Source organism: Sceloporus occidentalis, unplaced genomic scaffold (assembly GCF_023333645.1).
Source record: "Sceloporus occidentalis isolate IW3139 unplaced genomic scaffold, rSceOcc1.0.p SCAF_274, whole genome shotgun sequence".
NCBI lineage: Eukaryota > Metazoa > Chordata > Lepidosauria > Squamata > Phrynosomatidae > Sceloporus > Sceloporus occidentalis.
Genome location: NW_028317254.1, coordinates 592,142 through 736,320, shown reverse-complemented (window position 1 = coordinate 736,320; position 144,179 = coordinate 592,142). Strand labels below are relative to the sequence as shown.

At 43.8% G+C, this 144,179-nt stretch overlaps 2 protein-coding genes across 3 annotated transcripts; one reads left to right on the top strand and one right to left on the bottom strand.

The window, feature by feature from the left end:
- The first annotated feature begins 36,232 nt into the window (after positions 1-36,232).
- Positions 36,233-39,965, top strand: LOC149275636 (transmembrane ascorbate-dependent reductase CYB561-like). The gene is made up of 5 exons (XM_089504523.1): positions 36,233-36,434; positions 38,474-38,572; positions 38,647-38,750; positions 39,010-39,167; positions 39,773-39,965. Exons 1-5 carry the CDS (start codon positions 36,233-36,235, stop codon positions 39,963-39,965), a joined length of 756 nt encoding a protein of 251 aa, XP_089360649.1.
- Positions 39,966-43,408: 3,443 nt separating this feature from the next.
- LOC149275635 (protein TANC2-like) lies at positions 43,409-128,684 on the bottom strand. Of its 2 annotated transcripts, XM_089504499.1 has the most exons (27): positions 128,618-128,684; positions 93,656-93,727; positions 92,554-92,736; positions 66,571-66,681; positions 62,282-62,433; positions 61,751-61,919; positions 60,019-60,273; positions 58,833-58,958; positions 57,650-57,931; positions 57,211-57,338; positions 56,784-57,015; positions 56,029-56,195; positions 55,127-55,734; positions 54,741-54,849; positions 54,516-54,638; positions 54,094-54,330; positions 53,352-53,537; positions 52,318-52,411; positions 51,924-52,057; positions 51,712-51,835; positions 51,340-51,515; positions 50,967-51,099; positions 50,087-50,116; positions 47,580-47,671; positions 46,700-46,846; positions 46,008-46,108; positions 43,409-45,338 (listed from the first exon to the last, which is right to left on the bottom strand). In XM_089504499.1, the coding sequence occupies exons 1-27, from the start codon at positions 128,682-128,684 to the stop codon at positions 43,409-43,411; spliced, it is 6,168 nt and encodes a 2,055-aa protein (XP_089360625.1). The 2 variants fall into 2 exon arrangements, with proteins under 2 accessions (XP_089360625.1, XP_089360626.1); XM_089504500.1 differs by lacking the exon at positions 50,087-50,116.
- Positions 128,685-144,179: the final 15,495 nt, after the last annotated feature.

Below are 144,179 nucleotides of genomic sequence, written 5' to 3'. Positions count from 1 at the left end.
CTGGTATTATTAGGACCAAAAGGAATTATTGAGCAGAAAGATAAATATTATCTTCGTAAACATGGACTCCTTTTTCACCTATATTACTGGTGTTTGAGGTTACATTTTTTTTAACACAACATTTCTCACAATGTGTGGCCTCCCAATGACTTCTACTTAACACCTACAGGCATAAAGGTAACATCTATCAACATGTGTCACCAGCTGGATAAAAAGAACCTAATATCAGCCCAATTCCCTGGCTGGCATGTCACTCGTGAGGCTGTGTTCACTAGAATCCCACTTCTGCCACCATTCAAACTTTCAGATATAAGACAAAAACAGGTATGCGCTCTACTCCTGCCTTTATATATTCTAGCTGGGGTTTTTAGGAGGAATTTCTATACCCTAAAGGAGGTTTTGGTCTCTTTCTTGGATTCTGCTATACACGTCCTGATTTTGAATTATTTCTTTTTAAGAACTATTTTTTTGAGTCAGTGGACATATCAATGCAGACCTTAAACAGAGGATGAGAATAGATAACCACGTATCATGCTTGTTTTTAGATGGTTGGGTATTACCCAGTCGGTCCCAATAAAGCTGTGAGTAAGCCATCAGTCGTTGCCCTAATGTCTGATGGGTGTTGTATCACACATGAGACAGTGGTCAGTTCTTATGTTGGTTTAGGCCATGCAATTGATCTGTTGTGTTTTGGTATATCTGTGGCATATCTTTAATATCTTTATTATTGAGTATTATAAAATTTCCCATGTGCGTAATTCAGTAGTCATAAAAAAACATTATTCTTAAGACGTTCAAAGCTGTGCCACTGTGCACCCGGCGACAACCTCCTAATCTTTGGCAAGAGGTCAGCCAGGATGGAATTATTTTCCTTCTAAATGACATTTAAATGTTAACTAAATAATCTCATGTAAGCAATGTACGGGATTCACAACCTGCGTAGAAAACGTTGTAACAACAAACAAAAAAGGACAAACATATTAAAAAATAAAATAGTGAAGCGTTACGATGCTAGTCATGTAGTGACCTCCATCAACAGTTGAGTACTGGGGCTTCTTTAGATCTCCCTTTCTTCTTCTTCAGGACTTGAATATTGATCTCATGATGTGTGCTAAAGAGGCATATAGTTCATAGACGAGAAAGATGACCTCGTAGTGACATTCGGACAATTCTTCTACCTATCCTAGGACCTCTAACCTTACATGGTCCATGGTCTTGTCTTACGTTCATGGTGGCCTTGTGCCTACCCCATATAGTCCACCTCCATCACTTCTGCTAGAAAACGGTTGCTCTTTTCCACCATCCTTCTCTGTGATAGTTTCTCACATCTTTCCACCAGGTCCTTTATAAGTGGGATGTATCAAGATGACATTATAGAGATTATTTTTCCATAATTCAGATAATCTGTATAAATATGAAGGCAACGAACCCCAAATGAAGACAATATAACCCCCTTCACCGGACTCATCCTCTGTAGACGTCGTTATCAGGAATAAATGTCTTAATAAGCACACGTAAGAAGCCAATGTCATCTCCAAGGACCAAGACTAATGGCTTGTCTGCAGGTTACGAACATGATAATGGGATACCTTTTATGTATCATTTGTGTTTCCAGGAGCACAGCATACACAAGGATACCATCATTATGCACGTCTGAAAAGGCACGGAGGAAATCCATGAAACCAAGATATGAAATGAACAAAAAATGCAATTCGCAATGAGAACAGAGAAAAGAAACAGCAAGGGTGATTAAGCTCTCTGTTGCCAAAGAGACCTGTGGATCCTTCAAGAGCCTCGGAGGTTGGTGTCAAGGCGAGTGAAGCCCGAGGAAGAACAGGCGGATTAAATGGAATGGGGGGGGAGAGTTTTCATTTCGTGGGTTACTGAAAAAAATTGGAGAACATGCGTGAAACTCAACAAAGGGGCAGCAGAAATGCGCGTTCCGCTCAAAAATACAAGGAGGAGAGGCAGTGGAGCTGGAGAAGAAGAAAGAAACGTGGAAGAAAATAAATATGATAAAGGGATTGAAAGGCATGGATACAAAAGAGAGCTTTGGGGTTGGAAATGTTACATTGCGTAGGTAAAGAGGAGCCCATGTGGGCCAGATGGGATTTTATCTAAATTTTCTAGACACTATCAAACCCTTCTTTTTCCTCATTTTTTTCCATCTCCATTTTTACATTTTTCCTTCAGGAATAAGTAACTATTTTGTGTGTTAATCATCAATTACCCCGTCTATCTCTTGCGTTAATTAAGTATGCTCCAGCCAGGCTTTTCTGATGACTTTATGGTCGACTTGATGTAAGATTCAAGCGATCTTTGCCCTAATGCTGGAAAAACCCATTTAACCCCCACGAGACTTCATATCACGCGGACGACGGCAAGATATTTATCAAAGACCTTTGCTGTAGGCTGATGTATGAGTCTCTTTAGGATCCACGTGCCTTCTTTATGTGTTACCTTCTTTAGGGGACAGCAATAAATCCCCCTACACCCCAGCTTAATAGCCAAAGCAAGAGGGACTGTGCCGGCGGCTGCTACTGGTGATGACTGCTAAAGATGTTATGTATCAAAGGGAACAAAAGTGGATTTTTTGGTCCATTAAACCCAAAGAAATGGCAGATAAATCTGTGTTATTAATACAATAAATACTAACCTAATTTTGGATAAACCAAGCCAAAAAACCTGCCTGGGTCTTAATTAAATATACAAAACTCGGCCGCCCATACTTTGCGGTGGAATGTTGCTGTATTGGTCTTAGAGACCTAAATCAGTTTGTGGTTTTAGTGGCCCAATGAATGTAGAATAAAATGCAGTCACATAGACCACCAAGACCTCAAGGGTTCTTTTGTTCTGAATGTCTTCAGTCTTTATACCAATTGTGTTAGTCCTTCTTCCCACCATGGAGGTGACGGTAGATATTCACCTTCGTTGGTTGTGTGACATGGCACGGAATCTCTTGCAGGTTTTTCAGCATTCCTGGCGTCTCGTGGAAGACTTCTTTTTCTCTTAATATGTAAACGTTGCTTCTGCCAAATCAAGTGTCTTCCTTCCCTGTTTGTCTCATCAGAGTGAAATTTGTTTTCAGATAAGCCAGCCTAAGGCTATAAAGGGTGGAAACCTACATAATGACAGCGGAGAAGAACCAACTGTCCCATCTGCTTGATTTTTTTCAAAACATCATACAAAGGTGTTTTTATTTAGAACATCTCACGCATTTTTTATTTTTATTACCCCAGAGGCTCCATAATAGCGGGGTAGGAACTGCTTCCCATCCTAGTTCCACCCATTCCATTTTAATACGAGATGGTTCCTAGGTGTGTCTATTGGAAGACTGTTCCGGGAATCCACTACACTTTTAGTAAACCAGTGCTTCCACAAATCGCCTCTGAGTGTTCCACCCCGCTGAACCATTACAGAATGAAGCCAGTCTAAATTGCAGCTACAAAGTGTCTTTGTTTAGTTTGGGCAGTCCCTCTCTGGATCCCAAATCCCTTGAGCACCTTTTTCTTCCCCTGATGCCCCCTCTTTCCTCCCCTGCTGTCCCTCTCTCCTTCCCTGTTGCCCCTCTTTTCTCCCCTGATGCCCCTTTTTTCTAGGAGGTCAGAATGTTTGCTGGGTATGAGGGTATCGCAGGGTTCTACAGCCCTAAAAGCCCCGATAATGTGTATAGAAACAGCAGGAAACGGCTTTATAAATTAAACTGTGTCATTAAAACCCCATTATTCTTCTTCTAAATACCCCACTCAGTTACACAAATACCCCACAATAGGGCACAAAGTCACATACAAAGCCCCACCCCCAACCACGACTCTAACCACACCTATAACGCAATAATGTCGCTCTTCTTGTCATTTTAAATATTAAGAAGTAAACTGAATAAGGGTACCAGGTGTCTGTTAGATTTCTTTTTTTTTTTGGTAAAAAATACCTTATACGTAAAAACACTAACATTTTCCGGCAGCATTATTGCAACTTAAGCCATTACCTTAATATTACGATCATGTTCAACACCATGGGAAAATGTAATATTTATTTTCCATTAAAAAAAACTGTAAAACATAAAAAATTCATAAAAAAGGGAAATAAAATGTTCCATTCTATTTGGAAAGCCAAGAATTTCCACTTTCGGAATTCTGGAAAGTATCAAAGACCCTAGTTTGATTTTTCTGCTGAAAAGCAAATATTTTTGCTGTGATCTGCAACATTTACTATTGTGTTTAGCTTTATGGAGAGTCCGAAGGGTTAAAAAAATGAAGTTCACGAGGTCTTCCGAGGACATTTAACTTTTTTTTTTTTTAAATGTATCGGTAATTTATAATGCCAATCGGACTTTGCTCCAGGTAGAAAATATTTAGGGAATACAATTAAATGTATGTGCAAATTATATAAGCTAAAATATATATATATATATATATATTTTTTAAATAATATATATATATATATATATATATTTTAAAATGATAAAAATAATAATTACCAAAGAAGAAACATACCCAAAACCTTGAGAAAAAAAAAATGTGTAAAAGATTCAAAGAAACAGGTTCCTAAATATAGCAAACAAATAAACTGTACAGGAAATACCCCAACATAACCAGTAATTATAAAAAAAAACTATATAATAATTACAAAAATAGGGTTGAAATAGCAAAAGAGCAGAAACCCCAAATGAGTTGGGAGGAAGTTCTAAAGAAAAAACAATTAGAAATTACTCTATCCACAGGAGAGAACAACTCGGGAAAAAAAGTGTTTTTTACGCTGAGCAGAAAAGAATTCAATTGTGTAGTTTTTTTAAAAATCCATTTTACAAACGAAAACAAGTTTCATAGTGTTATTGTTTTTCTACATTTTTTTTATTTTCGGTTATGGAATTTTAAAAAGGCTTACCTACAAAAAAAAAGGACCCCAAAAAAACTAAAATAGGCAAAAATACGCTATTTATTACAAAAATAAAGCAATACTTTACAGAAAAGTACAAAAAGAAAAAACAAAGGCAACCTTTGTTTCCAGCTCTCCTAACGTAGGAGGAAAACTCAAAGCGACGCCGTCTTGCAGTCCATCATCCTTGGTGGCCGCCTTCATGGTGGAACCAGCCCTGAATTGGACTATTTAGAGGGTCCTATTTATTCATTGCAGTATTTTTTAGTATTAATAAAAATTTGCACGTGGATACCGCAGCCCATGTCTGACTCCTACAAAATGATAGCTTTGGCTGAAGTAGTCTCGATCTCCAGTAAGTGGAGTGGGTTAACGTGGAATGAGTTGGCCCAGAGCTCCGGAGAGCTCAATAAGCGTGGAATGGAATTCTGATATCATCTTATTCCATTGTGTTTGGTTACCGATGAGAAAATAACTCTTGCTTGTGATTAAGTAATTACACGCACTAAAAAAAATCTGAATGTAAATAATATGTTCTGAACGTGAGACAAAAACCCCTAGTTTCATATTTTTGTTGAGTTTCACCTGCAAACGATTTAGCATTCGTAGCACTGGAAAACCAGTAAAGCCCCATGGCTTAGCCAACAACTGAGACAACAACTGAGACAATTGAGACAAATCCTGCCATGTATTGGTGCTAATATGTTTGATTTCCATGACATAGATTTTGGGCTTTATGTCCCTGACAAACTGCATTTTTATTGGGACTGCAGGAGTACATCATGATGACATCATTTGGCTGACATATTGTGGCCTGAATCCCCCAATACATCACGCTCGCTCTGATCCCCCGATACGGCTTTCGTTCTATCATCATCCATAAATTATGCACCAATCTCTATAGTTTTCTCAGGCCACAAAATGATGATCTAAACACAGCAGCTTACCTAATTTTACTTTTTCAATGTTGGTTTTCTGAACAAAAATTAAATAACTGATATGAAAAATGTCTGTAACGGTTAAAAAATTTGCTCAAAAGTATAAAGGGTTAAACTAAACGCTACTGCATTCCGGAATGTATAAAAAATAATGATTACATTTCACACATTGGCTGCTCATACGCAGACTTTGGTTGTAAATGTATACCATTCCTCAATGGCCGCAACGCCAGATGGTGCCTTTTTTCTTTTTTTTCCTTATTTTTCACTCCTACATCCGCTGAAGTTTTTTTTTTGTAGCCGTAATGCAGCCTCTTCTTTCGGTTTTCATTCATTGTCTGGTAAACTGCGTAGCTGAGTGTAATCAAATCCCAGTACGACCTGTATCTCATCTGTTCCTCTGCCCAGTGGCCGCGCACGCATGTGTTTAAAGAGGAACGCTCACTCTTCTCCCCAAAAAAAACACATCGATTTACAGTCCTGAAGGCTAAATAAAATGTTTTTTTTATCGATTAGAATAAGCAATATGTATTAGAAACGTGGAATCAGCCATGTTGAATTCCTGGAGAATCTGCTTAATTATTCTTCCACATTAAGTCTTATCGCCTATCGATAAGTTGCTTATTGTTGCTGATTGGCTCAGGCAGCCTTTACAAAGGTAGAAAGAGAGGGAGAAGGAATACCTGGGAACTCTCTGGGTTTGACTCGGAGTCTCCGAGAGAATCTCTGCTTGGCCGGGTCTCAGGGCAGGAGAGCAGTATATGACTATGCACTGACACCACCCACATTTTACTCACCCTCCAATCAGTTCCCCCTCGATCCCTGCCCAGTTCTAATCCAATAAAGGCTGCCTGGAGGTTGCCCCACCCCTACATGAAGCCACTCCCCCAGCGGGGGAATTTCAAGTTATAAACACTAGTTACCAGGTCAATATCTAAAAATGCTTCAGTCTATTTCTTGTTTGCTAACAAATGTTAATTCTTATTTTTTAATTAATCAAAAAATAAAGGAAAATTGAAAAACTAAATACACTAATCTAGAACCTAGCTGCACATATTTAATTTCCACGTTTTTCAATTTTAATTTAATTTTATTATTTATATTTAAAATTTGAATATTCCTTTTTTCCCCCTTTTTGGGTAAATTGCTAACAAGGCAAAAAAGTTGAGGTTAAATTATCCAGTTTAACTGTAGAGGCAACTGGTCATTCTAAATCCTCCATATTTCAGCCCCCATTTTTAAGCACCATGATTTTTTTCCGATCTGTTCCTGTTTTGAATTCCTAAAGCCAAATCCTTTAGATATGGAAAGGAAGACAGTCATTTCCTGACATTTTTTATCAGCCTTCCATAGTTCCAAAACGTGGTCTTGTTTCATCGATAGGTCACATTAACGACATTCCGCTGGAGAAGCACCAAAATAATTGGCACCCCGTGTGTTATCATATTCAGTACTGTTTATAATATTTTCCAGAAAAAAAACATTGGGGCGGACTAGATGGCCGAATGGCTTTTATCTTCCTTCAAGTTCTATGTTTATAATAACATGATGAATGCTAATTCGGATCTAATTGCCCCTAAAATGTGAGATCTGTTTTCACACCAGGTCTTCAAAGACTCCATGTTTAGAAGGTCTAGTCCTTCTGTGCAGTGACATATTAATCTTCCATGCTGTAGTAGGGCTCACTAAGGACAGTTCCAACAGCTGCCCCCTCCGAGCCGCCATTCTTCTAAATGTCAGGATATGACGTCCATGTGGCTCCATGTGAAAGTAGACCATGGAGGCTCCACTGACGTGGCACAGTCCTCCATAGTGTTAATGGGCAAGTTTGGGAGATCAGCGATCTCCCTTTCAACCAACCCATTGAGCAATGGTGCTATAGGGAGCCTGATCCCAAAATAGGCATACCTGGGAACTCTATGGCTCTGGCTACCCGGAGCCTCCCCTTGCAGGAAGTCCAACTGATGTCAGTGGGCGATCCCACTGATGTCGAGGGCATTCCCTGGGGGAAATAGGCAGGGAGTGGGGCGTTTCAGTACGCCACTCTCCCCTGACCCAGAGTTTTCTGATGGTGACCCGGAGACCCAGAGAAATGGGCCTTCTCCTGGAGTCTCCGAGAAAAACCCAGAGAGTTCCCAAGTATGGCGATAAGGCGATTGGAACCTGCCACCCTAGTCCCAGTCTGTCTAGGCCATTTCCTCTGTGGCGCCCAAGTCCCATTCGTCCCGCAGGAGTTACGTTTTCAACTCTTTCCCGCAGAGAGGCCAACATCTGGCAAATTAGTTCAGCGCCAATGTTCTCTCCATATCACGTTATGACATAAAGAACAAACGTACTTAAATTTGACATTTTAATTGGTGTACCATTTAGCACATCATTCCTTTTTTCCCCATTCAGTAACTTCTGACACTTTACATTTACAATGTTTTTCTTCCCCTAATGCACGGCTCTCCTGCACTCATGTTCCATTACTAAAGGGATCTTTCTTTATTAATGTGAGCAGGCCCGGACTGGGACAAAAATTAGGCCCGGGCATTTAAGCCAGAGCAGCCCATTTTTATTTATTTATTTATTGTTAAAGCCCACCCTTCATGTACCATCTTTGCATTTACTCACTCATTCACACAAATCATTAACACATTCATTAATGCAGTCTCACAAATCATTCAAGCAATTCATCCACACATGAATTCATTAATTGTCATACGCATTCACACAATTCATCCACACATTTATTCATTCATTCATTCTCATACGCATTCACACTACCCCTTCTCCCCATCTTATCTGCCCCTTCTATGTTCCCCCTTTTCACTATGTACCCCCTTCCCCACTTCTCAATATGTACCCCTCTCCCCATTTCTCTCCCTCCTCTGCCCCTTCTCACTGCACCCCCCTCCCTCACCCTACTTACCTTGTTGCTGGAGCAAGCAGCAACTGCGACCGGGACCGCGGCAGGGTCGGATTGACTTAGGGGCTGATGGAGCTGCAGCTCCAGGCCCCTACCTTAAAATAGGTACGGCCGCATTAACGCAGGGCCCCTTAAGCTCGCCGCAACTGCGACCGGGTCCGCCACTCTAAGGGGCCGGGAAGCCCCCACCAGGGCCGGCCTTAGGGGTCTGCGGCCGCACAGGGCTTAAATTAAAACATCGGGTTTTTTTTTTTTACTTTATTTATCATCCTCCATGTTAAATAAAGTTAACAAAAACTTTATTTAACATGGAGGATGTTAAGTAAAGTAAAAAAAACCCCCCGATGTTTTAATTTAAACCCTGTGCGGCCGCACACCCGTAAGGCCGGCCCTGGTGGGGGCTTCCCGGCCGCAGTTGCGGCGGGCTTAAGGGGCAGGTGCCCCTTATGCCCTGCGTTAATGCGGCCGTAGAGGCCGCATAGGCCCAGTTAGTCCGGTCCTGAATGGGCCTATTTTAAGGTAGGAGCCTGGAGCTGCAGCTCCATTAGCCCCTAAGTCAACCCGGTGTGCCCGATGGCCAGTCCTGGCCTGAATGTGAGAGTCTAAGAATGTTTCTGTTCAGACAATAAAGAATGTCTAAGTATTTTGTTATATTATTTTTCAGGCAATATAACCTTTAGGAATTTCATATTTTTTAGTGTCTCATTATCGATATTTAAAGGGGTGTTTTGAAATGTCGTGAAAGGTTGGCGTGATAATATCATATAATAAATGACTGGAGAGTGTCATTTCGAATCATTTAGATTTTTGATGGAGGGAGGGGAGTAGAATCCCCTTTGGCATTTATTACAATCATTTTAACGCTGATATAAATTAACAAGGAGCGCTTACCCCCCCTCCACTTCATCGACCCCCCCTGCCTCCCCGACAGCCGTCTCGCTCTTCTTCAAAAAGGTTGCAGGAATTATTTGATGCCTCCTGGCCAAATTAGACTATGTCTTCACATTCTTTCCCGACAATCCTCCTGTCTTCTCCATTTTTTCCCTCTGGTGCCATTGGCATAAGCCTGTGTCAGACATTCTTTTATCTCGCAGGATCCAGATCAAAAATAGGATTGCTCCAGTTTCCTCTCGAATTTTTAAGATTTCCAGATCTTAAAATGTAGCCAAGGACGTAAATAAACAAACAAATTAAAAAAAATGTGGTTATTGCAAATTGCATTTAAAAAATATAGAATAAAATAATGCCACTTTTACTGCTCTACAGAATCTTACCTTTTTGGGATGAGATGAAGCACATTATTATTATTATTTGTATTATTATTATTGTTATTATTATTGTGATTATTATCATTATTATTATGGTTATTGTTATTATTATATTATTATTACTATTTATTGTTTTATATAGCACTATCATGATCTGTAGTGCTGTACAATAAGTAGACAGGACATAACAAGTAGTATATAACATAACAATTTTACTTACAGAAACATAAAAATAATAGGTAGAAGTTTAAATCTAAAATGTAACATTTAAATGTGGCATATTTATCATTCCATGATTACAGGCTCCAAATCTTTTTATGCATTTCGGAGTGAAAATCTGATTTATAATCCTTTTGGTAAAATTGTGACCTTTAGCTGATCATTAGTTTTCTGATCAATAAGCTTGGAAGAGAAGTGAAAAAAAAAGATTACCTTATATCTTTATTTTGAGGTTCATATTTCTAGTCATTTTAATATTTGCATTTTATATATATATATATAAATATTAAAAAAATCTATTTTTCATATCTTTAATTTCTAGAAAGTATTCATCTAATTTATTTTTGACAGTTTTTAATAGCATTGGAAAAAAATAGAGTTTTGTCTTTGATTACAAACCAGATTTAAAATTTATGTTAAAATATAGAATTTTAATAGAACCAATAATGAATGTTCTTTATATACATAAATACGTATATATAAGTCGTATGATTTCAAGGTACATTGCATTGTCCCAACTCTCTTTGCTCTGCCTGACTCCTCCTTCTATGGCTACCTGGGGGACCAATCAAATGAGAATTCGATTGCAATATCTCAATAATCAAATATTCTATTGGTTGCTACTTACATTACCACCCTATCATGGACTTCCAGTAACCTACTTCTCCTTTCAACGTAGATCAAGATGTACCAAACCTATTTAAAGTTAATTTTTATCAGTGATTGATCACCAGTTATTGATCCAAAGTCCTATTTTCCTATTTTTTCTTAAATAAAACCAAAAAAGTGGTGCATTTAGAATTTTTCTGCTTAAGTGTATTTTTTTTAAAGAAAAATTCTAATAATTTGATATTTAAAGGTTCTAAGGCTCCACAGCAGGACACAAAGTGTTAAACTATTAATCTGGATATCAGTCTTGCGATGAAGCAAAGTTTAATGAACAGCACAATGTGGTTTTAAGGCCAGATTATCGTCGGCTGATTAAGGCGACCTGTTGTAAAGGGAACTATGTGTTTATCCCACGTCATGCCCTGTACACAGAGTCCTCATTACACAGTAACAGCGTGTGCATAGGGGTAGCGTTTGGAATCTACGTGCGGAGGAAATATATATTAGGGAGATATAACCCTTGTTCTAGAGCAGGGTGTAGAAGATACAATCAGGTGTCCCGGAAGACTCTGGACAGAGAGGTCCTGGCTCTCAGACTAGGGAGGATCTGAAGCTCTGCAGCCCATACTGCTTTTCCATAAATAATTGTGGTCTTCAAAAAATGGTTCTATCCATAGTAATGCTATAAAAAAGCATAAGGCCCTCTAGAATTTGGATTCTTTTTTAGCGGTTGGTGGTAGGCTGTTATGTGAATAATGGTTTAATGGTTATGGTAAACCATGCTTTAATGAGTTTTATGATGGCAGCTTGGACATGGATTTTTTCCTTGAGGTATGAGATGCTAAGCAAGAACGTCACCTCTGTAGTCCAGGCTTCTTTCAGTAGGATCTGAAGATCTGCCCCAATGAGAAAGACTTTCCTGTTGGCTTTTCAGCCTGGTGGCACATACTCGAGATCTTCTCTCGCTCCATGTGAATGACAGAACTTCTCAATTAAAATGTTTGTAGTAGATTTAAGATGCTACAGGTCATGTTGTCAGAATCAGAGACCTTATCAGCATCTCACTGCGAACCCAAACTACTAAAGACAATTCTAAGATGAGACATAAACCCCATTTTCTCCTCAGCCCAAGCGCCTAACTCCATTGCCATCTACAGATGGTTGCATGTTACTTTCCATGCTACTAGTCTTTTTTCCAGTCCCCATCACAGATATGCCTGGTGACCAATTGGTCTGGCACCAGATGGTTGTAGACCGAGTTTACTGCCCTGTTTGCCCCCTGGCTACCTAGTATACATCACTAAAAAAACTCCTTTCCTCCTTTCTAAAAAGCTGTCTTTCAATCTTGTGTCTGCAGACTTGTGTACTATGGTGATCCTCTCACAACTCTTTTTCGTATCTAAAAGAAAGTGTGAAAGGCGTGCCTCTGGTCTCAGCCATGGTTGGCTTCCATTTGGGTCTTTTTTTGTAGAAAGACGTTGAACTTCTGTCCCTCAGCAAATGACTTAACTGCATTATTACGGCACCATTTGGGTTGTTTGTCTTGGAATAAACATGCCTGTTCCTTCCCTCCACGCATACACCCTTTCCCTTCTCCATTTCTTCTGTTAACTGATCTAATACGAAGCCAAACTCCTAGTGATATTCCATCTAAAGTTGCCGTCTAAAGTCGTCTCCATCGTAAGAACCACACATTTTCATCTTACAAAATGAAACCGAGATCTTCCAAGATGTTCTTACATGATGAACAGATCTCCAGCTATTATATTATTAGAATAACTTAAATCTCCCTAATTTAGAGACACCATAAAATAACACAAGGAGCAACCGGAGCGCATCACTCCCCTTAATACATCTAGATTAGGATTTGGAGGAGCTGTCGCAAGAGTTTTTTTTGGATTAAAAGATAAGGACCATCCCTTAATCGGTACAGAAATATCTACTTGGTGTATGATTGTGCAGCATTATAAAAGAGACAAGGTTCAATGTTCTCATGAATGCTCTATTGGTTGCTATAGCGACTGCTCTATGATTCCCACAACAATTGACGCACGACCACAATGTTCCATATCTCCTTCCTTGTCCAGTAACAACCTTACTTCCTACTCTTCTAGCGCTTTCTTTGTTACTTTGTTACCCTTGCATAGAAGATACATATTTAATCATGGAACTGTGATCCTTTAACTAAGAGAGTGCCTCTGTCACAGGGTTCCTCTCCCCAAAAAAATGTCGCGGAATGATTAACTTAATTATGCCTTGTTATCTGAAGAGTAATTCTTATTTACAGCGCTGTAAAGCAAAGTTCAATATATTTCCAAAACTGATTACTCCGGAGATTTTGCCTTTTTTTCTGTTGTCTGCACAATTGTCGATTGACGACAAAGATGAGAGGCCTGTGATATTTTCCATATGTTCAAGATTTTAATGGTCCAAATACATCATTTCTCATATTTAAAGTTAAGCTTCTGTTGGGCAAAAAGTCTGGTCCAACCAGTTGGGGTAAGAACTGGAAAACCTACCCAACTCTGATTAGGGTGTCATAAATGCTTGGATAATTGGTATATGAGAACCTGGTCATACAAAAAAAGTTATTCCTCCCCTCCTGTGAAATCTTACTGGCCTTATAGGAGGGGGGTGCACAACGGGCAAGAAGCTCTGCTGGTTTTGGCCCACAAACCACAGAAAGTAAAATATTTTATTTTATTATTATATAATTAATAAAATAAATAATATTTTCTCCAATAGTAAATATCTGAAAAATGTATATTTTTATTGAAAAAAAATGTTTTTGTTATTTTTACAAACTACATTTCAAGAGACTAAAATCTAAAATTTCATCTTTTTAATACAGGGAGAGTTTTTTGATCTCATCACAACCTTTGACTAATGACGGCAAATTTAGTACATAGAATTAGAAATTTCTGGCCACGTTTCGTAGTTTTTAGGTATCATGGTGGCAAAATCTCTAAGCAGCGATTATATGTATATTTTTTAATTTTAGCTGTTTGGTTGGTTGCTACATGTTACATTAGATTGTCTGCCGTCTATTAGACAAATCTGTTATTGCACACACCAGCTAGCAGTAGCTCTATGTGCCCCGGGGCCTTCCGCTAGAATGTCAGAAAGAATCAGCGTGCGCGCATGGAAGAGGGCAGGAAAAAAGAAAAAAAATAATCAATGGTCTGTGCTGGTAGTATTTAATTTCGGATGCAGTCGGATGTATTTAATCAGTACGAGTTGCGGCAAATGGCAATTTAATGGTTAAAATTCTGCTTACGGCGATAGGCTGTCAGAGTCTTTCTCTGGATGTTGGCCGATCAGATATGGTCACGCTCTGTCTTTCATGAAAACCTATGCATTTCACATTTCTGAAACACTGTGGCCCCTAGCGGACTGCGTTGGATGGTCAGGCTGGTTTAACCCCTTTGCGTATCACAACGAATGCAAGGCTCTTTGCATAACGTTGATTTCTATTAAATGTGTTTTTTTTTGATGCCTACAATTAAAGACGCATGGAGTCTGATCCATATCAGCTTGTGAAACGTTTGGCCGCCATTTTGTCGGCGTATATCAATACGTCATTGACGCAAAGGTCAAAACCCATACTGTTACTTTAAGTAAGCTGTTCACGCATTCAGAAGTCGTCACGTCCATTTCCCATTCTCAATGTGCGAACGCATCTTCTACACATTGTACAAGCACATTGGACAATATTTTACCTGGCCATATCGTAAAAGATGGAAGAATGTTACACGGTAGGAAGCAGAAGATAGTGTTATCTGTCCTGTTTCAAAGGCTTCATAATGTGTGACTTATTTATGTTTTTAATCTGTAGGACGAAGAGTTCTTGGTTTCTGTCCTTTATTTCCACACTTGTTTTAATACCTCTTGATTAATGGTGACATTAAAACAAAAAAACATGGTGCTGGGGAACCTTGGGAAGGTTGTGGACATGGAAGGGCTTGGAGTACCAGAAAAGCTTAAAAAAAAGGTCCATTAGTTGAAAGGGTTCCATGCCCCATTTTGAATCATGTATGGACTTTCCCATTAGTATGTGTACAGCACAGGCCAAGGGAATAAGCCTCCAATGGAATCCCAATACGGCAGAGCAGATAAGTGCATTCTGGTGCATAAGCATTATCAGCCTCACGCTGGATCAGCCACATGTTCTCAAGTATTTCCTTGGTATCACCTTAGTTCCTCTTAGCCCCACCGCTTGACCTTCTAAGATGGAACGTCAGGGTATGACATCATGTTCCAGCATTCAGCACAGTAATGCATAGCATGAGGAAGAAGTCCGACTTGTCATGGAAAGTTCTGAAAGTCAACTGGTGACACCACCCTTGATCAGGCCAAGGACAGCACGTAATTACCTCACTGTTAGGATCATTAAGTATATATTACGCAATGGTGTTTTTTTTACTAAGATGGCGTGTTTCGTTCCATCGCAACCCACCAAGAGTCACCTCTCGACAGATAAACCACTGTCCAAAACACACCATGCATTCTCACCAGTGGTCTCAACAGCTCTTGAGGAGACAACTCCCAAAATACCCAGCCAACCCCTTTACTTCCTGGACATCATGGGAGCTGTAGTTTCGCAAACCGAAATTGACATTAAGATACCTGTAATTAAAGCAGACATGTTATTGAAACCAAAATTAAATAATTAGTGAAGCATGTTATATATGTGAAGGAAACTCTTACGCATTTTCTAAGCATTAAGATACTGTTCTTAGCTTAGTGAGGGGGTATATATGTATGTGAGCTTTAATGTGTATGTATAAGTGTATATGAGTATGAATGTCTATGTATGAATGTGTTTTAACATGAATCTGTATGTGAAACCATTTATAGGTATGAGCATTGATGTGTGTTTGTTAGCATATGTGTAAGTGGTGCAAGATGTAGCGTGTTTTACCATGAGTGTGTAAGTGTTTGTATGGATGTGTATGTGTTTGTGTATGAGCATGAATGTGTAGAGGGGTGTGAGAGGGAATGTGTGAGTTAGAATGAGTGTGTAGGTGTGTGTTAGTGAGTATGGGTTTATGTGTAAGCATGTGTATGTGTGTTAGCATGTGTTTACACATGTGTGCCAGAGTGTATGTTTCAAGGGGCAAAGAAGGAATAGACAAGGTATTTGGGGGTAATGGTGGCACAGACCAGCTGTTTGGGGGCAAAGATGGCGCAGGCAGATTGTGTGGGCATTTGGATGGCACTGATAAGCTGTTTGTGGGCAGAAGTGGCACTGTGGGACATGTTGCTTTGTGAAGTTGGGGGTCCAAGGGCCCTGTGGTTTCTAGTCAAACCCGTGAAAAACATAACCTACTTCCTCTTTTTACGTTCAAAGCAGCGTGCACATTATTATAAAGGAAGTCCATGTCACCCTCAGTTATCTTGTTTGTTTTCCATCTTGTTCTTAATAATTAATGAACAGCTAATGTAAACCTGGGGTTAATTAGCTAGATATCTCAGTCCGTTCCATTGTAAAAAGCAGAAATTCTCTATCAGTCGTGTGGAATTTTGCAGAGTGGTTCATATTCATCTCCCTTATCTGTGCTTTGCTGTCTAGTGCCAGTTGTTATTGCCACCAGTATAACGTAATCATGACATCAGTGCTAATTGCCTCATAAAATCTACCCATTATCTGTATGAAGCTGGCATGTCAGCCAACTCATCAAAAGATAACTTTCAGGAGCAGGGTATCCAGATGGCTTCTGAAACTGGCGCTCCTCTAGAGGACCATGCGATATCTGGTCAAAGTATTCTGGTAATGCGACGTAACATAATCGAATATTTTTTCTTCGTCGGGGACATCTATCGTCCTTTCATGTGAAAGAAATCTTCTGGATTTTTAGATATACCATCAACGTCCATCAAGGTCCTCCGGTTTAAGCCGTCTGAAAATGGCTTCTGATTTCTAAAGGAGAAAATAATTCCATGCATCTTAAATTAGAAATGTTGAAAGACTGCTCTTAAGATCTTTCTTAGATCATCCAACGGGATTCAAATAAATTGTGTAGATAACCAAAGTGTCCATCGTTGTCCATTTGGGGTTAGGACCTGGTGTTTTAACCCAGCATTACCAAGGGGACCCAAAAGGTACCATTGGAGGATACTGGCCATTCTTCTTTATCCAATCTCAACATCCATTTTTATCTAGAGAATTCCAGGGCCGTTCTAAACTTTCCATCCTCCAACTTTCGATGACCTCCCAAGAGTGGGAGAGACAATACTGAAAAGATTACACCCAGATGACGATAGTAAACCCCTCATGAATATCTTTTAACGTAAACACTGCTGGCTCTTAGGCATGTTAAGGTGTGCAAATATGTTTATATAATACATAAACATATAATATACAAGGAGGCCCTAGAAATATTTTAACGGCCTGTTATCTGTAGAATTCTGTATCGTAACTACTATGCTCCATTTACAGAAACATCATGTATTTCGTCTCATTTACATTTACATCCTGAAGGCAATATATAAAAAAAATTATAAAAAAAAGTTTACCACATTTGTAAAAATCAAATAAAATCAATAATAATAATTAAAAAAGAAATGAAAAATCAATAAATACCGGTAGTTAAAAAAAATCACTTATTAGGTGTTTTAATTGAGATTTAAATTTGTGGAATGAATGCCAATGCTAATACATGAATTATCATCTCTTATTTAAAATAAAAATGAAGAAAAAAAATCAATAAAAATTAAAATAAATGTACTTTTAGATTTTTAATTGGTATTTTAATTTATGACTACAAAACAAACTGATGCCATGAAATTATTTTTTTATCTTTTTTTTTTTTAAGAAAGACGATACAAAAAATAAATTAAAAAATGTAGAAAAGTACAGGGTGGCAATATCAAAATAGTAGCAATGAAATTTAAATTTGTGTTGATTATAAAAATATCACACGTTATATATATCATGTGTTATATATATCCGAGAAAGGTCATGCTGAGGCTGTTTCTCCACCGTTTAGAAACGATATGGGAGGCCACTCAATAAGCTGAACGGTTACAAGGCTATTCAGGTCAAATCACGTCACCAGCGATAGAGATTGTTCCACAGGCCAGAAAATTCAATGGAATGTTACGTTTGGGGATGGAATCCAAATTCTCCTGCCAGTAAATTAGTTTCTCGTTAGACATTTTTTACTTAAGATATTTATTATTTCTCTATTTAGTAAGAACAAAATAAAAACATACTCATTATATTATTTATTATTATTATATATATCGTAATATATACGTGATATATTATATACCCGCTAATTTATATCCAGTGATAGGTTCACCAATGGCCAAAACCTATGCCTGGAAAGAAAAAAAGAATATTTTAAGGGGTATCATTTTTCTTTAGCAAAGGTGCAATTTAGCGATTTTAGGCTATACATATATATTTATTTGTCGTTACCTGTTGTTAAAATAGTACTCAGCCTCAGGCCGTCTTTGCGTCTGAGTTTAATCTCACTTGTCACATGGTTAAAATAACCTTTACATTTCTAACAGTCTCTAGGCGAAGTCTCACGACCGTCCGAATCCGGCCGTTAAATTACTTTTCTTGTGCAAAAAAAAAAGGGAAAAAAATCGTAATGAATAACATATTTTGTAAAATAAAAATAAAAAAATCTCAAATTAAAAGTAATATTTTTTTGGATTGATAGTAACATTTTGATAGGATTGATGTAACATTTTTTATGATTTTACACTTTTATTTATTTCTGCATAGAACGTTTCCCATCATGCACCTGTTCCTCTGCCAGTTTGTTAAATTTCTCTAACTTGGCTCATAACAGAGGCAGAGCTCTGCTTTTTTATTTTAATTCCATTTTCCAGGATTTTTTTTTTTTTGTAATTTCAGTGATTTTTGCGGCCAATAGGAAGAGGGTCACCAACATCACTTGGTTTAACCCGAAGCTGTGAATCCTCGTGACCGGACTTTGTGTTATCGTAATATCCAGGTTCCATCGGTCAAACAGATGATTCTGTAATATTACACCGTGGAAAACAGTGTAATAAAAGTTAACCATCAACCCCAAAAATATGCATTTTACAATTTTTACCAGGTAAAGTTTGTATGGATTTTCTTTGGCAAAACCTACATGAGAGGAAACTCATTAACTTGTTTTTTGGGGGGATTTGACCTGAGGACATGCTCCTCAGAACACACTTGGACCTCAACTCTATGTTGGTTGCTCACGGGGAATCCAAGAGATTTAGTTGTAATGTAAGGAGGTTTAATTTTGCTGAGCGGGAGGTGGATATGTAGAACAGCCTCCTGCCATGAACGGTGGATAAGTGGAACAGCCTCCCAGCAGAGGTGGCTATCACAGTGAGGAATTTGAAACATGCATGGGATAGACATATGGCTCCTGAATCTGATATATGAGAAGCAGGTCATCTGTGTTGTTCCAAAAGCCAACATTGTATTATTGAAGTGGAGGATATGGTCGTTAAACATGTTTCTACATACATGACATATGAAGACAAAAAGCAGAACATCATGTAAAACCAATAAAACATTTTAATATATAAATAATAGACATAAAATAGACTCATCATCCAAAAAAATGGACTGCGGAGCTCCAATGACCTGGATAACTAAAGCAAGCGAGCAGTCACATGGTCTTCTAAATAAGTACGGCGTCAGTCTTTAAATGCCAGCTGCACGCGGGAGCGAGGATCGCCTATTCACGAGTTATAAACGTCAGACTTCGTTTTCTGATTGCGTTTTGTAAATAATTGTATTTATTTCTTGTGAACGATGCCTTGAAAGGCTCCTTGAGTCCTCATTTTCCACTCACGATGATATAAGTGAATTATATTCTAATATACGCGTTTGACGCATCTCATTTTTTAGCCCAGAATGTTGGAAATCGTGCTGTTTTCTTGCGTGGGAAGCAATTTGAACCGAGCCGTTTACGTGAAATTATTACCTCCCTCCTGTTGGAAAACAGCGCATAAAATTTCAAATATCTGAAATTATTTTTACGTCTGCGAGTGACACAAAATGCTTGTTTTTACGGGAAGAACGACCATACGGTGGATCGGGCTCTATGCAGGGTTTATAATCTGGCTGATATGGCATTTCGGAACATTTTAATCTAAATCTTATCATTTTGCATCAGGAAACCTGACCTATTGGTTCTTTATCTATTAATAGTGAAGGAGGTGAGTTACAATGTTTCATGTGATTGAGTTCAAAAGGATCAAATGCATTAACCATGGCCAGCCCTTCTTCCAGTACACACTCGCCAAGGTTGACCCTTTGTTACACTCAAACCGTGAGATGAAATAGTTAATTACTCCGAGCCACGGCTTAGTAATCTGCAGATGCCCCAATAAACCAATGGACTTCTGTACAGCTGGGTATCTTTTTTGACCAGCATGCAAGAATGCAGGTCTTTCCTGGACCATGGCAGTTTAAGGTCAATGGGCGATAAATGACAAACACGTCTGCACGTCTATCAAGCCTACAAATGTACATCAAAGGGCCAAATCTTCGGCACGAGCACCATTAATGGTAAGCCCACCAGGGATTTGCCCGTCCTGCCATATGACCAGTCCAGGCCTGCAGAGATATCAGGACTGCTCCTGATAAACAATTTGAAAACAGAAAACTAAGCCGCACATAAAGATTCATTACATTAATTAAGAAGTCATCCCTAAACATAAATCAATAGATAAATATTCTTCCCAGTCCGGCATTATTCTAGCAAGGAAATTTATTGCCGCATTTATCGGTCAACAATCTGTTTTTTTTTTAATTTATATCGCCACCTGGTGGTCGAATCACATATTACTTATTTGTGGATCACGGGGGTAGGTATACTGCATTCTTATTGGCCACTGCCAACCTGTTTCCTAGACAGGGAAGGGAGTTATTATTGCAGAAGACATACGGACTACAAAAGAAGAGTCATCTATAGGGAATAAAAGACATCTCTACTGGTCTTCAACCCTCACCAAGAAACACGGGGGATAACGTAAAAAATCTGTTTTGAGTAGAAAGTTTGAAAAATAACAGCTGTGTGGATCATACCATCTTATTGTTAATATTATCTATTGTTTTAAATAGCGCCATCATATTCTGCAGCGCTGTACTTATTAAAGAATAAACGTCGATGAAGAATTATTTCGCTAGCTTCGTCATGTAGATACTAAGACTCTTCACTGCCTGTAAGTAGACAGGTGCCTCATTAACTACCCACTTAAAATGTACTTGTGCTGATGATACCGCCATTAGAAATTATTATTATTATTATAATGATGATGTTAGAAAACAAGAAAAATAAACACGAACCTCCAAGGATATGGGAAAAAACTATTTACAGAACGAGGAACAAATTATGTACAGTTCGGGTAATTTTAAGGCTTGATCAAGTCTTTGTCCTCATTGTCATCGTCATTCCTCATCCTCGCCTTGCATTCTGAGCTACTAAAAAAGAAGGGCATCAATGGAGGAAAAAAGGCACAAGGATTTTTTAAAGGGACTGTTTCTCCTGAACAGGGAGACTTGGGATGTATCTACTTGCCCAGCATGAACAACATTCATGCAAATTCATCATATGTAAATACTGTGCTGCTCTAACCGCCCCAAAGTGTGGTACATATCATATAAAAGCCAAAACTCACCAATTATAGCCAGTACACATTCGTTGATACTATAACCTGTGCATATGACGCGTGCAAAAGAAAAAAATGGTGCAGTTTGTCAGATGCTTTTAGGTCATTCCATGCATTTATTATTTAAACTGGAACTTGCTGGGGGTATTTACTGTTTAAATGCCCCTTCGGCATGTGTGAATGCAATTAACAGCTATTTGCTGTTGCCTACTACTTTGCTGCCATCTAGTGGGCAAGCTGTGTACTGCGCAGAAATACATGTTACAATCATTGTTACACTGAAGTACCCTGGAATTTATTCACTAAACGGTGAGTTGGCTGTGGGTTGAAATTTATCTCACCAGACTATGCATTATGTATAGTTATTTCTGCCATTCATGCTATAAAACTCAGGCCGGATTGCATAGTTAACATTAATGGGTTTATTTGTCCAGAACATACCTCACTGTTTAGTAAATAACCCCCTTTATACTTATTGTATCTAAGTTTACAATGTTATTTCAAAATATTAAGGATGCCAAATGCTGCTACATTTGATTGAGACTGTAAAGTAACACGGGAAAGTGAAAGTCTAATGTTAAGTCCTGTTTACTCATTGTACAGCTCTGCGGAATATGATTCCTATATAAAACAGTAAATAACATAATTAGTGGATTTCAGAATAATGGCTTCATTATTTTCCAAAATGAAACAAAAAAAAAATGTTAAAAATGTTTACAATTTCACCACTAGTTAAAAAGGGAAGGCAATCCGACCCCATTCCCAGTAGAGTGGATTTGGGGAAGGCTGATATTTATTGAGACTGTACCACTTCTGCTGGGAGGCTGTTCCACGTATCTACCACCCTCTCTGTAAAGTAAAACCTCCTTCCGTTCCAGCTCAGCCTCTGACCCTCCTGTACTGTGTTAAACCCCTTTTATGTATTTAAATGTTTATATAGAGATGTGGGTATTATTTATATTATAGTAACATATAACGGATCTTTCATTCTGTTTTTTTAATGTGGGCCCCCATTAAGAAAACGTGTTTTCTTGGGCTGTAGCCAGGTCCTCCAGCCAGCAGGGGGTCCTGTGTTTCATTTAGTTTATGCCCCTTGTCCTCTCCTGCCACAATTTCTAATCATTAGGCAGCTGCCCAGAGGTCTCTGCTACAAGAAACAAACACCCCGTCCGCCTTTACGCCCCTAAACCAACCATGATGGCTGAATTCAGACTGTTTTTGGTTTTGTGAGCTAAAGATCTGTAATGAGACAGAGAGGGGTATTTTCTAAACCCCTACACATTTATTAGCCCTTAATAGGGACCACGTCGGGTGTGCGGCAGCAATAGTAACCTGGCTGTGAAATACAAAATTGAAATACAAACACACAGAAGAAAGCCCTGCGCTCAAACTCCCATCACTCTTGGGCAGCAGCGAGGTGAATTGTTCAGTGTGGGTTTGCCGTGACGTGGCAGGCGAGCTTCCGTTTTAATGGCCGTTGGACTGAAGCTAAAAACCTCCATTTGTCTAAATAAGCACAGGTGTTTGGGAGAGTGCGCAGGTAACTACCTCTTGGTGTTTGTTCTTTGTATTTTGGGCTGATGAATACTATAGCCGTTGCTGCTGCCCAAGAGTGATGGGGGTTTGAGCGCAGGACTTTCTTCTGTGTGTTTGTTTTTGGTTCTGTCCGTATTGGAATCTATGTGACCAAGAACCCGAATAATCACCCAGCTAACGTTTGGGCACTTTGGAACGTGTGAGCTGACAATCTATGTCATGTCAGGACCCTTGTGTGCAGATCAATCAGACCCACCTGCCCTAATTAAGGAGTCATCTGGGCATTTGTGAGAATCTCCTGTGTTGAGCTTCTGAGTGCCAGAGTTGAGTGCAAACTCAACTGAATTAATGCTGGGTGTTGGCTCTACAGGAGTGTGAGCTGGACCTTCTTATTTTGGAGTTTTGGCTTTTTTTTAAAAAAATGTTTTTATGCCTCATACCCGGCTTACTCGCCTATCGCCCTGCGCTGGTTGCTGGTGTCTCCTGAGAGCCCCAAGCAAAGGATTTCTGAAACATTCCATTCCATTCCGTTCCTCCAAGTTCCTTAACCGTGGGAAAAAAATGCAAGTTTTCTGGCTCGGGGAACATCCAAATTCGCATATTTTTGGTAAAATGCTTGTATTTGAGATACTTTGAGGTGCGGCTGCCTCCTGCTGAGTGCCGGGAACCTGTTATGGTCTATAATGCCGAGTCCTGGCCTACGTGAAGAGGAGAGGACCCATCATCCGTAGAAGATCCTTCAGAACTATTGAGGTGAGTGCAGGCTAACGGGCAAAGAGACCTCTGAGGCGCTCATACAACCCTCTACCATCACTTACATATGAGAAAACACTGTACTGGCCCATTTAGGCTTTTGAGTTGCCCCTGACTTGGTGTCTGGCCACCGTCGTCTCATGCGCTGCTTCGGGGAACGCATTCTTTTACTAGCGAGGAAGAGCGTGCGTCGCGACAAAATTCTAACCATGGGGTAATCGGCAGAAACATTCCGTCGGTTGCTATGGGGACGATTCAACATACTCAATTCATAGAATGCACGCACAGTGGTGGTTGAACATATGGATACTGCCTAGTGTCCCTGTTTAATTTATCCAGTCCCTCTCTCCTCCCCAGATGCCCTTATCTTCTAGGAATGTTTTCTGGGTGTGAGGGTATCAGAGGGTTCTACGGCCCTAACAACCGCCATGAACTACTATATATATTATACTACTTGCTTTGCTTTTAAGTCGACCTGTCCTCTCTAATGAGTAAATCCGGTATAAGCCTAATGGCCGTTTTATAAGCGTTTCCACTAAATGTTTGAGACGCGCCTTTAAAGAGAAGCGTATTAAAAGCCCTTTAACGATATGGGGCCGACTGTGTTGTTTGGAGACGTTAATTGCGTTAATAAGCGTTAGGTCGGTATAGCGCCATCCTATTCCGCGGTGCAGTACCAGGGGGGCCTTCGAAGATCTATCGTTATATTCTTTCCTTTGAAGGAATAATCACCTTAAGGACTTTTGAAGAAGTTTTTCTAGTTTCTATCAGTGCCTGCTTTAGTGTCACAGCCCCCCCCCCAACAAAAAAACTAAGCACAATTTTTAGATTTTAACGGCTATAAGGAGCTTCGCCCAGACTGTGGGATCTTTTACTTTGAATAAATTTGGATAAATAGAAGTTGTTTTTCTTTTCCTTGTTTAAGCGATAGGGGTACTTGGAAGGGTTAAATGGAGAAAAATCATTCAACCAAACGGTCATTTACAATAAAAACAATGTATTTTATTTCATTTATAAATAAAGTTTGTTTATAAACAACATTCCTGCGATCCCCTCATACCCAGCAAGCATGCTGAGCTCCTAGAAAAGAGGGGCATCGGGGGATCTGGGTCCAAAAGAGGGACTGATCAAACTAAATAGGGACAGTTCAGAGGTACGCTGCTTTGGGGTTGATATCTCGGGTCCTTGGGTGTGTGTTCCCACCTAGAGATAAAGGAGCTGCGGCTGCTCCTCTCACTGTCTGACATTCTATTTGCCCGACCTGTTTGTCCGCCTCTGTAGAAGCCCCCGGGGTAATAAAATGTCTGAAGCCGAAACAATCGCTGACTGTAAGTCTGTAGCGACACCGGAGGCTTCGCTGCCTTTCCTTCAACCGGGATCGGTCCGATTTTTGTTTATTTTTGCAATATCATATTTATTTATTTTTAAAGCATTTGGATCTCCCCCTAGACCGATTAAATACCTCCCAAGTGTCCCTGTTCAGTTTGTCCAGTCCCTTTCTCCCCTCTGATGCCCCTCTTTTCTAGGAGGTCAGGATGTTTGCTGGGTATGAGGGGATCGCAGGGTTCTACAGACCTAAAAGCCCCGATTAATGTGTATAGAAACAGCGGAAAATGGGTAAATGCCCCGCTCAGTTACACAAATACCCCACAATAGGACATAAAGTCACATAAAAAGTCTGGGTAAAGCCCCTCACTCCCTAAAACAAAAGTCCCTCTTTTTGGCTTTTTTAGGAGGTTAATAATATTATATAATAATAATAATAATAATAATAATATGGAATGAGTTCCAAGGGATACGTGCTCTGCGTGTGAATGTTTAAATCCCCAAACTTCTTCGCTTATTAAATACACCGAACCAGGATTTACTGTATTACTGAGTGTTTTATAGAACTTATTCCCCCCCCGGAGGATTTCGGAGCTCAGGAACACGCACACTCTATTGTAAAGAAACTCGTAAAAAAAAACCGCGGCTTGGAATCGGGATTAAAAAAAACATTAATAGAAAAAAAAAATCATTTTCAGGTCAAAACTAGACTTGTGCATTCGTCTTCGGGCGAACATGAAAACGAGCACGAAGAGGCCGTTTTTTTGTTCGTTCCGAAGGAACGTAGAACAGAATACAGTGCCGGCAAACCGTAGGCGAAGACGAAGACTCACAATCACGAAGAATCGAAGATTCTTCGTGATCGTCTTCGTTTTTGCCGCGCAACCGCCAAAATTTCAAACAGGAGTGAGCTGATCCTCGTCTGTCCAATCAGCTCACTCTTGTGACGTAACGCTAAGGGTCTCGTCCAATGCCTGTGCTGCTGTTTTTTTAATTCTGAAGGCGCCTTTATAAGACCAGAGCTTGCCTGAGAGATTCATTTTTCGCTGTGACTGCTTTGGCAACACTGCTGTGCTGCATCCGAGCGTTACAGAGAGAGATTGTTCTGTTCTGTGTGAGACTGGTAAGCCTTAGCCTGCCATTTCTCACTGTGTACTTCATCCTCACTTCAGTGCTACTTAATTAATATATTTAATAATAATAATTTGATTAATTTAATTTTTTTAAAATTAATTTGTCATCAACTTTAGTGTAAGTGCTGTTGAGTTGACAGTGCACCCAGTGCCTCAGTGGCACTGGGGTGCCCTTGCCCTGGGCTGGCACTAGTGCCTATTGCCTGTCCTGCTTAAATAAATTAAATAGAATTTATAAATTACAATTTAATAGAATCTATAATTTAGTAGTTCATTATAATATTATATATATATATATATATATTTGTCAGTCATATATATATATATACTATAGTATACTAGTGTAGAGTGTACTGTAGACATTCATCTACTAGTGTCTAATTTAAAATCAGTAATATTAATTAATATAATTAATAATTGAATTCATTATAAAATTATATATATATTTGTCAGTTATAGTTAGTAATAGTATACTAGTGTAGAGTGTACTGTAGACATTCAGAACATCTACTAGTGTCTAATCTAAAATCAGTAATATCAATAATTCTCTAATTCTTTCTTATCTTAATAGTTAATTAAATTAGCTATAAATAAAAGTAATAATATTAATTAATTACTACTAGCGTATAGTTCAGCTAATCTTATTAGTACTGGTGCTGCAGCTCTATAGTTTGTGCTTTGTTTTAGCAACAGTAAGAGACCAAGTCAATTTTTCTTAATTAATCTTTCATTTTATTTCATTTGTTTTGCTCACCTCAGTCCATCAGTGAAGTGAACTTGTTGGGCTAGTGAGTGCAGCCGCATAAGTGCTGTGTTTTTTTTTGATCAGCAAGCAGTGACGTTAACTGTTTTGCAAAGATTTTCTCATTTATTTTACATTTTATTTCAATTTTATTAAAAGTACCCTTAGTGTTTTGCTCACCTCAGTCCATCAGTGAAGTGAACTTGTTGGGCTAGTGAGTGCAGCAAGCAGTGAAGATAACTGTTTTGCTGTGACATTTTATTTTATTTCTAATTCTTTTCAAGAAAAATTGACTGTGACGAGCTGTACTAAGCAAAGCTTCAAGCTACTAGCTGTAGTACTAAAATAATTCTAATCTTCTTTAATCTTAATCTATAATATATTATAAATAATAATCTAATTCATAATCTATAATATAAGTAATTCTAATTCTAAATTCTAATTCATAATCTATATTCTTCTATCTATAATACATAATATATAAGTAAATTAGTTCTAATCTATTAATATTATATAACTTAATATTAATTAATAAATCATATACTGAATCTGATTTAACCTCACTTTAGCTTAGTGGGTTTGAGAGCGTCTGCCTAGAGGTAGACTTATAGTAAGGAAATATAGCTTTAGGCTAGCATAGTGGTAGGCTAAGCTCTTAGGTCCGTGTAAATTCAAATTAAAAATAAAATACTGCTAGTTATTAAATAGTTAATCTTGAGTTAATAATTTCAATAACTTTAGGATTTTGGCAGATTGCACACAGCACAGTGCAGTAGTGCATAGTTTTACTTTTTAAGCAGTAGCACTGAAGAGAACTTCCTCTAATTTTTTTGTCTTTAATTCGTTTTTCCTTTTTTTTATTTTTATTTTTTTATTTTTTTTTTATAGTTTTTTAAACACTACACTACACTACACTACACTACACACACAACACAAAATTTGAAATGGATCCTCCTTTTGGGACTAAGGAGGGACAAGCTCCATCTACCACCACCACCAGCACCACCACCAGCACCACCACCAGCACCACCACCAGCTCTAAGATGCAGCCTTTGCGTCGGTCTAGTCGGCCAAGTAGGCCAAGCTCTCGCTTATCATTTGGGGAAGCATTGCTTGAAGGATCATCAAGTAAAGGAAAGGCACCAAAAGCAGGCAGTAGTAGTGCGGCTAGGCCCACAAGCTCTATGGTTTTTTACGGAAAGCCTAAAGCACCAGAAGCACGTTCAAAGTTAAAGGGTAGCACAAGTAGTACCAGCCCAGTGACTAAAAAGAAGTGCCTTTTGCCCCAAGCAGCATCTTCCCCATCCACCAGCAGCATGCAAGGTACCAAGCAGAGCCAAATTAGCAGCAAGACTCAGAGGGGTCCCAAACCAAAGCGATCTCATTCCTTTGTAGGGAAAACCACCACCACCACCACCCCCGCCTCTACCACCACTAGTGCTGCGCCTACTGTTCCCACTGGTACCGCCACGCCATGTCCTCCTAGTACCTCTAGCAAGCCACCAAGTCCTTACAAAATTTTTGTAAAGACAGTTAGAGAGAGGGCTACACATAGTGGAACTCCACCTAGCGAGGTAGCAGAGGGGCCTGAGACTGAGAGGCCAAGTGCAGAGTCTATTCTTCCTGCTCGCACTACTACTAGTCACGAGTCTCACGACGATATCAGTCTTAGCTCCAGCCTAGCAGGAATTCCATTCGATCTGGCTAATGAAGAGCTAGACTATGAGCCAGAGGAAGTAGAGGAGATGAGTGGTCAGGAATCAGATTCCTCAGGGAGCAGTGTCCAAATGACTAGTGCACAATTTTCCCCTGAGCCTCCACCTTCTCCGCTACGATCATCACCATCACCACCACCAGCAGCAGCAGCAAAACCTAGCAAATCTAAAGCAATTAGCAGTCCCACTATGGCCAGTACTGTTACCACCAGTCCCACCACCACTAGTTCTGCCTCTGTTCATCCACCCCGAGCAGTAAGAGCAGCACCCAAGGCACACTCCAAGGCTATGCGCGCCCCAATTTGGGAGCACTTTGAAAATGTTGAAGAAGGGCGCTATGGAAAGTGCAAACATTGTGGGAAGCTAATAAGCAGAGGGAAAGTGTCTGGCCATTTTACCAGTGCTAGCATGAAGCATCACCTCAGCACTCAACACAACGCTGTGCTATTGGGGAAAGATGCAGAGGTAAAACTTAGTGCAGGCAGCATAGCTGGTGGCCGTGGAAAAACCCCAACAGCTTCTTCTTCTGAGCCAATAGCAGCAGCAGCAGCAGCAGCAGCAACTAGTGCTGGCAGCCAGAGACCAAGGCAGGTTGGAGCACTGCATGCCCAGCCCACCCTGGAAGAATTTGGGGCATTCCACTCCAAGAGAACGATGCCCAAACAGCAGGCCAATAAAGTAACGCGACTTATTGGTCAGTTCATTGCTGTTGGAGGGGCATCCTTCTCCATGATTGAAGGGGAGCCTTTCAAACAATTGATGGCGGCTGTGGCTCCACAATACACAGTTCCGTCACGTTCCACTTTCAGCAGGAACATTGTCCCCTCGCTGTATCGGTCCTGTGTTGCAGCAGTGAAAGAGGAGCTTTCCAAGGCTGCTGGTCAGTGTGTTCATTTCACTACAGATTTGTGGAGTGCACCTAGCGCCCAGCATGCCTTTCTTTCTTTGACAGCACACTGGTGGCAGCCCGGTGTGTCTAAGGAAGTTGCTGCAGCAGGCTACCGATCATTCCTTCTCCATGCAGAAGTGATGGATGAAAAGCACACTTCCCAAAATATTCTGCATGCGATTAGGAAAATGTTTAGCCTTTGGGTGGGAGCAGAGGCGGGCACCAATGTTGAAGTTGGTTTTGTGGTAACTGACGGAGGTGCCAATATGGTGAAAGCGCTGCGAGATGGTCATATTGTTGGTGTGCGCTGTGCAGCCCACATCATCCATCTTGTAGTGAAGGCAGCAATGTCAGAAGGAACTAATGTGGCAGCAGTAGTTCTGTCCCGCTGCAGAAAGATCGCTGGGCACTTTCACCATAGTGTTAAGGCTAGCCAACTTTTGAGGGAAGAGCAGGCGAGGTCAGGTCTTCCCGTACACTGCCTACGTCAGGATGTCAGTACACGGTGGAACTCCACGTTAGACATGCTAGAGAGGATTTTGGAGCAGCAGAGGGCAATCCATAATCTTGCCTCAGAGCACAATATTGGGATTACCTCTCCATTGAATAGGGAGGATTGGACAGTGATCGCCCAGCTAGTGGCAGTCCTTAAACCATTCAGGGATGCCACAGAAAATTTAAGCTCAAACACTGCCAGTCTGGCCCAGGTAATCCCTGTGTTCTCCCATCTAGGCAGCAAGATGGATGTGTTCCTTGGAAACCGTGAGGCTGTTCAAGGTGGCACTCTACATCCTGACGTAGCAGCCATAGTCAGGAAGCTGAAGGATCTGCTAAAAGTACACCTTCGCAAGCGAATGGAAGAGAGTCCCGAAATGATGCTAGCGTGCCTTTGTGATCCAAGAATTAAGGGAAAGCTAGCTTTGAAATTCAATGTTCTCAGTAGCTACCGGGAGCAATTGGTCAACAAGGTGCGTGACTGGCAGCGTAAAATGGGAATGCTGTCCGAGGAGGGTGAGGTGCAGGAGGAGGAAGAGATGATGTGGTCTGCTACCCCTAGCAGCAGCATCAGCAGCAGTGCCACAAGCAGCACAACACAGCTGAGTGGAGCAGCTGCGTTTTGGGAAGAGGCACTTGGGAGTATAGTTGGACCATCTGACAGAGCTAGCAGCAGAAAGGAGAGTAGTGCTGCTGAAATGGTCAAACTTTACCTCTGTGAAGTTCCTTCTGCTCCTAATGTTGATCCTCTTAGCTACTGGGATGAAAAGAAGAGTGTGTGGCCTGCACTCTCATGGGTTGCGCAGCAGCTTCTATCATGTCCGCCAACCACTGTTCAAAGTGAGCGCGTGTTTTCTATGACTGGAAACATACTGAGTCCACAGCGCTCACGCATGGCACCTCATCTGATGGAGCAGATTGCCTTTCTTAAATTCAATCTGCCCAAATTGGGTTACCCAGCTCTTAGCTTGGAAAGTTAAATTTTTTCTCTCTAATGTTTAAGGTAGTTTCTCCCCCTGGTTGCACTTGCTGCGGTGTGGCAATGCCTGCTACCTCCGCTGGTGTAGCCAATTTACGCTAGGGCCTAGTGTCTGAGCTCTGTAAGTCCGCTCCCAAACGCCTAGGACTGACAGTCTTTGGATGCTTTGCCCTGGGGTGAAACAGGTGAGTGGGTCGTCAATTGCCCACTCATTCACCTTTTTCCGTTTCCAACGCTGCTGCTGGTGGTGGTGCCAGTATCTTTTGCCAGTTCGCTTCCTGGCTGAAATCATGCCTCAGATGTCCCTAATGGAGAGGGTAGTTTCTCCCCCCTGGTTGCACTTGCTGCGGTGTGGCAACGCCTGCTACCTCCGCCGGTGTAGCCAGCTTACGCTAGGGCCTTGTGTCTGAGTTCTGTAGGTCTGCTCCCAAACGCCAAGGACTGACAGTGCTTGGATGCTTTGCCCTGGGGTGAAACAGGTGAGCGGGTCGTCAATTGCCCACTCATTCGCCTTTCCCAATTCTGCTGCTGCTGGTGGTGGTGCCAGTGTCTCTCTTCAATGCCAGTTCGCTTCCTGGCTAGTGTCATGCCTCAAATGTCCCTAATTGTAAGGGCAGTTTCTCCCCCCTGGCTGCCTCTGTCTGCGGTGTGGCAACGCCTGCTACCTCCGCCGGAGTGGCCAGCTTACGCTAGGGCCTTGTGTCTGAGCTCTGGAAGTCTGCTGCCAAACGTCTAAGACTGACAGTGTTTGGGTGCTTTGCCCTGGGGTGAAACAGGTGAGTGGGTCGCCAATTGCCCACTCATTCGCCTTTTCAATGCTGCTGCTGGTGGTGGTGCCAGCATCTCTTCTCTGCCAGTTCGCTTCCTGGCTAGAGTCATGCCCAAAATGTCCCTAATGGTAAGGGCAGTTTCTCCCCCCTGGCTGCCTCTGTTTGCGGTGTGGCAACGCCTGCTACCTCCGCCGGAGTGGCCAGCTTACGCTAGGGCCTTGTGTCTGAGCTCTGGAAGTCTGCTGCCAAACGTCTAAGACTGACAGTGTTTGGGTGCTTTGCCCTGGGGTGAAACAGGTGAGCGGGTCGCCAATTGCCCACTCATTTGCCTTTCCCATTTCCTTTTCCATTTCATTATTTTCCTTCTGATACACAACCAACCAAACATAACACACACAATAACACATATAACACATATAACACACAGTGACATCACACATAACACACATACACACACACTTACAATGCACAAAACACAAGGACCTTTTCCTTGTTATTTGCCCTGGCCTTCACTCACTAATAGCATTACATTAACACTATAACTCACACTTCACCCTATAACATTTTTCCATCCACATACCTGCCAACAGACCCAACTTTTTCAGGGACAGTCCTGCTTTTTTCCAGTCCTGTCCCATCTAATTTAGCTAAACTAGGTATGCAAAATGCAAATACACATAGGTAGTTATAGCTCGGTAGGTAACGCTACTATAAACATTTAATAAATATAATCAAGTACTAAATAATAAATCTAACTTTAAAATACATTTAAATAAACCCCTATTTTTTTTTAAAAAAAAACATTAAAATTAAATTATTATTATTTAGACATAATCCATCTTTAACCAAACCAGTGCACTGCTACTAATCTTAAACATAACCGTACATTAACCCTAAGCTATTTTTTAGTTCTTGTCCAACATTTTTCCATCAGCATACCTGCCAACACACCCAAGATTTTGGTGGACAGTCCTGCTATTTTCCAGTCCTGTCCAATAAGTAAGTTGGGTTGTTGCAAAGTATGCCATTGTAAATAGGTAGCAAATGTTAGGCATGTAAAGTGGTCCAAAATCAATTTAAAAATGTAAAATATTCCCTATTCTTTTATTAAACATCTATGGACAGTACACCTCGGTATGTGTGTGCAACTCTATTGGTCGTTTCGGCAGGGGGCTCGCCTGCCATCAACGAATGAAGTGCATTCTGCAGTTCTGCAATTCACTCGTTGATGCCAGACCAGCCCCCTGCCGAAACGACCAATAGAGCTGCACACACGTACCTTCACGGCAGCTGCTGCTGCTGTGATGTGTTATTAACCCCGTATTAACCCCTGCTAGGCAACCAGGAGGAAAACGAAGATTAAACGAGCACGAAGAATGTCCGCGAATATTCGCCCGAAGAGAAGACAGGAACGGGCGAATATTCGCGGAATACGAAGATTTTTTTTCCCCCGAAGACGAGCACGAAGACGAACACGAAGAGCCCCCTGGTGCCCAAGTCTAGTCAAAACCTTAAGAGTTTGGCTTCTTGTATATTTTAATGACTTTTTTCACGCTGCATCACATGACTACTACAGAATATGATCAGCCTTTTCACACGCTGACAGGTTCGCCTGCAGGAAGATCCCGGTGTCTCCCGTGCTCCTCCGACCAGCACTGCCTGAAATATCTGAAGAACAAGGAAACGGCCCCGAAACACCTTCCGTACAGCGGTGAGTATACCATCTGCGCTGGGGATGCCTGATTTTTGTTGCTAATATACTTGTGATCTCTGTGTGCTTGTGATGTAATAGTCCCCCCCCCCCATTATATGCTGGATGGTAAGTTGGGAACATTCTAAATTCTAAGACCCGGAGACTGTTCAATGATTAACCCTTTAAAGGCAACCAAACGGTTCTAATATGGAATTCTTTATGGAGACCGTGACTTGTCAGGAGATATTCTCAATGGAGTCACCTGTGTTCAAGCAGGGGGTTCCAGCTGCGATATCGCAGCCAGTGGGGATGCTCAGATATCATTAAATCAGCGGAGAATGGGATGGAGGCGACTCCAGACTGCGTGACCCCGAGAATCTGCCCCATTCACCCCCGACACCCTAAGATTGGGGTAAAATCTCTGATTTCCAGGGGCAGACCCTGACAGTATGCTGATGGATAGACTCGCCCCACTGCTAGGGTTACACGTGGTCCCCCAACCCCCGCAGCCCTGAACAGTCGGGAATACGGGGTCTTTGTAATCTTCAGATGATTTCTATTATTTTTGGCAGAAGGAACGTGGAAATAACGCAGATTCGGACGTTGTTTTCTGTGATGGGAAATCTGCCGGCAGGCGGAGGGTGCCGAGCGCTCCTCTGTCTCAGTGTGTCGGGCGTTGTGTGTGACGGTGTTGTTCTCACACACCCTCGTGTACAGTTACACCCATAGGCACACATAATATTGATGTCATGGCTATCAGCTGGCTTTGTCTCCACGGTAACGGAGAGGCAGGGCCTTCAGGATCCACCTACAACCAGGAAACGGGGAAAGCACCACCCCCCACCCCACCCCTCCCGTGTCTCTTATGTGACATGGACAGGGAGGGACAGAGACGATCCCTGCCGGGTGCAGGACACACACGGGCTGGGGCAATAAAGGGCACAGGGGCTGGCACATGGCCATTACACTGACAGCAAGGGGCAGAATCCAGGGACTGACTCCCACTACACACAGCCAAACAAACAGGGAGACGCGGCACCCATAGGGACTCATGCGCTGACTACCCCGGTCTTGGCCAAGGACTGAAAGGGACCGAAAAAAAAGGACTTAAAGGGAATAAAGTAGACTCTCCGATCACCGGCAGAGCCAGCTGGGCGAGAACGAGCTACAGGTGCAGGATTCACAGCAGGTAGGAGGGTGTTTTAACCCTGCAAGTGCCAAAAGGCTTAGAGGGGTTCTGTATAGACTGTCGGTAGTTTGCAGGTCTCCTATGACCCTCAGCCAGCATGTAAGCTTTATATGGAACGCATGGATTCTGCAGAGCTGTACAAATAGGTATATGTAATAGAAGAGAGAAAGAAAGCTGCTGACTGAGGTTGATGGGAGCAGCCTGTTGCCTACCCGGTATATGGACTGTCTCTCTAAACACGCAAGTATCTGATTAATCTGCAAAGTAAATGTAAAGAAAACGCTTGTTTTGAAGGCAGGGAATGCATGCCCCGTCACACGCATGTTCCGCATATAACCCTGTTTACATATTTTGGTTTTGTAACTGACTTGGGTCACGACATGTGACATGATGAGTGGATTCATAGGCTTGCCTCCTGGCGGAGTCGGTAATGTTGGCTGAGGTTGCTAATGCTCTTCTGGGATGGATTCGTAGCCCGGGGTTGTATCAGACTGATGGAGTAGAGCAGCAGGTTGGATCTGATTCGATTTGCTGAAGGTCTGGCGATGCTTTTCCCCTGATATGGCCAAAAAAGGGCCATTTGTCCGTCTGTGATTTTACCTGCGGCTCGTCCCTGACAGCGGCCCCCACCTCTGCACCGCTCTACGTGTTATCAATGGCCTTAATCAACGGAAACCGAATAAAGGTGGGGAACTAATTCAGTTTATCCAACGCAGACGGAGCCTGTTGTCGCCTGACAGATGCCCCATCCCCTCTCCGCGGGCTCCCTGCGTCAGCTCTGTACGCACAACCTCTCCACCGAGAAGAGGAAATATTGTGTCAATATTCTAGAATCGAGCAGATAAAAGACCCGGCGCCCTGCCTGACCTCCTCCGACATGTAAAAACCGCAAGACCTACGCGGTAACGAGCAAGCAATGCAGTTCCCTATTCTACACGCGGCTACCGCGACCCAATATATATTACCCAACCACCCCCAAAAGGGCAGCCATATTGTTCTCGGAGAAGATATTCTATCAATGGAGGGACGAGTTGGGTTTCCCAGTCTATGGCGGTGAACCGGATGGGAGCAGATGCCTCCTGGCACGACCTGGTAGTCACAATATTAACAGATCCAGGGCTGGGCAAATGAAGGTAGGATCTAGGAGACTCCGTGGCTGAACATTACATCAAGGAAGGTGGAGGGTTCTAGAATTTCCCCAAATCTGGCAACATCTGCAGGTCCTGCGAGGCAGTTTCAGTAAAAAAAAAAAAAATAATAATTCTGTAAAGTTTTGTTCAATAACTTAGAGATAAATATGAAAATGCATACTTGTGTCAAAATATACTAATTGGTTACGTGGCTCGAGATGTCCTACTTGGGCTTTGGTGTCAGTAGAGTTTGGAGATAAGATTAACACATGCAGGTCTTCATTTTCTTTTGAGGGTGTATGATTTGTTTTAAATCACCATGGAAACCTAGAATTTGACGTCGGATAAGAACCTCATTTCATATAGTCTGCCCGTTTTAAAACTCGACTCCCCACAGGTGGTGACCTCCTCTCGTTTCCTACCAATGGATGAATCGTCGAACCACCAGAGTACCGGCTCCATGCCCTACTTAATAGGAATCTCCCAGATCCTAGGGGTGGCGGCGTTGGCCGTGACCGGAACATGGATGTCGCATTACAGAGGGGGATTTTCTTGGTCGGGACCTTTGCAGTTCAATGTCCACCCTCTTTGCATGGTCCTGGGGATGGTGTTTCTATGCGGAGATTGTAAGTACAAACCTCAAATAGGATGTTTTGTGAACAGATGTCTTCCATTCATATAAGCCGGTTGGTGTTATGATAAATATTATTGTTTCTTTTCCGGACAAACGTTCTGAAATCCCAAACTATGTATCTTGAAACCCTTAGAACGTTGGCTGTCCTTCAGGATAGGGTTAGAAGCCTGCGATGCCAACTAACAAAGCAGGCCGGCATTAATACCATAGGGTTAGGCTTTTGGAGATATACCAGACGTCTGATATTGCTACAGGGCGGGAGAGGACATTATATGTCACTCCAGAGGTGACTAAGGTCCTAGCAGGATCATAGGAATTGTAGTTTTATCACATTATTTGCAGTGTGCAGATAATTGTTGCTCTACCCCATGGTAATAGCGCTCTAAGAAATGATTAGATACAATTCGACAATAAGATGAAGACACGCTGGTAAAGGAGACCCTGTTCTTGTGGGCTTACACTCTATTAACCCTATATAGGTCACCAACCTTTCAAAGAAGGTGTCGTCTTCTGAGAATCGTAACCCGAAACGGTTACTTACCTGAGCTTTGATGTCGTTGCATAGTAAAGTCGAAATTAAATCCTCTACCCGATTGAGAACGATTCTGTTGATTCAGTTGAAGACAAACAACCGCCCCCCCCCCCCCCCCAACCAGCGAGAGACATCAAAGCAGCTTCGTATCCTGTTAAAAACACCCCGGTACCAAAGTGCCTGTTTATATTCTCAGCGAGCAAATAAAAGATTAACTTTCATTTATTTTAAATTCCACTTAGAATCTTGTAAATATCTTCAGAAAAGGCTCGTCCTGGCTTTAAAATGCGATATATCGTTATAATGCGGGGAATGCGATATCGGTGTTACGTGCAAAAAACCAAAACATTGACCGTAAATGAGTTAAATATTCCATTTGTTGCTATGGTGATTTCACCGCAATTAACACTTGGCGCCAATTGTGAGGCATACAGTACAGAGGTGGAAGTCCACGTGGTCCTGGCCCCTCCAGAGCCGGGAAGTCAACCTGTGACCGAGCGGCCAACCAGCCCGCCATAGGTTCTAAATGTGGAGCATTTGAAATATGCCCCGGATTCTAAGCGGAACGTAGTCCACAATCGTGAACATACTTTGGACCCAATATATTTAACTTTTTTTTGGAAATTGCAGATTTCAGGTGTTTTCTCCCCGGTGGTACATCTGATTATTATTTTTTTTGGGTGTATTGTGCCAGGATTCTTGACCCGTCAGATAACTCCCTGTTTACGTGATTGTTAATGGGTTACGGTTTAGCTTCTGTTTGCAGTTAAATTATCTGAGATCGCAGCAGCGCTCCGAGCCGCGTCAGGCAGGCTGAGACGGCTGCATCTTATTAAGCAATTAAAATACAATTTTCCTGACATCTGCATCAGAAACTGGATTAGCCTCATCAATGACGCGCCAGGGCGTGCGCAGGATAACAGTGACGTTTACGATGAGCTTTAGCGCTTTAATGAGCAATAAATGTCCCGAAGACGGACAATTAACCAATAATAAACCAGTCTGTTTAATTTTGTTATTGTTAATTTTTTTGACATATTCAGCAGGTAATGTAGCTTTTAAAGTGTTGTTTCAACATATTTACGGATATGGATGCCTCCATTGTATGTGGTCATGTGATTCTAGGCTCCACCCTGTTTTCCAAAACCACACTTTGCTGATTGCTTTATGGCAGCCGTGTAGTGAGACCCACACACCCAATCTGTCAAATAAAGCCTTGCTAGATGAATTTTAAAGAGCAGATTCGAGGTTTTGAATGCAAATAATGTTTTTAAATCGATTAGAACAATATTTAATAGATTCTGACATTTTGATGTATTTATAGAGGGGGGGTGATAATTATTTAACGTTCTGTGGACATCGTCGCTTTCACTGGTAGAATTCCAGCAGGAGGTATCTGGGGTAACATTGTGTTAAGTTCATGAAGTCGTCTGAGGCTTATTATGTTTTTTTTATATCACAAGCTGATTTTTTTGTGTCTTTATTAATTTATTTCTTAGCGCTCCTGGTGTACCGGGTTTTCAGACACGAGACTAAAAGAGCAACCAAGATCCTGCATGGGGTTCTGCACATCATGGCCCTCATCATCTCGCTAATAGGTAGGTGTCCCTGGCTTGGGGAAGGCGGCGGGGAGGCAATTCCGCAGATAAACAATCCACGTTCCTTTCTTCAGGGATAATCGCTGTGTTCCAGTTCCATAAATCGAGCAGCATCCCTGACATGTATAGCCTGCACAGCTGGGTCGGGATAACCACGTTCACCCTCTACCTCCTGCAGGTAAATTGCCAATCCCATCCCCCACCCCCCTCAACAACCAAGCAACTTTTTTTATGCATTTTCCAATATTTCTGTTTTTAATATAGTCCTTTTATTGGTGTCAACACCTTCTCAACAGGCTTGCACACCACTAGTGGTATCTGCAGCCTTTTCTATATTTTTTTTGTTATTTTCAATATTAATGGTATTGTCTTAGAGCAGATTTTTGTCCTTTTTTTGTTCTGTCCTATTTTCCTAATTCCCATTCTTCTCCCCCCAGTGGATACTCGGATTTATCATGTTCTTCGTCCCAGGAGTGGGTTTCGCATACAGGACCAAGTTTAAACCTCTACACTCATTCTTTGGCGCATCCCTGCTGGTGGCCGCCATAGCTTCGTGTCTCCTCGGAATAACAGAGAAGCTGCTCTTCTCGATCCCGTGAGTGCATGTACATTTATATTTGCTACCCGTAAATAATCATCTTGTCTGCCTCCGAGCTCTGGTCAGTTCTGGTTCACGCTCGTAATAATTGTGAGCCTGGATCCAGGGACGTGGTAACGTCAAACAACCCATGAGTTACCTCCCATAATTGATTTCCAGCTCAGTAAACTACGAGCCTGCCAAAAGCTCACGGTGACCTAGGTCTCCGAGATCCAAGCACTTGTTAGTAGACTCTCATACAATGTATGTTTGGAACAGTAGACACTTAAAATGATTTGCTGATACAGTGACCATAAGTAGAATCTAGGAGGCAAGAGGAAGACTTCAGTTCATGGAGGGCTTACTGTAACAGGAACATCCGGCTTCGGTAGCGTTTGCTCCAGGTGCGTGCAGAACCGTGAATAAACATCGTTAAAACTTTTTTAATGTAAATGTGACCTAAAAATTATTTTACAGAAGTGAGGGTTGTATGGTCTGTTGGTCTTATGTTTACTTTAATATCTATTCTTTGTTGAGGATCCTACTGGTGACGCTGGAGTGTCCCTTTAAACAGTACTTAATTTGCCATTGTGTCTATTACAATGCTTGACTCTTCCTTACAGCAAAGACTACTCCAAAATGGTACCCGAGGGCATCCTTGCAAACTCTCTGGGTTTGCTGCTGGTGGCATTTGGAGCTGTGGTCGTATATGTCTTGACTCGGGAAGAATGGAGGCGCCCACCGCTTCCAGAAGAGCAAGCTCTCTCCATCGATTTCAAGACGCTGACAGAGGGGGAGAGCCCAGCGGAGCCGTGATGAGCGCCGTCTCCGGCGGATGGCTCGTATCTTTATGACCTGCTTCCTCCCGCAAACTCCGACAACGCTTGCGATTGTATCGTGAGATGCTTCCTGCGGTCGGAGGCTTTGCCATCTATGCCCAAAGACGTATGATGAGTAAGAGAAGTCTCCCACTCCAAGCAGCATCCACTCAGGAGATGTCGTCAATGTATCCACATCTGTAAATGTGACCTTAGTGCGAACCTGCCTTCACGGTCTGTAACACAAGCGCCCCGTGTTCAGATTCTCCCCTCTTGTAGCTACCTACCCCAGTATATCTAACAGTTGCCCACCTGATCACCTTGGCCTACCAGCCTCTGTAGGTAGAAACCCTTTGAAAAGATAGGTGAGTGTTGGTTAAACTGGTGGAAAAACCGGTGCTACAATATTACTTTGCATTGAATAATCACAAAGTGGCGGCTGAAAAAGCAACGCCCGTTACAACCCCATCTGAAACTACCCTCTGGGCCAGGTCTATTACCTGCGCAGACTGCGATCTAATATAGCAGTAGCCGCAAAGCTCCAGCATGCTTTCTGTTCTCGTGTACAGCTAAGAGTGACCTATAGATGTGGCATTTAAGTACAGATAATGGCTTAATGAGCATTATAGGAATTGTAGTTTCAGAAGCGCTTCGTATCGTTATACAGACACCTTATTAAAAGCGGCGTGCTGCCCCCGTAGGGCACGTCACAAAAATGTCTTTACAATGTTACTTCTTTTTAACATATTCTAGCGTTTTCACTGCTAACCTCATCCACGCGGGTAACTCTGTGGCCATATCCCCCCCGACCACGTGCCAAGCGTTTACACTGGATTTCTGTATTAAATGTCTTGTGATTGTACGCACCGGTTGTCCCCGTCCATTGTTTCCGAACGAAACCGACATACATACGCGCAGCGAAAGGAAACACACGGCGGTGAGAGAGAAATTCCTGCTTATTGCTAAAATCACATATTTCTTTTTATTTCCAGTCTTAAATTTTATAGAATTTTATAACGATATGAATTTCCTTTTTTTTTTTTGCATTAACGGCCTCCCCTGGGCGGCAGTACCACGCGTCCAACGCTCTAACAGTTAAGATTTACACATCTTCAAAAAAAAAAAACGTAATGCACGCGGAGGTTTGATTCCAAGTGTAATTAACCATTTATAAATAAGTACATTTTTTTTCCTTCCGTCTCATACAGTTTTCTTATTCAATTTACAATTAAAAGTCTTTTTTATAGAGGGCGGATCTGAGAAGGAAGTTAAGAATTTTCACATCTATGTCACAGCTCACATGTACAGACAAGGAAAAACAGAGCAAGCAAGTACAGCGGAAATGAGAAAAAGAAAACTTAAAACATTTTTTGGGGGGGGAGGTGAAACAGGGCATTTTAAATACCCTTATTACACCCACGAGTGCACCCCCGGCCGCCTCCGGCATACACCTCGCGGAGTGCCTTGGCGGCTAAGGTGGCATTAAGAGCAAAAAAACAAAATAAAACTATAAAACAGTTTTTTTTTTCTCCTTCCCTTTTTGTTTATTTACAAGATAGTGGGGGTCACCAACAAGGAGAAAGAGGGGGGGAAAAAGTGATTGTGTGAAGAAAAGGAAAAAAAAAAGACCCCTGTGAACTAGACACCAATATATATATAATATATATATATTATATATATAAAATCAATGGTGGTGTTCTGTATATTGGTAAAGAGAACGGACCATGCATCGGATAAATACACTGTACAGAGAAATAGTCCTTCTGATTTGGGGGGTGAGGAGATGGAGGTGAAGAACGGAGCCCCAAAAGGTATGTCCAGTCTTTCCGACGTGCAATAAAGTAGCAAAATAGAGGAGGGGGGGAGTGGAGGTGGCCGAGAAACCACAGCAAAGAGGAGGTCGTGACAGTAAAAGAAAATAGCCATGTTAGGTTTACTTAATAGTGCACTTTAGAAGTATGGTTACCGTTTCTACAAAGGCAACCTGAACTCGTATCCCTCGTTTCCACCAGACATCGACTAAATGGTAAAGTGACCGGAGATGTGGTTAGTGGGAGCGTCCTGTAGATAAGGGGGGGGGCCTTGCTACGGATATGGATATCCCTGAACTATGACCCTCAAAATCCAATTAGAAGGGCTTTGTTTTCAAAAACTCTTTTTGAAGCTACATTAAAAGTTTTTGAATGAGAATGGAGAGAAGGCTTTTTTGCATATTGCAGTCTTGGCTCACATTTCACAGACCCCAATCCCCAAGAATATTTCATTTGAAGGCATGGAGGCCATCAACGTGCCACAAAAGTACATCCGATAAACCTTGCCGTTCCCTGATGATGTAAGAAGTCACCACCACAGGAAACATTATAACTGACAGCTTTAAAGTAACTAGGAGAAATCTAACGGGTACGGCTTCATCTAACAGCCCAAGCAGGTTATATACGTGGCGCAATTTAAACCTTGGGTAAGAAGTAACCGGGTATGGACCATCAGCCCTTGGTGGCACAATACCTGTGTTTTTAGCAACCAAAAACCTGAGAGGTCTACACTTTACCACCCATGACTCTCTTAATTAAAAGCTCTTGTACTATGAAATGATGGTTGTCCCATAAAAGTAGATCCTTCACGGGTCACAGCATGAGGAACACTCCTGAATTAGGTGTTAAGGTCTTTAGAAATTGATACAATTAAGGGAATATAACGGGGTAAAAATGGGACATTAACTCAACGCTGTCAAGTTTGGACCAAATTCGTTTTTGGCCAATATGCCAACCGTACCCCCCAGCACAATGCTGATTGGAGTTTGTGAAATGGAACCTCGGCTGATAACATTGATTCCAGACAGAGACTAGCCTTTTGTTATCTATATGTTTGGGTTTTTATGTTAATGTAAAGAGCCCTTTTTAAAAAAAAAATAAACACCCCAAAAATAGAATTTCAAGATTTCCCCAATTGTGCCGAGGACACTTTTCTCACACAAGAAGGATCGATGTGTAATTCAGACATGCGCGACGTTATATTAAGTGAGCCCTACGCGCACTGTCTGCAGGAGCTCTGTCAAAAGGAGGAAACGAAAGGTCGCTCCTCGTAAATCCCTCCCAAAAAAGGTGGGAGTAGGGGCTAACTGGTTGTCCTAGCGAGGTAAGTGCAATTTATGGTTAAAATCTAGTTTCTTTTTAACAATAAAATACATTCCCAAATTAAAAATAAGACGGTGGGGGGGGGGAAACAGGGTTGCCCCGTTGTGTATAACTAAAGAAATCCAATTTGTTCCAGCAGGTCAGAGATAACAATGTAGTTATTAGTTCAGAGCTGGCGAGTGGAGGAGAAGGAAAGGGAGAAGACCGATGCTTCAGGAAGATTTTCTCCCTCGCCAGATTTTAAGGAGGAGGTTTACAGGGAGGTTGTGTTGGGAGGGAAAAATAGGATAGGGGCACGTCTGTTGTCCTACACATTAGACTCCACAAATGGTCTCTTTGGTTTGATGGGCGAAGTCTGGCCCTGTCGGGAGTCCCGGGATAGCTGACGATACAGGTTGTCCTGGTAAGCCTGAGCAACAGGCAATGTTCTGGCCACCTTTACGTCGGGGTAAGAAGATGCTTGTGTGACTCTCTCCAGTATGTCCCCCCGAGAGCCGTTGGCCAGCACTCCATGTGGGCCGTAGTAATCGTCTTCGAGTAGATGTCCGTTCTGTGCATTGTTTGTTTTGTTATAAAAGGCGATGTTGCTTATAGATGACGGGGGGCTGAAGGATTCTTGCTGAGGGTGGATCCCAGGAGACGTGGGGCTGAGAACAGTGTCCACAGAAGACACGGCCCACGTCCGGCTCTGCTGATGGTGGTGAGGATACTGCTGAGTCCGTGCCGTCTTATCAATTATACCCATGAAAGGGGTGTTCCTGGAGCGAGCGGGCTCGTTTGGGTAATTCCCCTGGGGAGGGGACACAGGAGACAACTCGTCACAGAGCCTCTCGTAGGCCGGCTTGAGTGGGATCTCCATCTGTTGAATGGAGGCAGAAGGACGGAAGGAGGTGGAGAGGCTGGAAGAGGACGAAATGCTGTTACTCGATGGAGAGAAGCGAAGTCCTACACTCTGTGAGTGCAACAGCGGCCTTGGAGTCGGTGGATGAGGCTTTATTTCGTTGGGATTGATGCTCACTGGCCTCCTGATAAGATGAGAGACATCGGGAGAACCCAGCTGGCTAGAGGGGATAGAGGAACGCTCAAGATCCAGCTTGGTGTGGCATACCGGGTAGTAGGAGGCAGACTGGCTTCGCCCAATCTGTGGTGTTTGGTTGTACCTCATTCCACCCCTGTAGGCAGATGTTGGCCGCTGGGGTATGTCCTCTTTCACAATTCCTCCATGCTGGCAGATGGCCCCTGCACTCAAACTGGCCTGCACATGCTGCAAAGGGCGTCCATCAGCTATAAGACCCCCCAGGGATGCTTGGTACACTAGACGACTTTGGCTCATTTCCCCTGATGACGTCTGGTACTTACTGGCCATGCCGTGTGCCACTTGGCCATATGTTCCTCCAGGAATCACAGCACTGGAGTGTACAGCAGAACTGGGTTGGTTGCTCCGTACAATATGAGCCTTGGCTGGCTGCAACCTGTGCGCAGGTTGGGGAACAGCAGTTGGAAGCTGTGACATTTGGAAAGACCTCTGAGACATCTTAGACAATGGAGATTTTGGCCTTCCGGGGTGTTGACTAACACATGGCTCTTGCTGGTACCGCACTGGGGATCCTGACTGTTGTCTATACATCCCAATGCTTTCACTGGGGGGACTAGCTCTGTACTGTGGTGCTCTTCGCAGTGGTGAAGGAGGTGGGCTGGGGTAATCCATCATTTGGTTTCCCATAGGTGGCGGGCTGAATCCATACGGCGAGCTCTGATGAGCTGGAGATGTGTGTGGTGGACTCGGTCTGTAGTGGGAGTTTTGGTGTGTGGGGGAAAGTGACGGCGAAGTAGATTGGTAGCCTTGCCGTGTAGGAGATCCCACCGAGCTGTTTGACCTGAAGTCGAAGACTTGGTGTGAACCAGACATGTAGGCTGAGTCCCGATGTGCAGGAGACTGAGGTGGACTCTGCATGCCTGGAAGACCCTGGCATTGCCTCCCTTCATTCTGTAACCCCATTGGCATGTTGTCCATGTCTTGCTCAAGATATTCCTCTTCGTAGATGTCTTCCTGTGTGGAGTCTATCTCGTCATGCTGGACTTCTGGCTCAGGTTCGTCATGCATCTCCTGAACCTCCTCCTCCTGCTGAACTTGCCTGCACTCTTCCTCCACTCTCATCAGGAGCCTCTGGATCTCCCGGTTGTTGGGGCAAAGCTGAATGGCCTCGTTCAGATCTTCCAGAGCAGCTGTAAATTGCCTGAAAGAAGAGGATACAATGTTTCATTTTGAGCTAATCACACAAAGACCACCCAAACACATTACTTTTTGTACAGAAGATCTACGAACAGTGAAGACAAATTCACATTCCGAGCATTCCATTTTTCTTTTAACAATATTGTCACTCTTGAAGCGGGATTGCCAAAAACAAAAGACATAAAACAAGCGAGTACATTGGCTGGTTGGGAATGTAATAATGATAATGAAATAATATATAAATAATATATAAATTAAATGCAATGTAATTTTATTTAAAACTAGCCAAAGAAGCGTTGAGTGGATTGGTAACGTGTTTGACAGACTGGGGTACGATGCTATGGGAAGCTGTTTGAGACACAACAGCTTTTGGTGATAAAGGAAACTGGGCACACTGGTAGAACTGAGTCTTTACTAGTGGGTGGTTAAATGTCAGCCGCACTTATCTTACTGGTTGCAAGAGCAAAGTATGGCCACAAGTAGGGAAACCTCTGTGTTAAGGGCATATTTGTAGCCTCCGCAGTGTTCTAGTGTACAATTAAAGCTCAATAGGCATTGTGTCTGATTTGATATATGTTCCCGGAATGGCTCCACATGTCCTCGAAAGGACTGCTAGAGGGAAGCAACTGCTGACGTCCCATCAAACTGGACATATCTACCCACTAAGTCTCACCTGCTGCTCCGTTTGGCTCTGGCTCGTGCGTAGAATGCCTCGTAGGATTTCGGCTTGAGCTCCAGAGCTTTAGTGGCGAATTCCTCCGCCATGCCAAAGTCCTGCGACAACACGATAAGGGGTTTTAATATTTAAAGAGGCTGGTGGGGGTAAGACAAATCAGACAAGTGGTATGTTCTGGTGACATGTCATGTATGGGTCGCTGTGACTGCGGGCGGGAGGTCAACAATGGGGTGCAGACATAATAAGAGACGGACGCTGGACTTAAGAGATAGAAAAAAAAAAAAAGAAATTTCCTACCATGCAAAGGGAAACAGAAAAAAGGAAAAAAGAATAATTTTAACCCATGGGCTTTCAATTCCTTCCTAAAACATCCCCAATGTTATAGATTAGAGGTGTTGCTGTGAACCTAGAAGGTAATAGAGCTAAATCACATGTAAGAACACACTAAGACAGGTTGTGGTACTGTATTACGCAAAAATGTAGTGGGTTGTGATGAACGCCAGTGATTAAAGGTACAGCCTTATATATAAAAAGAAAGGGTTAGAGCGCTACACTGTTCTCCTTGGAGGAAAACACATGCCGGAGACAATAGTCGGCCAGATGGCATCATCTACTGAACTTGTAGATTCCATTTTTGTAGAGCCCAATGAGAAGTATTTTAAAACTTTGTAAGTTCTCTTTCCACTCACATTCATCTTCCGTCGGCAACGGGATAGGTTGAGTAGAAGAGACACCTTGAGCTCCCGAAAGGTCTTGAGATCCTCCCCGAATCCCTCACGGGGGAACTTCTTCATGGCGTATTGGTACCTCTGCGCAGCCTCTTTTACTTTCCCCTTCTGAGGAACGAAAGGCACCAGTCTCACAAATACTGATATCTAACCCAATATTATGCGCCCCACTGCCAGCCAGCCGCCCGTTCTCCTATCTCAGAGTCCCTCTTTCCAAAACCTAATGAAACCTAGAACTACTTGAAACTCATCCCCTTGACTGTAGACCCAAGAAAAGCAAGCTACAAAAAACTGAATAATTCAAGAAAATCTACGACTATGGATAATACCTCCATCCCAAACGCTATCAGCGTCCTATAATCTCTCTTTCTCCATAACCACCAACCTCATTCATCTCCGTGTCCATCAGTGCCCGGCTCCTCTGTCCATTACCACCGTGGTTTATCCCTCTTTCAATCCCAATGTCTACCCGTTCCAAAGACATCTCTCTCCCTTAATCTTTCTCTCCTTGGTATGTATTTAAACCTGCATCCATCTTTCCTCACTTTCAATGTCCACTTCCAATCTCATTCGGAGATTTGTCTCCCTCTCATTAACTTCCGTTCACATTGGTTTCTTTCTCTGTCAACTTTTCTTCCTAAGTTAACTATATAAATAGATCTCTATCTACCAACTTTCTCTTGCCTCCTTATATTTATTTCTTGCCCATCTCCAACTATCTCGCCATTTCATACTCAGCCTTTTCACCCTTATTCTGTCTCCCCTCAGCTTGAAAATGTTTTAACCGACCACCCTCACCATGCTGTCTTTTCCTGTTCGCTGCGTCCCACAGACTCCTCACCTTGTAGAACATGTCTCCTTCCTCCATCAGTTTACTCAGCAGAATGACCATGATGTCTGGCTTGGAAGTTGCCATGGCCCAGGTGGCTGGACCTGCAGTGTACAGGATGCATGATGGGTAAAAAAACTGATACAATGCAAAGGGAGAACCAAATAGGAGGAAAGCGAGGCATATGGCGGAAGTCGAGGAGAAAAAAGGGATGAGTGAAAAGGAGGCTGAAGGGCAATAAAGACAGGGGCAGAATCTTAACAACAAAGAAAAACACAACAAGTTGGTCAGATAGGAGTATTGAGGAAAAAAAGAGAAGGGTGTTAGGTGTGAAACAAAAAGGTAGACCTGGTGGGTAAGGATTGTGTGGCTGGATGATATAGGAGACTATACATGGCGGTAGGTATGTGGCTTGCTGGTACGGCACTGGGGAGGTGGCTGTGTGCTGGTTGGTATGGCACTGGGTAGGTGGCTGTGTGTTGGTTAGTATGGCACTGGGTAGGTGGCTGTGTGTTGGTTGCTATGGCACTGGGTAGGTGGTTGTGTGTTGGTTGGTATGGCACTGGGGAGATGGCTGTGTGTTGGTTGGTATGGCACTGGGGAGATGGCTGTGTGTTGGTTGGTATGGCACTGGGTAGGTGGTTGTGTGCTGGTTGGTATGGCACTGGGTAGGTGGCTGTGTGTTGGTTGGTATGGCACTAGGTAGGTGTTTGTGTGTTGGTTGGTATGGCACTGGGTAGGTGGCTGCGTGCTGGTTGGTATGGCACTAGGTAGGTGTTTGTGTGTTGGTTGCTATGGCACTGGGTAGGTGGCAGTGTGTTGGTTGCTATGGCACTGGGTAGGTGGCAGTGTGTTGGTTCGTATGGCACTGGGTAGGTGGCAGTGTGTTGGTTAGTATGGCACTGGGTAGGTGGTTGTGTATTGGTTGCTATAGCGCTGGGTGAGTGGCTGTGTGTTGGTTGGTATGGCACTTGGTGGGTGGCTGTGTGTTGGTTGGTATGGCACTGGGTAGGTGGCTGTGTGTTGGTTGGTATGGCACTGGGTAGGTGGCTGTGTGTTGGTTGGTATGGCACTGGGTGGCTGTGTGTTGGTTGGTATGGCACTGGGTAGGTGGCTGTGTATTGGTTGGTATGGCACTGGGTGGGTGGCAGTGTGTTGGTTGGTATGGCACTGGGTAGGTGGTTGTGTGTTGGTTGGTATGGCACTGGGTGGCTGTGTGTTGGTTGGTATGGCACTGGGTAGGTGGTTGTGTGTTGGTTGGTATGGCACTGGGTAGGTGGTTGTGTGTTGGTTGGTATGGCACTGGGTAGGTGGCAGTGTGTTGGTTGGTATGGCACTGGGTAGGTGGTTGTGTGTTGGTTGGTATGGCAGTAGGTAGGTGGCTAGACTGTTGGCTGGTCTGTCAGTAGATTGAAAAGTGAGGTGTTGGCAGACAAGGGCAGGAGGTGAGGGAGAGGTAGGTGGAGGTGATCGGGAAACATTGAGTGACAGAGCCTTAGTAAAGAGGAGAATATTCTGAGAAGGAGGTGAGGTTGAAAGACAGGGGAGAGATGACTGTCACAAAATGAGAGGGTAGCAGTTAACTGGAAAGGTAGGGAGAGTGTAGAGAACCGGAGGGGATAGGGAGAGCACAGAGAGCTAGAGGGGACGTATTGGGAGGCAGGGAGAGCTGAAGGAGGAGGCAGCGAGTTTGCAGAGAATTTAAGGGGGAGCTGCTGAAAAGGGATAAAGCGTGTTATCTGTTTAAGGCTAAGAGGAGCCGAGCAGCTGGAGGGGGCAATTATCTCCCTTACAACCAGCACACACACCCAGCACACACACACATATATATATATGAACACACACATACATGAACATGTCAAACACATACCCATCACGCTCACAGACACATCGATCTACATGTTTCATATTCCGTATAGAATGTTACGTTTCTGTCTGTAACCTGTAGGTGGTTAGAGTGTTGGCTGGTCTGTCAGTAGACAGTTGAAAATGTGCTGTAATCTGCACTGCGCCGTCTATACCTGTCTGTAATCTGCGCCGTCTATACCTGTCTGTAATCTGCGCCGTCTATACCTGTCTGTAATCTGCGCCGTCTATACCTGTCTGTAATCTGCGCCGTCTATACCTGTCTGTAATCTGCGCCGTCTATACCTGTCTGTAATCTGCGCCGTCTATACCTGTCTGTAATCTGCTCTGGCTCCCGATGCTATTGCATTCTGCTCTAATAGCCACCAGGAGGCAGTAGATCTCCAGCAGCTGGAACTACACCACGCAGAGGCAGATCGGAGCATACGGCCCCTTTCAACACTCAGATATAAGGTAGAAAACCATGGTGAGTTCTAAAATTATACAGGACCCTCGCACCGCATAAAAGTGGATTAGAGACTGTTACATTAAACTCCACTGTGCTTCAACGCTAATGTGGCTCAATGCGTTAACTACCACTAGACTTGTTTGTGTTTTTCGTGACTGTGTGCGGCATGCAGGGACAAATTGTGATGGACGCCATGGGGTCTAACCTTTTGGACGGCTCGGTAAAGTCTGACAGCCTTAAAGCAGCAACCAAGGTCAAGGGAGAGAAAGGAGGAAGGAGTGCAGAAAAGAAGAGTAGAAAAAAACAAGGCGGTGGGAAACCGAAGAAGAAGATGAGAGAATGGAGACAATGTGTATGGAGAAGGGAAGGATTTTTGGAGGAGTCACAGGCCAAGTTAAGAAAGCCAAGTTAAGGAGGTTGGGCAAGAAAAATTACGGAATTAGGGCAAGAAGGGCAATAATGAAGTCAAAAGTGAACCGTGGAGGGAAAGGTAACAAGTGCGAGGCAGAGGAACATAGGAGAAGTGAGAAGGGATGGTCAGGGAAGGTGGTGAGTGAGGGAGCATGAGGGTAAATAAATGGCGTGATAGAGGAGAAAAAACAAACCATGTAGCAGGAGTGAGAGAGCAGTGAGCACAGAAGCCTTAATGTCGCAGCAGCAGATCTTCATCAGGCAGCAGCGGGGACGGGCAGGGGGTGAGACGCGTTTCGTCAGTGATGGACATTTAACACGCAGCAGCCGGGTTAACAAGGGATCCTGGCACTAAACAGGAGCGTGGCCACGAGGAGGGGGGGCAGTAAGACGAGACAGCAGCGGCTGTGGTCTCAGATCATATACGGGACGGTTACCCTGGTCTCTGGATCCTAAACACAAAACGTTGCTCTAATGCCACATATCCCTATCATGACAGAGCCCCTGACGTACCACAATGTGGACCACAAACCGAAGAAAGCATGCATGCCTGCGAATAGTGACGTTAAACAGAATGGGAAGCGTCACATCCGAAAAACTGTAGCAGCTTTGGAGGGGAAAAGGGGGCAGTAAACAACATTTTGAGCCATTGCCGATCATCCGTCTCCTCATACCTATCTTGGCTCCCTTCTTCAACAGAGCCACCACCACGGAGGTGTTCCTGCAGCCCACGGCTCTATCCAGTGGACGCATTCCACTGTAATCCACGTGTTCGATCATTGCGCCATGATCTACCAGGAACTGGACCTGGGGCAGACAAGAGAAAGCAGTTTGATCACAGCCTGGACCGTCCTGGCCAAAGCTGCCTTCTAAATAGTAAGGGCCACAGCTTCTTAAAACACACTCAATAATCCAATGGTGACCCCCAAGGAACCAGGGACCAGCTCCTGACTTCTTAATGCCCTCTTACATCTCATGCCTAGTTATTCTTGCAGAACTTGGCAGAAGCCATTCCCTGTCTCAGCTGAAACCATGTAAATGACTTACCACCTCTGCATCTCCATAGAAAGCAGCAAGGTCCAGTGGCGTGCGCCCGTTCTTATCTGTGTGGTCAGTGGCGGCGCCATTTTCCACCAGAGCACGAACCACGGGGAGATGACCTTTGAGACAAGCCCAGCTCAGAGCAGTCAGACCCTCTTTGTCCATAAGGCCTATGGAAGCACCTGTAAGATGGGACAAAGGTTAACATTTGGTGTCAACCTTTGACATTTAGAAGTCCTTCAACGATTCCCGAGAACCAAAAGAATGACATGCGTGGGTATATATAACTTTTAGCGATATTGAATGTGTTAAGACAAAAGCATAGACTTGACACAGACTTGAGATACAAAGTTGCTCCATTGAAGTCTAACCACCAACCTTGTGCAAGTAGAAATTCAACAGTAGCGATGTGCCCCTCTGACGCGGCTGTCATTAGCGGAGTGCGGCCCTGTTTATCTGCCATGTTGACATCTGCCCCGTGGTTCAGAAGAAGGTCCACGATCTAAGACAGGAACAGAGTGATGCGTCTATTCTCGTCTCCCACCTCATAATTGTCAGAAAGTATCAGCTCCATCCCTTTTAGCCATTACCTGCCAGTGCCCCTGTCTGACGGCACTGAATATTGGGACCACTCCTCGGCGGTTTGGTTGGGACACGGCTGCCTCTTGCTCCAGAAGAAGACGGCAAACGTCTAGCTTCCCTCTCCCCGCCGCGGCTGTCAGAGCTGGATCGGCAACAAAAAAGGGTTTAAGGCGAGAACATGAAGCATCAAAAGGTGAGTGAGACGAGGGTTATCTGGTGTGTACTGGGTTTGGGCAACAAAGTGGGCATGTGGGTAGGACATAAAGAAACAAAACTGGTGGCCAAATGGGCAATTCATTTATTCGACACCGTAAATGCCTTTGAGGAAAGTCCAAAACTATGAGACCTCTAATGCTGTTATATACGAAAGCGGTCTCGGCCCAACTTGGAGAGGTCACTAACCTGTCTCTCCCCAGAGGCCATCAAAGCTGTTTATCTGAGCTCTCTGCTCTTCCTCTTCGTCCTTCTCTGGGAGATCGAGCAGGTAAGACACAATCTGAAAGAGAATCAAACCCAGGAACAGAAGGTCATTTGGGTAAAAACTCTGCTTCTCCTACTTCTCTGCCAACAACCAGAAGCCTTAAAAAGACATCAAATCCTAAAACTTGCGTTGAGGGTTTGATGACACCAGAGACATAGTGAAGGTGCTTTTATCAAATAATTTTTATGCCTTATACATTAGAAACATCACTCGTTTTACAATTGGAAGCCCGGATCCTGCCCAGGAATAATTCTTTATTCACATAAAATATTGCCCAATCCATATGTTCATCACAACCGTTGCCCTATTGCCATTGCAGCGGAAAAAAGCTTTTGAAATATTTGTTGAAGATTCTTAACACCACATATTGCTTAGATAACGTTTCTCTTTCCTTTTCCCATGAGTGAAGATGGGGGTACGGTGAGTTTTGTATGTAAACAGTCTACGTTTAGAAGTTCTGCTCTGATAAGAGGAGGATTCTTTTTAATAAATAAATGTATCCTTGCGTCTTGTATTGTAAATCGCTGGTCAAAGTTCTGGAAAGACCAAGCCATCAAGAAGAAGATTCTAATGGTTATTAATGGTTTCCATCAAACTTTGATTTTCTCCCTACAAGCTGAGGAAGATAATAGGAAGTATTCATCGAGGAAGGAATCACCAGCCTTATTGTCGGGCACAGCGTTTGGTGAGAAGACGCCTGGGGCCCTGGCATGTGAAAACTCGAACAGCAGAAATAATAATATCTCATCTCCCACCAGCCGCAGGTGGCAAGATAAGTCTTGCTCAGACTTGATAACTATCTTAGTGCCTGGAATACATTGGCGGTACAAACAGACCAGCAGGGCCTTCTTCAGGCTTCTGGTTAACTCATTCCACCATTGTGGTTCAGGCGGGTCAACAAACTTTAAATACTGAAGACGGCTTTAAAAACATTTAGGGACGGGGCTCTCCTAACCTCGGAATAGCCCATGCTGGCGGCCGCGATCAGGGCTTGCTGGATAGCTTGGCTCTTCTTCAGAACGCCCGGCTGCTGTCCGGCAACGGTCCAGTCACACTGGATGAGGTATTTGACGACTTCCAGGTGACCTCGCAGGGCAGCATGGACCAAAGCACACTGGCCGTTCTTATCTAGCAGGTCTACCTGTTGGTTCGGAGAAGGAGAGAGAAGGACCGGGAGAGGGGTTAGCAAAGAAAAATGAAATGCTACCAAAAAATAAGAAGATGTAGTCAAGAAAAATAGCATAGAGTGTAAAAGAGATGCAGTTAATAGACTTTAAATAACACATGTATTCATGTTAATTCTTTTGGCCTGCTGAGTGAACTCCTTTTTTGAAGGATTGGGCAGGTTCCCAGACACTCTGACATACACAGGCGAGAAGACAGCTTCGCTGTTGTGAGCAGCCTTCTCTTCAGAGACCCGAGAGCGATCCTGTCTATCTGGTATTGTTTAGGTTAACAAGGCGTTATACAGTTACATAAGTATCAGAATGATCTATCAGTAGAATAGGTGTCTAGAACAATCTAAAATAGAATGCTGGCAAAATGTTTGCTTTCTTTAGTCCCCAAAAATAATTTATTTCTATTGACCTGTGACATCAGATTCGCACTATTTGGCCCTTTAGACTTGAAGGTGAATGATGACAAGGATCTCATGGTGGGGAGCACATTGTGGACGGGGTTGGATTCTCCTAACCTACCTTGGCATGTCTTTTGCAGAGAAGCATGACAATGGTGAGGTGACCAGATGCAGCTGCGTATGCCAGCGGGGTAAGACCACTCTCTGAACTGGCGTCCACGTTGGCAGAGAACTCTAGTAGGAGGGCCACCATCTCGGTGTACCCCAGGTGCGCCTGGACGCACAGGATGGGGGCGTTGTTCAGTACCTCGGTGCGATAATTCACATTGGCTCCACCCATGATCAGCAGCCGGCTCACCTGATGAAGCAACAGAACAACAATCAATAGGGCGACATGTTCTGGGCGCCAGCAGAGGACACCTCTACAAGGCAATACACGATGGGTTTGTGATCCGTCAAAGTAGGAAAGGATCATCTAGGGAGCTATATGGGAGATCTCCAGGAGAATCAGCAAAGAGTGCATCTATCAGGAACTTGGCTCACCTTGATGTTGGGCGTGTAGAGATTTCTAAGAGAGGCCAACGCCATGGAAAGACCATCAGTGCTGTAGGAAATCCACAGGGCTTGTAAGATGGATGAGGAGACGCCGACTTTTTTACTCAGACCCTGCTCAATACAAGAGAAAGTGATATGTGAGAAAGATAGAAAGACATAAGCTCTCTGTGCCATTCATTTCCCTGGGAACATTCATGAATGCTCTCTTGTTACCTTGAAGATATGAGCTTTGAGTATATGGTGTCCCAGCTCAATGGTTTGCTGCCGATTCAACTTTCCTTCCTGACGAGCGAACCAGAACGCAAGGAGAATGTGTCCGTTCCTGAGGAATATACATGGTTAGTACACATATATTATATATATATATATATATATATATACACACACACATATATACAGCATGTTCATCTGTAGAAAAAAATCTCCAATGGGAGTGAGACAGGTTGGTGCTCATGTGGTCACAGTGGATATATCTTGAATAGTTTGGTGCTCATGTGGTGATATAATGCAGCACCATGAAAATATACCTCGTCATAAATTCATGGTCATAATGTATGGCCACAGGTCAATGTGGTAGGGCAACCTAGAACACATCTCACCTTGGGTCACATAAGAACTTGGTCTTCTCTCCATCCTCCCTCCAGATCAGCCACTCCCGGAAGGACGGGTGCACAAACATGCGAGTCAGGTCCCTCCTCTTGATCAAGAACATGGAAAGGTTTTCCATACGTTGCTGGAAATCCTCCCATTCCAGACCTCCATCCACGCTGCCTGCATTGATCGCCTGGAAGATGTGTTCATCTGTCAACGGGTGGAGAGAGGCCACAGCTACATTAAGAAGAGGCAGGGCCCTCTCAAAAGAGGATTGAGTTGGGAATCTCATGTTGCACTGAAGGAGGTAAACTTCAGACAGTGACACAGGGACAACCTTGTAGCTCGAGCTCTTGAGAACTAAATAGCCCTTCTCTATTAGGTCAAATGTCAGCTTCAGGTACAGGTAGGAGCCCTGACTCAACGTCTTTAGGTGCGAACTTAGCTTTCCAAAGGTGGTGTTGTCCATTTTGCCATTGAGAGAAATATTGTTCTGAATCTCTGAGCTACTGTGGATTCGTTGTAGAATATAAGCCTGAAGGTCCTGGTCTATGGCCTCATTTTCTTCTAACCGATCAAGGAAAATACGGTGGAATGGAAGCAGCTTGGTGATTTCCTGTCCAGAGGAATGGAGAGAGAGAGAGGCAAAGAGAATGAGAACTGGCACAATGCAGAAGAAAGGAGATGGAAGGTGAGAGGGGAGGAAAGTTGAAAAGACAAAGGGAGAAAATGGTCCAAAGACAACAGGAAAACAGGACTTCAGGAGGGATAAGCGAAAGGAAATCAAACGCGATACAGTGTATGGATCAAACAGACCAAGTGCACTGGGGAAAACATATTGAAGAGAAGATGAGAGAGGAAAATATAGCGAGATAAAGGCTGAAATTCTCAACAATCCCTGGTTCCTCACCTGCAGGGTGGTCCTCACAGTCACGATGAGTTTTAGCCAGTGGGGGAATTTTCCTATCATCTTGTTCAGGAAGGAAACAATTGTATCTCCATAATCCGGCTTGTGGAATTCTGCCTCGTTAAGACCATCTATTAAAATAATATAATCTTCATCCGGGATCTTTCTTTCTGTTAGGGGAAAAAAGGAGAACCGTGGATATTGTATGAGTTTTATTCATTTAAAGTGTTCAATATTTTAGAAGTCCAATGTTCTACAGATTAGACATTATTTCCATTATAGAATGTTAAGAACCCCCAAAATGATAAATGAGCCCAAATTATTTCACAGTAAAGTCTGACGCCCCTTTCCATGAGACAGACTGGCATTGAGAATTGCCGTTTCTTGTCAACAAATCCCCCCCAGCCCTTCTTTACTTAAAGAGATTTTTAATTTGATTTTTATGAAGTGTGTCAATCTCATCTGCCGGGAAGATTACAGTTTCATATGAAACCCTCTGCAGACCATAAACATCCTGATTTCATTAACTTCCATATCTTAATGTCGCCATCAAGAACAGAGCTATGACATTCAACCTCCACCTCAAGGTCATTGACATTGATATTAGGAATTGGGACTAAACCTGACCACTTGGCGTGCAATCTGAAGAAATAATGTTCATTTCTTTTTAATTTGAGATCACCCAAAATAATCATAAATAAATAAGGAGAATTTTTAGAGGGAAAAAAGGGGGAAGGAGGGATTCTGAGGGATCTAACCTTTGTATAAGTTTTCTAAAGGCTCAAGAACACCTCTTCGGAAGGATGCAGCCGGGTCCTGAACACAGGAACGTAAACTCAGCAGGCTCTGTAGGTGAGGTTCGCGCAACAGCTGTTCTCTGTAAGCCACGAGTTGGGGGGCACGGCATAGCAGGGCAGCCACGTTGTGGACGAATTCGGGTACCAGACAGGTGTAGGCGTTGTCAGCCTGGCAGTAGTGATACGCCACTACCTACGGAAAGGAGGACAATGGAGGTTAGAGGGGAATCTCAGTATGTTCCCAAACGCACACAGAAGTCACGTCATCACACTTTGGCTCTGACTTTAGACATATCAGGACCTTCTTCCTCTACTGTAGGCATTAACTGTCACTGGTGGCCTCTTCTATCAGACTAGAAAATCCAAAAGGGCCAGATTGCTCCAATACCTGTGCGGCTATCCTCCTCATGGCTTCCTCCTGCCGCCTGCGCATTTCTGGGGTTCCAGGGCAGCTCCCACTGGATATACCCGTGTGGGTTTGTCCTGGTTGGGTCAGGTCTCTATTTGCCTCAGAATCTGCCATATCGAGAAAAGAGAGATGAAAAAAGAAGATGAGCTAGAAGCAGTTGGGAAACCATTTCATCTCCTTCATGGGTGGCCATTAACACCAGTTCTTTTGCAGAATGGAAGCTTAGTGAGGATTCCATCAGACGGTGATGACATCGTAACGATGATGACATTGTAACAATGAACAGGAAGTGAGTGAGAAAGTGATTCTTTGGGCTGCGTCAGGGTATTTTAGGCTTTGGGAAGTAGGGTCTGTTGCATGATAGATTTTATGAGAGAGCACGCCCGTTTTTCACTGCGGTTATAAAGTGCACACTCACGTTTCGGTGAAGCGTGGGGGCTATCAGAAGAGATTTGTCTCATACGGGCCCCGTGGCAGCTCAAGGACACCAGTCGAGAGATGATGGCCGTTTTCCCGAAGCCGATGTTCCCACAGATCACGACGCCCTGGTTGACGCTCTCGTCCTCGCTCTGCAGCCGTGCATCGATCTCGTGGAAGAGCCAATCGCGGCCCACAAACGTGGTGTCTGTAGTGATGCTCGGCACCTCAAACAGCAAAGGCTTCAGGGAGATGTCTGGCGGACGATAGGGGGCAAAACGGACTGCGGAGAGAGGGGACACAGACACATAAGAAGCCTGGGGAGATTGCCCCTTTTGCCCTACACTACGCATACTGGCCGGGATTGGCTTAGGTTCTCTGATCCCTCGCCGCTGTATGAAAAGGTAAATTTTTACTTAAAAATAATTATTTTCTGTTTGTTTTTTTGTTTAGTTTTTTAACCATAATACCCACCTAACCCACCCCTGCACACGCAGACCCACTGAGCGCCAAAGAAGCCAACGCGCTTTGGGTAAATTGTTCTTGTAGTCAGCTACAGTTCGCCTGATTTTGGTGCAGGAGGGGAGTAGGCGTGGAAGCCTTGTCATAACGAGTTTAATGAGTTTTTAAATCATTAACTTGTCACATACAATTTTTGAAGCCAAGATTTTGTTTAATCTACTTAGTTTCTTGTTTTTTGTTTTTTTTTCACACAGAGAACGTTAGAGAGAGAGAGAGAGAGAGAGAGAGAGAGAGAGAGAGAGAGAGAGAGAGAGAGAGAGAGAGAGAGAGAGAGAGAGACAGCTTCTAGAAGACAGCTTGATTTACAGGGAAGCTCCAGTACATGTTGAAAACAAGAATTGAAAACTGTTCCGAAAGAGAGTTCTCTTTTGAGAGAGAAGAAAATACGTTAAATAAGCTTGTGGCGAATGCAATGAGACATATGGATGGGGTCATTAAAACCCCAAATGTTCTGTTTTGGACAGAATTTATTAGCTTGTCAGCACTCGTCCCCCAGAATTACATGGGGAACTCTAATTATATACATTTTCCAATGATTCTTCCCTTTTAAGATGTGTTAAACGTGTACAAGGTAAAGGGTCTTATACGTTTTGTGACCGTAACCAAGTAGTCACCGCACTCTCTATCTGCCAGAGGTAGCTTCCTCGGAACCTGTGTCTCACCTCGTAGGTCCTGTGGAGTACGTGGTCCAGCCAAGGTCTGCCGAGGCATTCGTAGAGAGGTACGCAGCGGCGTATGGCGCTGTTCATCTAGGTAAGCGAGGTCTTCCAGATGGGCCGAACTGGTGGCTGATAGAGGGAGATATAAGGTGGTGGTTAGAGGGGATAAATGTATGGTGATTAGCAGGTGTGGAAGGGTGAACATGTGGAGGAAGCACAGGAGAATGTTGACTTAGGGTCAACATCAGGTCTTCTGTTGATCAGACAATAGTAATTAAGGAGGCGATTTTACTGAAGGCCCCTGATTACAGATTGCTGACCCCAAGTGAAAACAGGGGACCCCACATTTTCCATTATTCTGGTGATGGCCCTTGCAAACCTATTGTCTACAATGGTCATAATGGCCCGTGATACCTAATATGAGGATTCTAGAGCACGTGATATGTTCAGCTGTACAAACAGAATCCGCAAAAAGAATTTGGTAGATAAAATATTCGAGGAAAGAGGATGAGAAGGAAATTAAATAAAACCTAGAGAGTATAAAAAAAAAAACAAAAAAAAAACAAAACAAAGTGGGCGTAGCAAAAGAAAGTTTGGGGATGGAGAGAAGGTGGAAGAATGAAGGAGACAAAGTAAGGGAATGGGGTTGAGCAGGCGAGAGAATTTATGTAAAGGACCAGAATGAAAGGGACAGAACAAAATCAATAGGAATATATAGACAGTAATGTGAAAAGGAGGTTAAAAGGAAGACGGAACCCCAAAAGTAGTAAGAAAATGGAACCCAGTGTCACAGTGCTGCAGTATATAGCGACACAGCCAGAGTGCTGCTAGCTGCAGAGACAATTCGTAAAATTCTGCTGAACCCGTGACGGGGAGGACACGGGGTGTGCTACATCTTGGCTGGAGAAGAAATGCTTTTGGTAAATTTGAAGAAAGAAAAAAAAAAACAATAATGCGGCTTGGTAAAGATCACCCCGCTCTAGCTGCAATCCTGCTTCTTCCTCCCCCTCATACACCCACGGAGAAGGAGCCTGCCATTAGCATTCGAAACGCATACACAGAGACTTTGCCGGGGGACTGAACACAAACACACAGCCACCCTGACAAAAGGCTAGAACTTTCAGTCTGGAGAAATGGGACGGAACCACGGTTCTTCTCTCCCACCTAGAGTCCAAGGGCTGCTACTCACCTGCCACGGAGTTGGGACGAGGCATGAGGTAGAGCGGGATGGACTGTACCGACTGGGATAGCCCTGTATCCAGTCCCCTCTCTGGGATTTTGTTGAGACTGAAAGTAGAGGCCATGATGTTCTCATCCACCCGGTACAGACAAGAATCTATGGACTTCTGGGTTTGCTTCCCACATGCGCGGTTGCTCCCATCCTTGCCGCTCTCTGCCCCATACTTGGACCGGTCCATATTCTCGGAGTAGCTGGTAAGGGTGGCTGAAGGTGGAAGGAAGAGATATGTTAGCCCGTGACACAGCTAATAGTCTTCATTTGCATGCGGAGAGCAGTATACGCCTGGCGTATACTTTACACATTAAAGGAAAACACAAAATCCCCCTCAAATCTTCTCAGATGACATCACAACTGCATTATTGGACCAGAAAACCTTCTGGAACCAACGTAAAGGTGCCAGAAAAGCACATTTAGTGATGACATGCTTCTTGTGCCAGAATTCTCATCGCTGATACATTTAGCTGAAGAAATAATAGTCAGCGGCGGAATCTAACGTATTGATCCAAAGTCGGCAATCTTTCCCCCGAACGAGATAGGAAGGTAGAGATGTGGGAGGTGGGGAGACAGATCGATGGAGGCTGCAAGCGGGTTCCTCGCTGGAATAAAGGTCTGTGTTCGGTACGAGAGTTCAACCGCAGGCATTATACATTCACACTGTGAAGATGTTACAACGGCTCTCGTAATAACCTCATGTGTGCGTCAGTGTACCTCTCTCTCCCATACGCCTGTTAATACAGACCTCGCAGATATGCATCTTCCTTACTGATACCGCAAAGAAAAGGCCTGGGTGGCTCCTCATAGAGATGCAGAAGCACGTTCAGCCCCATCTCCTGCTAATGCAGACATCAGAACACAGACCAACATTCCATAACGGAACACGCAAGAAGAGAAAGCCTTTATTGTCTTAATATCCGGAAACCATGATGGACTTATTAACCCTCCTAGATGCCTGCATCAAGACACTTGCCTCTCACCCCCCCTCTAATATACCAACCTCTAAACCCAACCTAAATTACATGCCTCCTTATAAGTTTAACACACGCTATGAGGCATGTGATAAAACACGCTGATAGAAATTCTGGAGTGTATCGCAAGCAAATTAATCTTTCCGTTAGTTGAGTCGACAGCGTATGCAAAAGATCCTCATGTTAATTCAACGAGATGACAAATGGATCCGTACTGAGAGGATGGCAGGTACTGGAAATGATGAACATACTCCAAGGGCAGGGGGGTTCCTGACACCGCGCATGAACATTTCATCACAGAGGGGTGAGATAATACAGGAAAACACAAAAAAGGCGCAGGAAATTCTTATTCTGGCCCAAAACAAAAAGGGATATTTTTTATGGGTTGCTATCACCCATGACTCTGTCACTAAATAATCCCCAAAAATGTCCTATCCACCCCCCCCAGCCACCAAACAATTATTTCTGTAAGTAACCTTTCCAGAAATGCCTTTCAGTTGACAATGTCTACTTTGACACCATTCATCTAAAACCTATATCTTGTGTTTGACTTGTACATTACAGGAATGTGCTATCCATTCAGTTTTTACCAAACAATGTTTGTTCGCAATGCAAGGCGCACCTACTTAATCTTTATTATTATTTGTAAGTGTGGTTGTCACTGTTCCAGAATGTTTCCAGAAATGTTTTTACAAAAGATAGCCTACTTCACTCACCTATGATGCCACTGTCCCTGCTCTCCAGGGTGGAGGTCGGGCTGCAATCCTTGGCAGGGGCGTTGGTATTGGGTGGTGGAAGGGTAGAACAGGGGCTGCTGGCAGGTGGAGAAGCCGTACTGCTGGTTAGGGTAGAACAAGGACTGATCCGCTGGGTCACTGCAGAGCCCTGGAAGGAGGACAGCATGCTTTGTTGACAATACAGAAATAGAAGGAAGTTGGAACACGAGACAATGAAATTTTGGCTTATTGTTCTTATCCTCCATCCAGCTGTTTGCCCTCAAGCCAAAGCAGTTTACCCCAACCTTTTCATCTAAAACTAACTAGGAACACCAATGCGACCTGTTGTCATGCCAGGTTCACCTAGTCCTCAAGAGTCTTCCTATTTTTATTACTGACAACTGGTCTTTGCCTTCTAGGAGTTACAGTTCCTCCATCCTGAGGATGACTACCTTCCCACCGAATGTCCCCTTTTCTGACTGCCAAGATCCTCTAGGTAGTCCAGTTGTTGTCTTGAGTTCCATGCCTCACCTGGTTTTCCTCCTGCCCCTCCATACTGTACTGGGGACCGGTGGCCTGGACTTCACTGACTTTCTCTCCCAGGAGGAAGCCCAGTCGGGTCATGAGGGTGTTGGCAGCTTCATCAACGGATGGAGGAGGACCAAGGACAGACTCCTCTTCCCCTACAGAAAAGAACACAACATCTTTAGAGAGAACAGAACAAAGAATAGATCCAATGAGCATCCTTACAACAGAACAATAAGTCAATAAAGACATGCAGACTACTGTACAGTTCTTCATCACAACTGAAGGCGATAGACTGTTAGCCAACTATGAGACAGTGAGGCAAAGGTTGGAGGGATGGAATACCATACTTCAGTTATGTTACCAAAATTACAGGAGAAATACATACACGTTATAACTCCTGGCTTGTTTTATCAAAGAATCAACAAGAAAGCCAGCAGAGATGTTGCTCCCGGTATCGAAAGAGGGGAATCACGGGAGAAAGCGGAGGCTTCTTAAAAACCACAAATCACGACCCAAAAGTAAAGGCTAATACTGAACATAAAACCTACTTACCAAAAAAATATGGTTAATTAAAAAAGCACCACAAATTGATAAGCTGGTGGATTTAACAGTAACAGAAAAGTAAGATTAGAGAAGTAAAAGGTTTGGAAAAATAATTTTCTAGGCTTCCAAATGCTCAAGAAAATTATTTATCTGTCTTCTTTAATTAAGTCACAACTTGCTCTCCTGACACCTCTGACATCTTGTAAAGACAAAAAACACAGTCACCCACACACCACCTTCTCTGCCGATTCTTCACCTCCCACTATTCTCCTTGCAGACACCATAGCGCCTTGAACTCTCCCATGAAGCCCTCAACTTCAAAGCCCAAGGGGGCATCACCAAATTCAACAGCAGATACACATCCAGCTGTTTGATAAGGGGATAACTAAATTGTAGGAGCAATGATCAAATTCAACTATACACCATCCAACTGGAAACCAGGCAGCAATATCTGTAAGCTTCTATACTGATCCCTGCTTTTATCTCAGTGTGATGGTCAAAGGATGGAAGATCTTGTATTCATGTTTCTGATGGCCTCCAAAGACAACCAGGACATATAGGAAAGGTGAACAGGCTGAAGTGAGTAGAACATGGGGTGTCACGTGATCAGAGAGTCTAGATGTTGCCATGTAATGTGACATCATTCCAACATTCTATCCCAAGGAAATAACGATAGAGTTTTGGCAAGCACGGAACTGTGAGAATGTTTACATCACTAATGATTGGACACTCGGCTGATCTGGAGATCGTTGTAACTGTTTAACATGTTCTATCATTTTATACTACTTGTTCCAACTGATTTAGGGTACAATGTATCAAGGTCTTGGGTCTAATATGTTATTATTATAACTAAGTGTTATTATTACAAATCCAGTCTTAACTTGCCTCAGAGATACATTTTTAATGCACTAGAACCTAATTGCCCTTTCTACGTGCTGTGTCTACAAAGAAACCTGTCTTAATGGCTGTTCTGAAGCCTCCTCAAGAAGGTACGGTGTCCGACCACGTTGCGTGTCCTTTCTCTGACACCCGGTGCAGCGCTCTGCTCAACACCTCATGCACGATCTGCAAGAGGATGATGACTCAATCCTGCAGCAGTTACAGGACAAGTGTCTGATCCTTTGTCAGCAATGCTGGCAGAAGATATCTTAACCCCCTAATCATCTCAGCTGACATGGTCGGAAAGGTCTTCAAGCTGCAAAAACCTTGTAAATCAGTGGTTACTTTGGACAGACATAAAGGTTAATGTTCAGTTTGGCCGGAATCTGGCGTGAAGCACTCTGTGCCCCAATCAGCTCGCTCACCCTCCCAGATAAACAATTATCTCCAAAAAGATTCCTTGAAGATTTCATTCCATGGGATCTACCATGGTCACCATGCAGTTCCTCAAACCTCACAAGTAGCTTTGGAACCTTTTATCGACAGAATCCCTGATAGGAGCATCAGTGTTCTAAAGGAGTAGGTCCATGAATGGACCATCAGGGTTCTAAAGGAGTAAGTCCATGAATGGTCCATCAGGGTTCTAAAGGGGTGGCACTAACATAAGAAGATTAAGCACCTGTTTAGGACCCCCATTTATCTGAAGGTCACAACAGGTTTGTGATAATTACTATTTTAGTTATTCTAGTTAAAGATGGGTCCACAATTAATCTGGTTGCTTAGGCCCCCCCAAAAAATCTACAGCCAGCTCTGTAAATCAGACATAAGGGCCAATTTGGAGGAGAAGGCTGGAAGGAAAAGATTTAATGTGTTAACGTAATCCTCGAACCCATGTTCTGAAGTTTTATTACCATTCATCCGCTGGGTTTTTTAACCCAATAGTGGTCGCATCGCCGAGGCCATTACCCAGAATCCCACCGAGCTCACGGCTCAGCCTCGAGATATAAGGCCGCCGGTTGGTTTCTATGGAAACTTTGCATATTTTATGCTGATTCACTTTGCAAGCTGTTGATGTGCAGTGTGTTAGAGGTGCAAACGAATAAAGAAAAAAAAAAAGTGGGGGATGGATGAGTTCACCACGGCTACAATGTTTCTCCTCGGCAGGGTAGATAAGAATGCTGACAGGTGAGTACAAAGAATCATCTCTCAGAAACTAATGCTGGGAGAGGAGATTATGCATTCACAACGAATGAGATCAAGAAAGATCTAAAAATGTACAGGAGTGGTAGATTTATGGAAATGTCTACCAGGGGAGGTGGGAACCTTATACAACAATATTACAAAAATACATTAACAGAAAGCCTGTGTGTCCCCAAAAATCTATATGGAGGGTGTCATTAAGCACCTGTTCCAACTGTGCAACAAACAGGGTAAGAAGGCACGGACCTAAAGCTATGCCCGTTCACAAATAGTTTTGCTTCTGCTAAGTGGATGTGGTGTATGCCAGCTCATGCACAGCCATGTCTTCTTCTCTATCCTTCTCATAGAGATGGCATATGGCTGGCTAAGAACAGCATGGGCTTTGTTATGAGACATCAATAACTTGATACATTGTTGCCAAGCTTCATATGAATCCTAACCCAACACCACGCTTCCTGGAGCTGCTCTCGATGATCTCAACGGATACAGACGGACACACACGCACAAACCAAAAAAACTCTTGGGTTCCTTTAAACTAAAAGTTTAGGCAGCTTTTATACTGACAACCCCTTTTGTAAAAATGATTAAAGAACGAGGCACAAGGAACGGAGCACCCTTCTGCCTTCACAGCTCTACTTAAAAACCTCGATAAGCCTAATATAGAAAACCAAATGAATACATCAGCTTTCCTATACAGCCTTCATTGTTTCCCGAAATTAGTGAACCTGCCAGGTCAAATTTTACCCTTTTTGTTGCATTTCACACATTCACCAACCCAACATTACAATTTATCAATGTTAAACGGCTCCCCGATCTGCTATGGAGTTCAACCAAATCACAACAAGAAAAGTGTTCCTCCATCTTCACTCCCACTTCTTGTCCCACCTTCGACCGCAGTATTAATCCCGATGTCCTAATTTTGCCTCATTACAAGCATTCTCAGAATTAATGGAAAAAGCACATCAGCAAGCACAACTAGAAAGATGTTTGAATAGGCGTATCGGAGAGCTTTGAGGTCTTTTTGACCAAATGAGAGTGAGAGGCTGCAGATAAATTTTACAACAAATCATCAGCCAGCCACTTGGAGTACAGCCGCCATATTTATTCTAAACTTTAATGTCCTTGGGATTGGTGAAACCTTCTAGTCGACAGTAAAGGAAAAACTGCTCAGAGAAGAAAACTATATTTTGTTCCATAATTTAGAAGACCGAGGCCACTTCCTTGGAGGTAAAGGTCTTTGAACAACAACCTTCTTCTCTCCATTACCTAAGAACTGTAGCCATGAACACCAACACCTACATGGTGTTTCAAACTACAGACTCTGCCTGCCTATGGGTCCTTGGTTCTTGCAAATCTACTAAAACCATAATACTTTACTGGTGGCCACCCAGTCATTAGCTTGTCGAGCATCATGGAATATGTGGATCCATGTCAGATGGTGGGCAGATGGTGCTCATGATAGAGTAGCCACCTAGGATTAACAGAAATAACAAATCCAAACCCATAACTCTTTTCTCTTTAAAACAGACCCTAATTTGGGGATTCCAACTGGTCTGGTTCTGCAGCAGAATTTCCTTCCATCAAAATCAGACAAGCTACTTCAGTTCTAACATCTGAAAATGTTTCCTTAGGAACCCATCGCCGATGCCGGGATGCAGACACACACTTACCCAATAGGTAGGCATCAGCGTCCAGTTTCTGGGACGAGCCAAGAGTCGGGGATCCTAATTCAGATTCTGGAATTCTGGGGCTCTCGACAAATTTTGCTTTCCTCAGCGGGGCTGAGAGGAGAGGAGAGAAGAAGAAAACGAAAAGAAGGAAAGGATGGATGAAGGATGAGTAAAGAGAGAAGGAAACAAAGACAAGAAGAAGAAAACGGATATTGATCAAAGGGTAGAGGGTAAAAAAAAAGACAAAAGGATTGGAACCGATGGGGACAAGGGCAGTAATGATGGAAGGGAACGACGGGGTAAAAGGTGAGATAAAGAGATGCAAAAAAAATGGCATAAAGAGGCAAAATGAGAAAGAAGTAGGAAGAAAGAGAGAGAGAGAGAGAGAGAGAGAGAGAAGGAGAAAGGTGAGGAAAATACAGGACCGTGTGTTGCTGGTACAGCAAGGCAGCAGATGGAAACTGTTAACTACAACCCCACATTGTCCTTCCTAGATCAAGTTACCCTTCATGTTTTCCCCCTTTCTTTTTTTGTATATCGGAAAGAAAAAAAAACGTTCCTGCATTCCTCCCGAGGGGTGGGTGGTATCTGGGGGTGCTTTTGGTCATTTAAAGAAAAAATTAAATAAAAATAATAATAAAATACACACTGAACAGCAGATATACCGATTAACCCTCCACATTCTCTGCGAGGACCTTCAATACGCGCTTCAGAGCTTGTAAACATGGAGGAATGTGAGCGCGTGAGTGTATTTATACTTCACTATTCGCATCAAATTAACCCTCGCCCCGCCACACATGGCTTTGACATGCCATTTTACACAGCACTGCAGCCTCGCCTTGAACACATTTCTCAGACCATTAGAGCCTTTTCTTATCAAAGGGGTGCATAAAAGCCCCCAAAAAGAAAGCTTCCCCTCTTACATGCAACCTATGTAATTATTTAGAAGTGTAGCCATTGTAACAATTATGCTCTATACCGTGCATATCCTATATAAAGAGCAAAGAAGAGTGTTGGTATTTGTTGGTTACAATGTTGCACCATAAAACATGGAAGCTCGTTGAGCGTGGAATATCGAAACACGTTAGAATGTCACGGCGTCATAGTGGCCCAACGAATTTAGAGCGAGAGGACTGGCAGATATTCCCATTTATATGCTCATTTCTATATTCTGATTTGCACAGAATTATTCCATCATCAATTTGATTATCTCGTTGATGGAGTTGGCAAGAATACAGGACAATCTCTCTGCATCTCTAACAAGGCCGGCAGGGTACGAATATAAATCACGCCCGGTACAACTTTAATAAAGAGAGCCTGATCTCTTGAAACATATTTCACGTGCCATAAAACAATGAATAAATATGCTACAAAGAACATAAAAATAAAGGATATTCAAATATTCCCAGAGAACCGGCAGCCAAGGAACAATCTACGCCTGCGCAACATATACTAATTTGATAAACACACATTTTCCTTATGATAGACTCTCTGTTACATCCTTTAGAACATCGTGGAGACCTCTTTAAAGCACATGGTGATCTCTATAAACCAGTAGATCCCATTGGAGAACCCCTGGTTTAGGAAACATTACAATGCAATTACTATGGAACACGGTTGCCAGCTATAGTTACCAGCTGTCTCGGTTTGGTTGGAAAGTCCAGTTGGCTGTATTTCTCAGCCAATGTCAGTGGGTTTTGGCCGCTGAGCCTATTCATATGGAAAACGGGCATTATGCGAAGTGTTATTGGCTGGGAATGACATCATGATCTTGACCTCGCATGACACCAATGCTCCATCATGTTCCAAAGGAATGTAGGCCGATGTGGAGCTCTGAAGGTTAGCTCCATACATTACCACTGGAAACACAACGGCTTATCTTGGAATTAAAACTGTACAACTTATATCCAGCTAATAGTCTACAACGCACTGCATCATATCCACTTTACCGCGTGAGAATACCAGGAGATGATGTCTTGTGGCTGCTATAACTAGATAGTGTTACTCACCTCGATTTATAGAGGTGACAAGTCATTAGATACCCACAGCAACGGAAAATTGTTTTTTGTATCCAGGCAGTGTCTTCGAGATAACTATAAACCTCAATCATTTGTAGCCTCAGTCCACAGAATCCAAGGGAATTCACTAGTGTATGAGCTAGGAAGGTACAGGCGTGATAGCAGAGCCAGTTTAATGTTTCCGAGGGACAGGTACGCCTCCCACTGAGAAATTCTTTCGGCTGATTTACAAAATATTGGCAAACCGGCGTATTCAAAAATAAATAAAGCCCAAATACAACCTTTTTTTTTTATATAAATACCAAATATAGTGGAGGAACCTTGGGGGTGGGGGAATATCATGGGTCAGCAGTGATGTACACTATACTTTAGATTATTTTCTTGAGCTAAGCCATTGAATGATGTGGTGGACTCAGTGGTCTGTAAATCAAGCCCACGTCTTCTATGAGACTTTACTCAACCTTGGACGCTCACGTTCTAGAATGTGGAATTCCATCTTCTCTTTAGGTGGTAACAGTCCCTTAAATTCTTAAGAACAAGGAATGCAAATATTAATTCATCTCAATAATGTTATGTTGTGATGTGTGCCTTTGGTATCCTGGAAATGACATAGATCATCTGTCCGAAGTGGTAAGAATACAGTGAGTCAACCCAACCATATATTTGTGATAATAGCAACGGCAATTTGCAAAAGTACTACCCGGAACACTCCAGAATAAAGCGAATCTACACTCAGCTACAGAGATAGAAGCAAGAGGTTCAAGTATGAGTCAAACCCATTGGGACTGACGGAACAATATGTTCCTTAACAATCATGTCAAAGAATACTACATGCATGAAGTCATTCTTAGAGACTCACCACACGGTAGAAACCAGGTGGTCATATAAAGGATCATGAAGCCTTGTTGCAACCACAAAGTCGAGTCACTAGGGTTCCAAAGAACCAACATAAGGCTGCAGTCACAATGTGTGCCTATGTGGGTCCTAAAAAGCTCTTGATTCCAATTCTCAGCAGATTCTGTAGTCAAATTTACTACAGATCATTGCTTTGTAACAAGAAAAACGGACTTACATCTTCTGAAAATAAGGAAAGGACTACAGCTCTTCACCAAGTTATACTTGGAACTAATAAGTTGTCCACCGAGATCACATTCCAAGTCGTTTATTCGATTAACAATGGAATGACGTAAGATGGGTTTTCCATCACGTTGCATTATTAATGTGCTGACTCTTAATAACCTTAATACTAAATGCGGTGAAAGAAAACGTTTCATCTTGCTTGAGCTCACCGTCTATTGACGGTTTAGTGAATAAATAGGTTTGTAGAAAATACCGGATACAAATTGATGATGGAATGGGCAACACCAACAAAAACAAGGCCAGACATTGTCATGAACATAAGTAGTCATCCACTGTGCCCTCTCGTGCATAAAAGACTTTGTTGGCGGGAATCTCCAGAACAATCTTCCACGAGGCATCTCTCTTGGCGGTCCAAAACCTCAACTCTTAAAGGAAACTTCAGCTGGTACCCAACCTCATCCTCCTTACACACCAGCGGTCTAGCTGAAGATACAGTTTCCCGTTCAACCACAAAAGAAGCTTTCTCAACTCCCTCCCTAAACCTTCTATTTTTGCACCAATTCCATTGTGATTGTAGATTTCTGCCATATTAATATAAGAAATAACACAAAAAAGATAGAAACGGCAACTTCATTTAAAGAAATCCACAGAATCTTATTTATAGTGTTTTTTGTTTTGTTTTTTCTTGTTACTAGCCCCACACGGAAAAAGCAAGTATCTCGTGAAATGGGAGAACGTAGTCAAATAAACATTTTCACACCTCCTATACTTAGACATGTTGCACACAGATGGCCTCCCTATTTTCTCACTTCAGAAGCAAACCGTGTTAACAAGACAATGTCATCTTTTAGCGCACGCACAAAAAAAATAAATTCCTTGGGGTACAATAACGGAGCGTGTGGACCGCGCGCATGCCAGGAACGTGGTAGAGATGTCATGCATGTACACGAGAGCATTTGATCCCTGAAAGAATGTCCCTCAGGATGTAACAGTATTCTGTCCTCCGTATTCCAATGGCTCCTCTTACCAGTATATAATATATATATATATATATATATATATATATATATATATATATATATATATATATATAGGATTCAAATAGAACAAAATCAAACTTAAAAAAATTACTGAAAATATTACAGCTCGTTGTGTTGAAGTCATCACCTCCAAATCATGCGTGTGAAAGAGAACACATGTATCAAAAATACGAGTATACCAAGAATCTTCAGATACTTCTGGGTCACTATATAGAAAATATTTACCAATAATATTAAGGGAAGATAATCAAAAAAAATAATACATTTTACAATTTTAAAATCCTATTCTAGTAATATTTGGGTTTTTTTTCCTGGACTGTCCAAAAGTATATAAAAATAAATGACTAGAATAGCGGAATTAGCGAGAGGAACATTCTACGCCATCAGCTTCTAATCCTGTTTTAACAAATATTGTGGCTGGGAGTATTGAGCCAAAACATGAACATTTTTATCAAGCAGTTATATATATATCTAAACTGTTCTGTAAAAACCTTTCTGTAGCAACAAGTGGTGACTATGTACAAGACGTAGCAGCCTATAAGAGTATTTACCTGCCGCAAACACATTGATAAGCGATATACATTGTGTCTGCTGCAGCTGGGGATTCTGTGAAGGATACATAGACTATTTTAATTTAATACAAATATAATGATCTATTTTAATTGTAGTTAATTATGTTTCATGACACTATTACATATACATATATACACTTCACGAACAGGTCAAGGGAACGGGCACCTTTCCACGGACAGCTGAACTATCCTGCTTGCACAAGACGGAGCAAACGCACGTTCTCCCTACGAGTGAAGATACCGATTACAAACTTTGAATGCAGAATATACTGTATGGTGGCGGCGTAATTACCCAACCTTGTTACAGTAACACTGGACCCTTGGCCAAGAAAGTACACGTTCCAAACGCATGGCCGGTGCATGGACTCAGAAGTGAGCCATTTGGGTATCTGACATACCAAGGACATGTAGACCCACAACAATATAAGACTTCTCTGTCTTCTTCATGGATTGGGTTTTTGAGGGCTCTAAACTCATAAAAACTGGTTATCAGGTTTTAGAAACTAAGCAAATATTGGACACATTCATTCAAATTCATTAAAATCTGAGGGCATCAAGGTGAAAAGGATCGTAAGCACCACTGTGTTGCGATATCGGTGCGGGTAACAGATGAACATACACATTCATAGAATCCTGAGTGACTTGTGTTCCATTCTTATGAGTCACGGATTTGACACATATCGACATTGCTCGATGACATCTTAAATCACTGCAAAGCTGCTTATGTGCTGTCAGGGGTGGTAAAGGGGAGAAGGTTAGGAAAATTATATCTTACAGGCTGTGAACAGAAGTTACGTTCTTCTGATTCCTCTTGACTACGGCAACGGAGGCTGGATCTTCGTCAGCTGAATCAATGCAAACCTTTGCTCATTTATTGGCAGCTACTGAATCAGGAGCTGGATCGGTCCCAATGTCTAAGTTAATTCAGAAAAGAGCACTAGAGGTCTGAATTCTTCCCGTTTCAGGCCATTTCTAGTCTAAATATCAGGTCTTCAGAAGCGGAGCTTTGAAGTTCATACCAAGAATCGCACACAGTTTCTCAAATCATGTACCCACCTGGGAGGTTCAAACGTTTCTAGACACATCAGCGCCAGCGTTTTTAGAAAATATATTTTGCTCTTATCCTACACAATGTTTACATGGAGGCGTTTGAACATTGGAACCTCATCCAAGACTTTGAACCTAAAGTAACCTCTGTTTTCCCCCCACTGAAGACATTTGACGTTGTGGACCCAGCTTCTTCTGAAGAAATAATTCAACGAGCGCCAACAATGGGATAGTATTTTTCATGAATCGGTTACTTGTTGCAGTCACGGTTTGGCTCCATGAAACTATTAAGTACCAAGAGCCAGCTGCGGTTGGCCAGTTGTGTTTTTGTTGGCCACTTGCACTCGTGTTGAACAAGCCGGCACAAAAAGTGTCTATGGCTCAGGGGAGGCCTGCATAGATACCTTTTTAACAGCACAGTCTTCACTCAGTAAGCTGATGAGAGGCTGGGAGGCTTAGAGGTGCCTCCATAGATACATTGTAACAGCACAGCCTTCACTCAGACTAAGGGGAGGCCTACATAGATACATTGTAACAGCACAGCCTTCAATCAGACTAAGGAGAGGCCTCCATAGATACATTGTAACAGCACAGCCTTCAATCAGACTAAGGAGAGGCCTCCATAGATACATTGTAACAGCACAGCCTTCAATCAGACTAAGGAGAGGCCTCCATAGATACATTGTAACAGCACAGCCTTCAATCAGACTAAGGAGAGGCCTCCATAGATACATTGTAACAGCACAGCCTTCACTCAGACTAAGGAGAGGCCTACATAGATACAATGTACCAGCATGGCTTCCACTTGGTAGTCTAAGGGAAAGCCTAGAGAGGCCTACACAGATACATTGTGACAGCATTGGCCTCCCCATAACAGGCTGAGGGGGCTAGGGGCCTCCATAGATACATTGTAACAATGAAGCCTATATTCTGTCATCAGGAGGGGACAATTAACCTTCAGAATGTAACAAAACGAAGGTAGGCTAAAGTGGTAAAGCGGACAAGTAAGGCCATTACAGTTGGATTAATCAGGTTCTGCATGTCAGAACTCACAAGACATAAAATCCTCCTGTTTTGGGGTATCTTCATTAATTCTGCTACCCTCAACTCTCCTGTTGGTTCACATACCTCTGATACAGTGGAGGCTCAATTCTGCGAGGTACTCTATTAAGCTGACTTGTCCAACTAGTTAAAATCCAACTCCATCTGACAATTCTTTGGTCTTCTGCAGTTTTGGCTTTAACTTAACAGACTTGTTAATTAAGATGTCTCCTACCAGCAGTCAGCAGATGCGTCCAGTAAATGTAGTAGTTGGTTCCAAGACCAGAATGGACAGTCATCTTGTGGTCCCTTTAACTCCAAGACATGGCCTTGGGGACTTGTTACTGAAGCTCATACATTTTTAAGCAGTCTTGGCCGGTCAGTGCAATCATTTTGGTCTACTTTGCCAGACAAACAGATGCCGAGAGGATATTACAATCTAGAAGTCAGGAACGGGAATTCACATGAGAATGTTTCTGGGTATTTACGGAACAGGAAATTAACGGGGAACCAGGCTTTGTATACATAACATGCAGCCATGTTCCATTTAAGAAGCCCAAGAACAGTTTATTTATTCTCTTTACATTCTAAGATAATAAATACAGGGAGATTTCCCAAACACCCCAGAAATTAAATGATGATGATGATGATGATGATGATGATGACGACAACATTGCTCAATCACCAATGGGGCCCTCTGTGAAAGACAGTGGCTTCCTGGCATTCCGAAGGGAACTGTCCTAATTATATGGAAGACTAGTCTGCTTAATCCATAAAAGTCCAGGGAACTACAATTTTTAGGAGAAGACTATCTATAAATGACAGTATTGTCTTCTTAAAATGCTTCAAGGTTTAGTTATTTTTTTTTTATCTGCCCTACTTGTGCCAGCAGCCATGGCCTCTTATTCTGGCAATGATGGATTCTACCTTACAATACAATGATTTAAAGAGAAACTCCCACCATACTTTTATTTCTTTTTGCTCTATGGTTGTAAGGAATATTTGTTGGAAAATGTTGCATAAGTAGAAAAATACATAGAAATCAAGAAAAAAAATATCCCAAACTTGGTCGTATAATTATTTTCATGGGCTTACATTGTTCCCGGCCCCCATCTTCCTGGGGTTTTAGGGTGAAAAGGTGGATTCTGGGGACACATACAAAACGACTTGAATTTTACCCCCATCTGACCTCTATAAAATGTATTTAAAGATTGTTTGTAAGCCATGGGCTGAATGTTAGCGGTGCTGCGCTTCCTCTGCGTGTTCCTGTCTGACCGGGGACAACGCGTTTAGCAAGCAAACCCTCTAATCTTATCTCTGTATCTGTAAAGGACAGGGTGGGATGAGCTGAGCCATAACAAAAGAATACTTTTTTTATACTCAACAGAGAAAAAAATAAAATTTAAAGGGACACTAACATCTTAAACCTTGATTGAACCCTGAACTATTAAAATTGAGACAGTGGTGAGTAGATTTCTGTACGGTCATCCTTTAAAAGAGGGTCAGAAGTTTTACTTTACTGATCTACCACTAAGGTGGTAGATAAGTGGAACAGCCTTCCAGCAGACTAATACAGTGAGGGAATGTAAACATGCATTGGATAGACATATAACTCCTGAATCTAAGACGAGACCAACGACTGATTAAGGTTTGAGTCTTTACAGCAGGAGAAACGGGCGACTAGACGGGGGCCGAACGGGGCCGACCTGTCAGGAAATTCTATGTTTCTATAAAAAGCTGGGAAATCCAGTGATTGTGTAGCACAGCTACGACCTTTTGCAACGTTATAGTCCCATGAAGCCCCGACACTGACGGAGCGGTGATTAATCAGTGTGACGTACACCGCGCAGGTAGAGGATACAAACTGCTAAAGCATTTGGGAAGCTGGGAAAGTAGACCATCAATCTACCTGCCAGGAGCTGTGCTTGAGTTACTATTAACGCTCCCGCAGTTAAGTGCAAGACTCGGCGTCCCTGAATACCGATGTTAAAAGTGTCCCCTCGTACCCCGAGGAGAGGAGGCAACGTGATGGATGATGGATGAACCTCTCTCTCCTACAGTCACACCACAAATGAGAAACAAAGTCATCACCGCTCGTTCACCTCGGCCTCCACCGCTCTCCGCGATGTTCCAAAAATTCTATTTCCAAGTTATTTCAGACGATCATGAAAAAGCCATCAGGCCACCAGCTCGTCAACCCCAGCGCATAGTGCTATTCTTCCATTTCCATGAGTACATAGAGTTAAATGCCACAAACAGATTTCATACTGTTACATTACATCAAGGTAATCGACCAAAAACTCCAAAATTCAGAAAAATAAAATACCATTAATGGGAACAAAATGGCTTACAGGAAGAACCATTGAGTTGTCTTCAGCGTTTTAACGTAAGGTCAATGGGTAGAAGAAAACTTGAACATTCTAGAGCGCTTTTCAAGGTATTTTAGATTAATTATGCACATTAGGTGGTAATCAGGATGTCGCCTAACTTAAGAAAATATAAAGCCTTAGACGTGTCTGTGAGGAAAAACTCTAGGAAAAACCTCAAGATTTGTGTCTCATCTACGTTTTGCAGGAAGGACTATTTGGTCATAGGATTAGAATCTAGCTTCTTCTATGTCAAAACGTCTCTGTAAACCAATTCGGCCTCCATGATTGTTTCTTTCCTACAAGGTTCTGGTGGAAGTGAAGACAGCGAGGAGCTGCTGACGATAAACTTGGTTTGCCTGAAAAAAGACTTGCACAGAAACATAGAACCCGCCGGCATGTCGGCCCCATTCGGACCCCGTCTAGTCGCCCGTTTCTCCTGCTGTAAAGACTCAAACCTTAATCAGTCTTTGGTCTCGTCTTAGATTCAGGAGCCGTATGTCTATCCCCTCGCTCAGAAATTATAATATTATATAATCATAAATTAGACAATGACAGCTCGTACGAGATGCGACCCCGTGTGTGAGAATTTTTAACCAACCATCAACTTATTGAGAGTCAGAAGGTTCCGTTTTAGAACAGACACCGATGTTCTATCCGAGAACAAATGTTTCTCCGAATAGGAAGTGAGTAGGTTTGTTATGATACAAAATGAAGCTCAGGACGTTCTTTCATACACAGAGACGCCATCAAACGACACGGCGGTGCTTTTATGGATCACACGACATAAAGGAAGAGCAGAGATCCAAAGAAAGTACAGAGGCCGGGTCAAACCGCATGACCACGACCAGCCTCTCTCTCTCTCTCTCCGTCCCTCGTACGATGAAGGGGACTGGAGGATGAAGCAGTCATTAGGCGTTTGATACATGCTGGATGTGGGGGAGGCGGGTGGGCGCGGAGTCTATGTGACTTCTGAGTTGTGTTCATGTTGGTGGGGACATGCTGTGGGTATCATATCTGTGGCATGACACACGTGCAAAATAGCAGCAGAGGATTCTGGGTAGCTGGTGGGAGCGATGAAGATGTTGGCTGGGGCTAGCATGTTAAATGCTGGCCAATAAAAACTAATACCTGTCATTATTTTTATAGAAGACATGGTTTTTTTGGACATTAGCCCAAGGCAGCCAGAACCCTAACACAACCATCTATTAACTCATACCATGTCTGCCTGGAGGCCATTCAATTAATCCACCACCTTGTGAGTTCAATAAGCAGCATACATCCATTCATTAGTACAACCTTTCTTTTGCATTACTTCTTTGAGAAGCTGGATCGTTTTGACACTTATAGGATCTTTAAGACGTAAAGAAGGTGCTCCCACCCGATTCAGGCACTTCAATGGTTACTTTGTATGGTGTTTCATTCATAGACCCTCCTTGTGGGCCAGAGGGGTATAACAAGAGCTAATGCCCCTGAATCATACTATAATCCTGTTTATAAGATTGTCAGTAAAAGACGGTACAGAGAGACCTAAGCGTACAAAAATCTGCACTGGGGCTGTCATACTGGCCCCAGCACGTCCGAGAACGTTAATTACATCATAGCTCATTCTAAAAGGTTCTACAACTCCTCTAGTTAAACAGTTTAATTTATAAAGCCGTTCCCTGCTGTTTCTATACACATTAATCGGGGCTTTTAGGGCTGTAGAACCCTGCGATACCCTCATACCCAGCAAACATTCCGACCTCCTAGAAAAAAGGGGCATCAGGGGAGGGGCATCAGGGAGAGGAAAGAGGGGCATCAGGGAGAGGAAACAGAGGCATCGGGGGAGGAAACAGAGGCATCGGGGGAGGAAAGAGGGGTATCAGTGATTTGAGTCTGGAAGCGGGAGTGTGCCTACGAAATACTTGGACACTTGTAAGGTATAAATATTTCTGAATGGATAGATGGAATAGTATTTATATCGAGCTCATTAAGTTCATGTTCCAATTCAGCGGAAGGTGGGAGAAAGAGCTCAAGCTGTGATTCTCAGCTCCAGGCTGTGACATGTAAGAAAAGTGCTATGATGTCATCCCTCAGAGCTTTCCAGATGCTGTGCCAAGCGTGTTATAGCGGCCAGCCATTGACAAAAGAAGAAAGATTAAGAAACCATTCGTCTTACCGGGATTAACGGATAACTATTCATTTGCTTGGAAGAAATAAGAAAACAAGGATCCTCTTTATGCTACATTACGTTATACGTATACGGTATATGTTTCTGCAATGAACGTGATGATCATTACCATAACACAAAGCTTGCACGGAATAGAGGATAGCGTCGGCCATACACCGTGGCTCTGCCTGTAACAGATTCCAGCATGCAGAAAGCGCGAAAGGTCTCATTCGGCAACCCAAGCCGGGTCCGTAGGGGTGCGATGGCAGCCCAAGTCGGCTCCATAGGGGTGCGATGGCAGCCCAAGTCAGGTCTGCAGGGGGTCTGTAGCAGCCTCGCTACTTGTACAGACAAACCGCAGCTGCGAAGGGGTGAAAAGAACCGTGGAGAGGTTCCCGCATCAAGCCAATAAAAGGAGAGAAGGGGAGAAAGGCTTGCATCACCAACCTCAGCCTGTTGCCATGGAAAGGTCACAGAAGGACATGATCCCCCTCCCAGCGAGATCTGGCAGAGTCTTCAGCGTTAGCCGGCAGCGCCATCCGACAATAATAGCCACTTCTCCACAGCTCATCCGATGTTTCGCTGTCTCTCAGCCACGTTCTCCCCGGCGCATGTAATCGAGCTGAGGCGTGACAGACGTTTTGGTTTTTTTTGCCAGGCTTTGACACAATACAGCGGCCCCGCAGATCCTCTCGGCCTTCTACGGCAGAGGGGAGAATGAACGGAACGGGAGATTAAGACGTCTCCCTTGGTTGCGGTTTAATGAGGCTTGTCACACATCATGTACAGGACACGGACATTGTCATCCTGTCATTTGTAAACCAGGCGGGTTGGAACGCCAGAGGACTGCAGTCATACCACGTTGGGGTCGGGCTGAATGGCGGGGATTGCCGTCTGCTTAATAAACGAGGACACGAAACGAGAGAACCTTCAACAAAACGTGCTTCTTTAGACAATGGCATGTGACCAGATGGACAACCCCCCAAAAAACCTGGTTTTGAGAATAGCTTGTTACCTATCATTTCATGACTAAGCAGAAGAACCTGAAGAAGCTCTACAAGCCTTCAAGATCTCCTTGTGGGCATGCAAGTGACGTCTGTCATTGGAACCACCGTCGCTCATGTAAGGAGACAACTACTTTTAAACAGTGTGGACAACCCTACGATGGACAAAGCAGACATGGCCAATTAGCCATCAAGCCTGTGCTGTACTGAGGTTGGGGTTTGACCTTCACCAGTGTAGCCCAAACAGAATGACCCTTCAATTTCCAAAGTACCGTCAACAATGGAGGTTTTTTCTTCTACCTAAGTAAAGTTTGACCAGCGTCTTGGTACTTCTTCCAGATTCACCTTCATGGAAGAAGGAGACACCGGCATTGACAGGATACAAGAATATAGGGGGGGGGGGGGGGGAGACAAGGATTTATCAGTAACATTCCACCAGAATTCCCATAACTCCTCATTCCTGACACACAGTTCCCATTGTACATGGCACAATAGTCCTTCCTACACACTGTAAATCAAAACACACTATTATGAGCCCAAAAGTATCTATTTGAAGAAGTTGGTTGTCTATTATTTACTTTAAAAACGGTACCACTGCAAGTCTTTGATGTACAATAAAGGGTTTATTTACAACATCATTCTAAATGTTAAAGCAGGATACTTGGCAGGTATCATCCGAAAACTGGCAGATGGTTCTTATGAATATACCATAAAAATACACACTATGTACAACCGCATTAACCCTTCCTATCATGTTATACGCAAATTTCTATACAAATCAGATATTCTTTAATCTAACGGCTGCCAACAAGCAAGAACACTTTGGTCTTTGGCCAGAATATATATATTTGTGAACAGATGGCCCAGCATTCCTAGCAACAGAGCTCAGAAAACAAAATTCTAATGTAAACAAAAATACCTTTTCAGACATTTTGCGTTTTCTAGCCCCGCCCACCCTATTAGAATACGCTGTCCTTGCTTCACCTCCGTAAAGGAGGAGAAAGCCTGGATCCCAACACCGTCCCAAATCAGGGGTAAGTGCCATTTTCATCTAGGGTCAATTCTATTTGTTTACACGGAACAAATGGGTACAAGAATTGATTTGATAAACTAATTTCTCTGTAGTAAGACTTTGCTGGCCACAAAGCTACCGCAGCTTGTAAGTTCTTGTTCTTCTAATTTGTGCCCACACGCTACTGTAAGCGCACCAGTGATTCCACCTACATCTCTCAATCGACCCTCTTTTCCTCTGCCTCCCCCGTCTCTTTCTCCCTCTCTCTCTCTCTCTCTCTCTCATGAAGGGCCTCTGTCCTGCCGTGACCTATAACCGAGGGCCTTAAAGATGAGGTCCAAGCACCTGAAGATGCTGCTTCTATACCACGAGAAAGCTGGAGACCAATCTTGAACGCTTGATTAGACAGCGCTTACGCAAAAAATAAACAGCCACATAAACGCACAATTCCCGCAAACGTGCACACATGGCTAAGTAAATAATTGCCGGAGGGAAAATAATGTGACACTTGGAGGGGAAGCGTATCGCGGCTTTTCGGTGCTCCTATCAGCTAGAAGATAATTAGAGGAAGGTAGATAGGAGAAGGAGAGAGAATTTTCCATGGAATATAACGGGTGGGTGAGGGAGGTGCGTGAGTCGGCCTGCAAACCAGATAAGGGAGGCTTAGAAAGAGAGAGGGAAAGGGGTGAATAAAGAGCATGAAAGTATGTGGAATAAAGAGAATGTATACACGAGAGAGAGGGAGAAAGAGAGAGAGAGAGGGAGAAAGAGAGAGAGAGAGGGAGAGGGAGAAAGAGAGAGAGAGAGGGAGAGGGAGAGGGAGAAAGAGAGAGGGAGAGGGAGAAAGAGAGAGGGAGAGGGAGAGAGAGAGGGAGAGGGAGAAAGAGGGAGAGGGAGAGGGAGAAAGAGAGGGAGAGGGAGAAAGAGGGAGAGGGAGAAAGAGGGAGAGGGAAAGAGGGAGAGGGAGAAAGAGGGAGAGGGAGAAAGAGAGAGAGGGAGAAAGAGAGAGAGGGAGAAAGAGAGAGAGGGAGAAAGAGAGAGAGGGAGAAAGAGAGAGAGGGAGAAAGAGAGAGAGAGAGATAAAGAGAGAGAAAGAGAGAGGGAGAAAGAGAGAGAGAGAGGGAGAAAGAGAGAGAGAGAGGGAGAAAGAGAGAGAGAGGGAGAAAGAGAGAGAGAGAGGGAGAAAGAGAGAGAGAGAGGGAGAAAGAGAGAGAGAGAGGGAGAAAGAGAGAGAGGGAGCGAGAGGGAGCGAGAGGGAGAGAGAGAGGGCGAGAGAGCGAGAGGGAGCGAGAGGGAGCGAGAGGGAGGGAGAGGGAGCGAGAGGGAGGGAGAGGGAGCGAGAGGGAGCGAGAGGGAGCGAGAGGGAGAGGGAGCGAGAGGGAGCGAGAGGGAGCGAGAGGGAGCGAGAGGGAGCGAGAGGGAGCGAGAGGGAGAGAGAGCGAGAGCGAGAGGGAGAGAGAGCGAGAGGGAGAGAGAGCGAGAGGGAGAGAGAGCGAGAGGGAGAGAGAGCGAGAGGGAGAGAGAGCGAGAGAGAGCAAGAGGGAGAGAGAGCGAGAGGGAGCGAGAGGGAGAGAGAGCGTAAGGTAACAAGAATGGGCAGATTAGAAGAAATTTGAGAGCCATGTTGGAGAGAATAGTAATAAGTAATAATCCAGAATAATGGATATCATGAAAACAAATCAGAACTCGTAGGCTCAAAATCAAGGCAGGGAAATCAGGACAGAGGTTTTGCCCCCCCCAAAAAGAGACAGATAAATACCAACTTAGCGAGAAAGAGGGAATTCAGTACCTGGGCTTGGAAGGAAAGTTATAGACTAAACTGGGGTAATGAGCAAGAAGAAAAGAGTAAAGAGACATAACGGAAAGGAGGACTCTCGAAATGAGATAGGAAACCAAGTGAGTTGGGTCTTAGTGGATTGAGGTACTGGAATGAATGAGGAATACCTGGCGTCATCAGGATCCAGCCTGATCAAGGAGAGGAGAATCCCTAAAACCAATCACGAGCTGGGGAACGGGATCCTCAAAAACCTGGCCCAACCAGGAAAAGGAGACCCCAGGAACGTGAGCAGGTAAGGGGGGAAACAAATGACAGAGGACAGGTAAGCTCAAGAACCATGTCAGATAATGAAACAAGACTTGGCTACACAGGAGAGGAGGCACTTTATGACCTGTTACATTGTCTCAACAACAAATAATGATGTTTTCCAGAGCGCTTCCCTGATTAAAGCCCCGCAGGTCACATGACCTTCAAACAGCCTCAGACACCATATATCACAAAGCAATCAATGGAATTACCTTCGCCAACAAGCATCGAGCTCACAATTGGTCCCGACAAGTGTTTTCAAAGCTGATGGAAATGTAGAAAGGTAATCAAGCCTTGCGTGTCGGAAAAACCCCCCCACAATCGCTTGCTTAATGTTACCCTCAGGTACCACCGCGGCATTGTCACCCCAGCCTTTTTATATAACAATGCACGAATACATTGATGAACCTTATATTATTACTTTGTTTCTGTTGTTATACAGTAATATGATTATAAGTAGGTTTTACATTACAGAGAGAGTGGTGGATAAGTGGAGCAGCCTCCCAGAAGAAGCGGTACAGGCTAATACACTAAGGGAACATGTATGGGGTAGGCATACAGCTTCTGAATCTAAGACGAGACCAACGACTGATTAAGGTTTGAGGGAAAACGGGCAGACTAGATGGGGCCGATCTGCCGGCAGGTTTGATCCATCAAATGCTAAGAAAAGGGAATTTTGAGATAAAAAATTATGAAATAGGCAAAATATTATTTCCTTTTTTCTAGGCTTTAATTTGATCCCAGCTCTGAGCTTAACCTTTAAGAAAGACCGCGTTTGTCGTACAAAAGGGGATTTATTTCTACAAAGATACAAATTGGTTAATCGAATGAGCTGCCATAAGCGGGATTTATTCTGGAACGCCTCCCCTATTCTGATGTCAGAGAGGCAGCCCCGCTGCTTACCTTTTCGTGTGCCACCGGCACGTTTAAAGGCACTCGTTCCTTACACGTACCATTAAATGGAAATATCCACCCAAAATTATATGTAAGGAATAGGTGTATTGGGAAGAAAAATTATACAACGTATTTTTGTTGACAGCGTTCTATGAAAGATTAGACGGATACAATAGAGTGCAGAATAAACACGTAACCCCTGGGGTATCTCGAAAGCCTTAAGTGGTAGATAAGCCGCAAAGAAATAACGCTAGTAGGTATATAAAATAAGTTATACTAAGCAATTAATGGCCCTTTAATCAGAAATGTCCCCCCTTAACCCTAAAGGGGGGAATATAACATTAAAGCTATAGTTATCACCTAGAAATGTAACAAAAATCATAATTTCAAAACAATTAAAAAAAACCAAAAACCTCAAAAGGGCCAGGAAAAGGCTGGGAGCTGATATACTGCAATGCACAATTATTAGTACTTATTGATTTATATAGCACTGTCCTATTCAACGGTGCTGTACAAAGGAAACATGGTTCATGGAGACTACCGGAAGGTTGGTTGAAGCCGCAATGTTACATTTGTATATGAATAACGGCTACGATGTGACAACGATGAATGAATTTTTAAATGAAGCTGACAATGTATCGATGGATCAGAAGAGGACATTATTTAATCTCCAGAGAAGATAAAAGGAAAATTAAACAATGTCTCCCTCGAAAATAAAATATAGATACTTAATGTACAATTGTATCTGTAGGTATGTTTTTTAATCTATACCCAGCCCACCATGTTTAATTTACTGCATTAGGGATTTAAACCACCCCTCTTGGTTACCTACATCTCACCAAGGCCTGGAGAGAAACACCAAGCATTCCACAAGTGGGTGACGGCCATGATCTCGCAAAATATTAAGGCACGGTGTGCACGATCTGTGGGATCACGCCAAGGCCGATACCCCTTCTCAACAAAAAAGGACCCCTGAGTTCTGCTCACAGGACCCCAGAGCATTAGGGGCTGAGGGTACACAGAGCGGAACCACTTTCCATCTCATCGTAGCTTCTGTCGATGGAATGCCGGGTTGTTTGTTGCCTAATTTAAAAACCCTTCCCATTCTATTTCCTAGGGACATGGTGAATGTATTAAAAAAACCCAGAAGGATTTAGGGTGGAATTAAAGATGTAGTCAAGAGTTACCATTTGGTTCCAAACGACAAAACCAAGCTTGGAGTCCACCTTGACCTACCCATTCTAAAAGCACAAGAGGGCAACCTACACTGTCCAAAATCCCCATTTCAACCCCAAAGGAAGGTATACTTACAAAAATCAAAGGTAAAAGAGATTCCCCAAATCCCAAACTGTTAGACCGGCACCGGCTCCCTTATTCTTCGCCACAACCTCGGGATTTGTACGGCAACGCGGTGGGTTCTCCTGTTCTACAGGTCCAGCTGAGCGATCGGTCCAAACGCTGACCTCCCGAGTGTCAACATTGAGACTAGGCTCTGATGCTCATCCTCCCTCCCTATCTCCCGTGTCTCTGGGACTCCACAGCTACCACTCCTTCATGGGAGGGCACGGTAAAGCTGGAGATGGCTTTAATATGTGTGTCTCTCTCTCCACAATCTTCTCTCCACCCCTCCTCGGGAAGATGGAAAAAAAAAAAAGCAACACACGGGAGGGGAGTGGGATGGCGCAGAATGGTACAGAGAAGGATCCGAGCAGCGCTGTATAGATGCAGCACAGTCCTCGGCTAATGAATGGTGCAGTGATCTTGTTGTCATGGAAACCCAAAGAGGAAAAAAATCATTGCCATATAAGGAGTGGTGACATGGATTCTGGAATGTATAAAACATATAAAAACATACAGCACAAATAAAAAAAAAAAGGGATAACGCAGCTCACGCGCATCCTTTGCACGCCAGGCTATTATTTTATTTAGTTAGGGAGGGTTACGCAAGGAAGGCTGCGTTGGGGATGCTGATGGAGAAATCCCAGAGTGGTTATCGGTGGTTGCAAGGGCCTATTGCGATCAGAGAGAAGGCAGCCAGAGGGATGCGAGGGAGGGAGCGAGGGAGGGAGGGAGCGAGGGAGGGAGGGAAGGAGGGAGCGAGAAGGGAGGGGGTGGACACAGCGACAGGTGGCCTGTGGCAGGAGGTGAATGCATGTTGGCCGCGGCAGGCCGAGATGCAGAAGGATCCTTAATTCTCTTAATGGCTGAAACTGTTGGCATGAAACTGGTTAACCCTACCATTTGGGATTTCTGTACCCATTAAAAATGAGACCCTCTGTAATTTCCGTAGGCTGCCCCAAAATTGTAAAGATGGCGGATTGGTGAAGATGATTTAAAATGCAACCCCTAAGGCCAAGAGATGTGTCTTCTCCCCGAGGACTGTTTATTAAATCTGGGGACGGGATTTTTTTCAATTGAAGACAGTGGTGGGGATGTGAAGCGTATATTCAGCGGAGGTGGAAATGCAAAAGCTTGTATAATGGAATGGGAAAGATACTTGTTACAATCTAAAGGCTAGAACATTCTAGGAACAAGGGGAAAAGATTAGGACAAGTGAAAATGGTAAATTTCTAGGGGTAGGAGATGCAGGGGCTAGGAGATGCAGGGGCTAGGAGATGCAGGGGCTAGGAGGATGCAGGGGCTAGGAGATGCAGGGGGTAGGAGATGCAGGGGGTAGGAGATGCAGGGGGTAGGAGATGCAGGGGGTAGGAGATGCAGGGGGTAGGAGATGCAGGGGGTAGGAGATGCAGGGGGTAGGAGATGCAGGGGGTAGGAGATGTAGGGGGTAGGAGATGGGCAAAGTGCATAGGAAACCAAGGGCTGTTAAGGACACATTATGGTCGACACGGGTTAAGGAACTGGAAGATGCAGGGCAAACGACCAAACAGGGTAGATCAAGAGTGGACTAAGAATGGGGAGGGTTTAAGGAAGCAGGAAAAAGGGGGCATGAAAAGGTAGGACGAGGGGCAAGAGGTGGTTTCGGTACTCTCTTCAATATGATAACAGCACTTCAGAATCTACTTTATAAATACAATGTAACGTAAAAAGAATGATAATGTAGTGGATGCTAGTGCTTGGACACCAAGAATAGGCCAGGTGGAAAGATATTAAGGGGTTAAGGAAGAAAATTAGGCAGAAAGACCCGGAAAGAGCCCTAGGGACAGGGTGAGATACCTTTATTAGCACAGCACAGGCATGGACCTGAGGAAGATAAGCAGATGGGAGTATGACCAGAGATAATATTGAATTAGAAAGAGGACAGTTAAAGGGCAAGGCTGGGGTAAAAGATAGCCTGGTGGGGTAAAAAGAGGGGAGGGCAGGTGCATTTCGACAGAAACAAAAAAAGGCAAAAGAGGGGCAGAAGCAAACTGATCAAAAGTTAAGGCAGGGTGATACGTCAGACAGGTGAGTCTAGACAGGCAGATGTTTCAGAGGCCAAAAGGGAAAAAATCCAGAAGATTACACGGTCTGACGTGGGAGAAACGACAACTCCAGGAATGCGAGAATGTATTATTTTTACATAAATTCTTAAAAACACTTGGGGCATAAACAAGATACAGCCAGAATACCAAGGGGAAGGAGGTTATGGCTGGGTGAGAGAAGCAGGTTCTTTTGTGGTAAGACTATCTCGCTTCTCTCGAGTTTCCCGCAGCGGTATCTACGCTTAGATAAGCACATTTTTACAGTCAGTGCTGGGGGATAAGCGGAGAAGTTCAATTGTATTTTGGGGGAAAGATAAACAGAGAAAGATCTGGAGCAGTCATTTCTCTGCATCACACGTAGAGCGGGAGTAGAGATGATAAAATAACGTGGGAGGTTCATAAAGACGAACGTCACCCAGACTTCTCTACCAAACAAGGCCCACAAAGCCACTCTCTTTGTGACCAGGTTCTTCATTGTAGAATCCAGGACAATGTCCATCTCCAGAAACGTATAGAACACAACGAAGAACGTCAGGTGCCGGCATAAAATTCTAGGTGCTTTGGCTACCAGGTCTACAAGGATTTTGGGATGCTAATTAGATAGTTACCCATATTCGTGAGCTAGGTCTTGGTCACCTGGTCCTAGTATACAAGGCTGCAGATACATCTGGTTTTTGTAGGCATCTAAACTGTAGAATTTTAGGATACAATGTTTTTGCCTTCAAAGTTCCAATCGGAATGCTCAGCTTTACTGAAGAATACGTTGAGTATTGCTACAAAAACCAGATGTATCTGCAGCCTTATTTACTAGGGTCGGATGGCAAAGATCTCCAGAATTTTCAGACTTTGTAGATTTCGCATAGATATATTTACATTCTGGACAAGACAGAGGACATTTGGTCTTCAAATAGATGACCGAGAAAAGTGGCCAAGAGTGACCCAAGGAGAGGTTAAGAATGTGTAGACACTGGTGTCAGACATGAACCTTGCTCTTATTCATGGCGAGACCTAAGACTGAAAGAGACGGAGTATTGTCTGCGGCCATCGGAAATTCTGCTGCCCATTGGGACTTGAGATTAATTAAGACATCTGAAGAACCAGGAGAAAAAAAAAAAAACGAAGTCGCCGTATACATCACAGTAATTACAGCAAAGGAAATTTACAACCAGGTCTTTTTTTTTTTTTAATTATCCAGCATTAGAGTAATTTGCGGCACCTTAAGGAGGGGCGGATCGTCTTTAATCAATGCTGAGGTTTTAATGAAAACAAAAAGTAACCACCTAAAAAGGGGACCATGCCGCCGGGCACGTTGGGGGCAAGAAGATTAGATCAGTGGACAAACCCAAAGACATGGTGAATGCTTTTTTTTTCCTGCCAATTTCACTGTTTATGGATAATTTATTTCATAAGTTCCAAAATCAATATGGACATAAAAAAATCAGATACAATAAATATGGAGACAGCACATATTACCGGTTGGGGACCAAAAGACGAACAAATAGACAGAGGAAAAATAATCTGGTGAAAAGGACAACATCTACAGATACAAAGGAGTTCTACAAAGGATGCACTTAAATGAGTCACCTGCATTCAAGCAGGGATATCAGCCATAACATACTAGTAGCAATTGGGGGTCTTATCTATGATCACAGCGGGGGAGGAGGAGGTTGGATAGGAAGGAGTCATCTCCAGACTGTGTGACACTGAGAATCTACCCCTTCGCCCTGAGATTCTACCTCTTCACCCTGAGATCCTACCCCTTCGTCCTGAGACGCTTAGATTAGGAAAGACCCTGAGACTCCAGGTCAGAACCCGAGAGTTCCCAGCTATGCTCAGTACTAACCAGCTACGTGCTTCTTTACACAAAGATAAGTTATACAAAGTTAAGTATGATTATTGGGTACATTCAAAGTCAAACATCCATCATGCATGTTGCCTCAATAACTACTCAATAAGAATAATACATTCTAATAATAATAATAATAATAATAATGATAAATAATACTAAAAAATAATAAAAATAATACCATCATAAATAATAATAATAATAATAATAATAATAAAAAATGAGAAATAAAAAAAATTAATAATGATAATAATGTACCCGTAAATAATAATAATAATGATACATAATAATAATAAACATTTTTGGTTTTTAGCACCATGGATGCTGGAATTGAAAAATCTAGAATGATTTTCTTGATATCGGTAGTAAACGGTTAGACTGGAAAGGAGCAGCAGGTCTGATCGCCAGGGGGCTTCGTAACGCTTTGCAAAGGATGATGAACAGGGACCAGTGACTATGCATTTAACTATATCAGAGGGGCGCCCACCTCCCTGTTTATAAGACGCTTTCCTCCCTCCACCCACTCCTGTACTATTTTTGCATTTCTCTCCCCAATCTCCCCTCCTTTCTTCCAAACTGTTCCCTCCGAGCGCCCGTGGTAAGCTTCGGAACCGAGGCTACAGTTTGGAGACTGCGTTACGCTAACCGGCCCGGAACGCCGTGGCGAAGTCAGCAGAATGTTTAGATCAAAATTTCATTGCATCTCGACTGCCTTGATACATTTTAAAAGGCAGCTACAAATAACATAAGTGTTACCCATCGACAAATACGTCTCTGTATATTAAAACAGACCCAGTGGGTTCTAAAGAACCATCGACTTTCAACGTGGAGCCCACCAGGGCTAACAATTCTATATACATGTACGGCCATCAAGCGTAGAATATTACTTATAGATTTATATATGGCGGCGCTGTCCAATGATTTAGTTCAGGAGGCACTCGCGTACATTCATACAATGTATGCGTTGAATGTATAGGTTGAATGTTTTAACCCACCGAGTGCTGTGCAATGCGGCACTTCCCCTCCCCCAGGCACTCATAAGGTAAAGATGGCGCGTTCATGCTAATTATGACCAATTTTATCTGTATGAATTGACCGTATCCTGATACGAGACAGAGTCGCCCCATGCTTTTAAGACGGCTTTACGGCAAAGCTTGGTGTCGGCAACCAGATCGGAGGACGCGTTCCCGAGTCACGTCATTGGGATTGTGTCGGCCGCAGAGCTGCAGAGAAATGCGTCACTCCTGCCGGCTCTGACGCCGCGCTCCGATCCCCGCTACATCTTAATTCCTCTCCATCCTCCGGAAGCTCATACTGGATTCGTAACCCGTTCTCCTGAAGCGCGCGGGGAGGAGGGAGAGCGGCGGCTGGCGACGCGTTAGGGGAGACGCTGATGCAGACACGAGGTTGGGAGGTGAGCGTGGATTACGGGAAGAGGATGAGGACTTCTGCCTGACCCTTCTGCAGCACCGCAGGGAGGTAGGAACCGGGAAGGGGCCCCTAGAGTCCTCAGTAAGGGAGCCGTCGCTGATTGAATTATCGCTTTTCGCTAATTAACTGCTTCTCTGCCAGAAAAAAAAAAATCTATAGCATTTTACAGCATGCGAGCCTTTTGTTCTACATTAGTGCATGCTGGACGCCAGGTGAAACATACATCTTCTTGACAGCATGCGCGAGTTAATAGCTCGGCTACTGCGGATAGAGTCGCGGCAACGGGCTTGCGTACAGACCTACCCTGCCACCAGCTGGGTATTCTGGTCAAAGACAGCAGGTTCACGGAGTCGGCAGGGCCAAGTATGCCGCTGTCTGCCGTAACCCCATACGACACAAGGGCCAATTACAGAACCGAAGCACCGGGAACCCACCGGCCCTCTGCTTTATTATTATACTTATTTTTTTTTAAAGAGCGATTTTGATGCAGAGTGTAAAAGTAGGAATATTCCTCTGGTTGCTATGGTGATTGCACCAGAATCGCTCTTCTTACACCTACAGCCCCGGTACCATTGAGCAGCCGGCAGGCGCAGAGCGCCCGGCGCCGGTGGCAGACGATGCCGGGCTTTCTTCATCGCAGGAAAGATGTAGCCGCGTCCGCAGCTTCGTATCGATTTCTTTTACGCAAATCTCAAGTGGCTCTGGACCCTCCGGGACAGGTATAACGAACGGCTCGGTGTGAGTCAGACAACAAGAGCCTCGTTAAGAGAAATCAGCTGACAATTAACTCTACAAACGGCCGCTGAACGCACCCGGGACGTAACGCGGGTCTGATGAGATCTCCCCGGTCACCACACGTACACGGCGCCCACCGCACATGAGGTGTCCGTCTAGCACCATGTCCATACGTCTGACTGAAAAAGGGAGGGCAGGTTGTCTAATCCATTCGCCACCTGCGCAACTCTGAAGGGGTTAATCCCGGCATCGCTGCCGAGCAGCTGACAGACGTGTTATATAACAAAGCCCGGCGTACAGGGGTGTTTTATTATTTATCTGCGGCAAAACTGGATAAAACTAAGCCGGAGCAGATACAAAGGCCTGCCATTTACCGTCTTTTTTTTTTTCTGCAATGGTTGGCGAACATTAGGGTTGTTTTTGGAAGAGGACAAAAGGGGCAAATGACTGTAGGGTCTAACAACTAAAAGAGGAGAACACAAAGGGACATTTTACTTTGTTCATATCAAGCTCTCCTGAACAGATGAATAAAGGACGTTTCAGTCTGTCAATATTTCATGGCCTGTTTCAAAGAGCTTGCAATCTACATGTATAGCACTATAGCATAAATGGTATATACTACCCGTAGGGGTTTTTTTCCCTCTCTTTAAATATATCCAAATGTAATTTGTGGCCGGTAAAAATTAAAGGTTTTACAGCGTAAAACAATCTCAGGACAACCATTTCCGTAAATATCTGCCAGCCACGGACGCAGCCAGTGACCACCGGTGGTTATATGGGTCCTGTTGCCCAAAACAGCAGGCCTTGTTGTAACTAATGGTGTAGGATGCACCACCGAGGTGTGGGAAGAACATTCATTGCCTGAATACTACTGAATAAAATCACTTGAAAACAATTACTAATCAAGGTACTGGACCTACGCTTAATTAACCTGGGAGTTTTCTTAGCATGGGCGAGAAATAAAATAGCCCAGTCCCCAATAATCAGGGAGCCAGCGAGCACCAAACACTCTTTCCTTCCCTTTTCATACAATCAGTATTATTTTTTGCCTCTCTTATTTATGCAAATAGCTAAAAACATGACATTTGAACGAGCGGTTTGTCCTTATGTTTAAAGGCTGACCGCCGGGAGGATCGGGTTCATTAACTTGTTGGATTCCCACGAGATCTCCAGGACCCTTTAATAGGCTCCTCTAGAAGAAGATCTGCGTTAATCATCTGCTGAAGTTTGTTGATCCATCAAAGTACTTTAACCGCGCATGCATATACAATATTTACTTGCTCAAGTGAAACATTGTATCGAACATTACAAAGTCAAGAAAACCGACCTTTAAAAAGTTAAACGCAAATACCGGCAATCTTCACGAGAGCCCTCAGGGGCGGGTGCCCTTACCATCACTCAAAGCTCTTAGGGCAACGTCATTGCCTGCTTAAGTAGCTGCACTTTCAGATGTTCCGTTCACATTAACCCACCTTCAAAGGATTTTGTTTTTACAGATACTTCAGATACATCCTCAAATTATTTAGTATACAAAGACTGATGTTAATCCGTCTCTATATAAACCGATCTGCAATGTGAACGCCGATACAGGCCACAGCTGGCACAGCGTTGGCCAACGCCGTTCAACGTTCTGCCAGAGCCTGCCACTGGGGTACTAAGGGAAAATACCTACCCTCAACAATCTGAAGTCTAACATGTGACCTCCATCGTCTTTAACAAACCAGTTCCAAAAAGAGTAAACTCTAATTCTGGGTTCTAGAACCTTCAAATCACCTTTTAAGGTCTACAAGGTCTAAACAAAAGCAGACACTGATACCTCTCTGTATCCCAATACCTGTAGCCACAGTTTAGAATCGGTGCTATGTAACCCATGTGCTTCAGCCAGAGTTGTGTTGAATGGAACCAAATCATCTCACCAATTTAACTTACAGGCAGTCTCTCCTGCAAGAAACACAGACTGTTCTTGCAGAACTAGCAGTTAAATCTATAAGATGAACTCACTTTTATTAACCATGCATTATACAGGGTCAACTCATCCGTTCTTAGAGAGATTTTCTCTAGGGTTGGCCCTTGTAGCTCAGGAAAGCTGTTGAGATGGAATGTCTCACCTTATTGTAATTTACCTGCAAACTTCACAAATAAACCCCCTTTATAACTGAGAATGGTATGGCCCAAAGCAGATACTTTGTAGCCCACATCTTGATTTTCTACAACAATGCAATGAGTGAGTAGGTTCCTACCGGTCAGCTTCTTCACAGGCTGCAGCCGCACGCTGATGGCCTGGTGGGTGAGTAAAGGAGATGAGGGTAAGGAGCGGGACATGCCCTCCATCATTCGGATATGCTGCATTCCCTCGTTGACAGGAAGGGGGGCGATAGAGTAATCCGGCTCAAACGCACAATCGTTTTCCGAGGAGGAACTCCCTATTGGACAGAAATCGGCAATTTTCCATTACACTCTTCCCAGGACGCACCTTGATTATTAATTACAACAGATCACCGTCTTTCACGTGGATACATTTGAATGAAACAAAGGAATAAAAAATAAAAAAATAAAAAAGTAGCTGGTTTTGGATATTTGCATTTTAATTATTCTGCAACATATTAAAAACAAAAATTGCTGCTGTGCAGCCGCAGTGTTTTAGCACCGGAAAAAAAAACCAGATAAAATGTTGGAACAACAAAAGGACATTAGACAGCTCGGCTAGCTCGTTAGAATTCCAATAAAGATGATTAAAAAGAAACGCGCGGCGATACGAAGAGAAGGATTGATCGGCTTGGAATTGTTGGACAAATTGCAAGCTCCTAAAATTTTACTGCAAGCACCAAATCTCGATTTTTATATATATTTGGGCGATTCTACGTCTGCCTGGCTACCCAATTTTAACCTTGTTTTGGCCAAACCGTGGAACTTTACTTAGAAAACTCAAAGTTTAACCTGAATACTTATGGATAGTCCTACTTTAAGGTGAGGCTTTCTTCTCGCAAATCCCAAAATTCCAAAAAATAATGGGTTTATGTTGGTGGATTCTTATGAAAAAAATGTTAAGCTATGGATAGGGTTTGCACGGGGACTTTGAACTAAAATAAACTTCTTCACCGTCCAAGTTGTTCTTAAATTCTCCAAGGATTTTGGTTTTTAACACATTGGTAGCAGCAGACCGTAGCCGGCTATCCTCCTTGAATTACGAGTTAAATCTTCAAAATATGGACACTGAGTAACACATAAGATAATGACTTCATAAGACGACGAAGAATGGGCTCTAACAAGGAATATGGTCTCAAATCTGAACATTCTATAGTTGTGTTCATGTTCTAGGATAAGAAAGCCCCTTCTTCTTACCTTGTGCAACGCGGCTGTTACGGGAGTCTACGCTGTGCTGCCTCCTGTCCAGGGGTTCCTCATTCCCTCCATCTATAAAAGATAGTAAGTTAATCTATCATATGATACAATTAGCACAAGCAACACACATCAAAGGAAACACTGAATGGCAAACAGTCTAGCCATACATTCCCGCAAGTGCGTTCTCCATTTTGGCACGTTCTAGATCACTCAATTTTCATACTTTCCGGTTGGCTCAGATTACAAATCTCTCCGCCCTTTCTCAATAAATCCTTCCGCAGGATTGCTTCACTAAGACGTAAAACCATGGGCTGACATACTTAACGTGCTTAAGGGGGCTTTAGAAACCTCTCCCCACCCAGTCTGAAGGCATACAGGTCAGAGAAGAATATTCCCAGGTGGACCTAAACTCTACAAAAATCTGTACGTTAATCGATTTACTACGGACATCTCCAAAACCGGGATTACCAAATAAAGAACCGCGTGAGATTACGGCAAGAACATCTCCAGAGGCGTCACAGTGGAGATCGGTGGGGCATTAACGCGACTTTAATAAAAACAAGACGATTTAGTGGGACTTGGGTTCCAGATCAATATGTATTTTCACGAGCAAACCGTCTTGTGACCAATTTGAAATAGAAAAAAGATGTTTTGTGGGCTTCATGGTTTAAATTCTAATCCTTTTTCTGCCAGGTCATCTTAAACCTTTACGGACCGCGAGCATAGCTGCAGAAACCCGGGGCAGACACAAAGGTAATTATTAATCTGAACTGGACGCTAAATTAGTAAAGCTCAGAACGAACTCCTAGGTCCAGATTAACGTCCCTGTGGTGCAGGCTTAGTGATATGATGAGGTGGAGTGTTATGGCAGAGAGAACTCCGAGGTGGTCCCAGGGGTCAAAATATTGCAAGGGGTTTAACACGCAACACTCTGTTAGTAATCCTTAGTCTTAGTTTTGCGGTATTTGTGGCCGGGTTTGGATTTTTAGGACAGTTCGGGGAAATCTCGGTCCGGCTCGAAGGGAAATCTTGGTCCGGCTCGAAGGGAAATCTGCTCGACAGTCTCGCTGTGATCGTCGCTGCGACTCGAACCTCTGCAGTGCAGACCGGCTAATCTATTCTGCTCCTGCAGCATCTGGCTAGCTGCGTGCTGCAGACTCGCCTCCCATACCGTACCAAGGAACCCTCTAAAACTGCCCCCCGATCCTTCAACGCCAAGCTCTCCGGAAGCAGGGTCATTATTTATACAGAGACGGTCAATACCAGAGCCCTGCTAGCGGGAGCTTAGAGCCCAAAGAACTTTTGGAATTGCGTTCTTCCCGCGGTTCCACTTTGAAGAGAAAAGGAATATCATTCGTTACCTCCTTTTTCTTAAATGTTCATTTGTGTGCGCTTCCAATTCTTAATAGTCTGTCCTGCCGCCGCTTAGCAGATAAAACCTTCTCGTTGCTGCCTCTTCCTATATCGCCGGAGAGCTGGAGAAACCCTAGACATGCACTCTGAGCCTCAGTAAGGTCCTAAGTAAACCTATTCTCCCTCTCTATAACCTTTGTCTGCTACAAACTATCTCAGCCCACCAGGGCCAGCGATATCTCCGGCTGTCCATCCTGCCAGAAGTAGAGGCACAAAAGTGGTTTCATCTGCTGAGCTGTAGATGCGAGACCTTCCAGAAAAAGGTGCCAACGGAGACCTAATCAGCCAACGGTCTTGACTTATCATGAAGAGTCTGGATCATCAGCTACCAGAGAAAGCCAGAGTTTTTCGAGCTCCTACAATCCTCCTAGAGTCTGGACAGGATACGGCGTTGAAGAAATATAAATAGTTGTATTGTTATTTCTAATTCTTCTTTCATTACGTAACGGCCGAGGAAAGACTTCATTGACATTAATATCCAGTGCACGGGTTTGATAAGAGAGGAGGATATCGCTAAACATTACGGGGAGGAAACGTCCCAAGATACGATCAGCCGGAGAGAAAAACGTTCCATTTCTACAGAATCTTAGACGTTTCTGTAAAATAACATAGGAGCCGAAAATGCTTCTCCTACAGGGGAGAGCGATCTCCAACGCCTGGTGGCTCAGTAAATTCTGAGGGGGGGGGGGGGAATAGTATTAAAAGTTGACGGCAAGTCCATGAAGAACATCAACGCAAAGGATGGTACTTTTGGCCGAAGACCAAAGCGCTTAATATAATTCATATATCTGACAGAAGACTGATTAATAATTGAGACCACGGGGTCTACGTCCTCAATGTCTTCTTTCCCCCACCCAGGATAGAGCGATGGGTCCAACAAGAGGAGTTCTGGCCGATGAAGCCAACGTAGAACCTCCAGATCCAATTTCGTATTTATTGTATTTCTCTGGCACAAGGTTTTTTTTGTGTTTTTTTTTTGTTATGTTTTTTTTATTTTTTTAGAACCCTCGCAATCTTCGGAAAGTTTTTGGCATCAGGTCCTGGTAGACCCAACGTATAGGATGAACGACGCCGACACGTTCGTCTCTCTGCATCCCTCTCGCTCCAAATCTTCTCAATAGCAGGCCGTCTAAAGCCTCTACGATCAAAGGCGGCAAAACGGTCATTAATTATTCACTGCTACGCCATCACTATTTTGGACTTCAACGCGGGTTCAATTTGGTTTTCTGAAGCCTGCCAGAGTTCTTTAACCTTTTTATTGACAAAAGTATTAAGGGAATTTTTTTTTTTTACAAAAATTTAGAAACTGGTGGGTTTGACAAACAGGAACTTTGAGATAAACGCTTGCGACATCACAGTGTATGAAGACGTTACTTCCTGGGAACCAACGGATGACATCACAGAGAAGGAACCAGACTGGTTTTGGCCGAACCCGCAGCAGATGACTAAGCCGTCTGTGAGTGTTGTGGTTTCCGCACACGTCTGTCTTCTCTTGCCCCGCTGTGCCGTGTTACCCAAAGGCAAGGAAAAAGGTGAGGTTCTTACACAATCCTCCACCGCGTCTCCCCATTCAGTGGAACGATCAATCCTGCTGACGAGTTACAAGCGACAGGATGTGACAGTCAAACGAAATGCGGAACGAGACATGGTGTGGCAACCGTGGGTTACCGGTGAATTCATTTTCACGCATTTTTTTTCCTCCCCCCCATGCTTAAAATGTGAGTTTAATGACAAAAAAAAACATTCAAGACCACCAAAGAGTCACCGAATTAAACAGCCATTGGGTAGGATCTCCCTGAGATGGGTGACCTTGGGTGACATTTATATCACGAGCCGGTTCAGATGTTCCCCTGTCTGACAGCTGGTCCCTCGTAACCGACCACTGATTGCGGAGCGGCACCGGCCTGCCGTGCCGACATCCATTATCTTCTCTGCTGGGATTGGAACATCTGGAAGCGGCATCACGTGCGGTTCAGTCACCAAAGCCAGGCACGTGGAACATGAAACTCCATCTACCGATCTATACACGGCGTGAAAAGTAACGGTTACCGCGTAAAGGAAAAGGTAAGCACGATGATGTCAAAATAAAGCTCGTCCGCCAAATGCGACGCCTTGTTTTCCTTTTCTGCGAACGAGGTTTCCATCCTACCAGCCAGCGCTGTCGCCCGGCACGTTGATACATCGTTACGGGGAGATACCGGCTTCTCACGATAACTACGAAGATTGCAACTAAAATGCAAACTACAGATTCAGGGCTTCATTCATTGGGTTTTAGGAGAGCGAGGTTCTTATACATACTCAATAGGGCCAACGTAGGACCTCTAGATCGCAAGCTCCCTTGAACAGGGTTCCCCTTTGATTCTGTGAGCCGTTGTACAGCGCTGAGGAATATGATGGCGCTATATAAATCAATAAATAATGAGCTGCCCCTGAGACTCTATAAATACTAACCCTTCAATGGCCCATATGGAAGATTCCACATAGTGACTCGCAAATTGTGTTACCCAATTGGCTCCAATATCGGCCTTCTTAAGTGGGTCACCTGCATTCAAGAAGGGATATCAACCATAACATACTGGAGGGGCAAAAGCACCAACTGGGAGTCTTATATATGATCGCACCCGGGGGAGAATAGGAAGGAGTCAGACTGTGTGACCCGGAGAATCTACCCCTTCACCCTGAGATTGGGGCAAAAACCCCAATCTCAGCATTCGCAGGTATGACATTTTTGGATACTACCAACGCCAAGCTCCTTATACCCCAAGGCATTTATGACTTCATTACAATGGACTGCCTAGTCTATGACTACAATTCCCATAATCCATTGGGCTCCTTGGTATCTTAAGAGCAGTGAAGGATAATGAGACCTGGCGTATCAAACAGCTGGAGATGCAGCCTTGGCCAGTAGCAGCCCATATTCCCCGGTGAGCTCAATTATATATTTGCCGTACGGTTTAACCCCACGTGCTCCAATCCTGCAACCTCAAGGACGTGACTCACACCGATATTTTGTTATTTTTAACCTTAAACGGCTGCTTAAACGTTCCGGCCGAACAGGGCAAGAAGAAGAAGAAGAATGGGAGAAAAAGGGCAAACTGGTTAAAAAATGACATAAAAGAAACAAAACAAAAGAGAGAAGTGAAAAGAGCTAGTTTTTTAAGGTTAATGACAGGAGACGGACGCTTCTAGATTTTGAATGCAAACAAAGGCCGGGGATCTGGTGGGGATCAGGCGGGGATCAGGCGGGGATCTGGTGGGGATCAGGCGGGGTAAGCAGGGAAGGGAGGCCGCCGGAGCTTGCGTTTCAGCACATCTGCCACTCGCAGCCACTTGCTGATCGTCCATTTAAATTGGAATTAATCTGAACCGGCAGCTTCATAAATATTCAGTGTTTATACAGTCGCCCTAACCTCACGGCGCATCTGACGGGCGGGGGGGGTCATATTAATGAGGATAAATCGGCGAGTCTCAGCGAGTTATTCAGAAGGGGGGGGGGGTGCTGCGGGACGTCGGCGGTCTCTCTTTGTAGGTATACTCGGTGCCAGTGCTGTCACTTTAATTATAAAGAGAGAGGGAAGGAGGTCTCAAAACGATTAGGTCTCGTCTTAGATTCAGGATCCACATGTCTATCCCATGCGCGTTTAAATCCCCTTGCTGTATTACCCTCTACCACTTCTGCTGGGAGGCTGCTCCACTTATCTACCACCCTCTCAGTAAAACTTCCTTACACTCTATGTAAGCCTCTGACCCTCTAGTTTTAAATTATGGTCTCTTTTTGGTCTCCCCAAAAAGTTAATTATATTAATAACAATAAATAATAATATTATCTATTATTATTGTTAATATTACGTATTATTATTATTAATTATAATTATTCATTATTATTTATTTATTACTATTGTTTATTTATTTAGCTCTGACAATTCCCATAGCACTTCTTACAGTCCCTACATTCAAAGTGTCAGACGAAACTAGAACGGACACGACCCGATACATCAGGTAAAGAGGACCCGGCTTGTGAGCTGACAATCTAGAGGCCTTTCCCGATAATTAGATTCCATCTCCTGCGACTAAAGCTCGTGACATTAACTGCTTTATGGCAGAAATCAGCAAGCCCTTAATGTGACCTTTAGTACAAACACCAATAAATACTGACTATATGTCAAAAAAACGACGTGCACCCCTAGGGGTTAAAAAAAAATAAATCACTTTATACCTCCTCCGGGAATCAGTTCTAGGAATCCACTACCACCAAGTGCTTTTTGTTTTGTCTCTGTTATGCTGGAAATGTATCTATGGATTCCCAACGTGTTACTTTGTAACTTATTCTGGGCAAAAATGTAACTATTTTCTTTTTTTTTTAAATCCTTGTAAATTGTTCACGGTATTCCTGCCAAGGAGGGCGCAGGAACCACGACGCTGGCAGCGCCCCCCCCCCTCTCTCCAGGGGTCTCTGCTTCTCACCGCAGGGCACTACCCGCTAAATGCGCGACGCGGAATCCTTAATCAGTCGTCGATCTCCTCTTAGATTCAGGAGCCGTATGTCTATCCCATGCATGTTTAATACCCTCACTGTTTTACCCTCTACCACCTCTGCTGGGAGGCTGTTCCACTTATCCATAGTCAGCATGGTAAAGAATATCCTTAAACCCCTGATATGCCAATTATAGAAATATATATATATATATATATATATATATATATATATATATATATATGGCAGTCAAACGGTTAAATAACGCAGGCGCCGGGGAGCGGCGGGATTCGGCTCCTTTGAAGTAAATCATCGCCGGTGACGCGGCAAACAAACAAAACGTCCTCTTAATCATCGGAACCGTCACCGCGCATGAAGCGCGTTATTCAACGCCGTATTCCAGGGCTTCTCATTGTCCTGGTTGTTAAACAATTACGCCCACCCACCCAAAACGGGCGCAAGCCCCAGCGGCTAACATCAATTAACCCTTTAGTGGGTAAGGGGGCTCCAAAACGTTGCCTTATTGTTATTTATTGTTTTATATAGCGCCATCATATTCCGTGGCGCTGCACTCACTTAGAAGTAGTTAAAATTAAGAGTTGTATTATTTATTATTATTTCGGGGAGGGGGGGTTTGCTGCATTATAATTTATACTTATCGCCCTTTTTCACAAGACAAAGGGGTTTATTCACTAAAGAGGGAGCTGCAGATTCAGGAGCCGTATGTCTATCCCATGCATGTTTAACTCCCCTCGCTGTATTACCCTCTACCACTTCTGCTGGGAGGCTGTTCCACTTACCTACCACCCTCTCAGTAAAGTAAAACTTCCTTGATTCCTATCAATATCAGCCAGCCTCACAAACTAAACACGTTTCCAAAAATTCAAAGTATTGCTATGAATGGCTTCCTCCTGCTCCCTCCCAACGAGGAGGAAAAACCACAGCCAATGATAAATTGATGCAGATACAGACGGCTACAACGGGGTACGGCTGACTCCCCAACCCCCCCCCGCCCCGGGGAGCCGGAATTATCCCTTCCTTTAGATTATTTTGCCTTCTATACATCAAAAGTCTGTTTAGAAATGACCGATTTTGCCAGGCTTCATTAACGAAACATGGAAAGCAAAGGGGAGGAAAAATCGTAAGACGCATACGGATTTACACCAAATCCCCGCCAGTATCCAGCCTGAAATAACCTTTATCATTGCTGCTCATCTGGACGCGGTTACCCGATAACACTCAATTTGTTTTACATTTTCGAAGTGTACCAACTCAGCTGGGGGTCGACTCTTTCCCAACCGGCAGAATAAACTGTATATAGTTCAACACAAACATTGCTCCGGCAGCGGTGCTGCCTATGGGGCCACGAGGGGTTAGTAGACGGCCGATGGCCTCATTTAGCTCGCGTTGTAATCGTTATTCCAGAGCTCGTCGGAGCTTCTACTGTCACCGGGGATGAAATTCAGGAGTCGAGCGCCTAAGTACCTGCCGGAGCCGTCTCGGGCCAAGCGGCAGAGTCAAGGAGACCGGGACACCTCGGGGCATCTGGTGGAGGACGATCAACGAAGGACAGAAGGTCATGTTCTCCTCAATCCTACCTAACCGATGAAGAATGAGGACATTCCACCGAGAGTAGAGAAGAACGCCGACGGAACCCGATATCTAGAACAGGGGAACCCGGAACCAGGCCCCGGTCACGTGACCGCGGAACACATACAGCGTGTTTTATACATTGTAACTAACGGGGCGTCCGCTAAGACGTCTCCTGGAGAAGTCCGTTCCTAGAAAGCCGTCGCCCGCTCGGCGTGTTCGGAACGTACCGGCCGCATCGCCCCGAGGTTTCAAGGAAACGGGGGTTAAAAAACGTACTCCGAACGGGGAAGGAGGAGGAAGGGAGTAGTTAGAATGCAGATACATCCAGCGCATGCGGTAAATATCGCTGCATCTCGGTGGAATAATGCAGGTAAGGCAACCACGGACGGACGGACGCAGAAGAGACATCCCGCAGGACAGAGGTACTCACCCCAGTTGGGGAGGGCGCGATTCCCGCGAGCTTGTGGAGGGCGTCTCGGGATGAGCGAGGTGGCACAGCAGAGACGGCGCGCTCGATGCCACCCTCATACTGCAGAGCTCGCCGCTCGCACGCAGGTATCTCTGCAGCAGCCTTCCAGCTGCAGATACGCCGAGCTCCTTCCCCGCAGGAGTGGAGAGGGGGGAGAGCGAGAGAGAGGAGGAGGTGCAGACACTTTGGGTTCCAATTAAACTCCCAGCATCCGCACCTCCTCTGCAGCTGGGGGGTTACAGACACGGTGTTGGCATCTTGTGGGGCAGAGAGGAAGCGAGTTCTCCGCCGTACCCGCCGGCATGTGATAGTCACTCCGTATCGGCGCGGGGTCGGGGGAGAAGCACACCCTCCGAACCCTCGGGCTGCACCGTCTGCAGGTAGTCATATCGGGAGAATAGCTAACACCCTATAAACGCTCCTCTAATGGCTGCCGGAGCATCCGTGGGGCCACACCTGAGGACCCCTATGTAAACACGCGTGGGGCCGCGGCGACTGATATATTCATTGGTTATTAGCCGGATCGCAGGGAGCGTGCAATGCCCGCATATTCGGGGCTTCACCAGGATCTGGACAACAATGCCCATCATCCTCCAACATACTTACCACGATAACCCATTTAAGTCTCATGGGGGGAAAAAAACCTCCTTGAACATAACCCCCCCCCGGCACTGTATACAGTAATAACCCCCCCCAGCGCTGTATACAGAAATATAATCCCCCCAGCGCTATAAACAGTAATGTAACCCCCCAGCGCTGTATACAGTAATATAACCCCAGCGCTGTATACAGTAATAAAACCCCAGCGCTGTATACAGTAATATAACCCCAGCGCTGTATACAGTAATATAACCCCAGCGCTGTATACAGTAATATAACCCCAGCGCTGTATACAGTAATATAACCCCCAGTGCTGTATACAGTAATATAATCCCCCAGCGCTGTATACAGTAATATAACCCCCCAGCGCTGTATACAGTAATATAACCCCCCAGCGCTGTATACAGTAATATAACCCCAGCGCTGTATACAGTAATATAACCCCAGCGCTGTATACAGTAATATAACCCCAGCGCTGTATATACAGTAATATAACCCCCAGCGCTGTATACAGTAATATAACCCCCCAGCGCTGTATACAGTAATATACACCCCCAGCGCTGTATACAGTAATATAACCCCCAGCGCTGTATACAGTAATATAACCCCCAGCGCTGCATACAGTAATAACCCCCAGCACTGTATACAGTAATATAACCCCCAGCGCTGTATATACAGTAATATAACGCCAGCGCTGTATATACAGTAATATAACCCCCCCAGCGCTGATTCATGACGTGCACGCTTGCTTAGCAGCCCCTGGCACTGACCCCAGATAAAGTAGCCCTTTTTCCTCCCCGCTTGCACGCTTTAGCCCTGGAAGTTGGACATGCGGCCAAACTGTCCTCACTCAGCTTGATCACATCAAAAACAAAGGGAGGCAGGAACGGCGTTCCCGGCCAAGATGTTCCAGTATTATCCAAATCGGCTGCTCTCTGAAGCTGGAAGCCCAGAAAATAAAAAAAATATATATTAAAAAAAAACAAAAAAAAAAACCTCGAGGAAATCATGGCCGCCTGCCACGGACAGCAAATTCACGGGGCCGGCCGAGCCAAGCCGGCACTAACAGAAGCCAAGAGTAAAGTAAGGCCTGTCAAAGGCTACAGGAACGACAGCTTCACCTCCGATCCAAAAGCAAACAAGATCCGGGGCCCTCAGGCGGATTTAGTCTCAGGACACAGCGCTTAGGGGCCCTCGTAACGCCAGAGGAGCTTACACTGACCACAGCAAACAGTATGGAACAGACTCCCAGCAGAAGTGATAGAGGGTAATACAGTGAGGGTATTAAACATGCATGGGATGGGGATACGGCTCCTGAATCTAAGACGAGACCAACGATTGATTAAGGTTTGAGTCTTTACAACAGGACAAACGGGGGCCGGATGGGGCCGATCTGCCGGCAGAAGTGGTTTCTCTAAGTACGGCTCCTTGACTCTTGGCGTTGGACCTCAGTGACCTTTCCGGCAATGAACCCCTCTCAGTGATGGGATAATGCGTAGGAGAAACGCTATTCTGAATCACTGGAGCGTGGAACAGGCAACAAAGACGAGACTAAGCCAGATTCTAACAAGGCAAAAGGGAAAAAGGGACTACAGAGTCCTCACAGAACAGGCCACGGACAGGGATCTTTAATCTGGGGCATTCCTCTGGCTTCCTGCCTTGACCATGAACCCTGTCCATCTGAAAGTCATTCATTACCAAACATCCTATTAATCAATTAAAGGCAAATTAATTTCTTAAGGACTATTTTCTTTATGTTTATAAACTAGCATTATCACCCCCCCCCCCATTATCACCCAACAGAGGCGAGATAACTTAATGGGGAGGAATAATCATGCAGATCCCAGGAACAGGAGGGTAAGAAGACTGCTTCCATTTTAGATGAATAAAGAATTGTTTCTGAGAACCGTTTAGGCATTAAGCAGTACTTGGAAGCCTGCATTTGGCTATAAGGGTTAAATCTGGCAGAGTAGGTGGGACCGCACCTTTAATGTTTTCCGCCAGGAAGATCGATGGAGCCGCGAGCGATAAAACAGCGAGGCATCTTTGATTGTAAAGTTCTGTTCAATCGCGTTACAACAAAGACTCGCGCTTAATTAAGGGACAGAAAACGTCAATTTGGCTTTAAACAAAGAATGATCGGTTTCAGCCCAGATCTTCGGAGCAGAGAGGACGCCGGATTTATCAATACAAATCGCCCACTCGGGCTGCACCCGGCGGTCCGAACGACATCGACCTCCAGGCAGAAGGGAGTGAGTGAGAGGCTGAAATCTTTATCATTGTCAGCTTCTGGAGATTAAACCCCTTATCCCCTCCTTTTATTTCCCATAACCCCTCCTATTACTCCCTCTAACCCCTCCTATTACCCCATTTAACCCATCCTATTACTCTCTCTAACCCCCTCCTATTACTCCCTCTAACCCCCTCCTATTACTCCCTGTAACCCTTCCTATTACTCAATCTAACCCCTCTATTACTGCCCATAACCCCTCCTATTACTTCATATAGACCTCCCTATTACCTCTTCTATTACTTATATAATCTCTTCCTATAACTCATCCTAATACGTCATATACCCTCCCTATAGCCGATATAACGCAATAACCCTCCCTATTACTCCATATAGCTCCATATAACCTCTCCCTATAACACCTTTAATACCCCACTTAGCCCTCCCTGTAATCTCTATCACCCCGCATTTCGGAGCCGCTCTCTTCTCCTGTGATGTTTTCTAAGGTGAAGCTTTTAGCAGAACAAACAGCAAACCCCCTCCTGCTTCACACTAACGTGTTAGAAGAAACTCATTCAATGTGTGTTCGCACGTTCTCCCCCATCCCCGAGACTTCTAATGAAGCCGGTCTTCTGGAACACTGCTTCCCGAGAGCCACTAAAACCAACATGATATATATACTGTATATATCCTCTAGATTGCAAGCCTGCAAGCCAAACCTTCGTCACCTAATGCATTGGTTTGTGTTAGTCTGTCATTCCACCATTCGATGTATGGGCTGTAACAAGTGCTGCGTACATCATTGGAGCTATAAGAAGATTATATATATACACACACACACTCTATATCGACGTTGTTGTCCTATTAGATAGAAGGGAACGTGATCTTGGTCGGGATTATCCAATGAAATGTCAGGGTTTGCCCCTAAGTCTCAGGGTCTTGGGGTGAATGGGCAGATTTGTGGGTTTTTACTCCAGGCTCTGGGTCTCGGGGTCACATAGTCTGCAGCCGACATCTTCATACCTTACTCTGAATTAATGTTATCTGAGCATCCCAATTGGTGCTTTTCTCCATTCTATATCACAGTAGAAATCTCTGCTTGAATACAGGTGACTTCATTCAGAATATCTTTACCTCCTCACAAGGAGTTCATTAGAACCATTTGGTTGCCACAAAGTCTCTTGTTGGTGGGCACAGAGAAGATGGCATCTTCAGTTGAGGTTGATACCTTTTATTCGGGCAACGTTGAAAAAGATGCAAAGTCACATAGGCTTTTGAGAATTCAGAGGTCTTCCTTCTGAGGCAGAGACCCCCAAGGTCCCGACAGCTTGTTGACTTCATCTTGGCCCAATAAGAGGTATCAACGTTGACTAAAGACTCCATGAGTCTCAGCATCAGCTAGCTGAGAAAGCTCTGGGGCTTGAGGAGGAGGAAGAAGGTAAAACACTCAGAACACGGCCGAGTTCTAAATATTCCGCCACATTTTTCCTTGTTTTCAAAATATTTAAGAACGTTTCACTGCTCGGCTCTTGGCGCTCCCATTAATTTATTTCCGCGTATAAAAGGTCATCATCCCTCTTCTTGGAAGACATAAGTGAAGGAGGAGGAATAAAAGATTGTTTTCAGTTTCATCTCAACATCTGAAGACAAAGGAGATAAAAAAAACACAAAAAAAAAACAGTTTTTTTTTTTTTACTGCCTCAGCAGCTCAGACTGAATCCCTTCAATTCAAGATGGCACTGAATCTGCTAATTGCGATGTGAATAAATTCCGCAGCAGGGGAGGAAGAAAAAAAAAATCACTTCAAGTTGAGTCTCATTCCACTAAGGGGACGCCATCACTTCTTGTATATGGTGCAACAATTGGCTCCCACATTGCAGAAGACCTCAGCGTCTTTCGATGGGGTGGCCGATGTCCCATTTGGTGCAATGTTCCATCCATGAACAAGGGAGAACATCTTTGGGTGTCTTCAATAACCCAGATGTTTGCAGTGGAAGCGGTCACTATGAGATATGAAGGACCAGCCCTGATGAGCTTCCACTGGCAAGAGAGAAGAGAGATGAATGAGCTGGTTGGTGGCTGTTGAGCCGGGGAAGAACTAGAGTCCAGGAGAGTCCTTACAAGAACCTGTATGGACCTTCATCAGGTCCAAGATCCTAAATGAAACGAGGACATTGAGACGGCTCGCATTCCACAATTCTTATCGAGCCACTGAGGTCAAAGCCAACGCTGTTGGATCTTCATAAAAGCCGAGTGGAGCCAGTAAGCTTAAAACTCGTTAGTGTAAATACCCCATCGTGAAGCGGTAGGAGTTTACTTTTAATGTTTCTAAGGCTCCACCACTTAATTGTTTATTTCTAAAGAGTCGGCGAAAGTGAATTCCGCCACCGTTACTGATCGTCGGGATAATGTTCTCAAAAGTATCATTAATGCACTCGAAAACAAACCACACAGACCTGCTCGCTAATCCCAGAGCTTCACATTCGTTGCCAAATTGATATTTGCTGGCTCCATGCCTCACCGGTTCAGCTGCGGGCAAATCGAGTTGCGCCAGAGGACGATCCAAGTTCACGCGAAGGTTACAAAGTCTACAAAGTCTTCTGCAGAGTCAAGAGTCCTCATTAAAGCCAACAGGGACTACCAGGACAATCGGCTACGGGGAACATTCGGCTGCAGCAGAGACCAACGTTAGAGCAGGTCTACAATCCCCTGCCATGAACTCAGGTTAATTATCATACTTCCCATGTGTCCCTCTTTAGTTTGTTCAGTCCTGCTTTGGTCCATTAAGTCTTGATGCCTCTCCTTTGTCCCCCAATACCCCTCTGTTTGCTGGGTATGAGGGTATCACAGGGTTCTACAGCCCTAAAAGTCCCAATAATGTGTATGGAAACAGCTTTAAAAATTAAACGGGGTAAATAAAACCCATTATTCTTCTTTTAAACCCCCCCGTTACACAAATACCCAGCAATGGGGCAAAAAGTCACATAAAACGTCTCGGTAAAGTCCCGCACCTAGACACACTTCTACCCATACCCCAAAAGCAAAAATGCCCTTCTATGGCCATTTGGCCAACGCATCATCATCATCATATATTTTAAAAATACTGTTTTCTACAGAAAAAACTGAAACTCCTATAATTAGGACAAGCATTTGGGGGAACTGTGCCCCATTCCGTACCAAATTACCTATTTTTCAACATTTTCATTAACCATCATAGAACGTTATTTAGAAAAAGAAATACTTCTTTCCGAACAAAATTACATCCATCGTAAAAAAATAAATAAAAAAAATAGTTAAAAAAGAGGCCATTTTTATAAATTAAAATGTCAAGAGACCTGGAAGAAAAGGTTACGTAAAATTAACTAATTTAAAAGTTGCGTATATTTTGACAGATTGGGTCAAAATGAAACGTTGTTTGTGTGTGCGTCGGGGTAATTATTTCTATCAATATTATCAAGTCTATAATGAGGTCATAATTACCGTTACAGCAGCTAAAAGATAAAAAGTTCCAAACAAATACCGGTCTGTCTCGAGTACATCAAACGACTCCGGTAACAGAGGTTATGGAAAAAGAGGACAAGACCTTCGGAAACAAACCCCACGTAACCCCGATCACACCTCGGCTAATCCAATTACACATTAACCCCTAGCTTCCCACACCACTGGATTGACTGATACAATGTAATCCATTTACAGACTAAATCCTGATCCTATCATAGCGTTAAAGAGGCAGAACCCCCAGCACTGTATACAGTAACAACCCCCCCCGTGCTGTATACAGTAATATAACCCCCCGGCGCTATATACAGTAATATAACCCCCAGCGCTGTATACAGTAATATAACCCCCAGCGCTGTATACAGTAATATAACCCCCCAGCGCTGTATACAGTAATATAACCCCCAGCGCTGTATACAGTAATATAACCCCCCAGCGCTGTATACAGTAATATAACCCCCCAGCGCTGTATACAGTAATAATCCCCAGCGCTGTATACAGTAATATAACCCCCCAGCGCTGTATACAGTAATATAACCCCCCAGCGCTGTATACAGTAATATAACCCCCCAGCGCTGTATACAGTAATATAACCCCCCAGCGCTGTATACAGTAATATAACCCCCCAGCGCTGTATACAGTAATATAACCCCAGCGCTGTATACAGTAATATAACCCCCCAGCGCTGTATACAGTAATATAACCCCCCAGCGCTGTATACAGTAATATAACCCCCAGCACTGTATACAGTAATATAACCCCCAGCTCTGACTAAGTAATATAACCCCCAGCTCTGACTAAGTAATATAACCCCAGCGCTGTATACAGTAATATAACCCCCAGCACTCTATACAGTAATATACACCCCCAGCGCTGTATACAGCAATAACCCCCAGCGCTGTATACAGCAATAACCCCCAGCGCTGTATACAGTAATATAACCCCCAGCGCTGTATACAGTAATATAACCCCCAGCGCTGTATACAGCAATAACCCCCAGCGCTGTATACAGTAATAACCCCCAGCGCTGTATACAGTAATATAACCCCCAGCGCTGTATACAGTAATATAACCCCCAGCGCTGTATACAGTAATATAACCCCCCAGCGCTGTATACAGCAATAACCCCCAGCGCTGTATACAGCAATAACCCCCAGCGCTGTATACAGTAATATAACCCCCAGCGCTGTATACAGCAATAACCCCCAGCGCTGTATACAGCAATAACCCCCAGCGCTGTATACAGCAATAACCCCCAGCGCTGTATACAGTAATAACCCCCAGCGCTGTATACAGTAATATAACCCCCAGCGCTGTATACAGTAATATAACCCCCAGCGCTGTATACAGTAATATAACCCCCAGCGCTGTATACAGTAATATAACCCCCAGCGCTGTATACAGCTATAACCCCCAGCGCTGTATAAGACTGAGCAATTCAATTGTTCCCCACAGGCAGTATGATAAGGAGTCGGGGGGTTTAGTAGATCGGGGATCAGATAACAGAGCGAGATACAAACGGCTGATATGCAGCTGCCTGAAAACTTTATATTACGGGGCAAAAATTACAACTGCTAAAGAAATCAGCCAAATATTTATGAAAAGTTACTTTTAATCTGATACTAGAAACATCGTTTTATGTCGGTTCCACTTTAACGAATGCCTCACATCGCAGATCAAAGATGCCGCTTAGTCCCTCTGGCACTGAAAGCTTTAAAGAGTAATTGTGAAAAATTTTAAATCAAAACACATTTTTTAATTTCTTGTTTATTCACAAAGCGGCAGGACAATCGGGGGGAAAATATCCAAATTCGGGTCATGAGTGGCCGAGAAATTCACTTTTAGTGTCGGTATCAGCGAGGCTCTAAGGAGCACAAAGATCTTTATTCAGCCCCGCACAAATAATGTCATCACAGACGAGGCTGACGGCTTAGTGTCTTTATGCGGCAAAAGAGCAGCCGAAGGGACCACCCGACCGAACGCGTGCCCCCCGGTGACCTCATGCTGGAGACCCAACGATGACAGCTACAGAGCAGGCATGTAAAAGGAATGAAGCTCCCAGCATAAAGCACTGAATTCAGCTCGCCCCACCAAAAGGGGCCGCCGCGGACACCGGGGGCCGTAACAATCTATACCAACCCCCCCCGAAAATCAGGAAAGGAATTCTTCCAAAGAGTTAAGCACGATACAACTAGATTGTAAGCTCCTAGGGAAAGGGTCTCCGTTATACAGTATGCAACAGCAACGGCCATGTGGGCTACGTGGGGCGCGTCTTATTACATCACCAGGAGTGACATCACTATGAAAGCAATCAATAGTACGATCGAGGCATGTCACCCCATCTTATCGCACCCACCCCCGAGAGACACAACGCAAGCCCCGAGACAGCCCAACCTATCATTCTGTTCCTATTAAAACAAAATCCCATTACATGCCGGAACTCACAGATTGCAAGCTCTTGGGGACAAAATCCTGCATTGTCAAACAAGGCAGTGAACTCCTTCAACACATGATCTCCAGATTAGAGTGCTAGCTCCTGGGAACAAGGCTTCCACCCGGCACATCAGTCTGACAACAAGCAATTGAATTTTAACTTCTCTCACAGACAACCCCCCTGCCCCCGGTGCAAAACAAACGCGTACGAACCGGTGCCAGAGACCCTTACTGCCCCTATTGCCCCGCCAACGCTCACGCCGTGCATCAAAAAGGCAGAGACATTTCAATGGAGGGTTTTGGGTGAGAATAACCCATTTTATGCATTATACCGCCAGCCATGGGCAGTCTGCCACACACAGCGCAGGGTCTCCAGGGGTCAGGGGGTAACAAGCAGGGTGAGTCCTGCAGCCAGCGGGTAGTATGGAGGGTAGTATGACGCATACCTGTGCCGGGGCGACTTGGCGAGGAAGCGATCGCACGTAACTCCACGAGGAAGACATTGGCTCCGTACAAAGCTTTGTATTCCCTGCTCTCGCTCCGCAGGCAGGGCAGGAAAATGCAGGAATCTCTTCCTCCTCTCCCTTCTCTCTCCCCCTCCTCCTCCTCTTCTTTCTACCTCCACCCTCCCCCTAAAGCATCCACCTCCCATTAGGTTTCATTCACTGTCCTCCGTCTGCACACAATGAACGCCATCCCCTAATGGAAAAAATATATATATGCACACAATGAAGCCACTTCACCCGCATTGCATTACAACTCCCATCACAGCCAGCCAGCGCTGACCCCCCCCGCCCAGCATCTCGCCCAATTATTTGACCTTATGGCGAAATCTCACATAGTTATCTTCTTACCACCCCTGCTGGGAGGCTACTCCTCTTATTATAAAGACCTTTACCACTGTAGGTTTTTGTACTTCATGTGGAGCTATGTGGCTATGTTGTTATCCCCTTACCACCCCTGCCGGAAGGCGGCTCTCCTCCTATTACAGAGGCCACGATGTTAATCAACATTACATTATCTCTATAAAGAACCATAAATTGTATTGATTAACACGCTTGCCACATCTGCATCCTGGACTTTTAAAGGATTCTATTTTCTGTTAGGCAGATTTGTAAAACATTCCCTTTAATAGCCCTGGGTTAATATATCTAGAATAAAGTCACCTGTATTCAAGCAGGGATTTCAGGAGTCCTTAGTCGAGGGTGATACTTTTTATTGGGCCAACGCATTAAAAAAGACAAAGTTCCGCAAGCTTTCAGGACCTCAGAAGTCTCTTCTTTAGCTGTGAAATGGAAGTGAGAAAAGCCCCGACCAAGATGCTAAGATAGCATTAGCTCCCTCCTGTGTGACGCGGAGAATCTGCCCATTCACCTGCTGATTGGGGTGAATACACATGGTCACTAGGTATGCAAATGGTTAAGCACGTCATGCCTGCCAACAGCCCTAAATTAGCATTACAAAGTCCCAACTACAGCTTCCTGTTTCAAAGTCTTCCCATCAGCCTCTAAAAACCTAAACGGCATTTAGCAATAAGGTGCACTGAGTTACAGCGCCTGCCCGACCCTATAGGCACCGCAGGCAGGTGCCATAGGGGACATCCGTACAGGAGGGGGCGCCAGAGACACCGTCCCCCCAAAGGGTTAATATCAGGATAATGCGTTAGCGTCTGAAGCACCTCCGGATCTGGATCCATTTATTTACATCCCCACGATCCCCACTGCCCACAAAAGCGGCACAGTGGAACTAGTGCCTGAAAATCAGGACTGTCCGGGGGAAACGGGGATTGTTGGGAGGTATGCCACAACTGCAGAAAACCGCACATCCAACAGCGGAAAAATATTTCCGGCCCTGAAGGGGTTAAAGCGTTTCATGGTATACCGATAAAATAACTCAATAATCCTAACAATAATAACCGTGTACGTTATAAGATAAGGAATTCTTGCTCAGGCTGGGAAAGGGAATTCGGAGCGAAATGCAGCAAGTTACTGAAAGTTTGGGTCATTTAGAAAATCCTTATTTTTGAAACTTTGTCCATTAAAATAACATGAAATCAGAAATCCAGCGCAATTGGGGTTAATGTTGTAAATGACTATTGTAGCTGATTTTTTATGGAATCTCTTCACAGGCGTACAGAGGCCCTTTATCACTCCCATCACTCCTGTGTTCCAATGGCCCTTTATCACTCCCATCACTCCTGTGCTCCAATGGCCCTTTATCACTCCCATCACTCCTGTGTTCCAACGGCCCTTTATCACTCCTGTGTTCCAATGGCCCTTTATCACTCCCATCACTCCTGTGTTCCAATAGCCCTTTATCACTCCCATCACTCCTGTGTTCCAATGGCCCTTTATCACTCCCATCACTCCTGTGTTCCAATGGCCCTTTATCACTCCCATCACTCCTGTGTTCCAATGGCCCTTTATCACTCCCATCACTCCTGTGTTCCAATGGCCCTTTATCACTCCCATCACTCCTGTGTTCCAATGGCCCTTTATCACTCCCATCACTCCTGTGTTCCAATGGCCCTTTATCACTCCCATCACTCCTGTGTTCCAATGGCCCTTTATCACTCCCATCACTCCTGTGTTCCAATGGCCCTTTATCACTCCCATCACTCCTGTGTTCCAATGGCACGTTGTGTTCGCTGATCCAAGTTTAAGTTTGAAAGGTTGATTGATGGTTAGAAACCCTTTTGTAATTATTTTACAGCCAGAAATGTCCTCGTTTTCCATGAAAGCAGCTCAGTGACCCCAAACTTCTGACCGGTAGTGGAAGCCCCCGGGAGAGATGCGGGGACAGGGGGCAGGATGCCATGTATTTTTTTTCTTCCCCAGTCCTGGGAACGGGACGTTTCCTTTCGAATCCCAGTTTATAAACAATGTGTTAATGCCCCGGAGTACCAGAAGCCGTGTGATGAAGCACAGACTGTTTTAACCTTCAAGTTCCCGGCAGCCCAGCCCGTTATGGAAGGAAGGAGAAAGTACAGGGCGAGCAGAAATATAGAACCTGCCGGCAGATCGGCCCCCGTCTACTCGCCCGTTTCTCCTGCTGTAAAGACTCAAACCTTAATCAGTCGTTGGTCTCGTCTTAGATTCAGGAGCCGTATGCCTATCCCATGCATGTTTAACTCCCCTCGCTGTATTACCCTCTACCATCCCTGCTGGGAGTCTGTTCCACTGATCTACCACCCTCAGTAAAGTAGACCTTCCTTCCATTCCATTTAAGCCTTTGACCCTCTTAGTTTAAGACTTAACATCAGTGTCACAGAATGCGATGTTTGTTTGTTATGTTTATGTTTATATTATTCTGCTTCCTGTATTATGGATTCATTTTATTTTTCTTTCCACCAACACGTTTTTAACATCCTGGAAACACAGAAAAGAAATCAAATATTTCAGTTGCTATTTTTTTAAACCCTGGCCACCTTAAAAAAAAAAAAAAAGTATATTCCTATAATCCAGACCACAAATCTCTTCTTTAAGTACTGATGCACGGGGGGGGGGGGTACTTTCTGCATTTGCCCCTTTGCCCATGATGCTGGCACAGCCGTGGTGCGCGGGGGGCATTAGATCGTAAGCCCCCCTCGATGGCTGCTCCGAACTCTTATTCCAAACCACAAAGCCCTGGAGCTCCATCCGGCAGGATCCTGATGCGAAAACCAGAAGGGGCTTGGAAGGAAATCTTCCATTAGGGGGACGCACTCAGCAGGAGTCTCGGCTTCGCGCATGGACAACGCCACCAGCGCTTAACGCGAGGCTCACATCCGCTGCGCCAGGCACGAGGAGCTGCAAGCCGCAAGATGACGGACTGCAATGCCTATTATCCTCAGGCAGATGGCCCGGTATGCCGTAGCTTAATGTAACCATGTGCCAAACCTACAGTGTCATTGTTATGGCTTATTACTGTAGCAGGGTCTGGCATTGGCAAATCAGTTTCCTGTCCTGAAGATCCCTCCCCTTTTTCCCACCCTTACAAAGGCTGCCTGAACCAATCAGCAACAATCAGCAACTTAGCGCCAGGAAAGATAACGTAACGGGGAAAGATGTTTATGCAGAACTGGACGCTGGCTGCTCCCGCATGGATATATAGTGTTGGTTTCTATCTTTACTCCTATGGCATACCACTTCTGCTGGGAGGCCGTCCACTCATCTACCACCCTTTCAGTACAGTAAGACAGGCATACTTTGTTCTAAAACTCTTAGAATGATGTTCTGCCCCCAATGGTTTTCATATGCAAACAGCTTGAAGATTCCTTGAAAAGGTTTCCTCCGGGACTGCGGAGATTCCTGTAGCAGTTAGAAAAGCGTCTGACCTTTCTACGAACTTCTAAATCCGCAAGTGTGGCCCCCACAGTCCTCTTCGATGTTTATGGTGGGGAGGACTGTGGGGGCCAAACTTCAGTTACACAAGATAATCCGTTTTAATTCGTTATCTCGTTGCAGATACGGAAAACAACGCTGTTTTGGGGAGGAAAAAAAACAAAACCACAGGCATCCCAAAAAACGGTTGCCATGAAGCTCCAGAACGATTACCGACCCGTACGTTGCCTGCTAAGAACGTATTTTTGGAGCTTTTCACCCGGGGAAGGGTTTCTTTATGTATCGCTCGGCTTCTCTGGTTATCATTCATTAACCAGAACTTTCAAAAGGATCCCGGAGTTATCCTGAGACGCGGAAAACAGTCCCTGCAGGCCGAAAAACAAGAAGAATGTCCCAGGGAGTGATCTACTTAACGGGTCTTTACTACAGCATCCCTAAAAAAAAAAAAAAAAAAAAAATCAAAGGGTTAACACCACGGGCTCCGTTCTGCAGTGCGTGCGGCCCACCGAGGGGCCACCACGTTACCCCTTTACTTTTTCTTTTTTTTTTTATAGGGGCTAAAGTTCAGACGGAATCAGAAATAGCCGAAATAATGATAAAAGAAGCCGGCTTTTCTGAAAACCAGAAGAATACGGCGGGTAATAAATCCTCCGCTGCGTTCGTTTCGTCCATCGATCATGCCGAGATCACAATATCCGATCGGAATTGATCAATGTGATAAGCTCTCGGAGCGAATAAATCGCAGATTAAAATATATATTTAATAATATTTAATTATGGGTTGGTTTTTTTTTTCAATCATTTTATAACGTGATGAAAAAATTCCAAATAGTCAAAACGCTAAAAAAAAATAAAACAATTTTTAAATATATATTTTTTACATTTATTGTTCCAGCCTGAATTCCCAAAGTCTGTTTCTTCTACACTACTGGTAGCCACTCTCTAGCATTTAAAGGGTTAACCCCCCAGGGGAAACGACTCTCTGCCAAGAAATACTCACACAGCCAGTACAACCAGAAAGACGCCTCGGCTCCCGACAGCGAACAATAACCTGACAATAACCATTCGCCCGTCAAGTGGGATAACGCATTGTTAATACATAGTGCGCTGCCCTGGTACTGGAACGGGTTAAGCTATGGGGTCGCTGCGTGTTTGTGCGGTGACTCGGCGTCCATACGTGGCCCCCATCAAGGCTACAAGCGCTGCCAAAAAGGAGGACTCTCATGCCTGGAGCATTAGACCCGGCGTGTGTCTACCCTGCACGCCAACGACGTTCTAGAATGTCTAGAAAGTCCAAATTGTTATGTGATGGGCTACTAGTTATGTCTGTTGTACAGCGCTGCAGAATATGATGGCGCTATGAACAACAACATGTTGGGGATACCTAGGGAACGTACATCCTACAGACATGATGTAGTCAACAGGTGACGGCCAACAGATTGGCAGCCTGTAGCTCATATAACACTTATACATAACAGAGGCTGGCAGAGGCACATGGAAGCTGGAGTTTGACAACAGCTGGGGGGCTGCCTATAATAACCAGCACTAGGCGCCCCCCCCCCCCGCTATACTTGTACAGCATTATGACATCACGCTTTGTTCATTTTCCACGAGTGGTGGAGACGCAATGTCGATGAGGGTTCCTCTCATGCCACGTCCCGTCTCAGCCTCTGTTTCTGGAGATTCCCGATACGTTGATAATAATCTGATCGTATTGGTTCATGGTTTACGAAAGCCAATGGCCGTGACATAAGCTCGGTTTATCAGGACTGTTGGCAGCTGTGCCTGCTGAAGACGCTATTCCAGGGGACGATTCTCCGTACAACCAAAGCACCACTTACTCGGGGAGATCCTGGAGGCTACAACTCTCTCCACACCCAATTCTGATCATTTTTGCACGTCCTCCACCCTTGTCGAATTTAACCCCCGGGGGCCTGGTTGTACGATTTTTTATTTTTTTTTTTGCCTCGGAAGAGTTAAAAAAAGAAAGCTTTGCCGGAGATTACTGGGTGAGGGAGGATTTGCCTGCTGTCACGTTCTGTCTGCTTGTATCCCCACCAGCTGGAAAACCTCAGGCACTTTTTTTTTTTTTCCCCATTCTCACATATTCTGTTTTTGAATTTTGTGCCTGCGCAGAGTTAAAAGCGAGTGAGACAATGGACCATTACTGAAGGCAGGAGGACGCCGATAACGGAGAACTATCTTACGCCGAGAGTATTTAAAAAAAAAAAAAAAAAAAAAAAAAAAAGAACTCCGGAGCTGCGGCAGAATACTAATTTCCAGCCCAACAAATCATTTTATTATTTTTTTTTGTTCCAGTAAATATTTCTGTGTGAACAATTAGTTGCACACTGAGCTGTCTCGTACCCGAGAGGGATACAACCAATTAATCAAAGCAAAACAGATACAGTATTATAATAAACACAGGGACAGGAGCTGTAGAGCAATTACAACTCGCTTCCCCATCACGGCGTTTATTAAAACGGTGGAAATTATAGAATCTTGGCAAGATCCGGGTTCCGAACACAAAGGAAGAGTCGTCGCGGGAGAACCTTTTCTCCAAAGTGCGAGAAACCGAAGAAAGCCCAACTGTTTGTCTTGGCCCCGGCTGGAGGCTGATAGCTTGGGCCAACCTGAGATGGCCAAAAAAGAACGTGCGAAGAAAGCCATACTCCATTTGTTGCAAAGGTGTGCCTTGGACCCAATGGAGCTCCTCAACCAACTCTTCTGGTGGTCTAGTAGAGGAAAGAAGACACCGCCGTGTATCCATTGACACCGACAGGTCGAAGTGTATGGAAGCTCCTTGGTATGACCTCCTTATCCTGACCCCCAAGTCATCGCCAAGACGGAGTGACATCCCACCGTCCACTTCCACCAGGCCGCAGGCCATTAATAATCTGCAGAAACTCTGGATTTTGCAGTGTATTCCAGAAAACCAAGGACTAGACCTGTGTGCAAGGACAGCGTGGAGCATTTTGCCAAAATGGTATCGATGTCTTCACACAACAGCCAGGAAAGAGGGGCATCAGAGAGGAAAGAGGGGCACCAGGGGGAGGGAAAGAGGGTCTGGCGCTCAAAGAAGGATTGGACAGATATTGAAAAAACTTTTCTAGTTGGTTTTATGTGATTAAAACTTAAAAAGGAAAGAATAAAATGAGAGACCTGGTAAAGTATGTTTGCTCAGCGTGCAGGGTGACGTGCGCCCATAACTCACAGGAAAACATTCTTGGCTTATCCAGTAGCGCTAATGGCCCAAATCACGGCAAGAGGCATGAGTTTGGAAGGGGGGGGGGCTTAACACTTTGATTTAAAATTAGAGGAAATCCAGCGCAGAAATGAAAACGACATCACAGCGCACCTCGGCAGGCTACGGGATATTAAATCAAAGCCCCTGCCTGCCAAGACGGACGGCGTGGCAAGCGGCCAGACATGGGCCTCGGGAGCTTGCCTGGCGTCTGGTTCAGACGGGAAGAAAAGTGCTTCTCCATCAGCATACCTGGGAGACCGCAGGGTTTGCCCCGGAGTCTCTGTGCTTTTGCCCCAATCTCAGGGTGAAGGGGCAGATTCTCCGGGTCACACAGTCTGACTCCTTCCTATTCCCGCTGTGATCATATATAAGACTCCCAGTTGGTGCTTTTGCTCCCAGTATGATATGGTTGACATCCCTACTTGAATGCAGGTGACTCAATTAAGTGTCTCTTTAAATAATGACAAGTCGAGGTTTCCATGAGGGCCGGCATTAGAGCCATTTGGGTAACACAAGTGACTTCATAGGATCTCCGCAATGGGCAATTAAGGGTTAATATTTAAGGTCTCAGGGTCAGCTGATATAGAACATTCCCAGGTATATATACAAACTCAACCTCCATTGGAGGAAAACAAATCATCTTTTAATATAATACGCAGTAAGGCATGAGCGCGAGCTCCGCGGAGAAACAAAACAAAGCCTTTAAAAGCAATTATAGATTTATCCGCTGAGATTTAATAAACCATAAAAAGAATTAAAAATAAAATAAACGTCTTTGTATCCACGCTCTGAGCTGACCTGCGAAAAAAATGAGATGACGCGGGATACGTTCACCCCACCAAGTTTAAATAAGTCTGCGAGTTTGAAAGCGGAGAAGTAATTTAGCGCAGAGCTCGTGATTGACCTCCATCTGAAAATGTGATTAAAAAAACCCAACAAAACCAGCAATTTACAGAAATAAAATGTGCGTGCCCCAAAAACACCGTCTCAAAAGCAATCAAGTTTCGTACAATTTTTCTTCAATTTTAGCTGCTCTCGTCCCACGCTTACTAATTGTCCACGTCATTTCTAAATTAAACTGCCAACTGTCCCTGTTTAATTTGGCCAGTCCCTCTTTTCAACCCCAAATCCCCTGATGCGCCCTCTTTTCTAGGAGGTCAGAATGTTTGCTGGGTATGAGGGTATCGCAGGGTTCTACGGCCCTAAGAGCCCCGATAATGTGTATAGAAACAGCAGAAAATGGCTTTATAAATTAAAGGGTATATAAACAAAAACACAGAATTCTCTCTCCGTAAACACCGTACATGGGGCCGAAATTCTTTAAACAGGGCCAGTCCGACGTGGACCCAATGAACTAAGTCGGTAAAGTCCTCGTGATGGTTTTTCGAGGCGACGTTGGATTTTTACAAGCTTTTAGGCTAATTAGCGATGGCATAAGTAGGTTACGATCCATATGGAAGCCGTCGTGAAAGCATCGCGCATGCAGACTGGTGACTGACTCTTGGAACCAAGTTAAAAAGTGTTTGTTTCCAGACATTCAAAGGAGTGTTGAGTGGCCCCTTTTATCTGAAGCGGCTGTCTGCGGACCGCTTGCACAGCTAAATCTTCTCGTCTTATCTCGTTGTTAGATAATGACCTTCTGGATGAGGGTAAAGATAGCGCTTGGCTAACAAACACTTCCCATTTTCCCATTTACAAGCCACAGCAAAGCAACGCAGCACATGAAGGGGTGGGGGTTCTTCAACAGAAGCTGATAAACATTGACCCTTAGAACACCCGAGGGGTGTAAGAATTATATGAGTGCTAAGCCTTGTGTCAATAAAGATTTGTTTCTTCAAAATGCATTAGTGCTGTTTTTTGGTGTCGATATAGGTGAAACGTACTTGTGCATATCGATAAAGTTTAAATAAACAAAACATGAAGAAGCGTATCTGTGGTCAGTCGGCAGGCCCATTAATAATGGTTAGGTGTAATTGTAACTGGGAACTCAACTTCCTGCTTGGGCTGACGTTAGGATTCCAGAGTCAACCTGCGCTAAGGGATCATGGGTAACGGAGGGAAATTTGCATGAAGTTACCATGGTGATCATGGTTATACATTCAGCGGGTAATAAAACAAGTGATACATGGTTTTCAATGTTGCATTAAGTTTGGCTTCTCTTTTCCGAATGCGAGAGGGCGGTCCCGCTGACGGCGGCGGGTAGTCCCGGTGAAGCGCAGCCGGGTCACCCACCTCCCCTCGCCCCATAAACTGGCAGCTTTCAGCGGGACTACCCGCCGCCGTCAGTGGGACCGCCCTCTCGCATTCGGAAAAGAGAAGCCAAACTTAATGCAACATTGAAAACCATGTATCACTTGTTTTATTACCCGCTGAATGTATAACCATGATCACCATGGTAACTTCATGCAAATTTCCCTCCGTTACCCATGATCCCTTAGCGCAGGTTGGCTCTGGAATCCTAACGTCAGCCCAAGCAGGAAGTTGTAACCCACTTCCTGGGCTTTTCCCGCACTGAGCAGCTATGAAAACTAAAAAATATTTTATATACCGTATTTGCTCGATTATAAGACGACCCCCCCAAAATCTGAATATTAATTTAGGAAAAAAAAGAAAAAGCCTGAATATAAGATGGCCCTATAGGAAAAAAGTTTTACCAGTAAATGTTAATTCATGTAAACTATTACATTTTTTAATAAAAGCTATGATTGAGAAAAATATTTTTTTGTTTTTATTTCCTTGTCACATCTGCCCCCAGGCTTGCCACTCCAATATGGCACTGTGGCCCATGATATGCCTTTTAACCCTCTATATGCCACTGTGCCCCATGATATGCCTTTTAACCCCCTATGTGCCACTCTGCCTCCAGAAATGCCTTATACCCCTATATGCCACTCTGGCATTTAGGGGGTTAAAAGGCATATTATGGGGCAGAGTGGCATATAGGGAGGTATAAGGCATTTCAGGTGGCAGAGTGGCGTTCAGGGGGTTAAAAGGCATTTCATAGAGCACTCTGCCTTCAGAAATGCCCTATGCCCCCATTTAACACCCCCCCCCCACTTACTGGGGCTTCCAATTTCCTGCTGTATACCGGGGCACCAGTCTTCCTTCTGCATCCCCCCCATTTAACACTCCACCCCACCCTACCCCACCCCACACACTTACCGGTGCTTCCAATTTCCTGCTGTATACAGGGGCAGCGGGTTGACGTCCACGCTATCCGCGTAGACAACTTACGCTGCAGCCAGAAGGAGGTGTGGCTACCAGCGGGGGTTGTCTGCATCCATCGCGCAGACTTTCCCCGGCTGTCAGAGATCAGAGTGTGTGTGTGGGGGGGGGTGTTAAATGGGGGGGGTGGGACAGAAGGATCCAGGTCCCCTGCAGCTGTGGGGGATCTGGATCTTAGTCTCATAGTCAGACCTCTATTTGAGGTCTGATTATCGGGGTCGTCTTCTAATCAGACCTCAAAAGCATTTGCTCTGAAAAAAACCTCGTCTTATAATCGAGCAAATACGGTACATTTAGAATAAATCTATAAAGTCTAGAAATCTATCAAATCTATAAAATAACAGGTTCTAAAAGAGATACAACACGAGACAAAAAGAAAAATACTTTGCAGATGTGGCATCGCGCCCGTGCGCTGTTATAAATCAGTCGTGGTTGGTCTGTAGGCCGACGTGTGTTTTTCATAAATTGTTGGCGCTATATAAATAAATAAATAATAATAATAATAATAATAATAATAATGTGTCTGCACAAACACATACAGAAAATAAAATCATGTCCAGCAGACGGTTTATATAATAGTCCAACCCATCACCCTAACCCAGGGGTGTCCAACCTGCGGCCCTCCAGCTGCTGCAGGACTACATCTCCCATACTCCTCAGCCAGCTCCTTAGCTGAAAGAGCATTATGGGAGATGTAGTCCTGCAGCAGCTGGAGGGCCGCAGGTTGGACACTCCTGCCCTAACCCTTTTAGAACCTCCATAACGCAGATTGACCAACTTTGTAGGACCCCGACAGGAATGTCTACCCAATTGATCACCTAAAAATACAGCGCCGCACATGGATGGACTGTTTTAACAGCATCTGAGATGAGCAAATTGTGGGAGTTGCAGTCCAACACCAGAGCAAACATGTGTGCAGATCGTCCTTAAAGGGGTCACAGCTGCGGAATGACAATGTATTTACCCCTATAGAGTGTATACAGCTGGCCCGTGAAAAAAAACCATAAAAAAAACCTAGAACAGGTTTCTCTGGACACCTTAAAACATTTTGTCCAGGGGGGAAAAAAAAAAAAAGTATGAGGCTCCTCTATGACCTCCAGGACGAAAGAGAAAAGGAGCTCCGCGTTGTACGCGGGTAAATTTAGTTCATGTGCGTCAACGGAGCGAAGGAAGGCCAGGCGTGAAATGTAGAGCAACGTGGAAAATTAATCTACAGCGTGGAGTAATCTTCTCTTTTAATTACTCTGGGGAAAAGACAATTTATGTTTTGGAGGGTCACATCTCCTCTGATGGAGAGAAAGAAAGATTACGGAGCGTGGAAATCAGATTTAAAGTCTGTTACTAGTATCCTCCTTTCTCCTTTTTTTCCCTTGAAAAACTGTGGTTGTGAAACGATCGCCCAAAAGAATGGCGGAAATCGTGGCGTTAAAGGAACCTTGTGGAGTCTCCAAGAACGTCTTATAGTAGGAAGCGTTCATTCACGGTGGCACACGCGAGACTCATATCCTTTCCATTCACTACTAAAAGAAAGGGCACAGGTGCGAACGGAGACAAGAGCGTGACTCGAGAGTCACAGAAATAGTCCGGCCATCGGCCGAGTCTCGTCTGTCTACAAAAGAAAATTCTGAGAGGAGAGGAAGGCGAGGCATCTTTACAAAAAAAGCGGCAAAACATTCAATGAAGACGTAAGAGAACGATTGTGTCTGAAAACCAGACTGCCGTGGCAGGCAGCGTGCACACCTGTACGAAAGAGCTAGCCTTCTCGTTCATTAAACTGAAATAGATTAAAAGCTAATAACATGTTTGATATGGTAGCTTAAAGGGACCATTTTTTCCTTTATCGAGTACTTAACACAGAATACTTATTATATTATAACATAGTAATTTAGGTTGACCATCAAGCTCGGCCTTGCGGTTGATGCAGAATATGGCCTTCAAAAAGTAAGAAAACTGATCCCGTACATAAACACTTCAAACACTCCATGCACCGACAGACGATCTTCCTTAACACGACGGCAGGTTCTTTTCTGAACCTCCTGAAGACCATCTTTGAACACCATACTGGACGTTTGAGAGGACAACAGAACCTTCAAAGTACTTTTCTATGAATCATTCGTATAAAGACCACGTCCGATAAATACATAACCCATGCTGTTGCACTACTAAGCAAGAGTTGGGAGATGTTTTTACTATTGAGAAACTGGATAATAATAATTAAAAACCACAGAAGATTCTCATTTTTGGAGCAGCATCTTCAAAAACCATCATTCCTCTTTTTTTGGGGGATCCAAAGTAAAGCCCAATATGGTCTGCGTCCAAAGTCAGGCATGGGATAGACATATGGCTCCTGAATCTAAGACGAGACCAACAACCAATTAAGGAGTCTTTACAGCAGGGCAGACTAGACGGGGGCCAATCTGCCGGCAGGTTCTAGGGTTTATATGGCATCAGAGATCGACTAAATTAAACATTACCTTGAATGCATTAAAATAAATTTTTATTTTCATTTTCCTTTGTTGTTTGGTTATATAAATATTAATAAAATTAAAAAAGGGCTAGGCAGGGCAGTAGTGGACAGATTCCCGACAGAAGCCTTAGAACCCTGGTAAGTGCCATTGTTTTATCTCTAATCTCTTGCACACATTGTGTTTTTGTGATGCTGCATAGAGCATTATCAGCGTGCATGTCTGATAACGCACAGTATGTAGAAGCGTGATCTCTATTTACTAAAGTTAATGAGTAAGAACTTCAGGAGAGGAAGCCAAGTCGACAAAGAGAACCGATATTTCGAGTTGGCTTCTCACACGTACATTGTATGGATGTGGAACCTATTTAAAGTCAAGAATTGTTTAAAACTGGGAGATAACACAATCTAAAGATAGTAATTGTTCTTTTTTCCTTGTATCTATGTCTTGTAAACATGTCGGAGAAGAAGTTAACACGCGTTATCATCATAGTGAAGCTCCTATATCTTCTCCAGTATTGACTCGCTGAAGCACCAAGCCATGGGCTGTCTGATAAAAGATGGAGACACGGAGACCGGGACATTTAAATGCCACCATGCTTCCTGGACCAGCTATTGTAATAATGGATGTTGCCCCCTTGTCCTTCAATACGTAAAACCCAGGCCTACATAACCCGGCCCGGACTAGAGCTTCCTCGGCACTCAATAGATACACAGTCACACAGTTTTCAACGCTAATTATTTATTATTTTGTTTATGCTATGAGGATAGCGTGAAGGAGACACCATGAGAGAAAACAGAAGAAGGTCATGGAACGATCACCTCAGAATTCAGAAGTATCATTTAAAATTGTGACCTGGTATACCAGGGAGATGCTCCATTGCTCCCTTGATTTGGCCGTCAGCCAACGAATGAATCACCTTGGGAAAGGTAAATGTTGGCGCCGTCAGCCACCGGTCCACCAGGCATTTGCTCAGTTTAGTTGGTGGCCAGCCCAGACCTGGTTCTACTGTACTTATTATGTGACAGCCCTTATTGTGCCTCACCCACCCCCAACAAAAATTACATATAAAAGTAATTATTATAAAATAATACTTTGGACAAGACGCCATTTAAATCCACCGGTGGTTAGAAGGCAATAGGGGCATGTTGGCAAGTTGTCCAAACAAGTCCTCCAAAGCAGGTACTCCAAACTTAATCAAGCGTCCTGCTTTATAGACAATCTCCACAACGCCTGCTGGACCGGTGCAGTACTTGGTACAGCGGCTAATGACTCGTTTTGTTAAATCCCAGAGCCTTTTACCCTCATCGCTCGCTAACTGCTCTTCCCCGTAGCCTCCGACGCTGCAGACCATCCTTTTGATTACTTTTGACCCCTTTCTCCTCAGCCTTCCCACCGCAAAAGGTCCCTTTAACCTTCAGTTCATGAATTGTTCCCCCAGGATAACCCCGCTTTGCCACCGATGCCTGCTCCACGTTTGAGAAAAAAAACTCTCTGTAGACTCCCTATTAAAAAAAGTGGCAATAATAAGAGTTTCCTTTTTTATCTGTATTCCAACGCAATGCCACAAAGGCATCGGATCTACACTTGCATTGCCATGTGTACGTTTTTTTTTTAAACGTTGGCTGCATACTGCCCGCGGGAACTCCGAGGCATTCACTGGTTAGCTGTTACATGCACTGTAAATGTGAATGTTTATTACATTATTTTGCCCTCAGCAGTATGTAACGCGGTTCTCTATAATATAATGGTTTTCCTGCCCCCGTGTACATTATATTCCAGGACATTAAACCCATCTGATTGGCCTGTTTATTCTACAAAACTGGGTCATGTTGTACGTGGGCTGCGTTTAAAATATGTCCCTCTAGATTATATACATTAATATATATAAATATATATATTATACACAATATTATATATATAAAAATAGAATTGTGACTACAAAAGCTGATCTGCCAAATATGACAAAATCAGCTTTCCTAGCGAAAAAGCAGCCTTCGTAACCCCTCTTCTCAGAATCTACATGATTATTCCTTCCTGTTAGGATATCTCTGTTCTATTGCTAAGTTGCTGATTGTTGCCGATTGGCTCACACAGCCTTTGTAAAGGTGGGAGGGGCTGAAGGGAACTTCAGGACAGGAAATTGATGAGATGATGCTGATTCTGCCACAGGCTGCCTCCGATCTCAGCTTCCATGGGGTGTCGTTTTAATGCATCCGGGACAATTACACTAATCGACAAGCAAAAGGCATGTTTTGATGGACGTTTATTAGTGCTGAAAGCCCAATATGCCACAAATTTGACACAATTATGGCCTTCTTTATTAATGCCGTCGCAGCCTATAGCAACAATATCTCCTGCCTGCCAAGTATTCCTACAGCTTTAATACATTTGTGTCCAGACAGTCTATTTTGGGTTGTTTTATCTAATTCGCACTTGAGGAAGCATCTGATGAGTCTATAAATCTTCCTATTTTACCCAATTAGTTCTAGGGAGAAATGTCGCTTTACATTTTCCATCCTCCTCCTGCACCGATTCCCTTGTAAACAAAACCTTTTAACTTAACGAACTCTAAAAAAGATGGATTTCCATCAGGAACCCCACGCTCATTTTGTCATCTATACCAAAACAGGCGTAAAGATGGCCCCTGTCCTTCACCTTAAGTTCTTATAACCTCCTGATCCCCACCAACCATCTACAGTTATAGATCAATACAGCGTAACCGATTCATAGAGAAAAGTGGCTTCATACCACCAAATTCTCCTGATTCGAAACCCAAATCCCTAATGCCCCTCTTTCCTCACCCTGATGCCCTTCTTTCCTCACCCTGATGCCCTTCTTTCCTCACCCTGATGCCCCTCTTTCCTTATTATTTTTAGGGAACGGATTCTTTAACCCGGACGTCCTCTCCAAAGTTCGGAATCTGCATTTAGGCGGAGTCCACCGATTCTGACCACGCATGATATCCGTTCGTTACGTTCTGTAATTTGGAAAATAAACTCTTTGGCTGACACCCCCCCCCCCCGGCTCCAGAGCCCGTTCGGGAAATGATGGCAAAACATGGGTTTCCGATTACCCAGTTTGTGGAGGAGAAAATTGCATTCCTGGCCGTCTCCGCAGCACAATATCTTTCATCAGCAATAAACAATGGCACAAATTATCTAAAATGAGTTTGTTTTCTGACAAGCAATCAGCGAGAGCCAAGAGGAGAAAACACACATATCCCCAAAAAGAGATCGTCTCCCACACAAAACAAAGAGAGGGCCAAGAGATCTAAAATACCCCCCAATACCCCTACAGTGTCAGTTTCCTCGACCCTCTGATCTTGGAATCTATTCCATTGATCCACTGAGCATTACGTTTTTTATCTTCACCTTTTAAGATAACTTGGGTTTCTCATCAAGTCGAGTGGCGCTTAAGGGGTTACTTTAGCAAACAAAGCAAAACAACAAACTTTTTGCCTCTTCTCACATAAAAACTGAGAATTTGGAGATGGAGATCAGTCCCATCTAGTTGCCCGTTTCTCCTGCTGTAAAGACTCAAACCTTAATCAGCCGTTGGTCTCGTCTTAGATTCAGGAGCCGTATGTCTATCCCACGCATGTTTAAATCCCCTCACTGTATTACCCTCTACCACTTCTGCTGGGAGACTGTTCCATTTATCTATCCTCTTGGTTAGTTAAAGAAGACGGTAGGGAATTATCTCCTGCTGTAAACGAGATCAGAATTCCTCGATTCGAGGTTTGCTCTGCCAATTAGAGCTGGCCGAACGTGAAAAACTCCTGCAGAAGTTAGCGTGGAGATACCACGTTTCACCATAACTTCCACGGGAGATGTTTGGGAAAATCGGGCATGAATCGCTTGTATGGCGTTTGGGAAACTCAGACGAACTTCTGAAAGTTGCACCTGAAGGATACCGGCCCAAGAGTTTCCTAGCTAGATTTAATGAATGAACCATTAACCACCTTCTCCCGGGAACTTTAAGGTGACCAGCGTTCGGTTCAACTGGAGATTCCATAAAGCCACGGAACCGGCACGCTCATCGATGAGAATGAAGGTAGGAAAGTTTCTACTTAACATAAGAGGCGTTTGTATTTTCATCATACAAACATTTCCCACCCTTCTCTTCAAGAGCTACCAACAAGCTGGAGTTTTACAGCAGAACAGTAGGAATGCAGCATTTGGCCAACAATAACCTCATAAAAGTAATGTTTTATTGCCCGGAATAGGTGGCAACTGCGTGGTCAGGCCTTCCTCTTTCTGGGAACAAAATCCCACACGCCTATACCGTGTTAAATCCCATGACACGTTTGATCTAAAGCAGCGTGTGTCCTTAATTCGTCCTAATAAGTTCCATCAACAGTCACGTGTGACTGGGAACAAGCAAAAATACAAGGGACACACTGTTAAGTGTCTCATCTTTATGCTGGGCCAGCTGAGGTGGGCTAACGGAAGAATATCTATCGCTTCTAGGAAAAAGGGGAAAAAAAATCACATGCCAAACACGAACATGTTGTCGGAGCCACAATTTCACCCACAGAGAAACAAGACAACAAGCGATGTTCTTCCAAAGGAACGTCGAAAGCTCATCGTGGTGACACACTGCCGCCTGCTGGAGCCTGAGTGAACTGCACATACATTGTATCAATAGCAGAATCTAATTTCCAGTACAAATATAATAAATACTGTTTGAGATCCCAGTCGCTCACTACAGGATCATAAAAATGTAGCACACGCTTACCTCATCGGGCGACCGGTGGCCTTAAAGTGATATATATATAGGGATTTAAGGGTATAATTCTTAATTTATTCGGCAGTTCTATCTTGTTTCTTTAGAACAGGCAGGTGACTGGGCTGCTAATAAGAGACAAGGAGCGTGTCTCACCCGAGACATTTGGCAGCCGCGGTTATTATTTACAGATATAACAAGGAATGTATGTTTCCAGCAGAAAATGACAACAAGCCCCAGCCGCTGATCCATTCCCTTTCGCTTACCGCTGGACCGGTTTTTCCGGTTAGATTTTCCGCCGCTGAGAAGCATCTTCAAACTGTTGCGAAACATGTCTGCGCCGTCGGGCCGGAATCGAGCTGACGATCTGTAACATGACACAGGGACAGCGATGTCAGAGGCCGGGGTGAAAGCACAAAGTCAGGTAACATGATCGTGACGGATTAACACGTGTTTGGCGGGCGGAAAAAGAATGTATTTTTTTTTTTTTTTTTTTTTTTTTTAAAGAACACGGAACCAAAATATGTGTTTTTTGGATACCTTTTTAAATTCGTTGATTAAGCAAAAGTCTGGTCGTCGGAACGTCAGGGAGAGATCCAACCCAGATTATTGTAGGATCGAGAGGGACTTCTCTTCGGCCAACTTTGGGGTTATTTGGCTAGTTCTAGGTTAACGAGGTCCCGGATACAAACTGTCTGAATTGTCAATATATATATTTTTATCCATAGGAAATGGTTTAATGTATAAAGCCGTTTCCTGCTGTTTCTATACACATTATCGGGGGTTTTAGGGCTGTAGAACCCTGCGATCCCCTCATACCCAGCAAACATTCCGACCTCCTAGAAAAGAGGGGCATCAGGGGATCAAGGGTGGATCATCAGGGATTGGAGGGCCAGAGAGAGACTGGCCAAACTAAACAGGGGCACTTGGCAAGTATGTACCACATAGCTTCTTCATCTTTATTGTATTTGACCACGTTCCATTGTGTTCCAGAGATGTTTTTTTGCCACCGGGGTTGTTGGATGCAAGGTCCCCGATTGTAGGCACTTAATATCTTATCTCATTGCAAGCTCGCATTTGCCCCCTTAGATCTGCCCCAAGGAGCTTGCAATCCCTTCAACCCCTAAGATGCTGCCTCTTCGCTTTATGGAAAAGACAGCCCGCAAGTGCTGGCAGTAAACGGTAACCTCGGGGTTAATGAGCACGGAGTGTCTCTCTTAGGGTATAATTCCACGATCCGTCCTTTAAGTCACCGACGAGAGTCTTAATAGAAGGATCGTTTACACGCTTGTTCCGCCCCTCGCATGCCCAGCGCAGCGGCACAGGGGGAGTCACGGTAATCAGTGACAATTTCTCCATTGTTCCGTGTCCTTGCACACAATCACCTGGGAACGCCGCCAGCATCTACAAACAAAGTTCAGACTCCGCGATCTCACATCCGCCGCGCACGCGGACGACCATTTAATGCCACGTGCCGGGAGGCGAGCAAACCTCAGGACCCTCGGCCACCGCGCTACGGCGTCTGCAGGCGCTCTATAAATCCAATGTCATTTAATGGAGGGGGAGGCGGGTATGGGATAAATGCCAAGTGGCTTATTATGATTTTGGAACACGGCCAATAGATAATTATTTAAAGAGACATTAACACCTGAATTTAAAGGGGGAACGTTCACCTTTTTTTTTTTTATTATTCATAGTATTTTTTTATATTTTGTTTAATATTTTTTGTCAGTTGTAGTTGTTTTTTTCAGGCAGTTGTTTATGAGCCATTTGTAGGTGTTCGTTATCATGCTTCCAATGGGAAAAATAGAATGGCTCGGTCTTAATAAGCAAGTCGGACTCTCTGACTAATGAATGTCTATGGATGAACAGACTTCATCGCTGGCGTAAGGGGATCCTGAAAGCCTCTAGCACTGTTACTTTTCTGTAACGAGGCGTGAATTTCCCTTTAACGGGTTCACGTCACCCCCTACCCTGTGGCCGCATAGATTGGATTTTGCGTGGTGACATGGAGGTCACGCTTCACACAGGGAGGGGACGGGGAGGTTATCCTTTAAATTTTTATTTTATTTTTTTTGTTTCTATGGCAACCACCTATCACTGCCTGCTTTTGTGTCATATGAAAATTAAGTGTTCCCGGCGGAAAAAAATAAAAAATATTGGTTTTAATTGCAAAAAAACAGCAAATATTGTAATAACCCAAAACGGAGGGATTATCTCAATAAATGAGTGTCCGCGAAACGCGGCGCCTGCCCTCGGTATTCGCGTTAAAATAACGGGAAGGCTCATTGGTTTACATTATCCTTAAAATCTATTGTTAGAAAGAACACCCCACCCGTGGATTCTTAAGGAATAAAACATGGAGGGGAGCAGGGCACACATTTCTAACCCTTTTGTGCACGCCACCGGAGCTTAAACAATGAAAGGGGTACAAACGAAACAAGTGTTCGGTTAAATAGTCATGTGACCTGTGTCTGCCCATAAAGCCCCCCCCGGCAGAAAACTCATGATCTCACGTTATGGCTTTGCTTCTGCTTGGCTTTTACACAGAGGTCCACGAGCCGACACAATGTATCCTTATAAACTGTCAAAAAGGTGCAACAATGTAGCCATGTCGGCTTTGGCTCTCCAATGGAGATGATCCAAGCTGTAGACGACCTCCTGATCCCGAAAAACATTATGGGCTCCAGGGTTTGAGACAATTTTATGGAATCCCCTTGTCGGTTACCGCGGGGTAACATCGGCTGGGAGTTCGATAATACATTTTGGGATAGCGTCCCTTTAAATGGGTGTCCTGGCGTCACCGGCAGTGAAAAGGTTAAGGAGCATCAGTGACCCATTATAACCCTCGAACCAAATAACCACTAAACACCCGCCTTTGGTGGCCACTCGCAGACCTCTAACGCTATAATTATCTCTGCAGGAGAGGCCTTAAAACAGCAGAGAATTCTATTTAGAGAAATAGATGAAGCCGCGCCGGGTGGAGCGGCTGGCGGGGGAAGGAGAGGGCAGCAAATTAGATGTATCCAAAGGCCGAACGAGGCTCGCTGTAAGCCTCTTAACACGAAGCTTCGCGTCCGAAGGGAGTTTCGGAACTCATTCACGGAATCGGCTTCTGTGTTGCTACCAATACTGGGAGACGGAGCCATGAACCCACTACACCTTAATCACAAAGCTTCTAAGTCAACGGAATCCTTTATATAGCGCCATCGTATTCCACGGCGCTGTACAATAAAGTTAATGTTTCTCACCGCTAAACATTTAAATTACAATCGACTGCAAAGCCGCGTCGGGCAAATAGCGGGAGGCGTATGAAGTCCAACGCGCGCACGCTCATAATCACACGGACACTTAATAACGGTAAAGAAAGCACAAAAATAATAACGACGTTAAAAAACTTAATTAATTGGGTTTTAAAAAGGACTGAAACTAAAAACCAGAGAAGACATCAAAAAAAAATCTAATTACTTTTTGTTGGATTATCTGCAGGATTTTGCTGTTTGTGCCGAACATCCAATTGAAAAAATCGGGGGTGGGGGGGTTTGAAAAAACAGATAACAAAATTAATGAGCTCTGCTGCCAAATTCAATTTGGTGGCCACGTTTCGGTCTCTCTGCGGCGGGGATCATTACGGCGGCGTTCCGCCAAAGCGTTCAGCCAGCTAATTCATTTCCCCACATTTACTGCAATTATTTTTTACGCTTTAAGTGGAGACACTTTTTTTTTTTTTTATTCACCCTATTGATGCCTAAACAACGTACGCCAGACAGCGTACCTCCCAAGTGTCCTAATTTAAACGAACAGTCCTTCTTTGGGTCCCAAAACCCCCTTTTCCTTTCCCTTATTTCTAGGAGTAATAATAATAATAATAAAAACATAGAATCTGCCGGCAGATTAGCCCCAAACCTTAATCAGTCGTTGGTCTCATCCTATATGCCTATCCCATGTTTAAATCCCCTCACTGTATTACCCTCTACCACTTCTGCAGGGAAGCTGTTCCACTTATCTACCACCCTCTCAGTAAAGCAGATCCTCAGGCCTTGGCGCACCTACTCGTGCTAACCCCATGTAGTTACAAACACGCATACACGCATACTAACATTAATCTAAACGCGGATTACTCGTGGGTCGATAAACAGCTAAAGGTATGACTATGCCTAATGGGTCTTTATTCCATATTACTCAATGTACGCATCACGTGACGGATAATAGACACCAGGAGAATGAAACGCATTATCTTCCCCGGCCGAGGACACGCGAGAGGGAGCCTCGCGATTGACACCGTTTTAATAAGCTCCACGTAGAAATCTCTCCGGGAGACAATTACGCGTGCGAACTGTTCTTCTCATTGAGGGCTACATCAAATTCAAGCGCGGGCAGCCATCTGGTGTAAAATTATACCTCGAGAAGTCAATAAGAGGCACAGGAGAACGTCCCGGCTGTCTGTCTCTCCCGAGAGCGCCGATAATATGCAGATTTCCAGGGATATCGTCGATGTACCTCATCATTCAACTCAAAGCAGCAGATGTTTGCACTTGTGGACCCTCGGCGGGTTCTTACAGGGATACACAAGCAAAAAGAGCAGCGAGGGACTAACGGCGGACGGCGCATTCCACCAGACGGCGGGCTGCAAAAACACAAATTCCCTTATCTAGAGCAAGGTGTAAAGAGAGTCGTGATGGATACAGAGAGACACCGGGTAATCCTCTAGGGGGTCCTTCTGGGCCATGAGAAGGAGGTGACCCTGTTTAAACAAGTAAATCATTAGGGTGACTAGTCCAGCAGGGAAACTGTTAAAATTTTTGGCTCTGGGTGGTCACCCCAGAGGGCCATCTCGCCAGCATGTCAATCTGCATACTGAGTGCTGGCAGCAAGCGTCTGGCATAAAATCAAAAAAATATACACAGGTTAGTGTCTGTAATGGCTTAAAATTTTTACATTTTAGGTCTGAACATTTTTGAAATGGTGAAAAATACTCAAATCTGAATTTATAAATCGTGATATATAAAAAAATAAATAAATAAATAATAAAATAGCTCTGTACGCGTCTCTAATACATGTGTGTCTAACGTGTGTACCTAATCCGTAAAGTGGGATTTCTGTTGGCAGAAGGTAATCCATTCCAAGCTTCCCTATCGGATCATGTGATTTCCCCGCCGGGTCTCTGTATACAAAAAAACTGCCAATATTTTTTTAGAATTAGGCTTTTTTGGGGGTTCTAGTTTTTTCTTGACCATTATTTCTGGTTCTAGCAAATTTTTGCCGGCAGAACAGCCCCATTCGTACTGCCCGTTTCTCCTGCTGTAAAGACTCAAACCTTAATCAGTCGTTGGTCTCAGGAGCCATATGCCTATCCCATGCATGTATTACCCTCTACCACTTCTGCTGCGAGGCTGTTCCACTTCTATACCACGCTATGAAACATGTTTCACTTGGTTTCTTGAACATCAGATGTGATATCAATCTGTTATGACCTCAAAATCTGTTCTTTGCTTGTAATGGCTACAAACCAGTTCAGATGACATACAACAAAAAGCACATTGCCCCCAATCTCTACTTCTCGGGTTAAAACCCTTATATAAATATTCTTGAAATAGCCAAAATAAGGGAATCTTATACGTGCTTCTATCTTTCTTTATATCAATGCATCCCCTGGGTACTCCAGCCCACCTACAACATACAATCCTATGAACACGCACACACACTCCCTCCCTGAGATAAACCATGGAAGGCGTCTCACACGTCCAGGGCCGATCTTAGGACCGGGCCAGTCAGGCAGCTGCTGAGGGTACCTGGACTCCAACAGTCATCCCAGAAACTCTCTCCAATATGTAGAAGCAGGTGTAAAAGCCTCCATGCGGAGGAGATCTTTGCCTATAATGAAATCCTAAATAAAAGAGATTGCAACGAGTCCATCCCGATTGATCAACTGAATCATCTGCATTCCTAAAAACCTCTGGAAAGAAGTAGGAAGACTGGAATGTCAACTAATGGATCAAAAACTCTCTCCTAATCTGAGGTTTGATCCCTGGACCCCAGCTCATTAATAATCAATCAAACTTTGGGGCATTTGATAAGATCCACAAGAGAAGAGGGCAGAAGCTGATGGGACATTTGCCCCCAGATCCATTAGGGACATTGGGACCATCAGAGATTATCTTGTTCCTCAAGATGAGAAACAAAGAGAGGGATTTGAATTGTTGGCCAGAAAGCTCCTTATCTGACACATCCATCCAACACTTCAATCATCAAATCATCTGCATACTTCTGTCCAAACAGAGCAGGGATTGTTACATTCGGGCTTCTCTGCCAGCAATTATTTTAATGGCCTACGGAATTTCATTCCTCTTTATGGAATGTAATAATTTATTGCATCAGCACGCAGGTTTCCAAGAACCATGAGATACTATTTCTTCTCAACATTCCAAACGGCCGGAGACGACCTCCGTGTTTTAGGGGTGTGGTTAGTGAAGCAGATTGAGGCGGGGCTTTAACAAAATAATGTATTTTATTTCTAAAAATTCATAAACCCATTTCTATGTGTATTGCCATCCCTTGGACCTTCCCAGCTCAGGCTACTCTGAGCCCTCCCATTTTGGGTGGGGCTAGTCACATACATGGGTGTGGCTAGCTGTACAAGGGGCGTGGCTAGCCCCAGATAGCTTAAATCTGTATGGAGGTGGGAGGGTAACAGTGTGGTAAAATTCTGAGCTCCTAGAAAAGTGGGGCATCGCGGGAGGAAAGACGGACAACAGAGGAGAAAAAGATGGACATCGGGATTTGGAGACTGGTCAAACTAAACAGGGGCACTAAGAAGGTGGAGTAAAAAAAATCCTGAATCGAGAGGAAAAATATAATAATATAATAATGTAATATATTTAACAATGTAATCTCTCTCTGAGATTTCCATACATTTATTTATTTGAAGAAGAAAAAAAAAACTCTGCTCATATTTATTATTCAGCAAAAAGCGAAGTAAGAGATTTACTTGGAACGACTTGGAAAGAAATAATTATAAAACACCATCACACAGAAGCCTTAATTCTATACGCACAGCGGCCAAATACATAAAACTTTATGCAAACTGGCACCAGTATAAAATTTCCCAGACCTTTAGGCTGTGCTTAACGGTAAATGGGATTATACTATTTTTTTTTTTTAATGATAGATTCCGTTTAAAACAGGAGCCCCGCGGCTCTGTGCGGCTTTAAGAATGAAAGAAAAAAAAAAACATGAAGTGGAAGCAAGCAGGGAACGCCAGAATGAATTACCGACGCGGTGTGACACGTGGAAGTAGGTCACACATAGCACACGGCAACCAGCCCTGATTGGGTGTCTTAAACAACCACCTCGAGGAGTTAATCATCGAACACCTCATTGTAGGATGAAAGGGATTCTGGGGAACTACGGGAAATCGGAGATGACTCTTCGGTTACAAGAACCCGTCATATTCTGGTTATGTTCTAGAGAACATTGTTTCCTGCATATACAATAAACATTCAAAGGGGGTCTCTGTTAGTGGCTCGGCAGGGGTCTTCACCAAGAGTTTTTATGTTAACTAGAGACATATTCATAACTGTAGCCTAATAATGTATAGAGAAATGCCCTGCTGTTTCTTTACACATTATTGGGGCTTTTAAGGCTGTAGAACCCTGCGATACCCTCATCCCCAGCAAACATTCTCACCTCCTAGAATCAGGAGGAGGAAAGAGGGACATGAGAAGAGGAAAGACGGACATCAGAAGAGGAAATAAGGACACAGGGATTTGGAGCCCAAAGCGTGACCGGTCAAACAGGGGCACTAAGAAGGTTCGTTAACATTTTTATGCATTGCTCTCCATGACACAGAAGGCTAAAGTTTTAAAACTCAAGCCCAAATTTTGTTTTATTATTATTTTTTTTCCCCTAGGAGGGAGACCTCAACCCCGCCGAGAAACTGCTGATTCTTAACCACCCCTAATGTTGGGATTTATCACGACGTGTGTATTAATTGTTTAAGAGCCTGCGTCTCAGCGCTTCCCACCCGTGACCTCCCGCAGAGACACGGATTCAAAGGAGAAGCGCTTTCCAGGCTGAGAGTCACCGCCGGCCAATTAGCCCGGCACAGGAAGAGCGAGCTAGAAGAGTCTAAAGATTATTATCCGGATATCACAATCCCTGCGTTCACGCAGAGCCTCAGAAGAACTGGCTCAGCGGAAGAGAAGCCCTGATGTAAATTCATCTGCTTAATCCGTATAATAAAACATTGTCCTTTCTATTAAATATGTACAGGATTCATTTAGAATTCTCTCTTCTATTTTTATTTTATTTTTTTTTTTAGCAGAAAACAAGCATTTCTTCAGATTTATTTATAAAGATGAGCACATTTAATTTGTTAAGTGCATTTTTATGGCAAGTTCGAGATATATCATGAATCACAATGGTTACACGGTATAAATGTTCCTTCTATTGTGTCATTGGGAGGGGTGAACTTCCAATAAACCATATTTGGCCAATGTCAGAAGAGTCAATTCAACGGGAAAAAGGTCCGTTGTAAGCAAATCATTCTCCAGCTGAAAGATTTCTCTTGTTTTTCTTGAATTCTTACGTTTTTAGGTCTTAAGAAGGATGCCGTATTGATTGATTCCCAGAAATTGCGGTGGCTTCCTGGAAAATTTTGAGCAGGGTCAGCTGGGGGAATATTATGAAAGCCGAGCTTTTTTCGAGCTGATGAAAGCTGGTACGAGGGGCAGCACGGGTTGGAAGGAAGTCCCTCCTGCGATGGAATGGAATATAAAGTGCTGTGTAATCGATGATCAACTGGTTCAGTCGGTGGGCTACTTCTTGCTAACATAAGAATCCCAAGTCAACTGGATGAACCCCTTTAAATTCTTCTCGGTTCACAATCATGTTGGCCAGAAGAAACCAGGGAGGTGCGGTACAGGCGCATGAGCCCACCATACGTCATGAACACCCAGAATAAGTGGGAAACGTTCCGTGAAGTCCAAAAATGTAACTCATCACAACGTCGGCCATTCCTGGCAAACAACAGCAGGAGCGTTTACCGCCATGATGTATGTTTCAATCTGGTGACACCATTACCTAAACACTGTATACTTAAGGCAAGCCTTAGTTTAAGATTGGACCAAGCAATTCCAGCAAACCACCAGCTTCAATTTAAATATGCTGGCCAGTAGACCTCTTAAACACATGGCTTGGTGGGCTACTGGCCAAGGTGCACTTTTTTGAATACAGAGCGGGACGGCACTAGTAGATTGCATGATCTCCAACCCAACCTATACTTGATCAAGCCAACCCAATAACGTTGATCCCTTTGCCGTTTTTGCATAGTTTCCCATTACCCTGAAGTCCCCAACTTGAATGGTCTTTTTTTTCGTGTCCAGTACATGGATTATAACCAGAGGGCTGAACAAAACCGCCTTCTTTTCAGTCTAATCTGCATTGGCTTTTTTTTTTCTTCGTAAATAGAGATATTAAGTCATAATAATAAATGTTTCATGGGAATTTTTGCTAGCGACGGATAAGCTGCAATTAGCAAAATGGTTTTGTTTTTTTCTAAGAGCAAAAGTGGAAAACGGGGAGGGAAACAAATATTTCTCTCTTTTTTTTTTTTTTTTTTTTTTTTTTTATTTAATTATGGATTTTAAACTCCTATTACCCGGAGGATATCAGCTCCTCCGAGCGGCGTCAAAGAAGGATTTGCATAAAGTAAATCACATTATTAGTTTAAAAAGCAACGCACATTAAAGCACTAAGGAAGCCCGTGTATAACATATCATTGTGTTTAAGTCTCCCTCAGGAGTTAGGGCAGAAAAAGTTTCACACACCCCAACCATCCCGCAACATCGAATGATTGTTTAGATTGTTTAGCTAATCTCTTCATTTGCTTAAAACTGTGACATCATATTTTTGGAAGCAAGCGGGAGAAAAGCCAGGCGTTGGCACTGGCAGGTGGCCCAATACAAACAGGTTCCTCATCCTCCAAGGGACATGAATCGGATGTGGAGTAAGAGGTGGTATAAATGACTGATTAATAATGAATACGTAAAGGTCAAAAAAATTAGGTCCCGTCCAATGGACAGTCTGAAAACTACACGGTCACATTCTGAAGACGAGGAGACCAATGCCTGATTGCAGACAACAATTATACAAGGGTATCCTGTGCTAATCGCTTGTCTTGGTTCTTCAAGATAAAGGTGATTTGGTCAAATACAGAATTGCAAGGCGTATAATATGCCAAGTGTTGAAGGGTATTTCTGAATGTATGGGCTAACTGGTTGCTTGACAACTTCAAATGACCATACCTGGGAACTCTCAGGGTCTGATATCCTCTCAACTATGGTTGGTATCCCTACTTAAATGCTGGTGACTCAATTAAAGTCTATCTCAATAATGGTAAGGCAAGGTTTCCATAAGCCATTTGGGAAACACATTTGGCAAATCACTTTTATCCCTAAAAAGGTTCAAAAGCTGCAAAAGTCTAAAGCTTTCTTCTATAAGACAAGAGAAGGACTGTTTAAGGTTGACCAACATTTTAACTTTTAATCTCAAAAGCGATGACCAGGAACCACAAAGATTACAAGCTAAATTACGTGCCGAGCAGGCATAATGGAAGCTAAGTAATCAATGGCTTATGGGGTATATGGCGGACAAGAGAGATGGGGTACATGGTAGACAAGAGAGCGTCAAGTGTTTTGAGAGCAATAGCTTCTAGAGACTTCAGTTCACAGAACCATAGATGATTGTATAGCTACAAATATTGTGGACAGTAGCGTCCAAATCAGAAGGTCGATGGTGCAAAACAGTCCTCCCATCATGGATTGTATGCATCTCCACCAACCCCTGGCAATATCCGATGGATTGTGGACTTAGGAACTCAACCCTGGTCAAATTGTCCCTTCCTTGGTACATAACTTGACCCCATTCCACCACTGGGACCCATGATCTGTCACACGTCAGTCTGCTTTGGAGAAAGGTAGTACCAACACACTGCAGAACTCCATTATTGTCACGTGCATCACGGCACTAACACCAATACCCCATAATACAAAAAGAAAGCAGAAAGAGGGAAGAGAATGAAAAACCAAGAAAAGAGAAAAAAGGGAAAGGAGAGAAAAATAAAAAAAATCTCTATAACCTCAGAACTATTCAAAAATTGAATTTTATATCATAGAAGGTGTTTAGAGATCTATATATAATTTATGTCAATATAATACTGAAACTCCGTCACTGAGCATGTTTTATTTTAGCGATGACTTTCCTCTTGATACCTGGAACGTTAACGGCATAATGAATAATTGATTAACCAAAAGATTTTGTTACGACCCCGCGTGCCGAGCCACTGCGTGTGCTTAACGACGCATTTCTTCAGAATTATTCTCTTTTTTACTTGGTGCATTGAAATGCTTTTAAGACATTCTATTGACCTCGTCTGTACGGCGGAGGGTTCTAGAAACATGACCTTCAACCACGAATCAGACCAAACAGGTTTTTCTTAGTATTTTCAAAATAGTGCTTATTTGCATTTCCCTTCTCCAGAAGGAGCATCATTTTAAACTAAATCTATTTTTCACAACAAGGATTCTATTGGCTGGGGTGAAAGGAAGTTACTTTCACTATCACTATTGGCTACATTCTGAGCCAATCAGCTGACTGGCTCCACCATACCAAAACGGGACAGAATATCTCCAAAATTCTAAGAAGAATCTGCACCGAATGTCTCCCATGTTATTGTTTACGGGACTTTGATGCCCCTATTAGGTAACGATACATTTACTGATTGATGTGTAGACATATTTTATTATGATCCGGAGGATTTTTTTTTTTTGATTTTTTTTTTAACTAACGCACTTGAAAATTTGTGAAAGAAGCCCCCGAAACAACCAGAGAAAATTTTATTAAGAATTCTTCAAATAAAAAAAATAAAATTATTTTTAAAAATCTGCAGAATAAAAGGTTCTTTAGTTGGAATTCTGGGTTTGCGGCTGGCCTACCTTAAACCAAGGTGACTGGCGACTGCGAGACTTTGTAGTTTCCTCCCATACGCTGAACAAATCCTGCAGGACAGACAGAGAAAAGAAATACTGATTTTGTAGGATTTTCTCCCCTCCCCTACACCTGTTTTGAATAATTTTGTCTGAAAACAATGGGCTCCATTTAATGCAAATTTTTGCAAGAATCCGAGTCTGGTTTTTTTTTGGTGTTTATTTTTTTTTTACTGAATTTTTTGTGAATTCCTTAAAATTATATCATAAAAAAGACAGACATTCTATACGCAGTCACTTGACTCTCTATATATTTTTGGAAGCCCAGATTTTTTTTTATAACAGTATCCATTTCGCCTCAAAAATATCATATTGTGTTATTTCGACAGCTACAATATTTATTTTATTTTTAGTAAAAACATAAAAAACAAAAACAAAAAAAAAACCTCTGCAGTTGAAAACTAAACAATAATCAAAAAACTCAAAAGAAAGTACAGGATGGAAGTTTATTTGAAAGGAGATCAGAATCTAACACTAGAGAGCCAGAGGCCAAGATAGAATGGAAGGAAGTTCTACTTTACTGAGAGGAAGGTAGATAGGTGGAACAGCCTCCCAGCAGAAGCAGTAGAGGGTAATACAGTGAGGGTATTAAACATGCATGGGATAGGCATATGGCTCCTGAATCAAAGACGAGACCAACGACTGAAAAACAGGGAGACTAGATGGGGCCAAATGGGGCCGATCTTCCGGCAGGTTCTCTGTTGTTTCTATTTGAATGAGACTTATATGCAGCTTCACCTACTACAAGGACAGGGTTCTAATTGCCGATCCACGAAGCCCACTCACCTTGTCCTGTCTCCAGATGAATGGCTTTCTCCCATCGCACCCCCCCCCCCCGATCGCCTCTGCGTTCCCCGCCACCTCCGTGCTCTCAGCCTGTTTGATTACACATCGCGAGGCCCTCGCACAATGTTTGTCACCAAAGTCCCCGTGTTATGCTGTCCTACTGGTTCCGCAATCTGTCACCGAGATACGCTCGCTCGCAGCCGAGCGCTGGCTGTGCCGAGTGACTTTTCTTCTGACGCTAAAACCCACAAGGAATTCTCGAAGCAGAACATTGTCACCGAAAAACAAAAAACCTCTCGTCAATCACGCCGTTACCATCGCACAGACCCCCAACCCAATTCTGCCATAAAATCTAAATCAGCCCCAAACCTGCAAAGATTTTGCCGATTCCAAACAAAAAATCATTGAGAAGCGGATCTCCCACTGTTTTCTATTTCTAGTATCAGACTAAAAATCATTTTCTTTTTCAGCCAGTTGTAGTTTTTGCCCTATAATATAATGTTTTCAGGCAGCCTCGCTCTGTTATCTGATCCCCGATCTACTAAACACCTCTACTTCTTATCATACTGCCTGTGGGGAACAATAGAATTGCTCAGTCTTAATCGCCCAGTCGGACTCTCTGACTAATGAAAGTCTATGGAGGAACGGACTTCATAAGCATTGCCATAAAGCATCAGCTAAGTGTGGTGTTTGATCCGAGAAAGGCACCCAAAATATCACATGACTTACAACAATGGCGGCTCCAGGTCTGCAGATAGGTTATTGGGACAAAATAAGAAAAAAACTGCTCCTTAAAAAATGACAACTTATTGCGGACAACCACATCTGGAAATTATCCAGTAAGGAGAATTCTATAGAAGGGTAAAGTCCACCGTATCCCCATACCTGTTGTGCCCCTGGTTACTGCCCATTTTGGTGAGAAATGATGATGCTTGGCGACTGCAAGGAAAGAGCTTAACCGGTCACAAAAGACACTTGCCACCGGTGAATCCAATCAGTCAGAACCCAACACTCCATGAAATATAAATGACGTCAGAAAATCACACCAGTTCCATGAAGAAGCTAAAAATAACCGGAGATTTCCAAGACCATAAAGACATTATTGGGACGTTACAGCATATTGGCTGAAACACAAAAAAAAAAAATTATAAAAGAAGAAGAAAAAGAAGAATGGCTCCAACAAAAGAACATCTGATTTTTATTTACATTGCGAAGAGAATGTGCATTCCAGGAAGGAACGCAATTAGATCGTCGCGCATGGAAATCCAGCAGAGGAAAGCAAACTGACTTACACGAAAAATTCAATGCATGGATTCAGGCTGCCAACGCCAGATCGGCCCCATTCGGCCCCCGTCTAGTCTCCCTGTTCCTCCTGCTGTACCTTAATCAGTCGTCGGTCTCGTCTTAGACTCAGGAGCTGTATGTCTTTCCCATGCATGTTTAAGTCCCCTCGCTGTGTTAGCCTCTACCACTTCTGTTGGGAGGCTGTTCCACCTATCCACCACCATCTTAGTGAAATAAAACTTCCTTCAACTATGATTAGGGTACGTGACCGTGGAGGTTTGGGGAACAGATCTTTGGAAACGAAGGTGGACCCTCGTTTCTTGGTCTTGGCTCCCATACATAGCATTAACCCAACTATGTAGTCATCTTTTTGGGTCTCCTCTAAAAACCCCAAACAATTCAACCACGGAACACGAACCCCGGAGTCTTGCCACGTAGTGCACGTTTCAGTCTAGTTTTGGGGGGGGTTCCAGTAAACTGCTCCCCCTTTTTGTTAAATGAAGAACCTTGCGGCTGGTAGGTTTGGGCTTTTATTGAATGGATCAACCTCAAAATCACCCCCCCAAAAGAAAAGGTCGATAGAAAAGGCCAGCTTTAAAATCGAAACAAGGGCCATCTTCCAAAAACAATGTCTTCTGAACCTCGACTCCCCTACAGCGGAGGTCCACGCTTTCCGCATTCCTCCAATCACATAAGCATAAAAAATGGCTATTTTCCGTGTTGTTCGGTATTTGCACAGAGGGATTTCTATTACAGATTTTCTCCCGTGGTCTGCGCTCCCGTGCCATCAACGGCTTGCATCGAATTAAGGTCCCCCCCCCCCCAGCCTCCCACAAACACTCAAAAAAACTATTTTTCTCTATAGTAAGGGTTAAAGATACTGTAAGACGAGCAGCCAATCAAGAGAGGACGTTCCAGAGCGTTTGTGAATATAAGGGATGACTATAGTTCTGAGGTCTCTGGAGCAACATCCAGTGGAAACCCCCAGAGTCGGGGGGGGGGGGGCATGACTGAAAAATTCCCCAGATTCCACCCAAATTTTTTTTTCCAGAAAAATTGAAACAAAATGCAGTGCGGAATATCTTCTTCTACAATGATAACTAAATAATTCACTAAAAAGAGCAAATACGACAAGATCCGAGGATATTGGCTGCCCTTTAAAAGGAAAGCGTAGTCCTCGTCTCCAACCTGGTTCATAAAGCAGAGTTTATCCGATCCACGGAAGCTGTTAGGATCCATTTTTCTATGTTTTTATGGAAATTCGTCGTTCAGGTTTAGCAGCAGGTCGGTGGGAAGGAGAGGAGGATTCCCCCTTTGGGATGAAGAACCAAAAGGTGGAGGGGTCTGCAACATTTCCTAATAGACGACATCTTGGACTTCGCTGGGGAAGAACGAGGGATTTCATTCCCCAGAACCACCAGTTAAACCCTGTTCAGGCTGATTTCATTCACCCCGACAAGAACCTTCATAGGTAACATAAATTAAGTTCTGGAGACCGCATTGAAGATGACTTCCTACATCTAACACAAACAGTATGTTTTAGGTGAATATCAGCCAATGGCTGGAATATAGCATTATCCCGGGTCCGATGGATATAATGGTCTGCGACATCGATGTCAAGAGACACCATATCATATGTTTCGTACCCTGATGACCTTTTTTTTTCTTCCCCCATACCCCTCTTCCCTCCCCTAATGCCCCTCTTTTCTCCTCC

Bases quoted from the DNA above. Each gene is read 5' to 3' on its own strand.
- LOC149275636 (XM_089504523.1), top strand. From the start codon at position 36,233: ATGGATGAATCGTCGAACCACCAGAGTACCGGCTCCATGCCCTACTTA. The intron at 36,435-38,473 runs GTAAGTACAAAC...TTTATTTCTTAG, and splicing joins GGTGTTTCTATGCGGAGATT to CGCTCCTGGTGTACCGGGTT. The intron at 39,168-39,772 runs GTGAGTGCATGT...TCTTCCTTACAG, and splicing joins AAGCTGCTCTTCTCGATCCC to CAAAGACTACTCCAAAATGG.
- LOC149275635 (XM_089504499.1), bottom strand. From the start codon at position 128,684: ATGTTTCGCAACAGTTTGAAGATGCTTCTCAGCGGCGGAAAATCTAAC. The intron at 93,728-128,617 runs GTAAGCGAAAGG...TATCTTTTATAG, and splicing joins CCGGAAAAACCGGTCCAGCG to ATGGAGGGAATGAGGAACCC. The intron at 92,737-93,655 runs GTAAGAAGAAGG...TCTGTCCAATAG, and splicing joins TAACAGCCGCGTTGCACAAG to GGAGTTCCTCCTCGGAAAAC.